The sequence below is a fragment of the Phodopus roborovskii genome, unplaced genomic scaffold, assembly GCF_943737965.1.
Source record: "Phodopus roborovskii unplaced genomic scaffold, PHOROB, whole genome shotgun sequence".
NCBI lineage: Eukaryota > Metazoa > Chordata > Mammalia > Rodentia > Cricetidae > Phodopus > Phodopus roborovskii.
In genome coordinates, this window is record NW_026125264.1 from 4,226,084 (window position 1) to 4,347,979 (window position 121,896).

Here is a 121,896-nt window from a genome sequence, read left to right on the forward strand (position 1 = left end):
CCTAACTGGAACCCCTCATTTCACATGCCTGACCTCTCCTATATTTGTTCCTTCCACAGTCACAGCTAAACCTAGAAAGGATTCAGCAGTCCCTGCTTAGCCCAAGTCCTGGAGGCCCTGAACACAGACTGCCTGCCATTAATGAGGCTGTGAGCAACTTGCATCCAGAACCTCCAGGGAAATCAGGAGGACAAACAGGGCGGGTGTCATTTCCTGCAACAATGTATTAATGGTCAAACCAGCACTGACATCTGACAAGCCATCTGCATCTCACCAACAACCACAGCACTTATTTTCTTATCTTTTCCTTTGTTTGCAAAAATGTTAGACCATCCAAGTGGAAAAAAATCAATCAATCAAACAAACAAAAAACCCCAGAAAACTGAAAATTCAAAGGGTTTGTGTTACCAAGTAAACCAGTCCTCCACAGGCTAATTCCTACAGGAATCTGAGGCACAGACTGACAGCAGTTAAGAGTTAGACCCATCTTTTTCTGTTTACAATGCTGCCAGCAACAGTCAAGTATGTGTAAGAAGAGAATGTTTTGAAAATATGTCCAGGGATAAATTCCTAGGAATGACTGGCCAATGGCAGACATTGCTTATTATTCTCAAAGGTGTTTGTACCAATTACAATTCCTTAACCATAGATATATGACCATTTTCCTGTGTGGTTGCCAGGTTTGGCTGTTAAATATTTAACTTAAAAAGTTTCTTGAGGTTGGAGGGATGGCTCAGAGGTTAAGAGCACTGTTCTTCCAGAGGTCATGAGTTCAATTCCCAGCAACCACATGGTGGCTCACAACCATCTATAACGAGATCTGGGCCCTCTTCTGGTCTGCAGGCATCCATGTGGGTAAAACACTATGTATAATAAATATTTTTAAAAAGAAAATTTCTTGGCTTCTAGTTTTCTGTTTCTAAATATTCAGATGCTTTCTTTTTAATTTTTATTTTATTTGATGTGTATGGATGTTTGGCCTTGCATGTATGTTTGTGTATCACTAGTGTGCATGGTATCTGTGGAGGTAAGAAGAGGGTGTCAGCTGTCCCTAGAACTGGAATTACAGACAATTCTGAGCCATCCTGTGGGTGCTTGGAATCAAATCCAGGTCTCTTGACCAGTGTTCTTAACCACTGAGCCATTTCTGCAGCCACCAAATATTTAACTTTTATTACATAAATATGCAATACATATTTTTGAAACGGGGTTTCACTAAGTAGTCTTAGCTGGCCTGGAGGTCACTATGTAAACCAGGCTGAATTTGCACTCACAGAGATTTGCCTCCCTCTGATGCTAGAGTGTTGGAACTAAAGATGTGTACTGCTACCATGGTTAAATATGTTATCTTTATTTATAACTTAGATTTACATTTCTTAAGTACTAATGGAATTGACCTATGTTCTAGCTTCCTTCCTGTTCTGTGACAAAATATTTTGTTCAAACCAGCTTGGGAAGGAAAAGGTTTATTTGGGTAATGCTTTTCAGTCACAATCAATCACTAAGCAAAGCCAGAGCAGGGACTTAAGCAAGACTAGAAACAGATACCATGGAGACATGTTGCTTGCTGTTTTACTCTCTTTATCATGCTAGTTTTCTTTAATAGCTCTGACCTAACAACCTAAGAATGGGCTAAGCCCACAGTGGGCTAGATCCTCCCAAAGTAATCATAAATCAAGACAATCTCTCTTACAGTCATACCCATAAGCCAGTCTGATCTAAGCAATTTTTCTATTGAGGCTGACAATAAATAAACTAACCAGCACCTTTCAGATATTCACTAGCTGATGTTCATAGTATTTTTAAAAATCATCTTGCATCATCTTGCATCTCACTGCTTTAATTTCCATAGGAATACTTACTAGTTCACAAATATTAACATTCTGAGGCTTCCAGACATATAAATTTAGAAGGAACCCAGGTTGTAAAGACCCATTTTTGAACTTCAACTGTGGCAGTTTGAATGTAATTGGTCCCCTTAAACTCACTGGGTGTGGCACTTTTAGGAGGTGTGACTTGTTGGAGTAGGTATGGCCTTGTTGGAGGAAGTGTGTCAATGTGGGGGTGGACTCTGAGGTCTCATATATGCTCAAACCACACCCAGTGTCTCACTTCACTTCCTGTTGCCTGTGGATCAAAGATGTAGAACTCTCAACTCCTTCTCCAGCACCATGTCCCACCACAATGATAATGAACTAAATATCTGAATTGTAAGACACCCAATTAAATGTTTTTCTTTATAAGAGTTGCCATGGTCATGGTGCCTCTTCACAGAAACAGAAACCCTAACGAAGGCACCAACCGATTCATGGTTTCATAATGGGAAACACACCTGTCTGTTAGGATTGAGTACATAGGCTGCTACACCTTGTCTAAGTGTAGATTTGTCACTTAATCAAGCAATAGTCTACATGCACATCAGAAGACCTGCTCCAGCTCTGTAAGATTCAAGTGCCCATTAGCAGCTTTGTCTATATTATTATGACATTTGACACAACTACAAAAAAATAATTCCAAATGATGCATTCAAAATTTTTGCTGACTGCTAGCCTAAGAGAACACAAGTGATTTGCTACCACTGTGTCCATGGGAGGCAGTCAGCTTGGGGAGGCATACTTTTGGTAGTCTGCCATTCATCTCTTTCATCAGAAATCCATTTGTGACTGTCTGTGTACCTTAGGTTATGGGAGCAATTTTTTTCTGTACAGAGCTAATTATTTTAGACCTCATGGTCATGTTATTCAACTCTGTCATTGTAAGGCAAAAGCAGACATATACTACACAGAAACAAGTAAGTATGTTGCATTAAATTTATTTCAACAAAGGAGATTCTATGACCAGGCAAAAAAACTTCAGATGAAAGTTGGTTCAATGAGTTCCTTATGTACACAATTCAGCTCAAAGTTAAATTTACAGCCCACAGGAACAATCTGATTGGCTGAAGTCAGTATTAACCTTATATATTTACTTTTTGGCTGTTTTTGTCTGGCTGGAGGCTTAGCTGTTTTGTCACATTATTTGTATGTATTACTCGGGTTGGGTATGGTTCACTATGAACAGAAGCCACTTTGAGACAATATCATTCCATTATAGACACAGATCTTAGTCAAAGATAATTCAAGCCAGATGGTGGTATATGACTTTAGACCTAGCACTTGGAAGACAAAAACAAGTGGTTCGCTGTGAATTTGAGGTCAGCTTGGTCTACATAGTTAGCTTCAGGCCAGCCAGTTACAAAAGGAGACAAGTCTCAAAAGACAAAAGAAAATAAAGTTAATTCAACACACTAAAATTTTGGACAATTAAATTTGAATTTCATCAGTTTTCACGTCAGGAAATATTTCTTGGTTTCTTTGAATAACTTACATTTTAAGAACCTCTTCTACTTTGCAAACTCAACAAAATGAAGTCTATAGCATTGAAGGACCCAATAAACAATTTCTGGTTACTGATGGTGGCCCTAATTTCATTAATCACACAGGGTTAGAGGTTCATTTTAGCTAGCACAAAGAAAACCTTGTTACTGACCAGATTCTGGGCGAGGTAGGCTTAATAGACTGTCTAGTTTCCTTGCCCACTTGTTATAGCAAGAAAACCATGCAATTAATAGACACACAAGACTGGGTTGCAATGTTTCTGGGAAATAAATAAAGATGGGGAGAAATGAGCTGGAGAAATAGTTCAGTGGTTAAGAACTCATACTGCTTTTGTAGAGGACCTATGTCCAGTTCCCAGCACCCACAGGGAGCAGCTCACTCTTCAGTCCTCTGAAAGCACTTGCACTCATGTGCACCCCAACACAAATACACATACGAAAAGAACCTTTAAAACGGGGAAACCATTCGGTTGACACTGTAGAGCCTCCCTTGTCTCTTTAGACCCAGCTGTCAAGGGTTCAAGCATCTTTCAAAGGATGTTCTGGTACAGACCCCAGATGCAACAAGGCTATGGGCATGAAGTGAAGCGCTGAGGACATCAGGCAGCGGAGTTCCGAGGTTGGAAAGCGCAGCACAGACTGCAGGCTATCTAGCACACCCTCGTGTCCCTTGATGCTCGAGCTCGTGATGGTGATAGTGCAGCGACCAAAGACAGGACGTCCAAGTGCCTGGAGAGTTCCTCCAGGGCGGATCGCACGTCCTTTTTAGCCCGTGCCGCAGAGAAAGGAAAGTAATGCAAGCCCTCCAATCCACGCTTCTAACTACCAACCCGCAAATCAAGCAGCCAGAATACGTCCGCGACTATCTCGCGCACGCGCACCTCCTACAACGTTTATATTGACCGAATCTCGCGCAAGTGCCCGGCTCACAGGTTCAGGTATCGAGGCCCTCTCGCGGTAGTTCCACAGAGTCCCTGGTGTTGCAGGGGAGTCAGGTGACCCTGCGACTCCGCCCAACTTCGCCTGGCCGTCGTCGCGCACGCGCGGTGCGGCGGAGCCAGCTCGCGTGCGGCTTGAGCGGCGGAGGCTATGGGGCTGAGTCGGGTGCGCGCGGTCTTCTTTGACCTGGACAACACGCTCATCGATACGGCCGGGGCGAGCCGGAGAGGCATGTTGGAGGTAACGTCCCCGCGCCGTCGCCCTCCCCTGCCGGGCCAGCACTCCGCGGTCCGCTCCGCACCCTCAGGTCCTTCGCCGCGTGCCCATGGAGCTGCCTTCCCGCGCGCGGGGCCGGGCGCTGGACTCTGAACTGCCACGACTGCAGAGTCGTCGTCGCCACCTGCGGTCACCTGGGCTCGGACGGCGCGGGACAAGACCGCTCGCCCTGCTCTCGCTGCAGTCCCGCGCGGGATGGGCTGCGGTGGGTTTGGGGAAAGAGGCTCAGACAAGGTTTTGGCTCAGGAAGTTACATAACTCTGAGAGGCGGGCCCGAGACTTAACCTACATCAGAGGGGTTTGGTTTTTTGTTTGTTTGTTTGTTTGTTGTTTTTTGTTTTTTCCCCTGCAGGCCTCTCTCTGGCCTTCCGGGCTTTCTAGTGTTGAGACCCTCGGGACATAAAATGCACAGTGGGCATTCTTTTAGTGCTGATCCTCATCCTCCTTCCTGTAGCTGCAGTTGCTTGCTGTCTGACATCTTCCTCTTCTCCAGTCCTTAACCCACACCTACTTTCCTCCCTCTGCCTTCAGCTTCGAGGAGAAACCGAAGGAGTATCAGATGTGGAAAAACACAAAAGCCAGCCCTTTCAATACTAAAGGCCTTATGCTTCATCAGGTAGTTTTTGTTTATCCGGATCTTAAACCTTTCCTATTTCTTGCCGAATTTCACACATACAATTCGTCTCTTGGACTGTGCTTTTCTGCACAGCTATGTTTTTAGGAAAATCTACACCCATTATCTGCACATCTATGCATTTCCAAATCCATTGGCAGGTAGCTTCTGTTTCCACCACTAGAATACAGTAGGCTGGCCAAGTGATTAGGCCGCTCCCAAAGTGCCAGCGTCACTAGGTATTTTGAATTGGTTTTGGGTCTGTGTGTGTGTTTTCTTGGTTCTGAGGTTTGAACCTATGGCCTTGCCATCCTAAACAAGAGTTTTCCACTGAGCTATTTCTCCCCACACTTGGAAACAGCCAACACTGTTGTCTCTTACATGTTGACACCCTCTCCATTATCTCTACCTGCAGACAGTGCATACTTACCCCATGTTGTTATAGGCCTCTAATACCTCACATTTAGTTTGAACCGCAGCTCTTTAAGTACCAAGCGTCTCAGCAGGTCCCCTGCCTATACTTAGACTCAAATCTAATTTGTAAAATTTGAATATTAGCCTTCGAAACTGTCAGATAGTTTTAATAAAATACATGGGAAGAATGTAGCACCCAGTGCTCACTCAATGAATTATGTCCTCATCCACTCTTGTCTCTGAGGTCCCCTTAATTACAGAAATGCTCTACCTATGTAGATTTTTGCTGTGATCCTGTCTCTAGGCAGACCACAACCAGTTCATCCTCCACATTCGTTCCATGTTGAGCTTTGTTTTTTGTTTGTTTGTTTTGTTTTTAAAACAAAAATTTACTTGGGAGACTAGGACAATAACATCAAAGGATGTTCTTGCCTTGAATTTGAGATCAATCTAGGCAGCATGGTTAGACTCCTATCTCAAAGCAACACCACCAGTATACCGTATTACTCCATGGTATTGACACCATATTTTCCTCTTATGATATCTCTTATTGTCCCTGTCAGGATGTTGTCATTAGTTTTTGCAACTCATACCTATGGCTGAATTCTGAGTTTCCTACAAGGGAATATGCTGTCTCAATTATTTGTGTTTGGTAATATAGTAAATGCTGAATGAATCGTAGGCAAGAATTCAAATCTCCAGTCTTGGTTCTTTTATCACCTCCTTTATAAATGGGCTGTGAAATTAGCAAAATTAAATATTGTGAAGACTATCTTGTAAGGATGCAACATTCCTTAAAAATTTCCGCTATTCCAAAGTAACATGCCAGCTGTCATAAGCCATTCTGAATGACTGACGAGGGGCTAATAAAACCTCTGGCTTTTGCCTTGAGAAGGAATATTTCAACTGTACTTTTAAAACAATCATTTACAATCTCTTTTGGCATATGTCTTAGTTACTGTTCTATTGCTGTGACAAAATCATGACCAAAGCAGCTTACAAGAGAAAGCCTTTAAGTTGGGGCTTACCTACTGTTCTAGGAGCTTAGTCTATCTGATGGTCATGGTGGGGAGCATGGTGGCAGGCAGGCATGGTGCTGGAGCAGTAGCTGAGAGCTCACATCTTACCTGCATGTTGGAGGCAGAGAGGCAGGCTTGGGTCTGGCTTTTGAACACTCAAAAGCCTACCCCAGTGACATACCTCCAACAAGGCCACACTTCCTAATCCTTCCTAAATGGTCCATCAACTAGGAATCAAACTTTCAAATACATGAGCCTATTGGGGCCATTCTTAATCAAACCACTACAGCATGTTTCCATAGTCGAGAAGAAACCCACATTTATAGTTTTATTGAACAGATCAAAAAGATCATTTGTAAACTAAAGGTCTGATAGAAATAGCCATGAACATGATAAATGTGTTTATAAGTATGTTAGAAAAAGTAGATTCATCATATTTGGCCTTAGTAGATGATGTTTGACTTAGCTAGACATAAAAAGGACCATCTGGCTGAGGATGTAGTTCGTTTGGTAGAGTGCTTGCTTGCCTAATTTGCACAAATTGATGGTCTCAGTCCCCAGAATCATATAAAACTAGGCATGAGCCTGATGGTGGTAGGTGCAGCCTTTAGTCTCAGCACTTGGGAGGCAGAGGCAGGTGGATGTATGTGAGTTCAAGACCAGCCTGATCTACAGAGTGGGCTCTAAAGCTACACAGAGAAACCCAACAAAACAACAACAACAAAAAACGAGGCATGGTGGTCCATGCCTGTAATCCCAATATTCATGAGGCAGAGGCTGAAGAATCAGAAATTCAAGGTCATCCCTTTGATACAAAAAGAGTCTGAGACCAGCCTGGATTACATAAGAGCCTGTCTCTAAAATGTTTAAAAAAAAAAAAAGGAGAAAGAAAAACAAAAACCAGGTGGAGGGGCTAGAGAGATGACTTAAGGGTTAACACTGGCTGCTTCTCCAGAGGACCTGAGTTCCCATCCCAGCACCCATGTTGGATGGCTCACAACCACCTATAACTCCAGCTTCAGGGGATCTGATGCTTTCTGGCCTCCATGGGTAGCCCCACACACATGGCAGACATAAAAAATCTTAAAAAATAATAAAGCTCATATTTCTGGGCTGTTTATCTCTGTGTGTGTGTTTTTGTGTGTGTGTTAACGTAGCTCCTTCATATCCAAATAACAGGCATTCAGAAATACTTTCTTAAAGTGTTATTGTTATGTAGTTCCCAAACTACCCCTGAAAGAGTTTTGTAAAATCAAGAGTTGGCTTACCTCTTACTTGTGACAGTGACTTTAGTTCCAGGTCCAGGGAGTAGAAAGTAGAAAGGATCTTTTCATAGATGTTCAGAGTGTTAGATTTTTGAAGTGAATGTTTTAATCTAGACTAATGCTTGCTCTCTGCTGTTACAGGGCTCCTGTCTTCATGCCTGCAGTTACCTGGGGCATTCATTACCTCAATTCTTTCCAAGCTGTCACACACACAAAATGTCCTTACAACTTTAAGTTAGAGGACTTTGTCCTCCACTTCCAATTGAGTCCAAACTCATTCTCAGTGAGGGGCTAAAAGAGTTTGCAATAATGTGCTGATTCAACTTAAGTGGTATTTCTGTTTGAACTAATAATATGTGGGTGACTGATAAACATTTTTTTCTAAAGATGTTATTTTTATATGCATGGGTGTATGTTTATGAGTTTGCATGCACATGTGTGTTCATATGTGAGGGCTGGAAGAAAGCCTCTCATGTATCATATTCAAGAACACCATTTGCCTCCTTAACCATAGGTTCTCTTGAACTGAAGCTCATCAGTTCGATTAGACTGGTTAGCTTGTGAGCCTTTGGGGTCTTCCTGAACTTGGGTCTTTGCACTTAGAAGGTGTTTTACCCACTGAGCTATCTCCCAGCTCAAGATTATGGCAGTTAGAATAAGAATAGCCCCTATATTGGGATGCTTAGTTATTAAGGAGCTATGTGATTTTAGAAGGGTAAGGAGGTGTGACCTTGGTAGAGTATGTATGTCCTTGTTGGAGGAAGTATGTCATGGGGTGGGCTTTGAGGTTTCAAAAGCCCAAGCCAGACCAGCATCTCAGCCTGCAAATAAGGATGTTGCTCTCAGATCCAGTATTGTGCCTGTCTGATTCCGACCATAATGATAATGGGTTAAATTCTTTCTTTATAAGAGTTGCCTTGGTCATGGTTTCTCTTCACAGCAGTAGAATAGTGACTAAGACAAGATGCTAATATGATTAAAATACTATTGTCATAATAAACAAATCAGTGATTAGTTGCCCTATGTAGCAGTATCTGATGGGAAAGTTAATTAAAGATGTGATCAGGAAAGGTTTTGGAACTTAGAGGAAAGGTATGCTTGCCCCTGCATTACAGAGTCTCAGAAATGAGGTTATTGTGCTGTCAATTGCAATAACAGAGCATTGGATTGTCATTACTTTCTATTTTGTTGTTTTTTTTTTTTATTATTATTATGTTTGTTTGTTTTTTCGAGACAGGGTTTCTTTGTGTAGCTTTGGAGCCTATCCTGACACTTGCTCTGTAGATCAGGCTGGCGTTGAATTCACAGAGATCCGCCAGCCTCTGCCTCCAAAGTGCTGGTACTAAAGGCGTGTGCCACCAATGCCCTGCTTGTCATTAATTTCTGTTCTCTGTCAATCAATCCTGTTTCACATTACCATTTAGCAGTGGGTTGCTGGAACTTAGGAGAGGTCTTGGAATGTAGCTGAAGAATAACAGTCCATATTGTTTTGTTTTTTAAGGTGGTGGCACTACCATGGAATTGAAAAGACTAATTTTTTTTGTGTTTTGCTTTGGCCTTAAATTGTTAAGACTGATGTATTTTTCTTGATCAGTGAGACTTTTCTTCTTGGAAACTGGGGCAGGAGGATCACTATAAATTCAAGACCAGTGAGATAGCTGGTTTACACAAATAGCCCGAAATACTTTTTCCTCTATTAGGAGGAATTCTTATATTCTTAAGAAGAGAGACTGTTATTAATATCTTGCTCCTTGCGTCATTTTTGCTTACTGAACTGTTTTTGATGGTGGTGCAGGAAAGGACCTTATGCATGCTAGGCCTGTGTTCTACTGCTGAGCAGCACTCACAACCATCATAGCACAATGTCTTGCACTCATTTCTGAAGATCAATATTTGCCATGGTATGGCTGACTTTAGAAGCATGTCCTTCTATATAGGTAGTTTGGTGGAAGGTTTTGGGAGGTAAGAGTAGGTGTGCTATTGTGACCACTGACTGGTATGAGACACCAGTCTGGGATGACACAGTCTGGAAGAATGTGCTTCAGTTGTCACGAGAAAGTATTGAAGGTGTTGTGTTTATCCACAGTTTCTGCCTCTTCTTGATTGAATGGTGCTCCTAGGGCAACCCTTGAGCCCCAGTCTGCATGCTGGATGCATCTGTGGATAAGCGCACAATCAGAGAAGTCATGAACTTGAAACTGTGGGCATATGTGGGGAAAGTGGGTGTAGAAGGGATTTGGGCAGCGTTTGTTCCAGGGCCCTCCAGTATATCCTTGTCTCCTTGTGCCTTCCATTTTTGGCTCAACTTGATTTGTGTCTTTGAGGTCAAAATTCCATGCCCTTTTTTGCTTCTGTGTGTAATGAATTAAACCTCTCTTGTCCATGTTATCTGCTCATCAACTCTTGTTTTAGGTATGACTTCTGCCAAGCCTTATTCAGCTATTGTTAATAATGGCACATGCTCTTAATTATCGATGTGAGAAGAAGAGAAAAGAATGGCTCATACCTTTAATCCTAGCACTTGAGAGGCAGAGGCAGGTGGATCTCTGTGAGTTTGAGGCCAGTCTGGTCTACAGAGCTAGTTGCAGGATAGCCAGGGCTACACAGAGAAACCCTGTCTCAAAAAACAAAAACAAAAAGGAATGAATTCAATTTTATTTCTATAGTTCTTGTCCATTTAACTGTCAGTGGCACTCAGCCCATCATCAGTCAATATGGCTATGGGTCTGCTTCCCTTTCCTATGGTGATGTCCCAAGGACAAGGGACCCTGTCTCCAGGGACCAGTGTATACTATCAGGCCAGCGTGTCTGCTGTGGAAGTAGGCAAGTATGGATTCAGATCCCAACTCAGGAAAATATTTAACAGTTCTAAACCTCCACTGCCTTGAATTGAAAAGGAATTGTAGGGTTATAGCAAATGTTAAGAAGGTATGTACTAATGTGACCATAAAGCTAGCCCCATTTCAGTGCCTAGTAAATGTTAAGATATACCAAATGAGTAACTGTGATTTAATAGGGCTGGGCTTGTAGCTTGGTGGTGGTATACCTAATGTAGACAAGGCCCTTGGTTGCATCCCCAGTACTGTGTGTGTGTGTGTGTGTGTGTGTGTGTGTGTGTGTGTGTGTGTGTGTGTGTGTGATATACAGTGCTTTTCAGAAATTATTAAAATATGTCACTAGATTTAAGCAAAATTTGTATTTTTGTGTCTTCGTGACCAGTATGAAACATGGTAGGCTACCAAACCAATGAAAGCTTGGTTTTGCTTTATGTGAAGAATCATCATAAAATAGATGCTGGTTTTTAAACATGGGAATTTGAAACTGACACAGCCCACGGGGGTTGGAGTGACAGACAGATGATATGTGTTGTGATTGATTGTCTCTGGGGGTGGAGAGTCCTTAAACTAAAGCCTGTAGAGATGTTGTGTTAATGGGAAGAAGTCTCTGCTTCTCAAGACATGACTGTTGAAGACAAGTATGCTGACCAAGTTATTTTCCTTACCTAGGTAATAAAACTCTTACAGTCAAAATACCACTATAAAGAAGAGGCGGAAATCATCTGTGATAAAGTTCAAGTAAAACTTAGCAAGGAATGCTTTCATCCTTACAGTGCGTGCATTACAGATGTGAGGACTTCACACTGGGAAGAAGCAATCCAGGAAACCAGAGGTGGTGCTGACAATAGAAAATTGGCAGAAGAATGTTATTTCCTGTGGAAATCTACACGTTTACAGCATATGACCCTAGCAGAAGATGTCAAAGCCATGCTCACTGAACTTCGCAAAGAGGTCCGCCTACTCTTGTTAACAAACGGTGACAGACAGACACAGAGGGAGAAGATCGAGGCTTGTGCTTGCCAGTCTTACTTTGATGCTATTGTTGTAGGAGGAGAGCAGAAAGAGGAGAAACCAGCACCTTCCATATTTTATCACTGCTGTGATCTCCTTGGAGTGCAGCCAGGGGACTGCGTGATGGTTGGTGACACACTAGAAACTGATATACAAGGAGGCCTCAATGCAGGACTGAAAGCCACAGTCTGGATAAACAAGAGTGGAAGGGTGCCGCTGACATCATCCCCCATGCCTCACTATATGGTTTCTTCTGTGCTGGAATTACCTGCTCTCTTACAAAGCATAGATTGCAAAGTCAGCATGTCTGTGTAACACACAAGAACACAGCAACCAAGTGCAGAGCCAGTTTACAGGGTTAGAGCTAATGTACACCAAGGCATTCTGTGTATTTGGTTCAGTTCTAAGAATGTGAGTGAGGACTCACTGCCATGCTGTGAAGATCCTCCCAGCCCTGCTGCTGTTGATAACCATAGGCTTGTTTCACATCTAAAATCCAGGGTTTAAATGTATAGTCCAGAAAACTTGAAGAAAGGCAAGAGCTTACATGTGGGGATGCAGGTACTGGCCTATAGCATAGAAATAGATATTCAAAAAAAATAGATATTCAAAAATAGAGACTCAAGCATCTAAATCAGGTTGGTATAAATACTAAATTATACAAGTTAAAACATTTCATAGTGAAATTTTGCATATTTTAGATAATTTTTTGTTAAAATATTTTGCCTACTTTCAGTGTGTATGTTCTTATCTACTGTCTAGTTTTTTTTTTTTTTTTGCATGATTTTTGGAGGACTGAATTTTCTGCGGTGTGAACATGATGGAGTGTTCTAATTTGGAAAAAAAAAAACTATTAAAATCAACCCATGGTGCTCCATTTTCATACTTTTGGAGTGAGCTTGTGGCTGCCATAGTCTTTATTCCTGAAGAAGAAAAACTATGCTTTTTCAGGCACACATTGGAGAGGACTAGACATTTTGCTTAGGTTAAATGCTGGCCCTGTGGCACCAAAAGTCATTTACCCTTGTGGACCCTCAAGAAGAGGATTACCTTCATGTGTTCTGACCAGGCAGTCTCTCTGCTGGTCTGCTCTCTGGTCATTATTTCCCCAACATGACCAAACTAGTATAGAAAGTTAGGTATATGTGTGATGCACACCTTTAATCCCAGCACTCAGTCAGCAAAGGCAGGTGGATTTCTGTGAGTTCAAGGCTACACAGTGAGACCCTGTCTCAAAAAAGGGGGGGAAGAAAGGAAATCGACTTGAGTGGCTCTCACAGTACCTCTGTAGTAAATTTATTTACTTTTGTCTCAGACTGGATTTCAGTTAACTATATCCTGTGTGGCCTCTTTTATTTCTCTTGTTTGGGTGCTAGGCTTCCTCGTGTAAATTCCTTAGATATAAAATGAGGCAAAATTACCAAGGTCTTAAATGCTTGAAAGTGTCTTTGGTTGCTGATAGTTTAAAAGTGCACATTTAGATAACATTTTTCTTCAGATTGTCCGAGATGTTGGCTTGTCCTCCAGTATCCACTTGTGTGTGTTGAGGTTCTTTTTCTTTCCTGTAGCTCTGGGCACTCCAGCAGTCTGTGATGGTGTGCATTGATCTCTCTGGCCCTTTGAACACTTCTGAAAACTTACACTCTTTGATCCTGGAAAATGATTATGGATGTTATGGATGTTTGCCTGCATGCATGTTTGTACATCATGTTTGTGCTGAGGTCAGATGAGGGTTTCCAATTCCCTGGAACTAGTTAGAGATGATTTGAGCTGTTGTCTGGGTGCAAGCAACTGAACCCAGGTCTTGCAAGAACAGCCAGTATTGTTAAGCACTGTGCCATCTCTCCAGCTCCTGTTGCTTATTTTAAATGCCTCCCTGCTACGTTGGGTTTTGTGGAGATTGTTTTTTTATGGAACTACAACTGTTCAGGTGTAAAGGCGCATGCACACACGCACGCGCACACGTCACTGACCTTCCATACTTTGTTTTGCTCCCGTTTTTCCATGTCTGTTAATAACTTTTTGATCTGCTTCTTCAATTTTATCTTGCAGTCTTTTTATCCATTCCCCCCACTACTTTCATTCTTAAAGTTTTCAAGAGCCTTTTCAGATTTCCTGAATGTTCCTTTTCCCTGTGGACAAAAGATGTTATTGATCCCCCCTCCTCCCCACCTCCCAAGCCTCATCAGCTCAATAAAATTTAGTCACAGATGCTAGCACAAAGTCCTCACCTGGATGTCAACGTTAGTTTCAGGCGCTCATGTTCTCCATCATGTCAGGGAAGGTATGACTGTGGGAGGCAGCTAGTCATACTGAGCACACTGAAGAAGCAGAGAACAATGAAGCTTTTCACTGCTGGACCGTCTGGAAGTAACCACAGGCAAAGAAAATCTAGCCATCTCTCTTCTTCTATACCTACCGCCCCTTTAATATTTTCTGAGTTGGGGGAGACTTCTTCCAAGAAAAAAAGTAGAAACTAGTTTTCTGCATGTTTCTAGAAAACTGTGTGACCACTTTCAGTCAAAGAAATGAATCAGCAATACAAAGAGCCTGGCACAAAGGATTGCCCCATTCTCCACTGTAGCAGTGGGTCTTCTCAAGATCGTCAGACCTTCAAGGCCACCACTGTTGAGGGGTGATGGGGAGTGTTCTTCTGATATATGTTTCTCTTATTGGTTGATAAATAAAACACTGATTGGCCAGACAGAAAGATAAGCGGGGCTACCAGACTAGGAGACGAAGTGAATTCTGGGAAGTGTAGGCAGAAGGTCCTGCCACAGGGTCACTATGTAGCCACCTCAGAAAAAGCAGGTCCGAGTGTTCTCTAGTAAGCCAAGACCACGTGGAAATACATAGATTAATAGAAATGGGTTAATAATTAAGGCAGAGCTAGCTAGTAAGAAGCACTAGCAATGGCCAACAGTTAAATAATTAAAGTGTCTGTGTGTTTATTTGGGGCTCAAGGGCAGTGGGACCCTGCCAGGCCAGATAATCCCATTAACGGGGGGGGGGGGTGAAAAGTGGATGGTTGTATCTTTTGTCCCACACTCATCCCCTCCTGGTTGGTAGGAGCAGCCCAGAGAGTATTAAGCCTCCCTGTGCTGAGTTAGCTCCACAGCCTCCGGTAGCCTACTGAATATGTGGGCTGTCCTTTCTGGACAGCTACAGGCATCGATAGTTGTCTTCCTGTTGCAGATGTCCTTTGTCCTTGCCTTATCAGTGAGAATTAAGGTACATACCACCCATGTTGTCTACTGTCTTTCATGCCCTTGTCACAGCGGCCTTACACTTCGACTTTGGGGAGGCATATCTTTTCCCCAACTCCAACTTCCACCATTGGACTACAGAAAGGGGCTCACAGACCAGAAGCTCTCCAAACAAATAGGGCTGGAGCAGAGTGAGTTACAGATCAGTTATAGAGCACTTGCCTAGAATGTATGTGTGCCTGGGCGCTCCCAGCACTGAGAAGTTCCCTTACCCTTACATCATTTCCTTTCTCAGCTCATAGTCTTAAAAGGTGTGGAGGAGTTCTGGTAAGAAACATTCTCTTACCAGCTGCTTTGAGAACTCCCAAGGACTGGTTTGCTTTGATGTCTGTACCAACTTAGTTCAAAGTATTGACTGGATATCCTGGTATATAAGCAAGCAGATACTGGAAAGGTCAAAAGGAAGCTACTATGCGGGCCCTAACTCCTAAGCTGATGTAAAGGAATCAAAACATTTGATGGGGGCAGAGAGGGAGGAGAACATTTCCAGAGAGATGAATTCATCCCAGCACCAGTGCATGGAGTCCTCAGCATCCAGGAGTTCACCATCTCCAAAGAGGTAATGTCAGACTGCTTGAGGAATGGGATCTGCATGAGAGATGGTGAAGTAAAATTTGCACAGGTTGGATGGACTGTCAGAAACAGGCTGTGATAGGAGGCCCAAAGTGGGTAAAGAAAGCTATCGTCAACGCTGCTGGGAAAGTGCTGTGTGTGTAATATAGAGCCATGTGGACAGTGGAGACAAGGGCTGTGTGTGTAATAGTATGTGTAGTGAAGTTTTAGGTACCCAATGTGAGGATCAGTTCTGGTGTCATGACTTTGGGGGTGGAGGGTGTTCAGTGAAATTGTGTGTGGCAGTTTTATGGATTCATGGGACAGTTTGTGTATGCAATGGGAGTTTGTTAGAGGCATATACATGTACTTTTGCAGCTTCATGTCCTACGAGGATGTTTAATGCAGAATGGGCTCTGAAAGCACAAAGAACAGGTCCTTCTGTATGGATTTCAGTGCTGTATTTGCATCCCCATTCCCAGTGCTCTTGGGAGACACCCTCTGGCTATAATATTAGCCACCCTAGGGTGCATAAATTGAGTCAAAGGAGACTGGGAGAACCTGTCTGGCCCATGTGCTTCAAAGCTAAGTGGCCAGCAGAGGCTCCTGATACAGAAAAGGGACTCTCCTAAAGGGAGGGCAACTTAAGTGACCATCTGATATATTCCCTCCCCACTGTTCCCCCTTACCTAAGAGACACCAAACATAGAAGACCAAGAGAGAAATTTCTCCAACACATCATCTTTTTCTTCTTGTGTCTAAGGCTCACACCTTTTTTATTTTGGGGGGGGGCGGTAATTACACCTTGTGGGTAATTACACAAGGTCTCACTGTGTAGCTTTTGCTGTTGTGAAACCCACAGAAATTTGCCTTCCTCTGCCTCCTGATTGCTAGGATTTTAATGTGCCACCATGCCTGGCAACTTGATTTTTTTTAAAAAGCTTTTATCCAGCTCTTAGGAAGGCAGGAGGATCACTGCAGTTTGAGACAAACCTAGGTTACATAATGCGTTCCCAGCTAACCTGAGCTACTGAGTGAAAGAAGAAAAGGGGGAGGAAGAAAAGAAGAAAGAGAAAGACAAATTTTTATAAGATCCCTGTGCCTACAGATCAGCAAAATTGGCATTGTGAAAATGGCTACAATACTAAATGATCTTCAGATTCACTTCACTCCCTACCAAAAGTCCAATGACATTTTTCACAGAAGCAGGAAACAACAACCCTGTAAGTCACATGGAAGTGAAAGAGACCCCAAATAGCTAAAATGATTTACTATCATTTACAGAAAGAAATGTGAAAGCTGTCATAATACCTGATTTCAAATTATACTAGAGTCAGATTACTCTATACTAGAGTCAGATTGCAGAAACTTCATGATAGTGGCACAAAACAGATACATAGACCAATGGAACAATGTAAAATGCAGAAATAAATCCACACAGCTCCAGCCACCTGATTTTTGACAAATGTGCTAAAAACATGTTTTGGAGAGAGAACAGCCTCTTCAGCAAATGGTGCTGAGAAACCTGAACAGCCACAAGGAACAAAACTAGATCTGTAACTCAGCTATAAACAAAACCTGTTTAAAATGCATCAAAGACCTTTAATGTAAGACTTAAAATGTTGAAACTGCTAGAGGAAGACATAGGAAAATCACTTCAAGATGAAGACATAGGCCAGGACTTCTTAAAAACACTCTAGCCAGGCATTGGTGGCACATGTCTTTAGTCCTAGCACTCGGGAGGCAGAGGCAAGTGGATCTCTGTGAGATAAAGGCCAGCCTGCTCTACAGAGCGAGTTCCAGGACAGGCTCCAAAGCAATACAGAGAAACCCTGTGTCAAAAAACAAAAAAAATAAATAGGGCTAGCTAGAGAGATAGCTTGCTGTGCAAAAATGAGCATTAGAGTTCCAATCCCTAGCACTTATGTAAAAGTTGGGCATGTCTGTATGTTCCTGTTGTAGATTATGGTTCTTAAAGCAAAACAACCCCCATCTTCATTAGATTAGCCTTGTATGCTTGCAAGAGTCCATTATGATCAGGCTGTTGACATTGCCTCATAGGAGGGGGTGGAGAGGGTCACTGAACCCCCACCCAAGATTCCAGTTACTTCTCCCAGACATGTGTATGTCATTCTGCTCTCACTGCAATTGGCCTTGGCCTTGTGGGAGATGCTAGGGTATATAGGCCTGAGAAGGTTAACTAAGATGGGAATCAATCCATGTGGCTGTGGGGAAGCCATCATCCAGCCTGAATGAAAACTAAGTGTGGCTGCTTTGGGTTCACCTAGACTCCTCACAGTTACCTCTCTTTTATGCTCTAAGTTCCATAAACTCTCTGATTCACCAGGGTGAACTTAGGTAGAATAATACTTGGGCTTGTTGTTGGGACCTTAGGAGGAGTATGTAGAGGCTGTTTCTTTCTCACCAGGAGAGAATTTTCACCAAGGCCGGTAATCCCAGCCTTGGGACAGAGACAGTCGATCATTGTTAGCCAGCCTTGCTGCAGGAGTGACCTCACATGCAATGAGTGACTGATAGGAGAATAAAGTAGAGAGGGATAGAGCAGGACACTTGTGGTCTTCCTCAGGCTTCCTCACATGTGCATGGGTGTGTGGGGGTGCACACTCGTGTGCACACAATTGACAAGTGGAAATTCATGAAACAAATCATAACAAAGCAGTCACCAGAGTGAAGAGACAGTACACAAGATGGAAGCCAATTTTTTACTATGTATCTGGCAGTGGAATCATTTCTATATTGGTGAGAAACTAAAAAATAAACAAACTGGCAGAATTCTCAGCAAAGCGGGAAACTTTAAACTGTCCACCTGTATTGGCAGTTTGTCAGTCACTTTTCTCTGCCCTGCAAACTGTCTGGCAGACTCTTCCATGAAGCAGGAACCTTGTAGCACTGTCCATCTGGTATCACCAGTCACTTTTCTGTGGGTTCCTCGTGTCCAGTTTATACAGCATAAAGTCAAACAGTACAGACAAGAGCAATATTTTGCCCAAATGGCTAGTCTTGCCATATTGAAAGCAAACTCCATAACGAGTTTATGCAATGTCTATCTTCCTTTCTGATGCAGGTGGTGTTGCCCGTAGCAGTTGTGCCTCACTGTTAATGTTAAGAAAAACCATAAACCATAAGGTTTGAAGACTGTCCATTTGAAATATATCTCTGTATAGCTAGAAAACCTTACTAAGTTTTGACTATTATAGGTAACTATAATCTGTACTTAATTATACATTACATTTTCAAATGAGCTATATAAACACAATTTTAGTGAGATATTCACCTTGTCCACACCTGTGTCACAGACCATGCCCAGTTGGGGGTGGAGACAGGGCCAGATGTGACCTGGGGGAACTAAGTCTGAGGAGAGGGCTCGGAGAGCTCTCTTGCACACAGCACCAGGACAGGAGTACATCCAGAGGCATCCTTGGGACCAGGAACCTGCTATTGTTCATCTGTCTATGTTTTAAGTTATCTCTCCCTGAATAAACATCTCTTCGGCCTATTTGTTTCTCCTGATCATTATTAAACATCAATACACAATATTTAAAGAAGAGGAGAAATATACTTATCACAAAATTGACCTTAAATTTATATCAATAAATGAAAATCCATTCCAAAACAAAGTATTCATTTCTATACCATAATCCCCATTTTACCATTAAAAAAAGAGATTGTTTGTGGTCATTATCCATTTATAACCAACCTCATTTAAATGAAAACAAACATTTATAGACAATATTTGGGAGTTTGGGTGTTGCTGGTAGGGGACACTATCATGGGGATCCTATCCTAAAAAGATCCTAAGAAGACATACCTCCAACAAGGCCACACTTCCTAATCCTTCCTAAATGGTCCATCAACTAGGAATCAAACTTTCAAATACATGAGCCTATTGGGGCCATTCTTAATCAAACCACTACAGCATGTTTCCATAGTCGAGAAGAAACCCACATTTATAGTTTATTGAACAGATCAAAAAGATCATTTGTAAACTAAAGGGCTGATAGAAATAGCTATGAACATGATAAATGCATTTATAAGTATGTTAGAAAAAGTAGATTCATCATATTTGGCCTTAGTAGATGATGTTTGACTTAGCTAGACATAAAAAGGACCATCTGGCTGAGGATGTAGTTCGTTTGGTAGAGTGCTTGCTTGCCTAATTTGCACAAATTGATGGTCTCAGTCCCCAGAATCATATAAAACTAGGCATGAGCCTGATGGTGGTGGTGCAGCCTTTAGTCTCAGCACTTGGGAGGCAGAGGCAGGTGGATGTATGTGAGTTCAAGACCAGCCTGATCTACAGAGTGGGCTCTAAAGCTACACAGAGAAACCCAACAAAACAACAACAACAAAAAACGAGGCATGGTGGTCCATGCCTGTAATCCCAATATTCATGAGGCAGAGGCTGAAGAATCAGAAATTCAAGGTCATCCCTTTGATACAAAAAGAGTCTGAGACCAGCCTGGATTACATAAGAGCCTGTCTCTAAAATGTTGGCCAACAGTGCTTTATTCATTAACCAATACAAGAAACATATTTACAGAATGACATCTCCTCTTCTCTGTCTAAATAAAAAGAAGGGTTTTAACCTTAGCTAGCAAAATATATCACACAACAGTTATCAAATAAGAATCACAATTAACAATATTTAGTTCACTAACATTTAGCAAGATTCAAAGAAAACATCTAGCCTATCTTTGTGAGTCTAAAGTCCTATATGTAACTTATCTTTAATCTTAACTAAGGAAAACTATAACCATGACTATCTGTCTTCAACTCCATCAAAGACCACAGAAGGATAATATATAAAGTCTAGAATAACAGAGATAACTACCCTGGTCAATCACCTGAAGTTCTTCTGTAATGTTCTATCTTCAGCCCATAGGCCATAGTGTGTCATTTTTCTGTGGGTCCTGAATGTTCAGTTTTTACGGCATAAAGTCAAACAGTCCAGACAAGAGCAATATCTTGCCCAAATGGTTAGTCTTGCCAAATTGGAGGCAAACTCCATAAGGCGTTTCTTCAATATCCATATTCCTTTCTGATGTAGGTGGTATTGCCCGGAGCAGTTGTGCCTCATTGTTAAGAAAAACCCTAAACAAGTTTAAATGTCATATTCTGTGGGTCTTTGAAATGTTTGAAGAATGCCTATCCATCTCAAATATATCTCTGTATATCTTGAAAACCTATCATAGATAACTATCATAGATAACTATAATCTGTGCTAAATTATACATTACATTTCTAAATGAGCTATATAAACACAATACCTAAACAAGGAGAGAAATATACATATCACAAAATTGACCTTAAATTGTATCAATAAATGAAAATCCATTCCAAAATATTCATATCTATACCATAATCCCCTTTTTACTTTTAAAAAGAATTGGTTGTGATCATTAATCACCTATAACCAACCCCATTTAAATGAAAACAAACATTTATAAACAATATTTGGGAATTTGGGTGTGTTCTTTCCAAACTGCTTCCTGCTGGTAGGGGGTGTTATCATGGGGATCCTAAGACGATGCAGAAATCCTGGCTGTAGTGGTCTACAAGGCTGTCTCATCCCAACTGTTTTGAATGGGAGATCACCTGGGATGCTGTTTCAGGGGCTCTGGCTTGATCAAACTACATTAGTCTGGAAAGAATCTACAGCTTTACATTTTCTGTGGAAACAAAAATAGAAATCCTTTTCCCCAGTAACCTGTACTTAGACTTAAATTTTGGAGTCAAAGAATTTTTAAAATATATAAATTGAATTAATCCAGCAGTATTTCTTTTAATAATTGTTATTTCCTCAGCAGTCAAACAATTTAAAAACAACAGAATACCGTATAGTATCCAAAGTTTCTCTGTGCTTTCCATCTTTACGTGGCTTTTGTATTACTCTATTTCTACTTCTGTTTTTTAATTTATTGAGACAGGGTTTTTCTGTGTAACTATTAGCTGTCCTGGAATTAACTGTATACCAGGTTCACTTTGAAATCACAGAGATCTGCTTGCTTCTGTCTCCCAAGTGCTGGAATTAAAGGCGTGTGCCACTATACTCAGCTGCTCTCTGTCTTTTTAAAACCATTTTATTCTTTTTCTCTCCCAAGCCTATGTATATTTTAAAACACACTGTAAACCTTTAGCAGTTTTTCTTAATGTGAATCTGTCTTTACTGTAAATCTTTATCTTTTTGTGGCCATGAGTCTTTTACCTGGTAAACAACAATATTGCTAAAATGAAAGACACAGTTGTTTCAGCCACGGTCTATCCAAGATGGTGGTGGGTATTTTACCGCCAGAACTGAGAGCTGTGCTCACTGCCTTGGTCTATGCTGCCATCCAGCAGCATGGTGCCTGCTTGGAGACGTGGTCACTGCCATTGCCACCTCTCTTACACACCATTCAGTTGTTAGCAGAGCTCTTTAAAAGCCTTCTGGTTTTTTTGTTTGTTTGTTTGTTTTTTGCCACTTATACTGAGTCAGGGAATCTCCCTTAAAGGAACTGCACAAGTCTCTGCTTGTCTCTAGCAAAGCAGAGCCCAACTGAGAAAAAATGCTGTTACCAAGAAGTTTTTCTTGTCTCTGTTCTTTTGTTTCTAAAACCATTTTTTAAGCTTTTGTTAAGTTTTAAGTGGAAGTTCTTCAGTCCTCGTTGGATGCCATTATGTTGAGTAAGGTTTTTCCGCCAGCCTGCCGGGTTCCATAGCTGCACTGGCCCCAAATAACACACTGAGACATTGTATGAGATATAATTCTGTTGGCCTGTTACTCGTTTCTTATCAGCTACCTCTGTCTTAATATTATCCCATTTCTTTTAATCTAAGTATTTCCACGTGGTCTCATCTTACCGGAGAGAGGGTCTGGAGTTCTGCTTTCTCCAATCTCTACATGCTGACTCTCCTCCCTACTACTTCCGGAATCCTCCTTGTCTCCTAGTCCGATCTATCTTCCTTTCCTATTGGCCAACCGTGCTTTATTCATTAACCAATAAGAGAAATATATATACAGAATGACATCTCCCATCAAAGGAAGGTGAATTATTTGCAGGAAAGATGGGCAGTAGGAAAAAAGGAAGAGACATCCTAGAGTAATGAGAGATTGATTGAATGTGAGTGGTAAAATGATATGTATGTAAAATTACAATGAGAGTCATTGACTTACACATTAATATAATTTAGCAAGGGATTACTAAGTATAGCCCATGGAATCATATTTAAATTTGTGGCTTTGGTATGAATGTGTTTATTTAACATAGTGTATATAGTTAGTGTGTAGTTAGGTGGGTAGGCAGATGGTAGCAATCTCAATAAACACACCCACTCAGGTCTTTGCTTCTAAACCTGATTCTTGAATGAAAGAAATCAAGGCTTTTTAAAGACATGGCCTGATGCAAGGAAAATGTGAGGAGTCTAGAACTTTGTACAATGCCAAAAATTGAGGAAATGTCCTCCTAAAGTGAAAAAAAATGAGGGAATTCCAAGGGAGTGTCTTTGAATGAATCCCTAGTGCCTAAAGATGGAACAAGTTGAACTACCAAATAATAGTATTTGATTCTAAGCAAGAGTATAAAATAAGTATATAGGAGTCCATGCTGACATAATGATTAAAAAATAAATGAATGTGGAATAGGAGATAGGTCTTCCTTATAAAGAATACTAAATAATATATGTAAATAATTCCCCCTCCAGGAGATGGAATTTAATCCTCTCCTAGAGTGTGGGCTCTATTTGTAACTTGCTAGCAGAGAGTAGAATATAGAAAGGGAACTTGAGACTCTATAGTGGAGGAGAAACCTGGCCGTCAACACCTTCACCAAGAGAACCAAGCGGTCAGGATTAACATAATGAATAACATCATGTAGCTAGATGCAGCATTGTACACCAGCAGTCCTGTTCAAACTCACATGTTTAAGATAAGTCTAGACAACAGATCAAAACATTGTCTCCAAGAAATCCTGTGGATTTTGGGTACTTCCTGGTATGTGATGACATTTTTCTGTGTTCTCCCTCAAAGCCCATAATTCCAATCTAAGCATCAGATAACATCAGACAAACTCAACTGCAGGACATCCCAGGTCTGTTATGCAGCTCTAACTGTCATGGATTTGCTATGTAGATCAGGCCGGCCTTACACTCACAGAGATCCACCTTCCTCTGCCTTCTGAGTGCTGAGGTTGAAGATGTGCCACACCTGGCCAATCTTTCGTTTAAATAATAAAGTTCTATGTTTTAAAGAATACAGTTCTGATTGTTCTTATTTAATTTAACTATGGAAAATGAATATGAACTAACAACACTACAAACAAACAAAAGCAAAATGTGGTATCTGTATCTGTCAAAGCACAACTCTCTGAGGATTGCTTGTAAAACAAATTCTAGTTGTTCTTAATAATAAAATCCCAGAGACAGTTATTAGGGTTAAAGCTGAAGATCAGAGAAGCAAAGCAGCCAGCCACTAGAGAGTTCTCACCTATACCAATGCTCAGACCAAAAGAGCGATTCTGTCCTCAGATTGCATCTCTAGACTGCACTGCTCCTCAGACCTCAGACTGCTTCTGGCTACACTGCTCCTCAGACTGCCATCAGCTCTGGTCTCCTCCGCCTTAAATTCTTCTCTAGTGCTGGGATTAAAGGTGTGAGATCCCAAGTGCTGGGGTCACCTTTATGTGAGCTCTTTTTCTATTTTAGACTAGGTTAATTTCATGTAACTCAGGCTGGTCTTGAACTCACAGAGATCCATCTGCCTGTCTCCTGAGTCTTGGAATTAAAGGTGTGTGCAACACTGCCTGACCTCTATGAATAACTAGTGTGGCTAGCTTTGCACTCTGATCTTCAGGCAAGCTTTATTTGTTAGATCATAAACAAAATATCACAATTGCTGCCATGTCTTCACTCCATATCACATTGGGATGGAAATTTCATGAGAAAAAAAAGAATGTCTGTTTCATAGAAACTGTTTTCCAAGCCACAATCATTGAAATTATTGCCAGAGCACATATAATCTATCGCAGTTAAATAAAACATGGAACATGACTGTTTCTCAGGCTTCCTGAGGTACACAGACCATTATTCCTCATGGTGGAGACTTTCTTTCAATTTACTTGGGAAAAGTGAAGACTAACAGTGGGGCTTTAGCAGCACACGACTTAACATTCCAAGACAAAACAAAGTAGGATAGATTACTGGATGGACAGGATGCTGAGGGTGCTCAGGGTGTCTTTTCAGAAACGGAAAGAGCTGGGACTAGTCTGAAGTCCTGAGGTCAACCCTTGGGACCCATGTAGTGGAAGGGAAGAATTGACATCCCCTAAATTCCTCTGACCATTACCCTTATGTTATGGTGCATGTGCTTACACACACACACATACAAACACACACACACACACACACACATACACACACACGAATGAAATAATTTTTGATGTGGGCAGATCTGAATATAACCTGGTAAGATGGACAGACTCAAGTCAATGGAAGGGAAGCTTGGTGCAGTAGCATAAAGGACACTCCTGAACCATCAATGCAAGATGTTCCTGAAGGAGGAGACCCACAGGGCTATGATGTCCTTGAGGAGGCAGGATGAAATTTGGTGTAGTTGGCTTCCACTGTCTTAAATGCAGACTCATTAAAGGCCATGGGGAAAGAAGTTCAGCCAGTTTTGAGGAAGAACAGGTGTGAGATTCTTTAGAGCTGGAGTTACAGATGGTTGTGAACTGCTGCATATGAGTGCTGGGAACTGAACTTGGGTCCTCTGAAAGAAGAGTATGCATCCTTAACCACTGAGACAATTAACTCTCTTGGTCTCCTTTGTGTGGTCTTATAAGCCAGCTTTTCCGGCTAATTTCCCAGTTAAAATGTCCTATCTAATTACTTCCTGACCAGTTTTCCTGCTAAACATATCACTGGCATTATGAGCCCAACATTCCCTTCCCTTTCTTCATGTGGCTCTGCCAGCCAGGTTCAGATTCTCCAACTGGCCTTTGGAAGTGTGCAGAACATTTCACACACCTGCAAAGTGGGTTGCTTGGAAGAAAGCTCAGCTGTGAAGACTGAGTTGTGTGATTGATTCAGGACAACTGCTGCATGAGAGAGACACTGGGGCAGATGGATTTAACAATCCAAGGGGATTACACTTGATGAATATGAAGTTTAAGGTAAGAGACTTGAATATTCTCATACAATTGGGTTGGAGATGATTCATTGCCCTCGGTATTAATTTTCTTATTTTTGCAGTCATTCTGAATAAAAACATCTGTATTAGCCAAGTATGGTGGCACACAATCTGGGAAGCAGAGGCAAAAGGATCATGAGTTTGTGGCCATTAAGTAGATTGCTTAGTGTGACATTGTTTCAAAGCAGACAAACCAGCAAGAATACTAACAAAAGAATGCATTATTTATTAATTCTTTTATTTATTTATAAATGATATTTAGTTAATTATTTGAGAATTTCATACACTATAATTGTATCATAGTCACTCCTTCTCCCCCAGCTCTTCCCAGATCCTTCCCATACCTCCCTGCCCATCTAATTTCAGGTTGTTTCATTTAAACCCATCAATTCCAGTTTGTGCTACCTAAATACTCTTGAGTGTGGGGTCATCTCCTGGAGCATGGTCAACCTACAAGGGGCCATACCCTTTAAGAAGACAGATTCTCCCAGTAGCTATCAATTGCCAATAACTCCTCAACTAGGAGTAGGGCTTTGGAACCACCTCCCCTCTTCATGCTCTGGTTTTGACTGGCTTGAGTTTATATGTCCATTTTCCCTGTGTGTCCAGAAAACACTTGTCTCATTGTAGTTACCCACTGCCTCTGGCTCTCTGTTCCTCTTCTGCAATGATCCCTGAGCCTTGGGAGGAGCAGGTATGATAGATGCACCATGTAGGACTGGTCACTCCAAAGCCTCTTATTCTCTGCACCTTAACTACTTATAGGTCTCTACTTGTTGTCACCTACTTTCAAGAAGAAGCTCTTTTGATAAGGTGGAGAGATGCACTAGTCTATGGGCATAGAAATGAACCACGAGTTGGTTAAATGCTGTGGAATAATCCTCTTGTACATTGTAAAGATCTGTCACTTGAATTGGTAGTTAGGCAGGAAGTACAGGCAGGGCAACCAAACAACCAAACAAGGGTGATGGGAAGGAGAAAGAGGAGTCTGGAGTCACCAGCCAGATGCATGCAACACTAATAAAGGTACTGCCATGTGGCAGAGAGTTAATAAGGAATATGGATTAATTTAAAATGTAAGAGCTAGTTAGTAATAATCCTGAGCTATTGGCTGAGCATTTAAATTTATGTTAAGCCTCTGAGTCAATTATTTGGGAAGTGGCTGCTGGATATTTGGAAACAGCAACGTTGGGACAGAAAAACTCTGTTTACAGTTAAATGTGTTTATTTTGCCAAATCAATAGCAGTGGGTTTGTCATGCATGGTGCCACACACCTTCAATCCCAGCACTTGGGAAGCAGAGGTAGGCTGATCTCTGCAAGTTTGAGGCTAGCCTGGTCTACAGATCAAGTTCCAGGACAACAAGAACTACACAAAGAAATACTGTTAAAAAAAAAAAAAAAAAGAATGGAGTTGTCCCCTAGGTCCCATTATTGGTTCTGCCACAGGTTCTTAACCCTAATAGTGGTGCCAAATATCTTGTGGTTCCATGTGCTGCTATAATATTTATGATTTATTAAAGATTGCCTGAGGATTCAGAAAGCAAAGCCAACCTCAAACTATAGAGGTCAAGCAGTAGGGATACACAACTCTAATCTCAGCAGCCAGAAGCTAGGAGGTGGTGGTACACACATTTAATCCTACAACTCAGGATTAAAACATAGAGGAATCTCTTTGAGTCCAAGGCCACCCAGTTCTGCACAAGAGAAACAACTCACACAAAGATGATCTCAGCACCTGAGATCACACACCTTTAATCCCAGCACTAGAAGGGTATAAAAGACAGGAGCAGGGGTTTCAGGAGTCAGTATCAGGCATTCATTCTCCAGCCACATTGAGGATAGGAAGCCATTGAAGTCTCAGGATTCTCCAGCCATACTGAGGTGAAGCTTCAGTCTGAGTGAGAGCTAGTACCCAGCTGCTTTGCTTTTCTAATCTTCAGCTTGAAGCTTGAACCCCGATATCTGTTACTGGGTCTTTTATTTTATTTTTTTATTTATTTTAATTTTTGTGTGTGTGTGTGTGTGCTACAGTACAAAAAATCCAACCAGAAAGTGTTGGTAACTCCTATAACATGTGTGCATCTGTTTCACCAGTGAACATGTTTTGTCAAGCCAGTACTATAACTTCCAGGACTCACAGATGGGAAACTGATCATTTATTTTCTCCTCCAGTAGTATGCATGGCACCTTCTAGCACTGTGAAAGCTAGTCAGTGAAGCTTGACTTTTTTTTTCTCTTCATGTTCTATGACTCAGGTATTTGATGTCTTTAGCAACAAGGTATTGCCATGAAGTTCTGGAGGGTTACCAAGAGCAATGAAAACAGCCTGTAATGTTTGAGGGTTTATGGGACAATATCAGCTAACAACTCCAAAAGAGGCAACTGATTCTTGGCATTGGGTTTTTTTGTTTTCTTTTTTTGCTAGCCTCTGGTGTTTATCTCCCTGTTATAGGGTAACTCAATTTAAACTCTCTATATATTTATATGTATGTATTTTAGGGTGTTTTTACTGTACTAAGTTTCACTATGACTTTCTCAAAAAGTCTTTAGTGTTAATTACCCCTCTCTGTTTCCCAGGTTGGCCTTGAACTTTTTGTGAAGCCAAGGTGACTTTGAATTTCTGATTCTTGTATCTCCATCTCCTAAGTGTTGAGATTACAGGCACATGTTAAGAGTGGTTTTCCCACCACCCTGGTCCCACTACCACACCAGCCCCAAATAACACACAAAGACATTGTATTAGATATAAAAAGCTGTTGGCCTGTTACTAGCATTTCTTATTGGCTAGCTCTGTCTTAAATATTAACCTGTTTCTATCAATCTAAGTATTTCCACGTGGTCTTATCTTACCGGAGAGAGGGTATGGAGTTCTGCTCTCTTGGTCCTACATTTTGAATTCTCTCCTATCTCCTCCTGAATCTTTCTTGTGTCTTAGTCCCGCCTATCTTGTTCTCCTATTGGCCAATATGGCTTTATTCATTAACCAATAGGAGAAACATATTTACAGAAGACATCTCCCATCAGGCATGAGCCCCCAGGCCTGGCTTATGCATTGTTGGGAGTTAAACCTAGAGTTTTGTGCCTGCTAGGCAAGCACTCTACCAAATGAGATAATCCCCACCTCATTTTCCAAATTGTTGATGCTTAATCCCACTCCTATGCTTTGCCAAATACATTAATAATGTGCACTCTAATACATCTGTACTGGACACAATAAACCTGCTATTGTTTGGATGCAGTTTGTCTCTAACATGTGAGTATGTCCTCTTGGGGGTGGCCTGGCCCTCTCTGGTAGAGAGATATTGAGACTGGTCACTACTCAAACCTAAGTTAATCTAGTCATTTTCTTGTGAGAAGTACCCTTCTACCACAGTTTGGACATGGGTTGTTCCAAGTCTTCATAGGCCAGAGGCTTGGCTACCAATTTGGTGGTATTTAGAGGTGGTAGGCTGCATATAAATTTCCATGATTGAAGTCCCAGCATTTGGATAGCTGAGGCTAGAGGATTCCTAGTCTCAGGCCAGAAAAGCTCATGTTAAAACAAAGCCAAACAAAAATAAATTTAATCAATGAAAGAATTAGTCTAAGGTGGTTAGACCACTGGGGCCACTGCTCTCTGAAGATGGTGATATAGTTTTTGTGGGTTCCTGGTTAGTTCTTGCAAGAGTAGGTTGAAATCAGAAACCATTTTCACCAAGATGGTGCTGAAAGTCGGGAAGGAAGTTCTTGGTCCCTTCCAATCAGAAGACAGAGTGAAGGAACGGAAAGCCAAGTAGGCAGGGCTGAAAGGCATCTACAGCCATGAGCAGAAGATCCAGAGGCCACCCTCCTCCAGAGGCTCAAGACCCTATGGTTCTAGATATAGCCCAAGTATGCTCTCAGGAGCGCCTCCAGGAGAAATATCCTGACCACTGTGCCAAAATCAAGTTTCCCTGAGCAAGGAGCCATGAAGAAGAGAGATGACAACACATTTGTCTTAATTGTGGACGAAAAAGCAACAAGTTCCAAATCAAACAATCTGTGAAGAAACTCTATGATGTAGATGTTGCCAAAGCCAATACCCTGAGAGGGCCTGATGAAGAGAAGAAAGCATATGCTCTGTTAGCTTCTGATTAAGATACTTTGGATGTTGCCAACAAAACTGGGATCGTCTAAACTGAGTCCAGCTGGCTAATTTTAACTACACATTTTTTTTTTTTTACCATAAAAGGAGTAGTTTGACACCAAGTATGTGATAAAGCATGGTCAACCCTAGTCAGGGCCACCTAATCTTCAATCCTCAACCTTCAAAACTGTGAGCTCAAACTCTTCTCTTTATAATTACCCAACTGCAAATATTTTTATAGTAACAAAAACTGGACCAAAACAGCATCTTAGCTATCTGTCACTCCATTTCATCCCCATCCATGCCATGTCCTTCAGCTACTAGACTACCAAAAAGGGAAAGGAAGGGAGGAAGGGAGGGAAGGAAGGAAGAAAAAAGAAGTAGAGTGTGTGGCATGTACCCATAATCCTGATATTTGGAAGGTTGAGACAGGAGGATTGCCAAGTTCCAAACCAGCCTAGTCCACATAGAAAGTCCATGTCTCACAAAAGGAGGAAGAGAAGGAGAGGGAGGGGGAGGAAGAAAGAAATCCCACAGTGCAAGCCAACTGATAGCATAAATACTGGACAAGAAGGCTGGGTACGGATGTAGCTCAATGATAAAGGGAGAGAGGGAGGACAGAGGAGGGAGGATAAAAAACGCAGGCGGGAAGTCAAGGTCATTATTGGCTGGGGATGAAGCTCAGTGGCAGCACATATAATACTGGATTCAATCCCCAACACCCAAACCGAACGCTGCTCATATCAAGTGGTGAAAAAAAGATTTTTAAAAAGAACAGATTGCTCAAGAGCACCATGAGATCTTTGCAGTGGTCCTGCCATTTCTTCCTTTGGTTCAGTAAGGAACAAGAAGACAAAATAAAAAGAATTAAAGAAGAAGACATAGTCCAAGAACCAGAAAGAAACTCTGTTAGGGGGTAGGATCTAGTACTAAGTCTTCTGGTCATTGAGAAGGTGCCCCAAGGGATCACACACACACACACACACACACACACACACACACACACACACACACACACACACACACCCTGTCTGCATCCAGCTTTGATGTGGTGGTTTGCCACAGCAACAAAGATAAATGATCATGGACTGAAACCTCTAAATTAAAAGCCCAAACAATCCCCTTTTTTATAAGTTCTATCTCAAATATTTGCTCTGGGTACGAGCCACTGCAGTGTTGATTAATTTTGGTTGCTGACTTGACTGGATCATTTAGTTCATCTCCTTGCAATGGGTATTTCCACATCTCCACTTCACAGATAAAGAAAGTGAAGATCCTAGAGGCAATAGAACTGGATGGTATAAAGTCCAACATTCATTAAGTGTCATGGTGATTCTCACTAATTCCAAGTTCTTTTTCTAATAGTACATGAAAAACACAAACAAAGTGTAAGGAGATACAGAGAACGTATAGTCTGTTAAAATACTTTTAAAACTTTATTATTGTGGGCATAGGTGTGTGTGTGTGTTCAGAAGAAAGCTCTGTGGAGTGGATTCTCTCCTACTACCTCTCTCTTTTTTTTTCTTTTTTAATTTATGTGTATGGATATTTTGCCTGCATGTATGTCTGTACGAAGCATGCATGCCTGGTCACTGAGGAGCCCAGAAGAGGGCATTGGATCCCTTGGAACTGGAGTTGGATGGTAGTGAGCTACCACGTGGGTGCTGGGAATTGAACTTGGGTCCTCAGGAAGAGTGATCTTCACTGCTGAGCAGTCTCTCCAGCACCTCCTATCTCCTTTGCATGGGTTCTGGGATTGAACTCAGGTTGTCAGGCTTGCAAGACAAGTGCCTTTATGTACTGAGTCATCTCCCCAGTTCCAGTAAAACACATTCTTCACACTAGCAGCTATGGTACAGCACAATTGGGAATCTCATATGACAGTCTGGAGGGAATCAGGACCCTGGCTATAAGTCCTATAGCTACACCACTGCCACAGTGTGTGCATAGCTGTCGTGTCCATCACTAGCTGGGACAAGTTATGACACATCAAAAGGGAAACAGCCAAAGTATGGCTGGTCAGGGTATGGCATGGGCTTTTTACAGGTCCCTGGCTGCCTTCCACTCTGTGGAATTCTCCACTTGAAAGGACTTGGGTAACTTGTTTTTTATGACACCCTACCTCCATGATCCAAGGCTCCTCTTCTTACTGACCAGCTAGGCCCCTGGTCCAGTGCTCTGCCTGCTTCCTCGCCCCGCCCCTCCAGGCTCCGCCCTCGGTACCGCCCCTCCCCTTCCCTGGGGAGGCCCCGCGAGAACGAGGGGGCGGCGCCCGGAGGCCTTTGGGAGCCCAAGGGAGCGCGGCGAACCGCCAGACACAAAGAGCGGCCGGGAGACGCACGACTGGGGAACCTACCCGATCGCTTTGCGGTAGGCTCCCGGCGTCCACATCGGGGACTCAGAGCAGAGAGCGGAGCCTCCCACTCCCCAGGTGAGTAGGGCATGGGAGAGGAACCGAGAGGTGGGGAGCCTAGCGGGGCCGAAGGGGGCCGAGCGGAGCCGAGTGGAGCCGAGGAGGGCCGAGCCAGGCAGCCGGGGTCAGCATCCTTATGCTGGGGCCAGTACATAGCGGAGCGAATGACTGGAATGCGGGCGCGCGCTCGGAACGCTACGCCGGAGTCCTGCTTCTCTGGGGCGCTCTTGGACCGGGAGGGGTGGTCGGTACCGAACTCAGCGTGTGGTGCAGCCGCCGCCCCAAACTTTGACGAACTCGGAGCGCGGGTTGCATGAGCCCGCTGCGCTTCCCGCCTTCGTCCTCCTTTGACGAAGGGAACCTGCCCAGCTTGTGTCTGCGCCCACCAGTACCCCTGGAATCACCTGCTGGCATTGTTACTGCTCATCGGCTTCTCTTGAGCCTTGTGATCTCTGGTTGTATTATCAGTTTGCACTTAGTTGTTGAAAACTGGGACACCTCTCTGGGGCGGAGAAACCTGTTGCATCTGTGTCAAGGTCGTCCCTGTCTGATCACCCATTCTGCTACTTTGCTGTGCACTTCCAAGACTGGCCCATCAGTAGTAGAATGGTAGTGATCCCGTGTTTGGGTTCGGACTAGTTGTTTTAAGTTCATAGATTCTACGGTGGGAGTCCAATCCAAGGTTTCTGGCGCACGCACATTGTTAGGTGCTCTTTGTAGCTGTTTGTACGTAGGTAGAAGTGAAGAGCGAGGTGCTCTGTCTTCGCTACAGATTTAGTCAAGCTTTGGAACCGGGGAGAAAGAAGGTCCAGGCAACTAATGCACAATGCAGGTAGCCCAGAGGGACTCTGAAGATGGTGTTTCTTCTTAGAGGCTTTGGCTGAGATTTCCAGGTTCTTGACTGTGGATTATGCTACCTTTAAAGCAGAAAAGAAAAAAAGAAAGAGAAAGGAAAAGAAAAAGAAAGAAAGGAAATGGGTCTGCTCAACAGAACACTAAGCCAAGCAGTTTATGAACTGTGTACAAGAACAGGTGTGTATGAGAAGGTACCTGCCGGTGGAGGTAGTTACTATGGCAGCAGCCAGCTTGCCGGCTTTGTTTTACATCATCTGCTAGTGGCCTAAACTGCTACAGATCAAGCTAGTCTGTAGTCATTTGCCAGACACTCATGCTCTGATGGAGGACAAACCACATGTGTGAACTGAAAACATCCTATTAGGGATGCCATCCCTGTATCCTTGGAATGATTGCTACATCCTAGTTCAAGGAATCGCTGATGTTGACGTTCTGATCTGCTAGCTTTATAAGCGTTATTGCATACTGATAGGTGTAGAGCATAATGTTTACTTTTGGGGGTACTGGAGGTGGAGCCCATGGTCTCAGGTATGCAAAGCTCTACTACTGAATTCCATCCCCAGCCCAGTAACAATAACATAGATGAGCAGCTCTTACTCAGTTATGTATTTGCTATAGCTGTACATCTGTCATGACTTTGGTTTCACTATTTAGAAAGCTTCCTGTAAGACAGCATGCTCTGTTGTTGCCAGCAGCACCCTCAAGCAGCTTGTTGACTGGGTTGAGAGGCCACTCAGGTGATTAACCTTCCATATCTAAGTATATGTGCACACAGTGATATTAGCATGGTAATGAAATTGCTAAGTGGCTCGTTTCTCAGTGTGTATCCCTGTCATTAGCAACACCAGTCTTCCTATGGCATAGAAAAGTAGGACCTCTCTGTTATATAAAATGGAGATTCAGTAAAAGTTGGAGAAGGATACTGCTTTTTATTTTTTAAAACGAGAAAACAGCCTTCTCAGAAAACTTGAATGTTAGATAAGATTTAACAATACTGACCTGGAAAAATAACACTTTATAAAAGAAAAGTTAGGATTTAGCTTTTTAAAGTCTGTACAAACTAACAGATTTTTTTTTTCCTAACACATTTTACATGGCAGTTTGAAGACATGTTAGGTCCATGCTAGGACATGGGTAGGCTGGGGTCATTTGCTGACAGCCAGGTGTAAATCCCTTAGAATTTGCATCTTTAGGAATGTTCAACAGGATTCTAACTGTAAAGTATGGGTTTGGATGTTATTTGGTGGGTGGTCCTCTCTAAATTTTCAAGATAATACATGTGACATTTGAGACTGGAAACACTTGAGGATCCTGTCTGAACACCTTCTTCCTAGTATGGATACCTGCCTTTGAAGAATGAAGAATGCCATGATTAGGCACATGTTAGGTACCCCTCCTTTTTGTGGCTCAAGAAAGATCTAGGAGCAGGATATGAAATCTGGGTCAGTGTCCTGGCCTCACACCTGAACTCAACATTTCCTGGCCTGGAAGAGCTTTCTTTTTGTGTGCTTTGCTACTTGTCTGCTCATCAGTATTTGAGTGTCAGTGACTCTAGGTTTGGGTTTAACTCAGTCCTTGGCTTCAAATATGAATTAGAAATTCAGGCGCAATGCCAGAAATTTGGTTATTCACAGCAGGAGGCCAAAACTTTGGTTCAGACTCTACCTGGAGCTGTTGGAGGGTGACCACAGTTGTTGGCTTAGCTCCCTGAATCATCCTCCTGGGTGACCTTGAGTCTACAACTTTCATACAGCTCTGTTTGAACCAACAGAAGTCTTTTAAGAGCCGATGAAGCATGTGGAGTATATCTCCCATTTGTGGGACACACACACACACACACACACACACACACACACACACACATGCACTTTCCTTTGTCTGTGGTATGACTCAACTGCTTAGACTTAAGTGATGGAGAGCCTCTGAGCTTTTTGTTTCCCAAAGGCTGGGGTGTGGTCCCCCTTACATTCAAGCCATGTTTTGTTTCTCAAAGAAACCAGAGTCCTACACATAATTTTGATCAATCAAGTTTGAGAAATCCTGTCTCAAAAACAAACAAACTAACTAACAAAAAAGAGCAAGGACTTTGGTTGAAGAGATGGCTCATTGGTTAAGTGTGCTTTTCTGCTCTTGTGGAGGACCAGCGTTAGTTTATAGCACCCAGGTCAGGTAATTCACAACCACCTGGCACTCCAGCTCTAGGGGATTTGATCCCTTCTGCTGGTCATGTGCACACGGTTGCATGCACACATAACACACGAATAATAAAATAGATCTTGAAACGAAGAACAAGGAATGGAATCTAGTCCATTAGAACAGTCAACAACAGCAGGAGATACAACTTAGTGTTGTGTCAGTACAACTCAAGGACCTTCAGAGCTTGTGTGTTTGTGTGTCTAAGTGTTGAGTCTGGCATGCCTTGACCTTGGAAACCTGACTGGGATGTGGTAGGAGTGAAGAAACAACAGATAGACATATAATCAAACTGGGATTGGGTAGGATGTGTTCATTCTCGTGGAAGCACCTACTGTAGTCAGAACAAGGAGGAGGCAATAGCCAGTCTCAGTAGGAGGTCACTGTAGGGGAGTAGTCATCCTGGAGGGACGGGGGTAAGCTGTGGTTGCTAGTATTTGCACATACTGGCCAGTCTTCTTAAACCCTTGAACTACAGGAGGGCTTTGATATTCCTTTGTTATTCCTCTGAGTGTCACCTGGGTAAAACTTTGCCATTTTCATGTTTCTGAGTCACTGGGGTCTTTGACATGGCTATGCCCATGTCGATACTACACATTCACCCAGGACTTCTTCTACTCGTGTGTGTGTGTGTGTGTGTGTGTGTGTGTGTGTGTGTGTGTGTGTGTGTACAAAAAGAAATCTCAAGATGATCAGTGTAGAGCATTTAGTGTTGATGAAGCAGAAAGACAAGACACATTTAAAGAGTGGAGATAAACACACTGAAGGGCCCCAGTAGCAGCTGTATATGTAATCGAGGGACTTGAAGCTACTTATTCTGCAACTACATTTAGATATTAGAGGGGAGTGCTGGGATAGTCCTTCTTCTTATTCCATAGGAATCTGCCTTTAAAGAGAAGACTTTTCTAGGTAGATCGTGCTAACTTGTGCCTGGAGAAGGGAGAGCTAGTAGAGATGAAGCATGGGTCAAAGGGAGGCTTACTTAAGTTCTGAGGAATGTGAATTTCAGGCATGGTACACACTAGCCATTTCACCAGTGTTGTTGGTGCTGTTTCTGATAAAGGGGAGTACAGTTCTTTGCAGGTAGATGAATCAGTTTTGTTAAAATTCTTTGTGTCACTCAGCAAGAGAGAGAAATTAGAACCAGGGGAGGAAGAGGAATGCTTTCTCTTATGTCTCAGGTTTTTTTCTAACTATTATGCATGAGAATCCTTGGATGTGAGGTAGGTCCTATGCTTGGAGGCTGGATGCTGTGGAAGCATGGGAGAAATAGGCTTTGGATGCTTGGTTCCTGGTCGGCTTGTATAGGCCTCATTTCAAGGGTAGTTGGTTAGCTGTATCAGGCCCTATGTGTGACCCGATTGTGATCTATCAGAAATAGAGCCCAGCTTCCAGGAATTAGGAGCTAAATTTTAGGGGAATGTGTGTGCGCGAGTGTGCATGTGTGCCTGTCTATCTGTCCATGTGCCTGCACACGAAAGCCAGAAGTTCATGTCAGGTGCCTTTCTCAACCATTCTTCACTTTACTGTTTTGAGGCAGGGTCTCGAACTGAACCTGGAACACACCAGTTCAGGTAGACTGACTCAGGCACCCTCCTTTTGGTATGGTTCACACATGGTCATCCCATCCCGCTTGCCATGTGCATCAGTCCCAAGTCATTCCTTTATCTTTTGCCCACAACTCCTAAAACCTACTGCGGGGAGATTACACCATATTCCTTGGCCAGAGCCAAAATCAAAATTGCATACCAGTCAGGCACCCTAAGACACATCTTCACGAGAAAGGCATTTGCCATGAAAACCTTTCAGCACTGTGGCTTAGATAACTGACCCATCAGATGCACAAATCTCAACACTGGAGCACAGGAAAATGAGGAAAGCAAGGTGGTTTGGGGCCTCCCAAATATGTAATTCTCCAGCAACAGATGAAAAAGGAAATGGTATTGATGAGATGTCTGGTAGCAGATTTTAAAAAGAGTCAGGAGATGGCTCAGTGGTAAAGTGCTTGATGCTCAAGCACGAGTGTAGGCCTCCCAGTTCCACAGAGCCAGATGTGGTATAGTAAGACTGTGATCCCAGCACTCCTACGGCAAGAGAGGCAGAGACGAGAGAGACGTCCATAGTCACAGGACAACAGCTCAGTGTGCATTAGTGTAAACAGAGACTTGACTCAAACACGTGGAAGGTAGGGAGACCCCGCATGCATACCCAATGCACACACGCACCTGTGCGTGCTCCTGAACTAACACACAAATACAGAGACACTGAGAAAATAAATGTTAAGATTTTAAGAGAAGCCTCTTGTTGCCGTGAGTAGGGGTTAATGCAGAGGCTCCTACAGTTTCAGAGCGCTAAGAGTGCTCAGTCATAGATGGGACATCTGTAATGCCCCCCTCTCTCCCACGGGACTCAGGGAGTGTTTCCCAGGAGGAGGCAGAAGGAGTGTAAGGGCTGGATAATGAGCTCTGAGAAACGCTGTCTTCTAGACTTGACTCACAGCAGCTGTGGTTAGCTGCATGAGACGATCCAGCCCCAGTTCTGACATAGATGGGGAGTGCTGTCCTGGGCCTATCCTTTACTGAGGGGTTACTGAAAGTCGATCATTACTAGAGGAGGGGAATCATTCTATTTTGAACACATGACCACTGGCAGATTTCTCATGATTCAGTGGGTGACTCCACACACAAACCTAAGTGGGCAGTGCTCGCTTGTAGGGAGCTCAGAAAGCCCTTACTGAAGTCCTGAACGAATGTGTATTGTTGATGGAGACATAACTATATCTGGGACATAAGGGTCCCTCAGGCTCAGAGGGATGACAAAGCCTTCCTTGGGGTGCTGGGTGTTTACTATGGGTGCAGAGAATATCCACTATAACTTTCTCCTCCCGCCCATGCTTGCATCTGAAGACTGCCCTATGGAGACTGTCCCTCCTACCAAAGTTAGTTAAACTTGTCTCCTTGGGTCCAGCTGTATACTCTAAATTCTGCTTCTTGTTTATCTGTGTGTAATAACCCCAGCTCCCGTGAAGCTGTATGCTTTAGCCCTGCCTCTCTGTTCAACTCTATATAACAAACATGCCAAACTTCTGGGATGTTGAGGTTTCTCCAGCAGACAGCCCAGACCCCTTGATCCCAGCCTTCCGTCTGTGTCTGTGTGTATTTGTTTTTATCTCATTCCCTTGCTGCCCCAATCATGTCCCTGGAGCTGTGCATGAATGCGGCAATAATTGGACTTAGTAGGTTAACAAACAAACAAAAAGACACGAAGTGGGAAGGGGCCAAGCTGGGGAGGATTTGGGGGAAGTTGGAAGGGAGAAGTGGAAGGTGGGTCTGGCCATGCTTCATTTTATGCATGTACAAAATTCTCAAGATAAAAGAAAAATTATTAAAATGTTGAAAACATCTGCCCCCTTATTCACGGTGTTTCACAGTCTATGACTCCGAAAAGCTCATGTATTCTTCCTTATTCTAAGATATACCTTCTTTATGATAATGGTTCTGAATTGGGGTGCACCTTAAAATTGGGGCTATCTTCACATCCATTAAATTTGGACACTGTTTTTCTTCACCATTTGCCTTAGTATCCATGGCCTCTTAGGTTTTGTGAAGGGTTGTGTCTGATCCTGGTTCCACGGTCTAAAGCGGAGGGGAAGATGACAGTCCTGGAATGTCAGATGTAAACATTTTCTGTTTCATACCAGTCTGGTGCACCAGTCTGGTCTCCTGCTTTGACTGTTTCCAGCCTTCACTTTGTACACATAGACACTTTAGGCTGGATTTCTGCCTTCACCTTCACACTCTAGTCCTGTCTTCCTTTGTTGGCTGCCTCAGGGAGCAGAAAGCTGGTTTTCAGTCAGAGCTGACTTAAGAAAGTTCCAGGGCAGAAGTTATCCCCAATGGAGAGAGAAGATTGCCCTTAAAGTGGTTGTGGGAAAGGTGGAGATGAGGTCTTCAACCAGATATGCCCCAGTATAGATTTGTGGAAGGATGGTATCATGTTCAAAGAAATGCTTTAGCATGTGACTTCATAACTGAAAACATCACAGAGTAGTCATACAAACTAAACCCAGGGATGCCACTGGGATCCATGTTTAATATGTAGTTTTTTCTTAGTTCCTTTTACTTCAGCCTCCTGTGCTGGGTTTGGTTCAGCTCATTTCTTGACATAACTAGAATCCATCTGCCCATGCCTCGCTTGCCCTATTTGTCACGAGAAGTTACTTTTAAAGATACTGGATGGGATAAGCTAAGACGCTGTAACGTTAACGTCTAGGACTCACAGTAGGGGTGCTTTTAAAAGGAGACTTTGACAAAGCACATTAGGCCAGTAGTTGTGTGAGCTTCTATCTGGACCAGGTATGAGCCTGAGCTGTTCTGCTTCCTGGCTCTTAGAATTCCCCTCAAGTTCCCTTTCTGTACAGTTTACAAGTTCCTGGTGAATATTTTTCACTGGGTGAATTTATTTTCACTGGGTAATTTACTCCCTGCCTCAAGGAACAGGTACTTTGGGCAGTAGTTACAGTGTCCCTTTGTGCAGTAGTTACAGTGTCCCTTTGTGCAGTAGTTACAGTGTCCCTTGGGAGCTCTGCTGTCTCCTCCTGGGCCTCCTGCCACTGTAGGGCTACAAACTTACGTAGTCTCTTTAGAATTGAGGCTCTCTGTGTAGCACTGAAAGGTTTCCAGCCCAAGTCTAATTTTTAGTGGTTCTGGATTCCTGCTTGACTAAGGGGAAACTTTACATCAGCCCAAGATTATAACTTGTTAGGTTATTTTGTTTGGCGAGTCTTTTAAACAGCTACAGTAGAGAAATCCAATGATCTTCCTATTGCCTGGTTTCTTGGACGGTTGTTTATCTATCTGCATTAGGAGGACTAGTTTGGGACAATTCTGAATCCCTTTGGAGTCTTCCAGTCATTGGTGTTGACCTTCACAGCAGGCCCATTCTTTAGAAGTAGAAATCCAAAACAGTGATTTTCTCCAGATTCTCTGGATTGTTTATGTACAGAGATTAAACCAAACAACACAACAGTATGTGTTGTGCCTCAGGCTCCACATTGTATGACTGGAATTTCAAATAGGAAAGAGAGTAATTATGAGAAGAGTGTGTGTATGTGAACATTTTGGGGCCTTCCTGATTAGATTTTATAGGCTGTGCTATTTTATTGTCTTATTTCCATTATAGCTAACATGAAAAAAATTACACTCAAGTTCTGGTGATGAGAAAGCATCTTACTGGGGTGGGGTATGAAGAGCTTGGTTGAAACTTTTCCTTCTTAATTTGGTGGACTGTTGACATTAATGTTCTTTCGCTATAGTTAGGGTACTAATACATATTCTTGCATGATATTAAAAATTTCCATTTAGTAGGGAAATGAAAGAGATAATGTTCCAATATATTTTGGATATGAAATCCCTGCACTTCGTAGAAACATTTTTATGGATGCTGGGAATAGAATCTGGGTCCTTTGGAAGAGCACCCAGTGCTCTTAACCACTTGAGCCATCTTTCCAGCCCTGAAACATTTCTTTAGGTTCTAATAAAAAGTCTTGATGTGTTTGTATACTGTTGGTAGGAATAAGGAACTGTATTTTTTTTAAAGTTGGTTTTGTAACTGAAGTTAAGACTCATTTAATCAGCTCTATGGCCTCATAGCCAAGACCCATATTTGTTGCCACTGGAAAAAAACAACCGCTGGAGGAGCCAGTTGTTTGGCAAGGAAAAAGATTTATTTGGAAAGTCAGTGTACTGGCTAATTTTATGTCAGCTTGACATAAGCTAGAGTAATCTGAAGAGAAGGAACCTCAATTCAGAAAATGCCTCTATAAGATCTGACTATAAGTAATTTTCTTAATTAGTGATTGATGGGGGAGGGCCCAACCCATTATGGATGGTGCTGGTGCCATTCCTGAGCTGGTGGTTCTGGGTTTTATAAGAAAGCAGGTTGAGAAAACCAGAAAGTAGCACCCTTCTATGGCCTCTGCATCACCTCCTGGTTCCAGGTTCCTTCCCTATTGGAGTTTCTGCCCAAACTTCCTTCAATATAGAAGTGTAAGCCAAATAAATGCTTTCCTCCCGAACTTGCTGTTGGTCATGATTTCATCACAGCAATACAAACCCTCACTAGGGCAGCTATCATGGAGCCTGTGGCCAACAAGGCTATCTTGCTGGGGTGTTCTGGGGTACAAGGCGTACTAAGGGAGTTAGGAAGGCAGGCTGGCACAGGGTGCTTAGAGACTTAGGGAGGTCTACTTTCCTGACACCAGGCAAGGATGCTCTCTCTAAGTCACAGGGATTCCAGGCTCTGTGAATCTAAAAAAAAGTTTCTGATTAAAAAGTTCTAGAACTTGCATTTTTTTAGCTCATTTTCTCTGGTTGTATTCCAATACAGTTACAAAAGGCACCATTTTCCCCATCAGGAGATGATAACTGAAGGCTGCTTCTCCCTGGAGAACTGAGGAGGTAGAGACAAGCAACTTCCTGTGGAGGATAGGGGAGGTCTGTGAAACGCAACTTCTTCAACAAGATAGTAAAATGCAACTTTTCAGTGTACAGTCAGAGGCATTATCTACAGCAAAGCCAGTGGGAAAGCTCTGTGTGTGTGTGTGTGTGTGTGTGTGTGTGTGTGTGTGAGAGAGAGAGAGAGAGAGAGAGAGAGAGAGAGAGAGAGAGAGAGAGAGAGAGAGAGGGTGGTCGGTGGTGCACCTGCATGTCAGTGTAGAGGCCAGAGGAGGATGTTGGGTGTCTAGCTCTACCTATCATTTTATCCCCTGAGAACAGGGTTTCTCATGGAATCTGGAGCTCACTGGTGGTTTGTTGGTTTATTCCTAGTTAGACTGGCTGATAGTGAACCCAGAACCCTGTCTGTGATTTTGGGTCACACCATCATGTGGGTGCTGAATGCAGGTCCCTGTGCTTGCTGAAGTGTCTCCCCAGCTGCTAACAGCCTTTAAGTCAACTGAGGGTTTGCCCTGTGACAGCCTTGAACAAATTACCTCTCTATACCTTGGTTTCTTCACCTGTCAGTTGGGAACAGTGGTGGAGCCTCCCTCATAAGACTCAATGCATCAGTGCTTAGGAATGTACCCAGATATTCGTGCTTAAGAAATGTTAGCTTTGTTTATCAAAGGTTATTTAGCAAATATTCCACCAAGTTTCAGCCATGTGCTGATGGGAAGTCCCAGTACTTGCACACTGGCAGGCAAGTGTTCAGAAAATCTCCCAGGCCCCCATTTATTTTGTGCCTCAACCTTTAAGGTCACTAGACTAAAACAAAATGAAACAAACTACTCAGAATGGCAAAATGTGTAGACATTTAGGTCATTTAGGGAAAAGTCTCTATTGCATTCTTACCTTGTGTGTTGGGCCTTTGAAATTAATTCTTTAGTCTTGGAGTTAATTTCCTTTTTCTTTTTTTTTTAGATTAAAAAATGTTTTTTGTTTTTGTTTGTTTTGTTTTTTTGTGTGTGGGTGTTTTGCCTACCTGTGTCTGTGAACTACATGCATGCAATGCCTCTGGAAGCCAGGAGAGGGCATCATATCCCTAGCATTGGAGTTACAGACAGTGGTGAGCTGCCACAGGGGTGCTGGGAATTGAACCTCAGTCTTCTGGAAGGGCAGCCAATGCTCTTACCACTGAGCCATCATTCCAACCCTAGGGCAGTTTTTTTTTTTAATAATGTTTTAAAGATTATAATTAGATCATGTCTCCCTTCCCTTTACCCTCAAAACCCTCACATGCCCCTCCCCCTTGCTCTCTTTCAAATCGTGACCTCTTTTGCTTTAATTATTGTTACACGTGTGTGTGTGCATGTATGTATGTATGTGCATATGTCTGTGTGTATGCATGCATGTGCGTGTGCATTCATACACCTTAGATCACTTTCTGTTCTGAAGACTGGGTGCTTCTCACCTTGTGAAATTAAGTCCCTGTCTCTTCCCTCTGTCATCTCTGTGCTGCCGCAGAACCATCAGGTGAGGTTTTAGTTTCAGATATTTGGCATCCAGTTTGGAACTTCCATCTGGTCCTTTTAACATAGCTTGTTTCTCTGCCAAGATTCCTGGTGTGCACGCTCCCGTGCAGAACCTTTTCCGCCACACCCCTGAGTGGCCACAGTGGCAGGCAGGAGCTGAAAGTCACTTGGTCCAACCTTGGGAGCTTCTGGGTGGTTCTCTGCATGTGTTTTTCTTGAGAGTGGTTTTGTTTTGACTTGGCTTTTCTGTGGCAGGTTTTGAATTACTTCTTGGTTTGTGAAATGAACAGCACAGATGTGGGTGCGCTGGAAGAGCACTGATTTTTACCTTCACTGGGAAGGAAGGTGTCCGGCTGTGCGGCTGCTCACATCTCATTTCAGTTTTTATTCTTAGCTGAGTGTTGGGAGCTGCTTCTTCACATGCAAGGCTTAGGGTCATCTAAAGATGTAGGCAGAGTCCATCCATAGGGCTTGAGTCTTTCTCTTTGTGGGTCTCAACATTTTAGTATTCGTCTCTCATTTTCAGTTGTTTTATTTAGCTGTTAGCCTGTTTTGAGTTATTATGAGAGAGTGCTTGAAGCTGAATTTTTTTTTCTGAAGAGTAGAAGTTTGTCTAGCTCATAGTGTTGGAGGCTACAAGTCCAAAGTTGGGTGACTTTATCCGTTAACCCTCTGGTGAGGTCACCCTGGTGGTGGCATCACAATAGCAGAGCTGGTGTGGAAGAGGTCACATGTTAAGACAGAAAGCCAGACAGGTTTAAAGGGACCAGGCTTACTCTCATAAAAGTTTACTCTTTCAGGGACCTGCTGGTTCTCATTAGAACTCCTTTAATGTCTTTTGAGGGCATGTCCCTTTTAGTAGTTCTGCCACCTCCTGACACTACCCTGCTTCATACAAAACTTCCAGCATGTGACCTGCCAAGGGGCACATTCAAGCAGACGCAAATGGCCAAAGTCCCAGACTTTTGACCTTTTTAGTTACTAAGACTGTCTAATCCATCCCCTGCTTCCAATTCCTCACCCCTATTTTTAAATATTTAATTTTGTGTGTATGGGTGTTTTGTACATATATGTATACTGTATGTATGTACACTGACCTTCTTGCCATGTTAGCTGCAGTACTTAAGGATCTAGGATGTCATGAGGTATACAATGGGTGCTCAATAAATGCCTGTTGGTGAGTGAATGCTTTCTACCTTGCTTCTCCCAGCCCTTTTTAAAGCTTGAGATGGGATCTGGCTGTTTTGCTCAGGCTGGCTTCAAATTCCTGGGTTCCAGTGATTTCCCTGGCATTGGCTCACCAGGTGCCCAGATTGCCGGTGCACGCAGACTGCATTGGCCTTTCTGTCTAGAACATGGCTGTCTGTGGCTCATGTGTGCACAGTGTTGTACCCCAGCAAGTTACAGTGTACTGCCGATCTTTGAGGCTCCTGCCCAGCAGAGCATTTTCTGTCATCTGGACGTGACTTGGCAGTTGGTAAGTGCTCTGTGGCCCTGGGTCATCATCGGGCTGGGGAGCCCTGTGGACTTGGTTTCACTCATGTGAAAGAACCACCCTGGGTTTGACTATCTCTGCGGTGCAGTGCAAGTCATCACAGATAGTCATCTGTGTAGAGGACAAGGTTGCTCAGCAATCTTGAGACAGACACTGCTTGCAGGTAATTGCTGGAAACTGAAAATAATACAAAACATAAAACCCTGGAGAATAATACAAGGCCTTAGAAACAAAATGACCTTGTAGAGCAAAGCAGAAAGTGTAAGCCTGTGACTTGCTCCTGGTGCTTAATGTGGGGAAGAGCATAGAGGCCAGAGGCCTTCTGCTTGAGTGTGAAATGGAGTCACAGCTGTCTCTACATTGTACTGCTTGGTGTTGCAGCTCTCAACACTATGTGTACTGATTCTCAGTGCCTCTGTTCACCCACTTAGAGCTGCTTCTCATCATGTTTTTAAAGATCTCTGGGAACACAGAGCTGGAGACATACCCTCCACTGTGGCCCCAGCCCTCAGCAGCCAGCCACATCTGCCTTCTAGTCAACTCATGGGCAATGACAGCTTGCTGAGTCTGGCTTGGGCCCTGCCGATAACTGAGATGAATGTTATTATTGTTGTTGTTATCCACATGGAAAGAAGGACTGTGGATCTCTGCCTGCCTGATGAGGAGAGGAACAGAAACTCAGGTGGCAAGCTGCAAGCCTTTGTATGCCTGGTGCTCACAGAGGCCAGAAGAGGGCATTGGACCCCTTGGAACTGGCTACAGACTGTTGTGATCTGCCATATGATTGCTGAAAGCTGAACCCAGGTCCTCTGTAAAAGCAGCCAGTGCTCCTAACTGCTCAGCCATGTCCCCTGTTCTGCATGTGTGTGTGTGTGTGTATGTGTGTGTGTGTGTGTGTGTGTGTGTGTGTGTGTGCGTGCTCACACACGTGCATGTGTGTATATATATGCATATGTGTATATATATATGTATATATATATATAATTTTTCTCAATTTTCATATTGATCCCAGTTCCCTCTCTCCCCCTCCCATGCCCCCGACCCCCCCTCCTATTCCACCACCTCCCCCACTCCACAGGGAGGGTGATGCCTTCCAGGAGGGATCATCAAAATCTGTCATTTGGAGTAGGGTCTAGGTCCTCCCTCCTGCTTCTAGGTTAAGGGAGTATCCCTCCATGGGGAATGTGCTCCCAAAGCCCTTTCATACATCCTGGTTCCACTGTCAGAGGTCCCTTAGACTGCCCAAGCCTTCAAACTGAGACCCATGTTCAGGGGGTCTGAGCCGGTCCAATGCTGGTTTCCCAGCTATCAGTCTGGGGATCCATGAGCTCCCCCTTGTTCAGATCAGCTGTCTCTGGTAGTTTCTGTAGCCTGGTCTTGACCCCTTTTCTTATCACTCCTCCCTCTCTGCAACTGGATTCCAAGAGTTCAGTTCAGTGTTCAGCTGTGGGTGTCTGCTTCTGTTTCCATCACCTACTAGATGAGGGCTCTATGGTGGCATATAAGTTAGTTATCAATCTCGTGATCAGGGCATTTAAGGTAGCCTTTCCACTGTTGCTCAGATTGTTAGTTGGGGTCATCCTTGTAGGTCTCTGGACATTTCTCTAGAGTCAGTTTTCTCTTCAAACCTATACTGGCTCCCTATATTATGTCATCTCTTTCTTTTGCTCTCATCTGTTTGTCCCCCAACTCAATCTTCCTGGCCCTACATGTTCTCCTCTCCTTCTCTTTCTACTACCTCTCTCTGCCTCCCAGTTTTGAGACAGGATTTTTCTTTCTTTGACTCCAACTCCCAAGTGCAGGAATTGCAGGTGTCACACATTCCATACTGGTTTTCCCATCAGTGTTCCAGCTGCTTTGTGAATGTGGGCACCATCGTGGGGACCCTCTCAGTGCCCCTGTGATTATATGGCACTTCCAGAATTCTCCTGCTTTTTGCTTATCTTCAGGTGCTTTTTAGGCAGCTCATCTTTGTATTTTGCCTTTTGCGTTTTGTCCAGTGTGAATATAATGATGGCTAAGACTCTTGATATGGTTCAGGAGTTTCTTAATGGCTTTACCAGCTATTGCATTCCCTAAAGACTACTGTTTTGCCCTCTGTTCACCCTCATCTCTATCACCTCCTAGAAATGGAAGGGTCACTTTGATTGGATTACAGACACCTATGGTTTTAAAATGTATCCAGTGTGTGTGTGTGTGTGTGTGTGTGTGTGTGTGTGTGTGTATTGCATGAAACTGAAGTGTCCGATGGAGTAAAGATTTGTTTTCAAAGCTGTGGATCTTAGTATGTTGCCAAGGCTGGTCTTGAACTTCTGGCTGTAAGTGATTCTCCCACACCTGCCTTCCTGGTAGCTATGATTATTGGGTGCACTGTCATGCATGGATGATTAATTAATCTTTGAATTCCAATTAAGGAAGGAAAAAAATGTCAAATATAAGGTACTTCATTACACCGTGCTTTGTGATTTCCAGGAGAAATACCACTTTCCAAGGGAACTCCTATGAATATTGGTGTCAGAAAAGATGTTTTTAAGACATTTGAAAGAAATTTTACAGCCTTCAAAGTACACCTCAAACACCACATCACAGAGTAGTAACTGTTGCTTTTGAAGAAGATGGCACAGTGGGCTCTCTTGCTGTTCTGTCAGTGTGCCTTTTCTTACTCTGGATGGTAGTTATGAGTGTGTATGTTTTATAAACATTCTTTGAGTAATAACCATGTAATGATGGACTTCTGTCCATCCCCATACCCACCCCACCCACCCCACTCCCCCGCTCCCAGCTCTGCCTGGAAAATTCACACCCATTTTTCTAAAGCACTTGCTGTCTGCCTTAGCTGCTCTGGGGAGTGTTACTTGTGAATTCTTTGCCTCTTTCTGGGAATGGGCATTTGACCCTCCCACACAAAGGTGTGTCTCCTTCAGTCTTTCTTCTCTGACCTTTATGTCTTAAGGCAGAATGTTCTGGACCCAGAAGCACCATTGATGAGGCCAGACACATCCTTTCCCATGTGTGTCCTCCTGAGAGGCTCACCCTCCTCACTAAATCCTGGTGGGGAAAACCTATGACAGGCTCTAGTTACCAGACTCTAGGTAAGGCAGATGCTAATTCTGACCTAGACTATTTTAGGCTAACTCTTGTCTCTTTGGAAGAAACTTTGTTTTACTATGAGACATGACTACAGTTATTATTTCTTTACTTTCTCTCTCTCTCTCTCTCTCTCTCTCTCTCTCTCTCTCTCTCTCTCTCTCTCTCTCTGAGATAGGGCCTCATATAGCTCAAGGTAGCCTCAAACTTGATGTATAGCCAATGATAACCTTGAACGTCAATCTTCTGTCACCATGTAGTGAGTGCTGAGATTATAGGCATGTGCCACCACCATCACACCCAGTTTGTAGCCTTCTGGGTCTTGAACCCAAGGCCTTATACATGCTAGGAAACATTCTAGACACTGAGCCATATCCACAGCCCCTATTTTTTCTCTACAATTGTCTTTAATAGTGAAGAAAATTAAAAAAAAAAAATGGCTTTCCATATGTCACTCACAAGCCATTGTTTAGAGATCCCAAAGCACAGAGAACACCAACAGCCACTACTGAGTGTCCCCAGTCCTGGCAGAGACCACTGTTGGCCAGTGCATGGCTCTGTTTAAAATGCCACTTCTCCAGCCCTTGCATTAGATCACATGTAGCCACTTAAGATTCTCACATAAACAAATATAGGAAATGGCCTTTAGTATAGTGGGGTTTGGAATGGGAAGTCTGCTGAGAAGAGAGGTTGAGCTGGTGGGAGGGTTCCTGAGACACTCAGGGGGATCTTGCCAGTGCATGGCTGGCTCTCTTGAGTGACATTTATTGACTCTAGCCAGACTCTGCTCATCCATGCTCAGGATTTTTTTTTTTTTTTTTTTTACAACAGGAGCTGGTAATCTTCACAGATGAGTAGCACTCTATCAAAATTGCCATCATGGCTGCACAAATGACCATTTTGTACTGTATACACACCTGCTATAATTCTAACACTTGGTGGGATCATTGCAAGTTCAAGGCCAGCTGGGGCCACATAGTGTAAGGCCTTGTCTCAAAAATGGCAGACAAACCATAAACCAAGCAAACATGCAAAACTGTAACAACAAATAACTGCTAATAGGAATTCCTTTTGTATCCTTTTCTGCTTGTTGTTTGTTGCCCATGTTTCTCTCCCTGGACACACCTTGGAGGGTGGATTTTTCAGAGCTTCATCCTCCCAAAGGGGGCATTTATAGACTTGGCTATTTACCAATCAGAATCAGAAGACCTTTGCCTAACATCTTCTCCTCGTGACCCCTTGGGTTCTCTAATAGAAGAGCTGAGGAGGCTGTGTCACTTCTCAGGGCCAGCAGGACTGGAACCCAGACCGTGGAGTACACCTGTGCTTTTGACTCAGGATGAAGCTGCAACGGATTATGTATTACATAAACCAGAGGATTATGTATTACTATTCTTTCAGTAGATTTTTTACTTGAGTGGGAAGAAGGGAGAAAATGAGGAAAGGTTTATGGGAAATAACTTTCTGTGTCATCCTTTCCACATCTGTTAGGAGTGAATAAAGGTCCTTCCCTTCAGTGGATGCTGAATGTTCTTTCACGGTCAGCATGGTACTCATTTCTGAACTGCTTGTAGTTTCTTTGACTGTAATAGCATCCCTTTCTAGATGCATGCTTGCCAACAGATGGGTGTGTAGCAAGTTTAGCTAGAATCTGGTAAACATCATGAGTTCTGAAACTGACCCAAATCTGTTTTGGACACGTGGAAACAGTTTTCAAAACATGTCGGTGTACTCAGGATCTAGTGAGGTGGTTTGGAAAGGATGACACGGACCAAGTTGCCTTGGAGTACCTGTCACTCCTGGCATTGAGGATGTATCTTATTAGTCATTGTGCAGTGTGCACATAGGTCATGAGTTTCTGAGAGCCCTTGTCTGCAAATAAAAGAATCAGAAGCTTTCTTCTTAGCACAGAGTAACTGCGGGAAAGGAGGCAAGTGTCAGCACCCATTGCTGGAGGGTCCTTTAGGAGCCTGGATCCCATTTTGTTTGTTCTCCATGTGAAGTCCTAACATCTCCAAAATACTTGTTTGGGTATCTTTGTGCTTCTGCAGAATGCAAAAGTCAAAAGGCTCAACAAAGGAACTATTAAGAAGAACTACTCTGCAGACAGAACTTACAAAACTTTATAAACACCTATTATTGGAAGCTGGAGAGATGGCTCAGCAGTTAAGAGTACTGGCTGCTCTTCCAGAGGACCCAGGTTCAATTCCCAGCATCCACATGATAGTTCAGAATCGTCGGTAACTCCTCTCCCAGGGGATCTGATTCCAACATACATACTTGCAGGCAAAACACTAATGTATTTAAAATAAAAATAAATAAATTTAAAGAACAATAATTGTCACAACAATTTGAAAATTAAGTACTTGTTTACAGATTTGTCCATTATGAGCAGGCATCCTTTAGGCTGTCAAGTGTGAAAGCCCATTTAATTATTTCTTGCTAAAGAGAATAGTCATAAGACAGGACTGTACATGCATAAAACCTGAAATGGTTAGCATCATAATTATGTTTTAGAGAATGCCTTTGGGGAAGTTTTTTCTAAACATTGAATCCTCAAAGACTCAGCATACATGTATAAAAGAGCCAGCCACAGTTAGCATCATTCCAGAGCAGAGATACACCAAAGTTCAACAGGTATCTAGTCAGCTTCTGCCACTGAAGTAGAATTCAGGATCGTTAGGACAGTATGACCACAGCACTGATGAATGGAAAAATAAAGCCCCTCACAATTGTAGAGAAGAGCAGAAGTCCTTACAAAGCGGTGATATGGAAAGTGTATCTTATATACAGTCACTAAATGCTGATTCAGCGGAGGCAAATAAAGATTGGGTTTTTAAAAACACAGTCAATCTGGGTTTTTAAAAACACAGTCAATCAGTGCATGTGGGCATGTATCTTAATGCCAGCACTAGGGAGGCAGAAGCAGGTTGATCTATATGAGTTCAGGGACAGCCCAGCCAGGGATACCAAGAGGACCCTATCTCAAAGAAGAGAGAGAGAGAGAGAGAGAGAGAGAGAGAGAGAGAGAGAGAGAGAGAGAGAGAGAGAGAGAGAGAGAGATGTCTAAACAGCAGGTTTTACATGAGGTATATAAACTTTGGTTTAATGTATAATGTGTAGACACATACTTTGAAAGCCACAGATACACAGGCTATTACAACTACTAAAAAGCACTTTAAAATCGTGCTTATAGAACTGTCTTGTAAAAGACTTTAATATAGATACCTGAAGTACCTATGTAAAGGGTTTCCTAGATAGCCAAATGTCTTTAACATAATAACAGAAGATAATTTTAAAAAACATAAAATCTTATATAAAAGCAGTACATCCATAACAGTGTTATTTGCTGTAGATACAAAAATAATGCTCTAGTTGCATTGATTACTTCTCATTGGAGCATTAATTTTTTTAAAAAAATAGCTGAATATTATTCTATTCCCCAAATATATTTTTCAAAACTTTTAAATTCATTTTTAATTATGTTCTCTTGTCTCTGTGTGAGTGGGTAAGTAGATGTGAGTGAAGGTACCTGTATAGGCTGCATGTGTTAGATCCCCTAGAGCTAACCATTTAGAGGTTTTGAGATACCCTGTGTGGGTGCCATGTTTCCAACCCCGCATACTCTAGATTTTTATAACGGGATAGGATGCTAATTTCTGTCTTACAGTCTTCTCAGCCCTCACCTAAATCTGTGATCAGGATAGACCAAACTCTAACAAGTACAGAGAGATCCAACAGTATTAATTAAATGACATTCTTAAGTTTTCTAATGTCAGAGGTGATAGCTGTTTCTGGACTTTATCATATTTCCCCTAGGTCTTTAGTAGACAAATGCTGTACAGAGCACTAATTACTCCTTAAACAGAGTTCATATCTACCCAGGGTACTGTTGATTAAGTAGTTAGTAGATGTTTGGGAAGGGAACTAGCAAATTTGAAGTGAATTCTAGGTATCCATCTCTTACATTTTGAATTTATTCATGCATTTGTTTATATACATAATCTCAATACATAGCCTGGTCTGGTCTGCATCTTGCTCTGTAGACCACACATTGTGCTAGGAAATTCGGGTGTCTAATGTAGAAGAGTGAAACCAGATATTTATCTCTCTGCCTTCATAAAAATGAACTCCAAAGGGAACTAAGACCTTAATGTAAAACCTGATACTTTGAAATTGCTATTAGAAAAGTACAGAACACTGATGAAGGTAGAAACACAGGTAAGAATTTTGTAACTTAGACACCATTTGCTCAGGAGATTTGGTGAACCATTGACAAATGCCCTGTCATAAAATTAAAAGGCTTCTGCACAGCAAACAGAACAGTTAACTGAAGAGATGCCTGCAGAATGGGAGATGACCATTGCCAGCCATATGTCTGATAGAAGTTTAACATTTAGAATAACAAAGAACTTAAAACTGATGATGACGAAAACTAAGGAGTCTGGAGTGATGGCTCAATTGGTGACACATTTGCAAGGCAGACCAACAGTTTAGAAACTGATTCTGATGGCTAAGCAGTGCTGAGGGTGAACGCTGGCTACTGAAGGCAAGAGCACTAAACGTGGTGTGTGATACCTAGCTGGACCCAGGGCTGGATGGGGCAAACTGTCTGGAATGGCTACCTTTTAGTTCTTGGTAAGTAGATTTATGGTGACCATTGGTTGGGACTTGTTTCCTGTTACAGGGGTCCCCAGGTCCCAGAGAGGAGCTATACTCTTGAGGCTTCTGTACTCCTCCTGGTCTTTGATACTCAGTGGGGGCTTGAGGGCAGGGATTAGATTCCCTTGGCACTGCACAGATGGATTGTAAACCAGCATTGGCTGCCCCTGCCTCCAGAGGGCTTCCCTGTCCTGTGGAGTGACTGTCAAGGGTGAGCAGATCCCATGTGTTTGGAAGAAGGATTTACTCCTGTGTGTTTGGCTTCCCCTGGCAGCAGGGTTTATAGTTGAGTTTCAAATAAAGCTTGACAGCACCAGCACTTTTGAGAATCCTCCTTTCAATTAGAAAAACATATCATGAAGCAACAGAGTGGATTATTATCCCATTTTGTATTTAGCTGCTGAAAGGCAGGCTTTTGGGTTGTTTGATGTGCAAACATCTTACACATTTTTGGAATCCCAAGTAGTATCAAATACTTCATTTTGAAGAAAGAAGAAATGGAAGAGACTTTTGGCATGCTCAGGGAAATGGTGAAGGTGAAATTGAGACAGATGTGGTAGGCAAAAATGTAGGCACATTTTGTGATATCAGGCCTTGTTAGATGGAAGCCTGTGGGGTTTAACTGTGGGCCATGAAGATGGCAAGGCATTCTGAAGTGCCCAGGTGTGTCTTAGTTTTGCTTTCTATTTCTGTTAAAATACTTGACCAATGGGTGGTGATGGCACATGCCTTTAATCCCAGCACTCAAGAAGCAGAGGCAGGTGGATCTTTGTGAGTTCAGGGTCAGAATGGTCTATGTAGAGAGTTCTAGGCCAGCTGAGACTGTATAATGAGACTCTGTCTCCAAAGGGGATGGAGGATGTCAACATTTTAATTACATAGTATCCTGTTGGTTTTTGTGAATTTGACACAAATTAGAATTATCTGGGAAGAGGAATCTTAATTGAGAAAATGCCTCCATCAGATTTCTGTGTGGCATTCTGTCCTTTCTGTGTGGCATTTTCTTGATTAATGATTGATGTCGGAAGGCCCAGCCCACTGAGGGCAGTGACACCGCTGGATGGTATAAGAAAATAAGCTAAGGGACTGGAGAGAGGACTTAGAGGTTAAGAGCACTGGCTACTCTTTCAGAGGTTCAATTCCCAGCAATCACATGGTAGCTCACAACCATCTATAATGAGATCTGGTGTCCTCTTCTGGCCTGCAGAAGTGCATGCAGGCAGAACAATGTATACATAATAAATAAATACATCTTGGAAGGATAGAAGGAAGGAAAGAAGGAACCAACCTGAGTAAGCAGCACTCCTGGATGGCTCCTGCTTCAGTCCCTGCGTCCTGATTTCTACCCTGAGTTCCGGCTCTGACTGTGATGTAGAAGTATAAGCCAAATAAACCCTTGCCTCCCCAAGTTCCTTTTGGTCATGGTATTTATCACAGCAATTGAAATTCTAACTAAGACACATGTCCACCCTATGTTTTCTTTACCATCTTTATCATTGATGGACACTTTGATTGCTTCTCTCTCCTCTTGGCCATTTTGTGGTTAATGCTGTGATGGATGCATAAGTCCAAATATCTCTTTAAGACCCTCCTTACAGTTCTTTGGGCTATATATCCGGAGAAGGCATTGCTGGCTATAGGATAACTCTACTTTTAGCCTCTTTGTGGCATCTCTTTGTGGTGGTCTCTATAGCGGCCATACGATTTTTCATTACCATCATCCATCACTCTTCACCTAGAGCATCAACAGCTACCTCTGTGGCTGTATACTTCCAGAAAGTAGAAGTTCAAGTTCATCATCTGCTCCAATGTCTCTGACAGCCTGTGGCCAGGAAGGAGATATTCAGCTTCATCTTGACACGGCCAACCACCTAGGAAGTATCACAAGAAAGAACTGGCTTTAAACTTTTAGTCCTCCTGCCTCAGCCTCCTAGTATCTAGGAAACTGCATCTTTTTATTGGAGTATCTCTTTTTATGTGCCTTTTTTTTCTTCCAAGGCAGAGTTTCTCTGTATTGTTTTGGAGCCTGTCCTGGAACTCACTCTGTAGACCAGGCTGACCTCAAACTCACAGAGATCCACCTGCCTCTGCTTTCCAAGTGCTGGGACTAAAGGAGTGCACTACCAACACCTTACTATGCCCTTTTATTTAGTGAAATCCAGTGTAGAATTTACTGATTTCATTTTTAAGTGGGTGTTTTCTGTTTAAGCAGAGATCTTGTGTGTACAAGGTAAAATGAAAGTGTGTGAGTGTATTGAAAAATGGTGTTTGCTCTCCAAAATACTACTTTTTTTTTTTTTTTTTTTTTTTTTTTTGAGACAGGGTTTCTTTGTAGCTTTGGAGTCTGTCCTGGAACTTGCTCTGTAGACTAGGCTGGCCTCGAACTTACAGAGATCCTCCTGCCTCTGCCTCCCAAATGCTGGGATTAAAGGTGTGTGCCACCACTGCCTGGCTCTTACAATTTTCTTAGCATTAGAACTGTGAATTTTTAAGTTCTTTTTGTGCTCTTTTCTGCTCCTTTCTGCCTCCTCCTCCTTCTTTCCTCTCTCCTTCACTCCTTTCTCCTCTCCTCATTCCCTTCTTTGAAGACAGGATATTGTTCTGTTGCCCAGGCTGACCTCACACTCTGGTTGGCGCTCAAGCAGTCCTCCACTTCAGCCCCATTTGTAGCTGGGTCTATAGCTGGGTCCCATAGCACCAGGCCTATCTGTTTCCTTGTCATTCTGTTATTCTGTAGCTTTTTTTTTTTTTTTTTTTTTTTTTTTTTAAACACAAGAACAAACTCGTGGTAGACACTGGCCTCTCCTGCAAAGAGAAGCAGATCTCTCCAGCTGCACTTGACCCAGAAAGGGCTCCTGAAGCCTCTTTGGACACAGCAGCTCTGGGACCTGCTTTTGTCCAACGTGTAGGCATGAGAGGAGTGGGGCCAAGAAACCTGTTCTAACAATGTTCTTTTCTCATTTGGGACCAGCCTGCTATGGGATGGACAACGAAGAAGAGAACCACTATGTCTCACAGCTCAGGGATGTCTACAGCAGCTGTGACACCACAGGGACCGGGTTTCTGGACCAGGAGGAGCTGACCCAGCTCTGCACTAAGCTTGGCTTGGAAGAGCAGCTGCCAACGCTTCTTCAGATTCTTCTTGGAAATGACCGATTGGCCAGGGTGAGTGTGGCCTCTTCCCGAGGGAGAGTGCAGAGCTGGTCACTGATGCTGGTACACAGCACTCGAAGAAGGACAGTTGGGAAAGGAAAGATGCCAGCAATGAACCAAGGGTGTTCTGGGGATTGTAGAAAGAACTTGAGGGAATGTAAGCAGTCACACCCACCACCATACCCGACGCTGTTCTCTGATGGTGTCGTTTGGCTTGGTTTTGTAAAAATGGTTATTTGGTAGTGGGATGGTGGTTCACATTTACCTTCTGATTAGGTTCTTCTACTGAAAATAATCTTAAGTACGTATTTGGAAAAGTGAAATGAATGTTCTCCCTCCAAAAGGCAGTGAGTGTTCAGACGTAGTTTGTCGTTTGAGAAAAAAAAAGACTCAGGATTGTTTGTTTGTTTTGTTCATCAAATTAAATGTGAATCTGGAAAGTAACAGGGTCTTCTCCTTCCTCGAATTCCCGCAGGTCAACTTTGAGGAATTTAAGGAAGGGTTTGTGGCTGTGCTGTCCTCTGGGTCTGGTGTAGAACCCTCTGATGAAGAAGGTAGTTCCTCGGAGTCAGGTAAGAGGATTTCCTCTAAGCGCTTGAGTTCCTTTCCTTTATTTCTGTGTGGCTTTTCAGAGTGTGGCTTAACTGTTCCAAATTCTAGCCTCTCTTTCTGTCACCCTCAAGCCTAGTGGACTTGAGCAAAATACCTGGAGTCTCCTCTTCTGTGAATGTCATGGGATTGTAACCCACATTACCTGTAGGGAGCCACTGCCAAGTGGAGTGACAGGTGTGGAGCAGGGAGAGGTGGAGCCCCAGGGCTCTGAGTACCAAGCAAGTAGACTGGCCTACCGTCCTGGACAGTAGCATCTGGTGTGATAGCCAGCGCTGTTACAGTGTGCTAACAGGACTCTCATTGTAGAAATGCTTGTGAGGTATATCTGTATCATGGCAGGAAGCCACCAGGCCCAAGACCTTGGCCCTGAAGTACAAGAACAGTGGGCCTTGTGGGACAGAGCTGGAGGCATGTCTGTTCAGGGACATGAGGACTGTATGAGGAAACAACTACCCCGCTGGTATGCTGTATGACTGTACAGCAGGGTGAAGGATCCTAATCTGGAGCAGAGGCATGGAGATGAGGGACAGTGAAATTCACAAGGATGGACGCTCGTACCAATTGTCTTCTGGGTGCTAGGTCTTGAGTTCACATGTATTTTATGTAGATTTTGAATCTCTCGGAAACCCCGTGGTCCTGTCACATCCACAGCTGAGCTGAGAAACATTTATCCCTGGTCTGTAGTTAGTACATGGCGGCTTGGATTTGAGTCCCTGTTGCCCACTGTCTCTGTGCACACAGTGTCAGGACACTGTGCTTCTTACTTTGGATGACATCATCAGCCCTTTTGCCACCTCCTTTCTGATCGCAGAGGCTCTGGGCACAGGGCAGAGCTCTGGGGTCTGTGTCAGCCCCACACCACGAGTACAAGTGCTTGTCTCCTGCCTTTCTCTCCAAACGTGAAGAGGGCGTGTAGTCTTTCCTGACACAAGATGGTAATTGGTTATCAAAATGTCTTTGGAAAAGTGAGACCCAGTACCTCTGTTGTACCAAAGATAAAAGATCCTACTTCCTGCCATGTGACACTTCACAGCTTACAACTCTCTGGAACATGTTCTATATTCCCAAAGAAGTGAGTCCCTTTTTACAACTGTATTTCTTCCTTTTCAGTGCCAATTCTTTTCCTTTTCTTTTGATAAGAGTTTGAAAAGTTTTTCTCAACTAAGTAGCCCCATGCCCTTTCCTGAAATGCTGCCTCTTAAGCCATAGAATGGAGACCAAGCCTTGCCAATCTCTGTTGTATGAACTTTCCAGAAGAGGTGTGAACAAAAGTCTGTTCACTGTAGATAGAACACTAACAACAGACCAAAGAAAATATTTGAGCCGTGGCTCAGTGGGAAACCAGTGAGATTAGTGGGGTTACTCAGAGGAGCATGGATGAGTCCCCCAGTTCCCACCAGCCTCTTCCCCTAGCTGCTGCTCAGTGCTGATACAACCTTGGTTCTTTAAGTCTTGTGAACCTTGTATCTCCCTGAGCTTCCTCAGCCTGATAAGCTTTGTTAGCTTTGTCAGTCTTGTGAACCTCCCTACTGACTAGAGGAGGGAATGTTTCAATTTGGAGGAACTAGCCATACAACAGTCTGGAAACATCTACCTATAACCAGAACTGACCTTGTGTCATGGGCCTCTGGCCACAGAGCTGGGTCAGCCCTGCCCGCCCGCCCCCCACTCCCACCCCCAGGGTTGAGTCTGGTTCAGTCTTTTCCATAGTTCTCTGACTTGTCCATTCCTTGTCTCCTGTGCCTCACTCACCCCTGACTGCTCCTTAAACATCTGACGGTGCTGCTTGCCTTTTTGGTTCCAGTTGTATCATCTTCATCCTGATTTCCAGTTTCTCTCCTAGTGGCCCCCACCTTGCCATTAGAATGTGTTTATGTGGCCAGATGCCTGGATTAGGAAGAGCTGCCCTGAATTTCTGTTACCCCTCCTGTTGTTAAAGACCATTGGTGAACATGTAACTAAATGCACTTGACTTTCCAACCCTGTCATACTTTCTCAATCCTCTGTACACTTAATACTGGCACATGGGTATCCAGGGTTCTAGCCAGACAGTGGGGCTCTACAGGATGTTGTGCAACATATCCAGTTGATGTTGTGATGGGCTGATGGAAAATGCTGGGTCCAGGGGATTGGACACTGCCCAGTCATTGTTGCTATTACTCTGCCATCATTGCTTCTGTGCTGAAGAGCCTATGGGTGCCCTTTCCTAGTAAAGCTTCTCCACGATGGAGGGTGATTTCTCCTGGGGCTGCTCTGGTGAGACCCTTAGGACTGTTGCCAGAAGAGCATGTGTTTCCCTCCATGGTTCACCACGGTAAGGGCAGTGCACCTGTCTGTGGATGGAGATGTAGGTCTGTGTGGAGCCTGGTAATGAACAACAGTGATATGAACGGGGCCATTGGACATGAGGAAGCCCATAAGGAAGAGAAGCATGGGCAAGTTGCACCATTTTCAGACTAACTCCAGGACGAGGCTATAGCTGTGGCCTGGTGGCCAAGGTCTCCCCTGTGGCAGGCCTCCTGGTGGGGAGGGCGAGAATGGGTACCCAGGCATTGTATGCTTTCCATTCACATGACAGGGATTTCGTCTTCTAGCCCTACCAGAAGGTGCTTCCCCAAAAGACAGGAAGGGAGAGCCATGCCCAGCCACACATTGCTACAGTTAGAAGTCTGTCAATGACTGCTCCCTCTTGAGAGCCAAGCAAACAGATTTAAAGGGAAAGTGAGAGAAGCTGCGTAGGGTGGAAGGGCCCCAAGGGAAGGGAACCCTGCAGAGACATGTTGTAGGGGCCTTTAGTAGGATTTACAGCAGAAACTGGACAGAGACCGAGGTAGTTTCCATTTGTCACCTGGGGAGATGACCATGCACTGCTCTCCCAGTTAGGACAGTGGTCACATGCTGAACTGCCCTCTGTCCATCTTTGATTGCTCTGTTAGCTGCTAACCTTGGCTTCTGTTGGCTGCTGGCCTTGGCCGAAACTGTAACTATTGACCTTGCAAGTGTTGCTGCTCTCTGACCTTGGCTGGTATTTTGCTGGCTGCCAACTAAACTATACTGTCTTTGTTCTTCTGTTTACATGACTAAAAGATGTTGGGGTTGGGTTTAAAGACACTGAGACAGATTGTTGAAGATGTGAAATTCATTAAAAGAGTTTTTGTCACCACAGATAGACAGACAGCAGCGTAGCAGGGCCTCTGAGGGGAGTTTAGGCTACAGCATGGCAAACATGGCCCCTGAAAAAAGTATCCATTTCCCTCAAAGAAGTGAGTGAGGTGCTTGAGTTTTACCATGTGCCCCGGGTCATTTTCTCACATGCTCTCTCGATTTCTCTCTGTGGAATGGGTGTTTTTCCTTCTCTCAACATGCCCCATGGCCTCTGAGCCTTCAAGGACACTTGCCTGCCAATGCTCATTGTATTAGAGTAGTTATCAGTTAAAGTGCCCCAGAAAAAGCAGCCCCTTGCATGCTACTGTACCTCACGTTCAGCATATCCAGAATGGAACTCGGCATTGACCTCACCGAACCTTGTTCCTCATCCCCAATTCCTGTGTGTCTTCAGGTCTCCCAGATCCTTCTCCGATGGTCCAGGGGTCAACAGGTGGTGACTGTCAGCACAGAGGAAAGAATCTAGGTGGTTCTTGGCCTTCCGAAGCTGCCTTCTGTTTGATACAATCTAAGTAACGTGCTTGAAGGGCTCCTCAGCTTCCTAGCCAGGCCTGGCCTCAGTGGGCTCATCCAGGTCTCTTTAGCTACCCTAACTCAGAATCCTGATCCTGAATTCTTCTCCTGAATCCACATCCCAACATGACTGCGTCTCTTGTTGCCCTCCCTGTGCTCTGCTCCCCACATGTGCTCAGTCAGCATTGTGTAGATGTGCAGACTGGATGAAGAAAGAAGGAGCCACAGGAAGTGTAAGATTTAGAGTATCCCCTTCCATATGGAGACTGCAGTCCATGCTGCTTCTGCCCCAGGCCTCAGGCTATACAGGATTGGAGTTGGACTTTGTCTATCACCCATGCCTGTCTATGGAGCACCTCTATCCCTGAGAGCTTGGGATCCTAAAATAACCAGCAACCTAGCAAGACTGAGGATTTTCTAAAGAGACACGTGTGTCCCTGACTCTGGCTATCTGGACCATTGGAGAAAGGCCCTGAGAGAATTGGGGTTTCCCCCAGAAATCTTACACTGACAGAGGGAAATTGCTGAATCCTGGTATGAGGGTGGGGTCTTGTCTCTAGAAAAGCAGCAGGATGTCACACAGTGCCAGCAGGTTTTCAGACCACCTTGCAGGAAAGACTGGAATCAGGACGGTGCTGGGTCACCGACAGGTAGAGCCATACCTTCGTCAGGAGTGTCAAATTATACTTATCTCTTGCCTTCTAGTTAAACCTTAATCTTGAAGCAAGACCCTAAAGATAGACTCAAGGTGGGGGGAGTCACTGGGTCTCTTTATTCTTCGTCCTTAATGTGGCTGCATTGAGTACATCTGCTTTTTAACTGTTAATTTGGCTCTTCTGATCTGTTTATTGTGATGGTGGCTGGGTCTGGCTTGCTGGGGCACAGGCTATGACCCTGAGTCTAGGACACTGAGGAGGGAGTTCTGAGAAATAGTCCTCAGTTCTCTAACCACATGTTCTTGGACTGTTGGTGTTTCTCTAAAATATGCTTGAGAAAAGCTAAAGAGCATCTGGTGTCTAGTAGGACCCAACCCAGCTTTCCCAGTTTTGTTTCAAGTAATAGGACAGCCACTGTTAACTGATCAGTGTCCTGTGTCCTCCAGGCTAATGTGCTCAACAGTGTGTCTGAGTCATACTGGGGCTCTAACCTGCGTCTTCTAAGAAAGGGCCTTGTTGGCATGCAGGGCCCACCAGCCTGCTGCATAGGCATCCCCTCTCCCCCATCTCCTTTTATCTTTCCAGCTACTTCCTGTGTTGTCCCTCCAAAGTACATGAGTGGCTCTAAGTGGTATGGCCGCCGGAGCCGACCTGAGCTTTGTGACTCTGCCCCTGCAACCAAATACGGATCAGAACAGCAGGCCAAGGGTAGCATGAAGCCACCACTGAGGCGCTCTGCATCTCTGGAAAGTGTGGAGGTGAGTCAGCCAACCCTTCCCACCCAGGCTGCCCAACATTAGGGAAGTAATTGTCAATTTGTCACTTTCCATATACATGGTCCTGGAGGATGTAGGCAGGGGACCACGTTCCTGGGCCTTGAGTTGTCAGCAGCCTGGATGTGCATGGCAGCTTCGTTTGAAAACCTCTTCTCTGGGCAGTCCTGGTCCCAGGCCACTTTTCTTCAGATTTGGAGCAATGGGGACTTGTGGTGACCTTTACGTCTCTTTCATGGGTCACCAGCCACTCCTTCCTTTCACTGTGGAAAGTTCAAGTTAGGGCTTCACAACAGAGGAACATTCCAAGCCAAGGAACAGAAAAAGAAGCTTTTGGTGAGCCTCCAGGGCAGGGATGTGGGAATATGGAGTCTGCCTCAGGATATACCAAGATATATCTGTAGTCTGTGTGGTGCCTCCTGGAGTGAGGGAGCTGAACCTTTCCCTGCCCCTGAGTCTTTTGCTGCTAGCAACGGAGCCTTGCCTGCTTCATGTAAAGAAATCTGTTCACTGGGCAGGTGAGGTGACTCAGTGGAGAAAGGCACCCCTGTCAAGCCTGTGGTTTGAGGGAACACACTTCTGAGTTTGTAGCTCTCTACCTTCAGTGTGACACTTTGTCTCTGACTCAGAGTGCAAACTCAGAGAACACTGTGTTGCCAGCTGAGTTAATGTCTTAGAAAAATAAAGCTGAGTGTTTATCACCACCTTGGGTTCTATCCTCTGAGAGTTAGGGTAGCATTAAAGGGACAGAGTCTTGGTGCCCCAGGTGTTCATTCGGGAATCAGCAGGTCACACGGCACATGCTCAGAGGCTGGCTTTAGCTCTGGTCTGCTGGTGTGGTCAGACTTACACTTAAATCACACATTCCTTGATGGCCCTGTCTCGGAGCCCAATGTGTCAGCACTTACTATGGACTGTATTGTCCCCAGAGCCCCAATAGGGACCAGGGGCTAACCCTTCTGTTTGCTGAACTAATAGGGATGGTAAGAGATTGCGCACAGGGCCATGATACTACAGTATTTATTGTAGGTGTCCCATGAGTGGGGTGTTGGACAGTTCTTGTCAAATGCTGGTGTGTAAAGCTGGCCTCTCTCTGCTGTGGGATACAGGAGCTTTCTGTGTTTTTAGTATGACCTGCTGGCAGTTCATGCTAAGGAGCCTGAGTATGCAGAATAAGGCAGTGCCCAAACTTATGTCTGAACCCTTTGCTCTCGAGAGGGCATTAGTCTTCATAACATACAAAGCTCTGATTAGTGAGTTTACAATCTATTGAACTTCAGCCTGAGGGTGACGGCCCAGAGTGCACCTTCAGTGGCCCCTCCCACCCCAGCGTCCTTTGTGCTTACTCCTCACGTTTCATCCACTGTGTCACCCATTGGAGCACTCACATCCTTTGCTTTGGTTTTTTTCACAGAGCCTTAAGTCAGATGAAGATGCTGAGAGCTCTAAAGAACCCCAGAACGAATTATTTGAAGCACAAGGTAACCTATGGCTTCATAGTTCATACTGTGTCTGATTAGAGCTCTGAGAGCCATTGTTGGGTAGGGCAGTGCCTTGGGAACTGTGTGTTTTGTATATGTGACCCTCATCGGTTCCTTCTACAGAAGTGGTTAGAATGTTGGTGTCACAGCCTTGAGACAGTCACTTGGTCTTCAGTTTTCCCCAAGACCAGTTCCTAAGACAGAGGTTTCTGGCTGAGGTTGCAGGGTTCTACTGCTCTGATTCATAGCCTGTAGCTTTCAGGTATTGCCCAGGAGTCTTGGACCAAAGGGCTTTGCTTCACCTATGTGCAAGCTCTCATGCTGTAAAGGGATAATTTCGGGCCCTACCAGGGTTTGAGTTATTCTCTAGCAGAGAGTAGCATGTGGTTCTGCTCCTGAAGAACCTCACACAGCAACCAAATTCCCACAGCTGGAGAAAATCAGTGCATCAGTATCAGGAGAGTGTGGCTGGTCCAGGGGCTCTTGGCCATCAGAGCTTCTGTGGTATATCAATGTGTGATACTGAGCTCCAAGCAACCACTGGGTGCCTAGGCATGAGCCAGATACGAAATACATCTGCACCTTCTGCGATGACAGTTGTGTTACACATTCCTGGGGGTGTAGAAATTCACAAAAAAAAGCTTTTCATAGTAGTAGTAGCACCCTAAGAGACAGTACAGAGGCTTCGAAGGGAAGTGACTGTATTCAAACTCATATTTGCCTATGTTACTTCTGTGATGAAAAGTAAATAAATAGTGCTTACATATTGGGGTTGGTTCAGTGTGTAGCATGCTTAGCTTATGACCAGAGGACCTGAATTTAGATTCTCAGCACAAACATAAAAAGTGGGGTTTATCAGTGTACCTCTGTAATTCTAACATAGGTGAGGCAGAAACAAGCTCCCTAGAGCTTGGTAACTACCGGGTCTCACCCAGTCAGGAAGCTCCAGGTTCATTGAGAGACTGTTCTGGAGAATAAGGTGGTAAGTGACTAACACACCTGACATCTCCACACATGTATGTGTACCAGCAGTCACGTGTACGCTGACAGATACACATGACTATGCGTGCATGTGGGTGTGCACACCCACCCACATGGAAAAATGAGTTGAATTCTGGAATTGAACTGGGGAGATGAGATCAAGGACAACGGCAAACAATTCCAAAGCAAGAAGAAAATGTAGGAGGCTGGAGAGATGGTTCAGCAGTTAAGATCACTGGCTGCTCTTCCAGAAGACCCAGGTTCAAGTCTCAGCACCCACATGGCAGCTCACAACTGTCTGTAACTCCAGTTCTAGGGGATCTGATGATGGAAGTAACTAATGCCAGTAAGGCTAAGTATTTCATTTGGTTTCTTTATTGTGGGTATATTTATCAGTGTTTAACTGTGACCCTTCCTTGCTTCAGGCCAGCTGCAATCCTGGGGTTGTGATGTCTTTGGGACATCCCGGAAATCCTGTAGCCCCTCCTTCAACACTCCTGAGAACCAGGTCCAGAGCATCTGGCATGAGCTGGGGGTTGGCAGCAGTGGTCATCTGAATGAGCAGGAACTGGCTGTGGTCTGCCGAAGCATCGGGCTCCATGGGCTTGAGAAGCAGGTGAAGGCCTGGGGCTGCCCCAGTAACTTGGTATTTGTAGTGGTCACATTTAGTGTTGGGTCTGGAAAACCAGTTCACCTTCATATAGCTGTTTTCTTCTGTACTTTGTCATTTCAAATATTCTGATGGCTCCCAATGCTATTGGCCGAAGCTTTGAGATACCTTTCAAAGTTTATCTTCACCCACACAGCCCGACCTCACAAACTTACGGCTACCCTCATGGGTCTTGACTGCCTGTAAAATCTTGATTCTGAACTCTCCTTCTGCCCAGCCCAACACAGCACCTTTGAGCCTGGCTACATCCCAGGTGTGTGCCATTCTTCTGGGACGACTTGGACAGGAAATTGGCTGTGATGATAGCTTAGGTCCCTCCTGTTATTGTTCCTGCCCTGTATCCCTGATGGAACATGAACTGTAAGGCTTAGGCTGCATTTCTGGCAAGTTCTTATCCCCAGTGGACACTTGAGTTATCTATAGAGTTAGGATGTTCAGATGCTGCCCACTCCCACCTGTCAAGGCCAAGTAGGATTCAAACCAGCTGACAGTTTAATTTTTGGGTAAGTCAAGTGCCCTTATTGGGTACTTGCAGCGAGAGGGACAGAGCAAGGTGACTCTCCAGGCCTGAAGGGTGGTGGCTTTTGTCTAGGAACTTGAAGAACTGTTCAGCAAACTGGATCAAGATGGCGATGGCAGAGTGAGTCTTGAAGAGTTTCAGCTTGGTCTGTTTGGTCATGGGCTTCCTTCGCTTCCAGAATCCTCCAGTCTGGTCAAACCAATCCGGCCTTGGTCTCATTATCAGGTAAAATGGGAGAATTAAATGTCCAGCACCAACAGTACTTGGTTTTGCTCCTTGACCGATGAGGGTGCTGACTGATGGTTCTGGCGGTGTGACGGCACTGAGTCCAGAAGCCAGATAAACGTGCTCACACACCTGTGCATATACGATAATCCGTGGACCTCATGCTCGTCTGGTGGTGTGCATTCCTGATGGTATGTTAGGCATCTCCCCTGACTCTGTGTTCTCTATGAAATGGAAACAATCTGAACACCTACCTCAGGAATTTCCAGAGAAAAATGCAGTGTGGGGAACATGGCAATTCCTCAGCCTGTCTCTCAGGCGTGCAACTGAGTGATGTTTTTCAGTGAGACGACTGTCTCCCTCTCCTGTTACACTCTGAGGGCGAGCTGTAGAGTGTAGCTTGTCTGGGATTCCCACCCCACATGGATTAGGTTTCTTCTGGCCTAGAGTCCCGGATTTTATTTTGTACAAGCCACTTTACTCAGAGGCTACTGGGCCAGCACTTGTTTCATTAGCACCAAGACGCAGTACAGGCTAGCCCTGGGGGACAGGCACTGGTGTGGGCAGGTGCATTTGAGAATCTAAGTCTTTGACTGAAATCACTGGCAGATATCTCGGTAAATAAGGATCAGGATAAACAAATAGGCCGAATAGATGTTTATTCAGGGAGAAATAACTTACAACCTAGACAGATGAACACCAGGAAATTCAACCCGATCCTCTCCTGTCCGAGTCATGCCAGAAAGAGAGCGCCTTTCCTGGCCCCCTCCGACCTCCTTCCACAGGTCACTTCCGCCCATGGCTCCACCCCCCCAATGGGTGTGGTCAGTGCCAGAGAAGGACTATCTCACTACAATTCCCCTTTTAGTCTAAAGAAAAGATTTAGGCTTAATACAAAACTATATACAAAACAGTGAATAACAAGTGTGCTCTAAGAAAAGGAAAATCGAGAACAAAATGACCTACATATCTAGTCCTAGGGTGAGGGCATAATGGAGTTTACAATAGAGTTGTCCTAAGCTGGAAAACGTAAGTCTAGTACCTAATATATCTAACTAGGAAGAGAGAATAATAGTTGTGATAGTTTAATCTTCAACCTCATCAAGACCTGAGAAGGAAATTAACAATACTAGAGTAGACAGGAAATGCGGATGGACAACTTTCAAAAGGTGCAGCAAGGACAGAAACAGCAAGCCACCTGAACAGTCACCCTAGGTCTCACAGCGACGTTGGTACACCCAGATTTGGCTAAGGCCAAGAGAGCTTGACAGACCACAACAACAGCAGGGAGGTAGAATGGCTGTCTTACCCTGACTTGGCAAGGTCAAGCAGTCTTCTATATTTGTCTCCTGCAAGCACATAGGACTGCATGTCCAAATCAGTGGTCAAGGTGGGGGCAATTCTATGCCCAACAGGCCATTAGCTGAGGCGAGATTGAACTCCAGCAGGAGCAACAACAGTGTCCAACATATTTTCGGGAAAGTGCACAGTGCTGTCAGGAGCAACAGTGTCTCATGTCAATGGAGTACTAATATTAAAACATTTAAATGCCATGTTCTGCATGTCTATGAAGTGATTGAAGATTAAGCATCTATATCTGATTAATCTCATAGGTACAGGAAATGTGAGTGAAGATAATCTGTAATACTCGGGAACTTAGCTAAAAAGACTGATTAAAACTTTCCTGAGTAAAGCAAGAACAAATACTTAAACAATATAACTATTTACATATGCATACATGTAAATCCCTAAAATAGAGATAGAGTATAAGTGTCAAGACAAGAGGTAGAACTATAAAGGGCAGCAAGATAAATATCCCAAATTGTATCAATATACAAAATGTCTTGAATACAAGAAAAGTATACATACATAGAATATGGTAAAAAAAATAATGTGCATAAAACATTGTAAGTGGAAATATTTAACACAATATAACAAAATATAAACTTAATTTTACATAGCTTACCACATAAGAATACACAACAATGTAAGCTGTAAAATACTATCTCATTCTTACTCAAATTCTCAAGAAAATAGACTAATCTACCTATATCCCATCTAAACCATACCTTTCCCAACCATTCCCTATTCCTGTCTAAAAGATAAACCCGAGTGTAAGCATCACCCAATCCCAAATAACTAAAACCAACCCAAAGACGATGACTATTATCCCAAAATTCCAAGGGTAGGGAAAGGGGGCGTCGTTATCTTAAGATTACTTCCGCCCATGGCTCCACCCCCCAATGGGTGTGGTCAGTGCCAGAGAAGGACTATCTCACTACAGGCAACAGGCAAAGAAGCTCAGAACAAGCACTGCAAGATGGTATGACCCCTTCACGGCAGAAATTCTAGGGGCTGAGTGTGGATCAGGGGTGGAATTCTTGCCCTGCATCTCTGCACAAAATCAAGTCTGAAAGCTGAAGATGAATGTCCCCTAAGTCATCCTCAGTGTTGGTTCAGCTGGATAGCCCCCTCTGAATGAGGCCATATGTTTCCATATCACTAGCAACTGTTATCAAATGAACTCTCAGAGTCTGAACCACCTTCTAGAAGGCCCAGCAACTACCTATTTGCCCTAGGCTAGCATATAAAGAGGACTGTGGGCCCCATGTGCTTCCCAGAAGTTGCTTCTTCACCTGGCAGTCTCACCTGTGGCAGAGGTCATGGTCTAGAATGTGCTAGAAGTTGCAGCTCCTCTGTGTACACCTTACTTCCTTTACTTTGCTGCACACGGTGCTCTTCTCCTGTGCTCCTGGCAGTGTGGATATTGAACCAGCTTTGCACCTTGTCTCCTCTGCTCACAAACTACCTACTTACCAGTATACAACACAGGCATACAGCCACATGCATCCATTCCTTCTGTACTGTGCTCACTATGCACACATCATCTGTACATGCACAGTTCACTGAGAACACACACATCCACCGTGCATGCATTCCCACTGTAGACATGGTGCCTCCATTTGATGTGTGTATCTCCTGTGTACTCACTCTGTAAATGTTCACCAGCTGTATACATGTATGTTCACTATACACTCATATCAACTATGTACACACATTTTCTGTATGTGTATACCTGCTCTAGACATGTGCAATCCATTGTACATTTGAACTTCCTGAAGACACATGTGAATCCACTCTGTGTGAATGTGCTATAGATCTCTGTGCACCCCCTGTACCTGCATATCGACTGCATGGAGTTGTATTTAGGCTTTGTACACCTCACCCGGTATAGAGACATTCAGTCTACCATACCACCACATCCATTGTGTGTGTGAACCTGCTGTAGAAAAATTTACATCTATGGGACATGCACACCCCCTGCACCACCTACTTTTTGTTTGTTTGCTTTTTGAGGCAGTGTTTCTCTGTGTAACAGTTCTGGCTGTCCTGGAACTAGCTTTGTAGACCAGGCTGGCCTTGGACTCACAGAGATCCACCTACCTCTGCCTTCCAAGTGCTGGGATTAAAGGCATGTGCCACCACTGCCTGGCTGCACCACCTACTATTGACCTGTGTACATTCAGGCTATATATGTATCTACTGTTAACTCCACATCTTCTGTATGTACACATCTGCTGAAGATATGCACAGGCTCTATATATGCACACCCATTGTAGAGACATGCACAGGCTCTGTATGTGTATCCAGTGTTCTTGCACAGTGTGTACAAACACATCTTACTATATACATCCCTAATATAAGCACATGTGCAGTCTCTGTACATACACACACACCCACTGTAAACAGTTGCTCATTCACTGTATATGTGCACCCACTGTGTATACACAGATCTTCTGTAAATGCTTATCAAATATAGATAGTCACCTGCTGTAGACACATCCATAATCACAGTAGATGTCTATCTGCCGGATGCATAAACCCACTGTGTGTTTACATACATGCCACATATACCTACTCATAATGCATACATACAAGTATGTGTACACATTAACATAAGCACATATTCATTGTACAGTTCATAAGTGCACACACACTGTTCTAGCATAATATGGCACATGCTGCCAAGAAGGAGAGAGGGCAGATTCTGACTTTAGTCTGTAGAGTACCGATTCCTGCTCTTCTGATGTCTCTTATTTTAGAATGTCTACCTTCTACTTTGGGCAGTATACAGGACTCCAAGGACTTCAGCAGAGTGGCCTACTGACTATAGGGTTGAGTAGGGCCTACCATGTCCTGTGTGGGCTGTGCTGGCTTTGCCAGCTCCAGAGAGATTAGTGTCAGTCCTGCCCTTCTGCTGGAGCCAGAGAAGGGAATAGCAGTTTCTCAATGCATTTGGGTATCAAGGCTTATGCACAGGTGCCCACCACTAGACCTGGTAGAGATGTTCTCTTCCTCTGTAAAAGGAGCAAGATGTGTGCCATGTAGGGTTGTAAGACAGCCACACAGCTGAGGAAAAACTCTCCCCCTGCACGTGCAGGCAAGGTAGGGTCAGGTGAAGAAGGAGGGGCAAACGGGCTGGAGCTGCAGGCAGCAAGAGAACCACCAGCAAGCTCTTCCTGGGGCTGCACGTTGATGAAGCATTTTCAGGCTGCCTGGGGGAGCTGTCAAAGTGAAGTCCAAGAAAGGGACAGACCAAAATGGGGCAAGGACCGGCTGGTCAGTGTTGAAGAAAGTATTTCTGCTCAGGAATGTTGATAAAGAGAAAGGAGGCCTAGGAACCGGAGAGGTGGCAAGGAGAGTTCACCGCAGCCCATCTGCATCAGGTAGAGTATAGGGTGTGGTCCCGGGTGCGGTGAGTGCCTGGGGTTCTGCAGCACAGGCCCTAGTGTAAAAGAAGCACTACCTACCTTAGTCCCAAGGTTCACTTACAATAGGGAAGGACCCCGGGTGGGCAGGAGAGGGTGGGGGATCATTCTCTCTTGGGTTCAGATAGTAGAGAAGCCTCACAGGCAGCTTTCCCTCGGGAGACTTCCTTACTGTCCCATAAACCTTCCTAGTACTGTTTAGCACTGGGCTGTGGGGCTTAGAGTTCTGGGAAATGAGTTCTGCTTGGGCTATTCTCCCCTTTCCTTTTGAGCCTGTCGGTCAGTTCCTTTCTCAGCCTGGGTTTTCCTAGCACATGTATTTTCTTAACATAGGACGAAATGGCTAGATCCCTTTGTGGGCCTTCTTTACATGATGATGTGTTGGCCAGAGCTGACTCAGGCCTAGCAGGTATGAGTGCCATGAATGACAAGAGCAAGTGCTGAGGGATCCTTGCAAGACTGGGTGTGGTCCCACTTCTGTCTCCTGCAGAACCATGTGATCCCAGGTAAATCCTGGGCTATGCCACACTTCATCCTGAGGGAAGGGGGCTCGGATCATTTGCTGGTATGTGTTCTCTTGTTTTCAGCCTAGATAAGAAGGCAAAATACCAAACATAGGCTGACAAGGTGAGACATGTGTCAGAGGGTAGGTACTACAGCCTCCAGACACCTGAGTGCTCAGGGCATCTTCCTCTCTGGCGTGCAGGAGGAGAACGGTTGCCACACAACCACGACCTCATCCCTCGTGTCCGTGTGCTCAGGCCTGCGCCTGTTCTCCAGTGTCGATGACGGCAGTGGTTTTGCCTTTCCTGAGCAAGTCATCTCCGCATGGGCCCAGGAGGGGATTCAGAATGGCAGGGAGATCTTGCAGGTTTGGAACTCACTGCTTGTGGCTGCCCTGTGGGGTGGCTGTGGGGCTGAGCAGGACACATGAGAAGTCACACATCCACAGAGGATGAATGTAGCAGAGCATGTGCTGTGTGCTGACGAACCCCCACCCTGTGCAGGGGAACCCCAAAGGGAACGTTTTTCCATTAAGTTTTGCAATTAAAATGTAGGAAAATTTAACTTGGAAACTTTACAGAGAAAACAGTCTGGAAATGTGGATTCCAACATTGTGTCATACACAACATCTCCTATTGTCACCCCAAAGAAGGAAGTCGTGCGGCTTCGTTGTGCTAAAAGGACCTCTAGTTATCACTGTCAGCCAGCCTTGACGAGGTCACAGTGAGCCAAAATGCCTCACCGAGCAGAGGTGGTGGGCTTCACACATGTGGACTCAACCTTACTCTGTAGGGTTGGTTGAGTCACATTTGTGGTTTAGATAGAGTTCTGTCATGAGGCAGCTGAGTCAGGCTCACTGAGGTCAGCAGGGATGAGAGACTACTACTTCCAATAAGTGTTACAGACTAGATTGAGTTTCCTTTCCAATTTTGCTTTCCATTGTTAAAAAAACAAAAATCACAAATCTGGAGCAGGAAGATAGCTCAGTGATTAAAAGTGCCTATTGCTCTTGTAGAGGATCCAAATTCAGTCCTCAGCACCCATATCAAGTGTTTCATAACTGCCTGTAATTGCAGCTCTAGATTTCATGTCTCTGGTCTCCACTGCCACCTGCACTCAGGTGTACACACACAGACACACATCATTAAAATTCTAATATAGTGATTTTTAGTCACAGCTCGGCCTGGGAAAATGGCTCAGTTGCTAAATTACTTGCTACAATACATGCTGGGATTGAGATGGAGTACCCCAAGAACCGGAGATAATTGAGGACAGGTCAGGGGCAGGTGAAGGCTATAGTAGTCATTGTGGGTATGGGTCTCTGAGCTGCCACAGAGCAAGAGAAAACTTTTGGAGAAGTCCCTCACTCCCCTTTTCCCCCTGGGGCTTGCTGATTCCAGAGCCTGGACTTCAGTGTGGATGAGAAGGTGAACCTCTTGGAGCTGACCTGGGCCCTCGACAATGAACTCCTAACAGTTGATGGTGTCATCCAGCAGGCAGCCCTGGCCTGCTACCGTCAGGAACTGAGCTACCACCAGTAAGAGTCCATGAGGGCATGGGGATAGGGTCCCGCTGGCCTGGTCCACCTCCTGGGAACTTCAGGTCATACTGCCTCTGCCTCATCTGAGTTTCCCCTGGTGGCTCCCAGACTGCCTGTTCCCTGCTCACCCACCCTTGTAACCAGAGCTCATATGCACAGAGCAGAGGAGGCCTGAGGGCCCACAGCTGGTCACTGCAGCTACTGCTTGTGTTATGTGTCCCTAGAATTAGAGGTTACCAGAGTATCCTCAAACATGGGCTATGGTTAGAAATTCAAATGTCCTGGAGCTCGTTCAGCCACTTTCATGATGTTTGAAGATTTGAACTTGACCTTCATCCTGCTGATTCTGGGGTTCACTGTTGTTGGAAAAAGACCTGCTTTTGAGAGCAGCCAAGGGATCCCTGGCTACGGCTAGCAACAGGAAAAGGAAGTCCATGTGAATATCAACCTTTCTGATGGGCTGGGATGTAGTTTAGCTTACTATTGAAGTCATTTTGGCCTTTCTTAACACATGCACTGGCAAAATGGCCGCAACAATTGCAGAGTACCCCAGAAGGTGGTTGTGGGGCAGGGAGGCCACACCAAGCTGTGAGGCCCAGGAAGTCTGTCAGGCTGACAGCAGTGTCCCATCTGCTTCCCATGGCAGAGGACAAGTGGAGCAGCTGGTGCATGAGCGGGACAAGGCGAGGCAGGACCTGGAGAAAGCTGAGAAGAGGAACCTGGACTTCGTGAGAGAGATGGACGACTGCCACTCCGCCCTGGAACAGCTCACGGAAAAGAAAATCAAGTAGGTCCTGGGCCCACAGCTTTAGTTCCCGGGCTGCCACAGCAGTGATCACCCCCACTCTTGGGCACCAGTCGGGCCTGGGATGCTGCCTGCTCGGGTGACATTGCCATTTTACTGGAGCCAGTGCAAGTTGGGACAATTTTTGAAAACACCTTTTTTTTTTTTTTTTTTTTTTTTTAAGGAAGGGTTGCATCTGACAAGCAGTGTCCTCCTTTATATGATGTAGGTAAAGTGACTCTGGTGTCTCCTGTGTGCCTATGGCCATGGGGAAAACCCTAGCTCTGTCCATGAATATATCTGGCTCTGTCTTAATTTGAGTTCAAGATGGTGAGTGATCTGGAAGAAAGAGTACCTGGATTGATCCATAAGGGTCAGTAAGAGAAGGGGGCTGGGGGGGCCAAAAAGAAAAACACAAAGTTACCTCTTGGGTTTATTAACCAGACATTGGAGGAAACCCCCCCCCCCGCATGAAGATTTCTAGGGCTACAGCATGGAAGGAGCATCTCCAGCTCCCCATATGGGTGGGAGTCTTAGGTCCTGGCCAGCCTCAGCTCATGTCCATCTGCCTGATGCTTTTAGTCATCCAGCTCTGAGAGCACTGCTGGTTCTTTTTCTTTTGTTCCATCTTGGGGTGGGCACTCAGCTAGGAGAGTCCCAGTCCTGCTGTGCCTAAATCCTTCACTCAGCTTCTTGCCTGGGGGCTTGGGAGGCCAGTCCAGCATCTTTGTGCTTAGCATTGAGTGAAACACTTGTCTCAATGTGGCCAGCAGTGCCTGGGAGGAGAAAAGGGGAAGGCATTTCACGTGGAATGAGTGTCCACCTGCTGAGGAGTCTATGTATCTTGTCATGTGTACTGTGTCACTTGAAAGCCATACTTCTTCATAGCAGTCCTGACACCTTGGGAATGTGGACTCTCATATCTCCCGAGTGTTACTCAAGATCTTAAAGAAGACTCCCACATAGGCTTGATGGGAGTTCAGGGGACTTTACCAAGATTTTCATCCTCCTTTATTTGTCTTGTGTGCAGCTTTAGTGCCTGTGTCCACCTGACTGGGGGCCTGTTAGGCCATCATGGACTCAGGGTCAGATTGGAACCACAGCAGCCTAGACAATACCTTGCCTACAATTCCTGAAGGCAGCTGGTTTCGGGTAGCACAGGCTCAACACAGTGATTTCATGCTACTGGACCTCAGCAGCAAGCCCCTTCCAGCAGCAAGCAGTTTGATTCTATTCTGCTAAATGCTGGATTTAAACCAAAAGCCCATTACTTCCTTCACCAGAGGTGAAGATCTGGAATTCTCATGAGACTCTTAATCTCAGGGTCGTGGGTTTGTGCCCCACGTCGGACACCAAAATGTAATTGGTCTAAGTAATAAAAACCCAGAGTCAGATATAGAGGAAAATGCTGAAAGACCAGAGAGAAGGAGCAAACCACTGCCACACCTTACCTCTTTAGCATCTCAGCAGACAAGGGAGCGAGTTCCTGTTTTCTCCCTGCTTATATCCTGTTTCAGCCTAGCCACCCCATTTCCTGTCTGTCTGTATAGACCTCCAGACCTCTATGGTTAGCTAGTGGCAAGCTCCATTCTCTGACCTTCAGGCAGGCTTTATCTGTACACGCAAGAAATCACCACACCTCTCTGAGTCAGCTGCGGCCTTTGGTTCACGGTGAAGACCCAGTATCTCCCCTTTCTCCATGACCTGTGCACTTGGGTTCCTATAGAGCTGCTCTATAGAAGCGAGTCCTGCCTGCTTTCCTGCAGCCAGTGCTGCCCCACACTGGCCAGCTCTGGTAGGACAGGGCTTGTGACTGTGTCTATGTGTGTCCCTCTCTGAGGGGAAGGCTTTGTCCAAGTTGACATTATGGAAGTGAGGATGTGAGCCTTGATTACAGCTATGTGTGAGAATTAGTGTGTAAATTCCAGGTTTGTGGAGAGATATATGAGTGTGCATGAGAAGGTGTGTGAGACTGTTGGCTATGTAGATCTGAGGAGAGGCATGGGGATGGATGGGTATGAGTGTGTCAATGAGCATGGCTTCATGCTCACTTCTACCACCAATGTCTTGACAGGACGGTGGTAACTTTCAAAGAAGCTAGCAGTGAGGTGTCTACATTTAAGGGTTTCCAGTCAAACCTGAGCTGCGGCCTCATCATAGGAGGGTGGGTGGGTATAAGACTGAAACCGAGTATGGAAGATCCACTAAGTGGTGGAGTCAGGGCATTTGACCTTGTTGGTTCAGTCATATTTTCCCTTGGCACGGGCCATGTTGGGTTATCACAGAAGGTGTCTTCATAAGAAAGGACTTGTGTTTCTGCTGTTGTGAGCAGCTGGTGACTGTTGGCTTCCCAGCCCTCTGAATTCTTCCACAGTGCTCTGGCCCAGGCTAACTCCTCTTCACAGCGTTGGCATTTTCTACTCTAAGAACCTCTCCTTGTCTTCTGAGAACTGCCCATGAAGTATCTGTTTTCAGAGTATAGCTGTTGTTGGGGAGTAGAAAGGGCTTTGGCTATGATCCAAAGTTAGGGTGCTTACATAGAAGAAAATGGCAGGTGACTAAGGCAGGCCAATAGTGCAATCAATTGAATGTCATTTTTTTTTCTCCCTTGATGTGGCCAAAGGGGTGACACAATCATGAAACTTTCACTTTACTCCCAAGTGTTGGGTCCAGAGTGCGTGCAGGGCTTGTTCTTAGCTGTTCCGTATGTGACTCTGGGATGTTAAAGCTTCCTCTCCAGATCTCATCATGCTAAGGCTGTAGGGAACAGTCCTATCCTCAAGGACCACCCTCTCAGGGACATGTGTCAGCTACTTGCCAGCCCTAAGTTAGTGATACTCACAGAATATTCTCTTCTTTAAACATTACGTTCCAAATTGATTTAGAAAGCAAACTTATTTTGGATACTAGTTTGAGATATAGAACTGAACTACCTGGTTGGCATGTATAGGGTTTGGGTCTCTCCTAGTCATCTGGGAAGATTTGATGGTGTGTCTTTTGTGGGGGAGGGGTTAGAAGAATATAGTCTGTCTCTGTCTCGTGTGTGTGTGTGTGTGTGTGTGTGTGTGTGTGTGTGTGTGTTTATATACAGGAATGAACAGGAGTGAATGTGGGGGGTGGGATGCATGTGCCTGCAGATGTGCCTACATCTGGAGACCAGAGGTCAGCTATAAACCTGCCCATCTTGTTTGATGAGATAGGGTCTCTCACCTCTCACTGACCAGGCTAGGCTGAATCCCAGCCAGCACTGGGGATCCTCTTGCTTTTGCTTTCCTGGAGTTGGGATTTGAAGTACGCACTGCTGTGCCTGACTTTTTTCATGGCTCTGGGGAACTGAGGTCCTCATGCTTGCACAGCAAGTGTTTAGCTGACAGAGCTATCTTCCCAGGCCCAGTGGATCATCAACTTTGGAACAGCATTACTGTGTGTGAATCTGCTTGAGGGATGTGTGGAGATGCTGAGTGAGCCCATACCTGTGAATCTCATCACAGAATAGTAGGGAATTATCAGTAGGTTCCTGTAAATAACTTTCATGGTTAGGTTAGAGTTTTATTACTACAAATATAGTGAGGGATATATATATATATTTGTTACAGAAAATTTAGAAAATACAGGTAAAACCAGAAATCTCACTTTTAGAGAGTGTCTTTGCTTCTTTTTCATAAGCTTATCATTACTTAAAAGATGACATTATAGGGGGTTGAGTAGATGACTCGGTGTACTGATGAACCCATACCTTCTCTTGGGTACCTATTCCTTTGATCCCTGGGAATTCACTGTCTACAGGTTTTGTGCAGCCTGGTCCCTAGAGAAGGAGGTTGACTTTGATGTGCATCTGGCATCAAAGACCTGTGACAGGGCTGCTGTAGGCCAGGGTTTCCAGTTGTGGTGTGGCACAGTGTGGGTGTAGGAGATAGAGAGGCAGAGGACATCCGGGGTACCTGCCTAGAGGTCTCTGCGTACTTGCTCACCCAGGGCTCCAAGGGCAGCTTTGAGTTTTTGCCATGTGTCCACCATCACCCCAGCCCCCTTGTCTGGGGGGGGGTCACCACCAGCCCATGAGGGAAGAATACCCATCAATGTGTTTATTGCCAGCATATGCAGTTCATCTGCTGAGCAGATTGACAGGGTCCAGTGGATGGGAAACTCCAAGGGCAGGTGTTCAGAGAGGCAAAGTGACACTTCTAAGTGGGACTGTGTATTTTGTGCTATGTTGTAGGCACCTAGAGCAAGAGTACAGGGGAAGGCTGAGCCTCTTGCGGTCAGAGGTAGAGATGGAGCGGGAGCTATTCTGGGAGCAAGCCCGTAGGCAGAGAGCTGTGCTGGAGCAGGATGTGGGCCGCCTCCAAGCTGAGGAGACCAGTCTCCGAGAGAAACTGACCTTGGCCCTCAAGGTAGGTGGGATGCAACCCTGTTGTAACCTGTGAAGGCATGTGTTGGCAGATGTTTTAGTTAGGATTTCTATTGCTATGAAGAGACACAATCACCACAGCAACTCTTATAAAGTAAAGCATTTAATTAGGGACTAGCTTACAATTCATCCATTTTTGTCATAGTGGGAAACATGGCAGCATGTAGGCAGACATGGTGCTGGAGAAGGAGCTGAGAATTCTATGTCTTGAACTGCAGGCAACAGGAATTGAGCTGTCTCATTGGGCATGGCTTGGCATATATGAGACCTCAAAGCCTGTCTCCACTGTGACATACGTCCTCCAACAAGGCCATACCTACTTGAACAAAGCCATACCCTCTAGCAGTGCTACTCTCTATGGGTCATGAATTCACATACATGAGTCTATAGAGGTCATACCCATTCAGAACACCACATTCCACTCCCAGCCCCATATGCTTGGAGCTACAACAATGCAAAATATATTTAGTCCAATTTCAAAAGTACCCATAGTCTGTCACAGTGTCAACAATGTTTAAAAGTTCAAAGTCTCTTCTGAGATTCATGAAAATCTCTTAACTATAATATCCTATAAAGTCAAAATGCAAAAACAGATCACATATTTCTAACATATAATGACACAAGATATATATTACCCTTCCAAAATGGAAGAAAGGGAAGATAGTCAGGGAATACCAAGAGCAAATACCAGCTAGGAAAATCCCAAACTGGGTCTCCGTGTCTAATGTCAAAGCATTCTTCAGATCTCCAACTCCTTTAATCTTTGTTGACTACAATACACTTCTTTCTCTTGGACTTGTTTCACTCTGTCAGCAGCTTTCCTCGGAAGGTATCTCACAACTGGCATCTCCAAGGCAGTACAGGCTTCAATTTCACAACTTTACACAATGACCTCCCTAGGCCTCCATGCAGGGACATTCCTGACACATGCGTGGCCTCAGCAGCTTTCCATAGTCATGGAGGACAAATCCATAGCCCCTCTTTTCTATCCTTGACGATAAAGCCAGAACCGCATGCTAAAGCTGCCTAGTTCTGTTGCTTGCTGAGGCTGGAACACACCCCTTTGTTCAAGTACATCTTTATCAGCTTTCTTTTTTGTTTTTTGTTTTTTGTTTTTTTTTTTGTTTTTTTTTTTTTTGTTTTTTTTTTTTTTGGTTTGGTTTGTTGTTGCTGCTCTTGTTGTTTTTCGAGACAGGGTTTCTCTGTATTGCTCTGGAGCCTGTCCTGGAACTAGCTCTGTAGACCAGGTTGGCCTCGGACTCACAGAGATCTGCCTGCCTCTGCCTCTGCCTCCCGAGTGCTGGGATTAAAGGCATGTGCCACCACCACCCAGATTCTTTATCAGCTTTTTGGTTTTGATGGTTTCCCTCATGCCTAAACTTGGCTCTTCTGGAATTGCTCTGTAGACTAGGCTGGCCTCAAACTCAAAATTCTGCTAGCTCCTGCCTTGAGAGTGCTGGGATTAAAGGTGTGTACCACCAAACCCAGCTCTAAGCTTTTCTTTAATTCTTTTTCACAAGTTGGAAACTTGGCTGAATGGGATTATATACTGAGGTCATCACTCCCTTTATTCCATTTCTTAATTTGTTTATCTCCTTGAGCATAGGACTTAGCTCCATTCCACTTTCTGGTGCTACTTTTCTCCTCAAATTGCACATTTTGTATTTTTACTTGTTCACCTTGCTCCTTTTCATTATAAATCTGTAAAAATGGCCAGTAATAACCACACAACAGTCTATACTAGGCTTTTTTGAGATTTCCTCTGTCAACAGAATTAGTCTGTATCTTGTCATTTTAGCCTCAGGCAGGCTCTTCAGATGAGGGCAAAAGCAGCCACTTTCTTTACCATAATATCACAAGAACAATCTCTAGGCCACGTGCTATAAAATTCTTTTCCTCTGAAATCTCTTGAACCAGGCCCCCATAGTCAAACAAACCTCAGCACCACTGTCTTCCATGCCCCTACTAGTATGGCCCATTAAGCATCCATCTCTTAAAACATTCCATTGCTTTCCTAACCCAAACCCCAAAGTCCAAATTCCTCCATACAAATGCATGATCAGGCCTATCACAATACCCCAGTCCTTGGTACCAACTTCTGTCTTATTTAGGGTTTTTATTGCTGTAGAGAAACACCATGGCCACAGAAAACCTTATAAAAGAAAATATGTAATTGGGGGTAGCTTACAGTTCAGAGGTTTAATCCATTGTCATCATGATAGGAAACTTGGCAGCATTCAGGCAGACATGGTGTTGGAGAAGGAACTGCAAGTTCTACATCTTGATCTGCAGGCAACCGGAAGTGAGCTGTCTCACTGGGCATGGCCAAGCATATATGAGCCCATCTCCACAGTGATACACTTCCTCCTATTAGTGCTGGTCTTTATGGGCCACACACTTATACACATGAGTCTATTGGGGGCCATAGCTATTCAAACCACCATAGCAGAACAGGGTGATGTCATGCTCTCCCTAAAGTAAGAGGTCTTGGCTTTGCTTCATCCTCCTCTGTTCAGAGTCATATGTGTTGACGGAGTTTTCTTTACTGCCTGGACCCACTGCCATTTACCTCAAATCAATACAGAGTCTTAATTATAAACTGTCTGGCCAATGGCTTAGGCTTTTTACTGGCTAGCTCTCTCTTAATTATTAACCCATTTCCATATCTCCTAGCCCTGCCTGTACTTCCTGCCTGGCTACTGGCCAGTTAATGTTTTATTCATCAACCAATAAGAAACACATATATATACAAAAGGATATCCCCCCATCACATATGAACTCAAAATCAGAATGAGTCAGTTACCACAGCCAGCATGGCTGCATCCCTAGGGTCTAGGAACACCTCTAGACATTGCTTGCCATGGCCTGGGCTTACAGTCTGGAGCAGACACAGCTTTTAGGGTTTTGATGAATGTTCATGCCTTGTACCTACCCTGCCTTTGGCTATCAAAAGCTGTCTGAACTGTTTAGGCTGCTAAGCTCCAAAAGCGCCTACCTGTGAGCCTTCTTGCTGTTCTCCTCCCAGCTTCTTCTCCTTACCTAATGCCCAAGGACCTCTATGATCTCTTTCTCTCCCACCCTGCTTCCTGCAGTCCCTGCCCGTTGTAGTAGGAGCATCTGGACGTAACTGACATCACCCTAGTGTGATGGCACTGTCTTGATCCTTCTCAGCACAGCCCTTGTCTACAGACAACCACCCCTGTTGTGCTAGATCTCTGAGCCATATTGACACAGCTTCAAACCCATCATGTTAAGAACAGCTCAAAAATGCTACATTACCAGGCCATTCTTGTGTCACTCATGAACTTTCTGAACTTGAGAGTGGGGGCAAGAAAAAAGGTGACAGTAGGAAGGCAATGACCTTAGTGTTGTTGGATGTGTCCTAAGAAGTTGTTGGTTCCACCAGCAGAGGCAGCAGGCACCCTCACGCCCTGCCATTCTCAGGGCGCTTTTCTGAGAAATGCTGCTGGAAACAAGCCTCCAGCATATAGAGAAGTGACATAGACACTTGCCATCGTCCTTCTTTGTGTCCTGAACCCTGTCCATCCTCACCTGTCTCCTAGGAAAACAGCCGATTACAGAAGGAGATCATAGAAGTGGTGGAAAAGCTTTCAGATTCAGAGAAGCTGGTCCTGCGCCTACAGAGTGACCTCCAGTTTGTGCTGAAGGACAATGTGAGCCTTTTTGCTATTCTTTTGCTATTCTAGGTTTTCAGAGCAGTGCCTGTGGGTGGTGAGTCCTAGTCAGGGCACCACTGCCTGTCTTCCCAGGACCCCTGATGCTGATGTATACATGTTTCTCACTTTCAGCTGGAGCCTCATAGCATGGAGCTCCTGGCCCAAGAAGAGAAGTTCACAGCCATCCTGAAAGAATATGAGCTCAAGTGCAGGGTGTGTGCCTTTATGGATCTGCTTGGCCATCTTGAGCATCCCTGGGCCCTGCTCCTACAGCCTGCCCTGCAGCAGTAACAGGAAGGGGGGACCAGCTACACAGGGCCAACACTGTGTGTTCTCAGAACTCCCTGGCTCTGACCCCAGAGGCCATGTGAGGCCTCATTTCTCTCCCCTCCTTGGTCTACACGTGTAGGGTGGCCCACAAGTGACTGTAGGAACATCTTTTCCAGCAAGAACTTCTTGTTCAGGCTGAGCTCAGCCATGCTTGGGCATTGCTTAGTTGTGCAGCAGATATCCCAGTGATTAGTGAAATCCCAGGACAGAAGGCATCCCTGACTGTACTCCCAGGATGAATCTTCTTAAAGAAATTTCAGTGTAAGAATAGAAAGGAAAATCAGACTTGACATGGTCCATTATTAATGATACAGAAAAGACCTTTGATTTATAAAGTGATCTGTCACAAATCCTTATTAGTCAACTTTCAGTTAGGCTTAATTTACCAAACGTTAACTTATGTAAAACTTGCTAGAAACATTATTTACAAAGAGATGCATGTGTGTGGTTAAAAACTTCTGCCCTTGAAGCTGGATGTATAGTAGTGTACTGTTTCTGCTGATGCAGGAGGATTGCTGGCACCCAGGAGATAAAGGCCAGTCTTAAGCCAAACACATACGTATAATCACAGTGCTTGGGAGGTAGAGGCAGGCATGGTAGGAGTTCAAGGTCATTCATCTTTGACTACATAGCCAGTTAGAAGTGCACTTGGGCTACCTGAGACCTTGTCTCTAAAAAACAATCCCCTATCCCCCCACCTACACCTTCCCCAAAAAACCCACAACAAAACAAATATGGGGCAGCCTGGGCATTGTTGCAAGACCTGTCTCAAAATCAAACAACAAGATCATAAGAGCCCACAGGCCTGTTTCCTCTCTTATATCATAGGTATCAAGCAAAGTACAACAGTAGCTGCTGTTCAGTATCAAGAAATACAAAGCATGTCATGACTTAATTTAGTAGAGTTTTGTATAGTCTTGGAAATCACCTCCATAGACAGACCCCTCGTAGACAACATTGCCAAGTAACCAAGGATAAGTAGTGTGGGTGCTCAGCTAATGGGCACTTTAAAACTACATGAGGTTGTAGTCATTAGAGGACCCTCATACATAGCATGCATAAGTTCTAGTTCTGGTCTCCAAAGCCAAAATAAAACAAACCCGTTCAATAATCAACAACACTGACAGAGATGGGAAAGCGAAGGTCAGGAGAGTTTACTATTCAGTCATTTCTCTTTCTCATGTTTTTACTACAATAATAAAAACTATGACATATGATCATTTATAGCTACCTGAAGATATTACTGAAGGATGTGGCTGAAGCAGACAGCTGGTTTTAGTTGCATCTGATTATTTACAGCTCCATTGACTGTAAGGCTTTGCTCTGAGTCTGTTCATACTGAAAATCTGTAGCTATTTCTGGGGATACCATTATAGGCATTGTTATGACACCGAGAGTTACAAAATAGTTTTACACGATATGAAAACTGATTCCCACATTGCAGAAGGCTGAAATGAATGAGGCAGAAAACAAACTCAGAAATGGAACCTGCTACTGTTTTATGTGTGTCCTTCCTTCCTCTTCCTGTGCTGTATCTTGAGCTTCCTCTAGTTGGGGCATCCTACAAGTTGAGTAAATGCATGCCCTGGGAAAACACGTGACCTTGCTTTTAGGGCCCTCTGGTTGGAGCAGTCACAAAACTAGAAATATGAGCCTATAGTCAGGACTCATTGTTGTCATACTTCCCAAGATTCTGCAGGACCCAAGGCCTCCCAGGGAAGTCTGCTATAAAGCTTCTTTTCCTGTCCTTTTAACAAGCAAGTGTCTGAGCCTGCTCACCCAGACATGTCATTAAAGTGCAAGCAAGGTGCTTGTCACAAATGTACTCTTCATCCTCACCAAAGGGTGTCCCTCTCAGTTCAGTTTCCTGTTACCCAGCAGCCTCTACCCCTCAGGCTTCAGCTTCCCAGATATTATTCTTTCTCTCTGTTAAGTGCATCACTGCTCTATAGCATTTAATCTAAAACAAATGGCCTAACAGCTGTAGCCATAGAACATCCTGCCAATTCCACCTCAGCTGAGAGGAGAGAGCAATCACATAGCCCTGACATGTCCCAAGATGTTGATTACTAAGCATGTGCCATGCCACCATTCTGGTGGTAAGTAGCACCTGTTGAGAATTTTCCTGTTTTCTTCACAGTCTCAACTTTTTCCCCCCTTGAACCCCTTTTATATATCCAGTGATGTAAGTATGAGAAAGTCATCAGGCATTGGTGGTGCATGCCTTTAATCCCAACACTCGGGAGGCAGAGGCAAATGGATCTCTGAGTTTGAGGCCAGCCTGGTCTACAGAGCTACTTCCAGGACAGCTAGGTCTATACTGAAAAACCCAGTATCAAACACACACACACACACACACACACACACACACACACACCCCATGAAAATGTCAAGAAATGACTTCCGCAGACTTCCTCAATTCTGCTTTAGGTAATAGTCTCAAATCCAGGTTTAGTGTTCCATGCTGGAATGTCAGAATCTGCACCTGCCTATATGTCTAGCCTGTAGTAGACACTCGGTGCAGATGGGGCTGGCCTTGGGTTTGGCCTCCCAAGTCTGAATGGCTGCAGCAGCTGGAGGAGATATCTGGCTCTGCCTACACAGGACCTACAGGACCACAATGATGAATTGCAAACAGAGCTAGAAGGCCTTCGGATGCGACTTCCCAGGAGTCGACAGAGCCCCTCAGGGACTCCAGGCACCCATAGAAGGCGGCTCCCTGGACGTGGCCCAGCAGGTAGGAGCTCAGTCCTGAGGGTAAATTGAGAGTTGGAACTCCTGGACATGACCACAAGGCTGCACTTTAATTTGGCTCTCCAGAGGTCAGAGATGAAAGGGTGGAAGACTTTATGTTTTAGAAATCACAAAAGTTATACTTTCCTGACCATGGAGGATACAGGTTTGTGCAAGGGGCCTGTTTCCATGAGGGATCCTGTGAGATACAGGCAGCTTTGTGACAGTACTAGATTTGGAAGGTCACCGGCATGGAGGGTCATATAGCAATGTGGCTAATAGTGGGATATCCCCAACTGAGGGAGTCCTGGCTGCTGGTTCAGTTGAAACCACACTAGAGGATTCCCTGCTCTTGGGCAGTGGGGTCAAGACAAGGCCCATATTAAAGTGCTCTTCATCTTTTCTAGAGGCGGCAGGGGAGGGGGATATTGTGGAGGTGTCATAGTCCTTGTAGAAGGCAGTAGGTACTTTGCTAGTCTCTGCCCTCCCACTGGTTTTACCAGGCTGTCACCCATGCAATCACTCCAACTCTGTCCATCAGCAGCATCATGGGACACTCATGGCCCCTATCTCTGTGCTGTCCATGGATCCAATTGCCCTGGTTATCCCTACCCAGTTCCATTGTGTCAGTCCACACCCCTCAGCATCGTTCTCCAATCTTGAGAGCTCACGAGTCTCCATGTACTCTACAACTATTCATGTTGGAAAGAAGAAAAAATATAACCACAAAGAGATATTCTTAGATCCTCTAAGAGGAACTTAGACACATTACCTGTTTGGGGCATTGAATGGCTGCCAGAATCCCCGGGGGAGTCTCCGTAAGAAGTAGAGAGTGTCCTTGGCACACCCCTGTGGAGGCTAGGATCTAGGATAGAGGAAGAAAGTATGGGATGTGGTCACCTGTGCTGTTCAGCTAGGAGCCCAGCCTAGCCAGATGGTAAAACATGGTGGTTGCTCCTCTGGTGTCTCAGGAACCTGAGTTGCACAGAGCATGTGGCCCTGGTCAGGCGTGTAGAGATAGACCACTGTGGAGCTATTCACATTCCCCCCTGCACCCACCAGAGCCTTCACACACCAGGATTTCCAGTGCTGGACTTAAGTAACTGACAATGTCAGTGTATGATGTAAAAACACATCACACAGAATCACCAAGAACACACAAGACTGAATATCATGTGAGCTGATGCATACATGTTCAAGAGCCTGGAGACTTGGGCATGAAGCTCTATGCAGTAGAGAGGTTGTGGAACTGTCACCATTCTGCCTTGTCTTCTCACTTGCTCTGTGCTCCTGGCATCATCTGGAGCCAGATTTTAATGCAGTTGAAGGGCCTGAAGAATTTAGTGGGAGCCTTCTGGTTCTCTCTCAGTAGCCAGTGATACGATGCAGGCTTGAACCTTGCTGGAGAGATCATTTGGAGGTTAAGAGCACTTATTGCTCTTACAGAGCACCTGGGTTCTGTTCCTAGCAACCACATGGTAAGCCACAGCCATCTGTAGGTCATGATGCAGAGCCCTGACATTGGTCTCTGACCTCCATGGGCACTGTACACACATGGTACATAGACATGTATGCAAAACACACATATAGATAAATCCTTCTTGCAAAAGACTTGAACCCCTGAGTTCTTTTTTTGTGTCAATTTGCCAAACAGTGTGACCTTTCCTTCTGTCCCCTGAGCCCTCAACCATGGTACATCTGGAGGGCAGAGTGACCCTTACTATCTATCCAGACCTGCACTCACATGTTACACATGGAAAGCTGCTGTGTAGAAGTCAGATGCCAGCCATTCTTGACATCATGTCATAGAGTGTCCTCCTTTTTACAGGCAATCTGTTCAAGGGTGACTCTACTCCAGTGAGTTTGGAGACAGAGATCATGGTGGAGCAGATGAAGGAACATTACCAAGAACTCAGGATGCAGATGGAAACCAAGGTCAGGGGATTTGGGACCTCAGGCTGCAAAGCCATGTGCCCAGTGCCTCAGACTGCTTAGCAACCCTGGGCCATTCTGTTCTTCTATTGGATCCCTGTGTTCCCTGGTAGATAAGTTGGAAGCGCCTCATCGCTTTGCCTGTATATCTGGATTATTCCCTTCTCCCAGGGTGTCCAGGCTGTGGAATGCTACCCCACTGGTCTTGTGAAGGTTCCTATGCTATCACACCCTCTAGACTCATGGTATTTGCCAGGTGCTTGGCCAGTCTTGGTCCCAGTGAGCTCACCCACTGAATGTACCTCAGGGTTACTGTGAAGGGGTGCATAGGCACACTGCACACCTTGGGGACATCACTATCCTGTCACCCCCTTTTCTGGACTCTGGGCCATCAGCTCTTTTGAGCATCTTTCCCATTACCCTCCTGTTCATGTGTTGTGCTGCTTGCCAGGTTGTTTGCTAGAACTTCCTAACTAGCGCTACTCATTTTTCTTTAGGTAAATTACTATGAAAAGGAAATTGAGGTCATGAAGAGAAACTTTGAGAAAGATAAAAAGGAGATGGAGCAGGCGTTCCAGCTTGAGGTCAGCGTGCTGGAGGGCCAAAAGGCAGATCTAGAGGCCCTGTATGCCAAGTCACAGGAGGTCATCCTGGGCCTGAAGGAGCAGCTGCAGGATGCTGCACGAAGCCCTGAGCCTGTACCAGCTGGGCTGGCCCACTGCTGTGCACAGGCACTGTGCACTCTGGCCCAGCGGCTAGAAGTGGAGATGCACCTGCGACATCAGGACCAGCTGCAGCAGATAAGGTTTGGGATGGGTTTTTGTTCAGGGCTGCTCACCAAGAACCAAAACTTGACTGGTCAGGATAGAGTACCTGGTTACAGGCAAGTTTCCTTTAGACAAGGGCCTAGGTAACTCATTTCTATATAAAGACTTCAATTCCCATCCCTGGGTCATGAAGCAGTTTTCTGTGTGGTGTTTAGATGGTTTTTTTTTTTTTTTTTTTTTTTTTCTCCTTGCAAGACTAGTAGCAAGATAATGTATCCCCATCACTAAATATTGAGGACATTAGAGAGTAGGTGTATTAGGCAGGGTTCTCTAAAGGAACAGAACTAACAGAAGGGAAAATTACACACACGGAGGGTGGGAGGGTGGAGGCAGACAGACATATTAAAAGTGGATAATTAGAGCCACTCTAATAAGAGTGGCTTACAGAGTGAGGTTTGGCTAGTCCAATAGAAGCTTTCTCTCAACAGAAAGGCCAACATTCCGGTAGTTCAGTTTATGAGGCTGAATGTCTCAGCTGATCTGCAGTGGGACCCTGAAGAAGTAGGGTCTAATACCAGTGAAGGAATGCCCGAGCAACAGAGAAGATAACTTTGCCAATGAGAGTGATGGCAAGCAAGCAAAAAGCACAAGCTTCCTTCTCTCATGTCATTTTATGTGGGCTGCCACCAGAAGCTGTGGCCCAGATTTAAGGTGGGCCTTCTCACCTGAAATGATCCAATCAATAAATTCCCTCACACATGTACCCAGTTGCTTGGGTTTTAGTTGGTTCCAAATGTAGCAAAGTTGACAACCAGTATTAGCTATCACAACAGTACAGGAAGAAAAACCCAGGGGCCCCTCTAATTAGACAGTTAATTTGTGTTAGTGAGGAAAGTCTTGGAAAGCTAAAATATTTGTACCAAGGAAGGAAAGGGTCACCTGAGAAACCTGAATGTGGTGCATTTCATTGTGTCAGTTCCTTGAGAAATGTCACCTGCCTTCTAGTCCTTGAGGCCAACTTGGTAGAGTCAGTACTTAGTTACTAGAGACACAGCCAGTAGATGTTTTCACCCACACACAAAAAAATTACCCTTCCTACTTCCTGGCCTGGCCACCCTCATGTTGGGAGCCAGCACCTCCCACTGGCTACACTGAGCAGATGGTTCACTTGGGTGTTATCTTGAGGCTGGTTGGGTCCATATATTGACAAAGAAGGGATGGATGCATTCTGTCATGTTGACAGCCGCAGCTCAAGTGGCTGTCGTGGCATCAGCTCCTATTGAAGTGGGCTCTTTCATTGGTGGGAGGGGATTGAGAGTAGCCAAAAAACATAGGATGTGAAGGGAAGAGAATCAGAGCCCCTTCTCTCTCCCTTGAGGGTTACAGCAGCAGAGACACTTGGGTCACTGGAGATCTGAGGGAACTGACAGTTGAAATCTTGAAGGACAGAGGCAGCCATCTTCAAGTCACATGCTCTCTCCAAACCTGAAGCTGTCTCCTCTTCAACATGAGGATTGTGTTAAGGGACTGGAACAAAGCTCCTTTGGGCCTTGGGCATGGGAATCCTCTTTCTTGCAGCACCCAGGATGTGCCAGGCCAGAGTACACAGCATGCCTCACCAAGCTGGGTATTTCTAACTAGCCCTTACCTCTCTCCCACATTCTCTCCACTCACTGGGCTCATGAGATGCCAGGCCAAACTGCTTATAGGGTTTTCACGGGGATTTTTGAGTCTGGGTCATTTTTACCTGTCTCACTAACACCTGGGACCTGCACTGCCTAGTAGCACTCAGTGGGACCAGTGCTGCCCAGTAGCCCTCGGGGCAAGGCCTCCAGCCACACTTGACTAAGCACTTGCAGTGTGGTCAAGGATGGGAATTTTAATTCTACCTGATGGTAACCCCTTATTATCTTCAAGCTGTCAGACATGGTGAATGATTCTGTGCTGCCTTCTGTGGTCTCCACAACGGACTCCAGGGGGAGAACAGGGCATCCTGACACATAGGCTACAGAAAGGAGGGAGGCATTAGGCACTCACATAGAGTGGATGTTCAAGTGACTTTTTCTCTCATGAGTAGAAAGGCCTGGCATTCAGCTGGCAAAACCCACAGTGTACGACTGTGTTTCTGCAGGAGAGAGGCAGAAGAAGAGCTGAACCAGAAGTTGTCATGGCTGGAAGCCCAGCACGCTGCCTGCTGTGAGAGTCTGTCCCTGCAGCATCAGTGTGAGAAGGACCAGCTGCTGCAGACACACTTGCAGCGAGTAAAGGACCTGGCTGCTCAGCTTGACCTGGAGAAGGGCTGGAGGGAGGAGAGGGAACAGGAGGTCCTGGCACACTGTCGGAGGCAGCAATTGAAGCTGCAGGCTGTGATGAGTGAGGAGCAGGCGCGGATCTGCAGGTCATTCACCCTGGAGAAGGAGAAGCTGGAACAAACCTACAGGGAGCAGGTGGAGGGACTTGCCCAGGAGGCAGATGCACTGCGGGCTCTCCTGAAGCATGGAACCACTGTGGTGAGTGACCAGCAGGAGAGGGCGCCCAGCTCCATGTCCCTGGGTCCAGACAGCAGGCAGCAGCCACCAGCCCAGCAAGCTGTCAGTCCTGATGGAAGGACTGGGTCACCAGCAGAAGAATGTCCTGGCCAAGGGAGAGCTAAGGGGAGTGATCTTCCTGGCCAGCCTTGTAATTTAGTTGCCATGCCAAGCCCAACCCCTACCCTAGTGCCCAGAAGGTCCTTGGAGAACCTGGGGGTCAGAGACAACCATCAAGATCCACTCAGTACTGAGGAGGGAACTGTCCCAAAGGAGCCAGAGCCTCCTGCCAGAGCCCTAACTGGCCAGGGCCAGAAGCTGCCCTTGCCCACTCAGACCCAGATGTTGGAGCCATGGTTGGGCCCAGCTGCTCTGGACAGGAAGCCAGATCCTGTTGGGGTTCAGAGACAGGCTTTGGAGAGGCTGACTGGAGATGCTGAGGGTGTCCAAGAGACTTGGCTCCAGTTCAGGGAAGAAACTTCCAGGACGAGGCCCTCACTGCCCTGCTCTGAGCTCCCAGATCCACAAGAGGCCAAGTTCAAGCACCTTGCCACTCTAGGGGAGCCAGAGGCCAAAGTGCCATCAGTGATGTCAGAGAGTGAGATGAACGACGTGAAGACCAAACTTCTGCAGCTGGAAGACGTTGTCCGTGCTCTTGAAAAAGAAGCGGACACCAGAGAGAATTACAGGTTTGTCACTCTGAGCCATTAAATGCAATATGAACCCCTCAGACTTGTCCTCTGTGAGCACTGTGCAGTTCCTCCAATTTCTAGCTCTTGACTGCCAGTGTGGCTGTGTAATTCCTATTACTTGTGCAGAAATCACAAGTCTACTCCTGGCTCCTGGCTTACCTGATCACTGGGTCAGCAAGTGGGCCAAGAGAGGAAGGGTAGGCCTTTCTGAGGCTGCTCAGCTGGCTCTGATGTCCCCACCTGTCACCAGTGGGAAGAGGACAGGCACCAGAACATGGAGTTCTTCCTTTGGCCACATATGTAAGAATCTGTGAGAAGGGCAATACTGTAGATATCTACAGTACTGTTCAAAAGGAATAGCCCACAAATGATAGCATGGCTGGGGAGGAAGGGTCTGCAATGTTACCCAGCGTGCTGCTGGCACTGCTGTAAACACTCAGTTAAGGGTGAGAGGCTTGTCGAGAGCATTAATGTGCACTTTGAGCATATTAGTTGCCCTGTAAAAGCCGAGAGAACTTGCTGAGTGGAGGAGAGTAGTCAGAAAAAGGAGAACACAGGGAAAGGAACCTGGCTTCAGCTGCAGGGCCAGCCTGCTCCACCTGAGAAGCTCCTTTTGTAGAAATGAAAGGAATCTGAGCTCTTAGAGCCCAACCCCTGTGAATTTATGGTCGGGGAGGGGGAGATGTAAGGGTGGCCCATATATGCTTTTCTTTAGCCCCATCGGCCCTTGGTTCAGCATACTGCTCCTGTCTACAGAGACAGACTGTAGGTCATCACAGGGGATCTGGCCGCTAGCACACAGCATGCCACTGAGCCGTCTCTCCGGTCCTTTTTTATCATTTTATTGTCATTTTTATTAGCCAACATTCTCCTATGCAAAATTATTGGAAGAGAGAGATATGTGTGAAGAAGGAGGAGAGGGAGAAGGAGCCAGCCTAGATAGTAAAAAAATATTTTCTTAATAAAATTGAAGTTGGGTGATGGTAGCTTGAGCACCTTTAATCCCAGCATTCGGGAGGCAGAGGCAGGCAGATCTCTGAGCTTGAGGTCAGCCTGATCTACAGAATGAGTTCCAGGACAGCCAGGAATACACGGAGAAACCCTGTCTTGAAAAACCAATAGATAGGTGGATAGATAGGCAGACAGATAAAAATTGAAATGTGTTTCTCCCTTAAATATTTAAAGCAGAAAACAAAACAAATCCTGGACGTTTTTTGATGGGCTAGAAATCCAGCACCCTCCAGGCCTACCCACGTTGTTCCCAAAGGCTCTTGCAGTTGTCTAGTTGTCTCCACACCTTGCTTCCTAAGCAGGTGTGTGTGGTGTGGAGTATTGTCCTCAGTACCCTGACTTTGGATAATTCTGGTGTCTGAAGTTCCTGGGGCATCCAATTGTGGGTCAGTTTGTTGCTTCTGCTGTCATTCCTGGTGGCCTTTTCACATGTCTGTTAGTCTCGGTGTGTTCATATTCACTTGAAATTAACCTCAGGGAATCTTGAGAGCCTCAGTAGAGGGTGCCTTTTCTGTATTGCCTTTGCAGAGAAGTGGGACACCGATCACCGGAGACGGCCCGGGCTCCCTTCTATGCCCCAGCTGTGCTGGTGCCCACCCCACAGTATAGCTTCCTTCTCTGCCCTGCTGGTTGTGATGCTGACACAGATGCAATGCTCTGGGCTGGGCCAGCTTTGTGAGGCATGCTGCTTGCTTATGGCTACAGCTTACTCAAGGCTTCAGTTCAGCCTCCAGTGTTTTGTTTGGTTTGGGGCCCTTGGAGAGTATGGCCTCTGTGAAGATGGCGTACCCTACATGTGACTTGGCTCTTCACAGGCTCTCGGTGTTGTTGGCAGAGTCTAGGTGCTAAGTGCATGTAGGAGTTGTGGGTGTGGCCTTTGGGGAGCACATACCAGAGCTTGCTCCCCTGGAGAGAGAGGGGATGCTGCCTGCAGAGCTTTCAGCACTCCCTGCCAGGAGCTGCCTGTGAGGCTGTGTCCAGCTTTCCCCTTCCAGGCCTCAACTGGCTTCTTCAACTTTGACCACAGGGCTGAGTTTCAGAGGCTTTCTGAAGAAAACTTTGTGTTGAAAAGTGACCTGGGGAAGATTCGATTGGAACTAGAGACTTCAGAGAGCAGAAATGAAACACAGAGGTAAGGTGGGCCTCACGGTTCCCTAGACCCGTGTACTGCATCCTGTTGGTACTCTGGAGTGAGCTTGAGGGGGGCAAGACAGTGGGGGACTGAACAGGTTTGGGGGCTCCAGCCACCTTCTATGGGTCAGCAGCCCCTAGATTCCTGTACCCTGAGCTCACACAGAGATCTAGTGTGTGTACAAGCTGCCACTTGACTGGCATCCCACCACAGCTCAGGACATGGCATATGTCAGCCCTGTAGAAACATTCCACATGGCACTTGAGGGCTGGGGCTGCCAATGTCTGCAGGGGAGCAGAACCTAACACAGCCTGACGATGGCCCCCTGTGATGGGAGATGCCATTCTGTATATATGTTTCTCATACTGGTTAATGAATAAAGCACTGTTGGCCAATAGACAAAAAAGATAGGAGGGACTAGGAGACAAGGGGGGAAAAAGGAGTAAGGAGGGGTCAGCATGGAGAGAAGGGAGAGAACAGAACCGCCGGCCCCTGCTCTCCGGTAAGACCATGTGGAAATACATAGAAATGGGTTAATACTTAAGACAGAGCTAGCCGATAAGAAACTAGTACCTGGCCATCAGCATTATATCAAATACAGAGTCTCGGTGTGTTAATTGGGGCTGGCCCAGTGGCGGGACAAGACCAGCAGCGGGAGGAAAAACCTTACTCCTTACACCACTGTACTTTTCTCCTGCCTTTACTACCGGCATCTTCAAGTCAGTGAATCAGAGCTGGGGACAGGGCTGAGCCCAGGCTATGAAGTGATGCTTTTTAATCTGCTTCTTCAACAGGCAGGAAATTGAGGTTTTAAAGAGTGACAAGGAACAGGCCTGCTTTGACCTGAAAGAGCTCCGCACACAGGTTGGGTACTGATTGGCATGGGTGGTGCCGACTCCCTTCTTAGTCTCTAAGTAATTTCTCTCTAATGAAAGGGGAATAGAGAATTTTTCCCAACAAGATCCAATTGCAGCCGACACAGCTCCCCTTATCAGGTCTCTGCTGAGGACCGAAAGGCCCCTCCCTAGGTGGGCAGCTATCCCAACTGTTAGCAGTCACGTGTGCCATTCAGACTCCACACGGTTGTCTCTCCATGAGTATTTGTGTTCTCACCTCTTGCAAGGACACCCGGTATCACCCCAGTTATTCTTTAAGATGCTTCTCTCAGAGGGGCTGGGCGTGCGCCATGGGCTGTGGGCTGGATGAGGCACTGCCGCCCCCTCCCACAGCTGGGGCAATCTTGTCTCCCCTGCCCGGGCCTGTCCCCCTCTCCTAGCAGGGCCCCGTTGTAAAAATTAAAAGGAAAACAAACACAGTCAACACTCAGGTGCTATGGTTAGGAGCTCAAGATTTGAATTTTGGGGAGAAAATGCCTCGGCCCTTAATGTCACAGCCGAGGTACAACAATGACAGACTCTTAGAGCATATTTCGATCGCCCAGTTTTCACACCTGTCCTCATTGCTTATGCATTGGTTCCTGCCTAAGTGTATCAACTGGGTAGACTCCGATGTTCTTCCCAGACATGTGATTGGAGTTTCTATTAGGGAATCCCTGTTACCGTTTAGTTGCCATGCCAACTTTCCCACCTGGCAACCGCATTCTTCCTTCCCTTCCAGAAATGTCATTTCAAAGTGTGATATAAGTGGAACTGTTGTGTGTTGTGTGTGGGGGGCACCACTCAGCTCCCAAATAAATCACACACAGAAGCTTATTATTACTTATGAGTGCCCAGCCTTAGCTTAGCTTATTTCTTGCCAGCTTTCCTTAACTTACATTATACCATCTACCTTTTCCCATTCTCTACTTCTGTAAATTTTACTTTACTCCATGGGTGTCTGGGTGGCTGGATGTCTGGGTGGCTGGGTGTCTGGGTGGCTGGGTGTCTGGGTGGCTGAGTGTATGGGTGTCTGGGTGGCTGGGTGTCTGGGTGTCTGGGTGGCTGGGTGTCTGGCCCCTGATAGCCTCCTCCTCTTTTTCCTCAGTTCTCCTTCTATTTATCCTCTCTGCCTGCCAGCCCCGCCTATCCTTGCTCCTGTCTTCATATTGGCAGTTCTGTTCTTTATTAGGACCATCAGGTGTTTTAGACAGGCACAGTAACACAGCTTCAGAGTTAAACAAATGCAACATAAACAAAAGTCACACATCTGAAAATAATATTCCCCGACATGGAACTATACCAAGTGTGGCCTTTGGGGTTGTCGTTTGTCACACATCACCATTCCCTGGTGAGTTTGAGGGATTCTCTGTTCAGCCACTTTCTCATTATTGCTGTATCTGTGTTTCCTGTGTGTGTTCTTCTGAGTCGTATCATGATACTCTGTTCTTAAATACTTCAGCAGGTGTCTCCCCAACAAGTGCATCTTTTGCTAAACTCAATATTGTAATGCTTAAGAGACGTAACCGTACTAGCTCAGGCCATACTCACATTGCTTCAATGATCCAAAAATTACACAGTAAGCAGCTGACATACTGCAGTTAACTTTCAGACCCACCCCGGAAGCCAGCCACATTGTCTTGTTTTCTCTGATGGTGTGCTTTGACCAGTACCTTGAGAGACATAGTGAGAAGACTAGAGAGCTGAGGTGATCAAGAGCTAGTGTTTCTAATGTGCATGTCTGTGGGCATGGTGCTTCTCTGTGGGGCCAGATGCTGGAGAATACTAGGCAGAGGTACCAAAGGTCAGTATCAAAGAGGGTCAGCTGAATACTTCTTCCCATGGATCCATGGAGACTCATGGAAGCACAGGGTGGCTTCCTCACTCTGCACATGTTCAGTCACATGGCAGTCAAGGACTGGGGACAGATATGGAAGTGTGGTCTGCTGCAGTGACACATTAGCTCTGTTGACCCAGAATACCTGCTTTCCCCCATGACATTGGCTTTAGAGACTTACCTCACAGGCTGTCCCTAGTCTGTATCTATCAGCTGCTTCCTCAGTGTGCTTTGCTGTTTGGTCCTATGTTACCTGTTTGACTTGCAGACCAAAGAATGATAAAGACTAGAAGGGTGGTGGCTGTAGTACATAACGGCCTCTCGTGGCCTGGGTTGTCTCTTGTCTTACAGAACAGAGCAGGGTTTCCAGTTCTCAGCTCTGCTGGCCACTGAGGCTAGATCATCCCCTGCCTTCTGTGAACAAGTATAGCCTCTGCCTATTTGCCCAGCTTCAAAATGTCTCCAGGAGTTGCCAGATGCCCACAAGGAGAAAAGACACCCCTGGTTAGGAAACTCTGGAATGATCTGAATTGAGCCACTGTTTAAAAGCATTTTTTAAATGTGTTTTAACTCTTTTTTGCTGTAGACTCAGAAGTACAAGGATGAATTGTCACAGCTCAACTGCAGGATCCTTCAGCTGGAAGGAGACACTTCTGCCCTCCACACTCAGAAGGAGGAAAATCGTGTTGCCATCCAGCTGTTAATGCAGAAGCTGGAGGAAGCGGGGTGCCGGGAGGAACAAGAGGTCAGGGGTCAGGCTGTGCCTAGGGAGTGGTTGGAAGGACAGCCTACTCAGTGGGGGAGGTCAAGGAGGTAGGTGGCTACCCCCAAAAGTGAAGTAAAGGGCATGCCCTGGAAAAATGGGTCAGCCTGAGCAGTTTTGGTAAAGTCACCATTATGCAGAAACGGGGACCGACTGTTACTGCAGGTGACAGGAGAGAAAATGGTGGGGTTCTCCAGCTTTCTTAGTGAGATAAATAGCAAGAGCTTGAGAGTGCCTCTGTATGTTGGTGATAGAATTTTGCTTGTGAAGATTGTACCTAAAGCATTATGGATTGATTTAGCTGGAAGTGTTTTTATTGATGTCCTATTTATAATAGAAAAAAGGACCAGAATCAATTTGAGCATCAGCAAGTGAATGAGTAAATGATGGCACTGCCATTAAATACCAAGTTCTCAAATAGCAGGGTTTGGGAATGATCCAGGTTCCATAAGGACAGCACTGCAGGACACTATGTGCTTTCTGATACGAGCTCATAGTAGATGTGCACTTGAATAGAAGGGTATAAAGAAATTAGGTGTGGACCTCAGACTCTCAGGGACTTGGAAGATGAAAATTCTCCAGTTTTATTCTTGCCTGTAACTTTCTGATTTCTGTGTCTGTGTGTCAGAATCTGCTTATGAAAATGGTTTTGTTTGTTTGTTTGTTTTTTATAAACAGGGTGTCCAAATCCAAAACCTTGAAGTTGAACTTGAACGTGTAAATGAGGAATGCCAAGGCTTACGACTGTCACAGGCAGAGCTGACAGAAAACCTCAAAGAAAGTCAAGGCCAGGTGGGTAGATGAGGGTTGGAAGCACTTGTTCCAGTCCTAGGCTATGAGAAGTATCAACAGTAGGATGGCAGTTGCCATGACTCATCCAGCCCAAAGATGTTACTAGGCCAGCCAGATATTCTACAGCTGACCAGGAACTCACCAGGCTCACAGGCATCCCCATTCCGTTAGTAATGTGGACAGATCAGCTTTGCCTCAAACAGGATATTTGATGGAGCTAGGCTTTTCACTCCTGTTTCTGGGGTTTTGGAGGTAAACAGGCTGTGGCAACCAGTTCTTTTGAGCTGTCAGGGATGTTCTGTGTTTCATATAAAGCATCTAGCATCAAACTGATTGAACTTGTGTTTCTGTCTTACCTTTGCTTGATTGAAGGAGTTGGATGAGTTATGCATAGTTTAATAGCAGAGGCTGCTCATAGCCATGGTGAGCTCTGTGGTTCTAGCCCCCTGGGTTTAGGACCTTATGCTGTAGTCTATACCATTCCTATCCCCAAAGTCCTCGATGCCTTGTATATTAATCACACCTGAGCCATATAGTCAAGTCTAAGGACACTGAATTTTCTCCCCCACATAAGGAAACCAGGCCAGGCTCACATGGCTCATACCTCACTCTGGTCACTGAAGTAGGCTGTGATGGACAGTGAATGGAACAGAACCTGATTCAGCATCAAGGACCAGAGCTGTTTTTCTGAAGGTTCCAGACAAATCTTTCTCTACTGCATTGCATTGAGACACTGTGGCTAGCAGGAGTTTGATTCTGAGTCCCTGAGGACAGGGAGTGGGCCCTTCTGCCCTCTGTGGGGTGACCCTAACAGAGAATATAACGCTATCACTTTTCACTGTCTAGTAATCACTATGCATTTATCAGTCATGCCAAAACTTATCCTTGTAGCTGCACAGTGTCCAGCTGACGCTGGAAGCTGCACAGTCCCAACATGATCGGATTGTCCAGTGCCTGAAGGAGCAGATGGTTTCTGGAGCTCATGTAGCTGAGCTACAGCACCTGCTCAACCTTGAGGAGGATGCTGGGAGACGACTAAATGCACAGCAGGTGAGTGGGGATGTGGCACTTCAGGCTAGCTGCTTGGGAAAAGGGCACTAAGGACAAGGAAGCTGGAACAACAAGGGATGTCTAATAGATGCTGAGGTGTAGATCAGGGTCATAGTTGAAGACTAGGAAACCAACCAACCCCATGGGCCCCTCCAGCCAGGGTCCACAGGTCCTCCCAAACTCAGTCTGTCTTCAGGTCACACCATCATGGTCAGTCATCGTTGGTGATGAGTGACACCATGCATGATGGAAGCTCATTTGGTCATTTATGATTAATATTCTGAGGACAGTGTCTACCATGTCTCCCTGAACTTGACAAAGAGGTGGAGTTACTATAGCCGTGGAGACATTGCTGATATCTGCACAGGTAGCCAATCATCTATATCATGCATTTGTCATTTGTGCATTTTGTCATTTTTCACTTAAAAAACAACCCAGGGGGGCTGCAGAGATGGCTCAGAAGTTGAGAGTACTGGCTGTTCTTTCAGAGGTCCTGAGTTCAATTCCCAGCAACCATATGGTAGCTCACAACCATCTGTAATGAGATCTGGTGCCCTCTTCTGGCATGCAGAACACTATACGTAATAAATCTTAAAATAAAACCCTCAGGAGCAGTGCTTATTAGTACAAACACTGGTGTGTAACTTCTGTGCAGGAAGAATATAAGCAGCAGCTGAAGGCCAAGGAGGACCAGGTGGAGGATGCTGAGGCTCGGTTACGCAATGTGGAGTGGCTGCTACAGGAGAAGGTGGAGGAGCTTCGAGAACAGGTGAGTACAGCCTCTTGCCCTTCCTCCTTATGTATTGCATATCATGCCAGAATTGTGGCTGCCATTCTCAGGAATCCTCTTTCTTTGCCTAGCTCTTCGTTACATAATTCTATGTCCTTCTGCCTCTTTGTCATGAATGTCACATGTCAGAAGCACATGGACACATTTCTGTCTTTCTATAGTGTCAGAACTGATTAGATTAGTCATAAATTCACAAGCTGCTATGTCCATGTCCTTGGCTACAGTTTGGCAAGCACTTCTGGTTTCTCTTGCTAACTGCCCATTGGCAATCATAGGTTCTTTTTTATTCCAGTCTTAACTAATATACCACACATTCCATTTCACACAGTAATCTACAAACATGTAGGCCACAGGATGAAAGAATGGGTCCAAGTGTGCAGTGTTCAGGGGGTGTCCTGAAGTTGAAGGTGGAGCTGATACAGGTGTGTGGAAGAGTGGGAACAGGGAGGCAGACAGGAAGTCCAGGCGCAGAGCTGGACACTGCCTGTGTGTCATGTGCAAGTAGATTCAGGTCCAGGTAGAGGCCAAGGGACAGATTGGGGTAGCTAAGTGTCACATGCAGAAAAAACTATACTTGTACTGGATCCCAAGAAAGAGGCTGAAATCCTTCACTGTGGCAGTTTTTCTGAATGAAGCTTGTACTGAGCGACCTCATGACTAGAAGTGTGCCTGCCACATGCTAGTCCCCTCCCTTTAGTGTTAGGCAAGCAGTTACTGATGGTGTGGCTGATGAGCTCGGGTGCCTAGTGTTTCTGACATGATTTGACCCAGATGACTTCTTTACTTGAGTATACAGGACATAGCCATCCTTTTTGCTACTTATATTATAAACAGAATAATTCCAGTCAAGGCTATTGTTTTATAATGTGGAGCCACCATAGGCTAGGCACACCCTGAAAGCTGCCACTCACTCAAAAGCAAGCTAGGGCCGGCCCAGACTGTTCTCACTTCTACTTCAAGTCCATCCAACCATACGTCTCCCCAAGCACCTGCCAGCCACAGGGCCTTTGTACATACATATCCTTTCCTCTGCTTTCAGTGCACATGCCCAGCTTTGAGTAGCTTTTTTGCTTTGTTCTATCTGTCCTTAGAGAGGCCCTGCCCTGTCCATTACAGTGGCACACCCTGCTCTGGTTCCTCTGCACATTAGTTTCTGTCTGCCTCGTGTGCTAATGTGCTCTGCCACGGCAATGGTGTTGCCATAGTGGGCACAGTGATTATGTTCATATATTCTATGTGGCCTCATGAAACCCAGTGCTCAGATCTCTGTCTGTGTCTTGAACAAGGACACAGCAAGGGTCACTGCCTAGAGCTACCTGTTTCCATCCCTGAAGCCTGTCTAGCCTCCCTACACACATAATTGGCTCACACATCTGGCTACAAGGGCAGCTGTAGTGACTCAGTGTGTCCTGTGACATCATCAAGGCAGAACACATAGATATTGCAGCTTTTTCATTTCCTGGCAAAGATGGTCATAAAATCGTCTTAAGTTTTCTCTACATAGTTCTGCATCGAATTCAAGAACGCAAGGGTAGGACTGGAGCAGAGGATGAGGGGCAGGCAGGCTGGCCTAGCAGCCTGCAGCAGTTCACAGGAAAGTGTGGCTCTCTCCCGTCTAGTTGGAGAAAAACACCAGATCTGATCTGCTGCTCAAGGAACTGTATGTGGAAAATGCTCACCTCATGAAAGCTGTTCAGCTCACAGAAGAGAAGCAGCGAGGTGCTGAGAGGAAAAACTGTGTCTTGGAAGAAAAAGTTCGAGCTCTCAACAAACTGATCAGTAAGATGGCACCAGCATCACTTTCTGTGTAGAAGCTGCTGTTTCCTAGTGTTCACGTGAAGGAATGTCTTTTCAGATATTGCTACTCTGATGCCATAATTTTCTATGGCTCACTAGCCACACTCCCTTGACACATAAGGACTGGTTCCTGTTCACCCTACAAGCATTTGTTGAATGTCAGTCTGCTGTGTGCCAGGTGCTGGGGAAGTGAGTAACACCTTGGGTTAAGTCCCAAGTTTGAGACTATTGAAAGATTCAGGCTCTCAGCAAAGAGCAATGGAGAGAAAGTGGGTGAGTATTTTGAGTGTTGTGCTTTAGGCTGGAAGACTGAAATGCAGAACCAGGTTCTAGATGGGCTCTGTCATCAGAGCTCTGCATGTGGGCAGTACACCCCCAGGAAGAGGGCATCCCCCAGCAGTCCTCTGCTGCTCCTGGAGGTGGTGGTGGGCTATCTGAGCTGGTGGGCTCAGGGACAGCTGTGCTCATGGTTGCAAGTGCAATCTTATTACAAAAATGTTGTCACACTGGAAATTGTACATATTTTTTAAAAGGTATAGTTTTATAACTGAGATATACCTAAATTATGACCATTTGGTTTACCAGAATATTCTACTATGATATGAAAAGTTACTGTATTTTCAATAACTTCTTTTCTATTAAAATTGATTTTAGAAAATAAAATTGATTTAACTCTAAGTTTTTAAAGTCTTAAATTATTTCACCCATAAGTAAATAGTTTTATAAGAAGCACTTGCTGGGCAGTGGTGGCACATGCCTTTAATCCCAGCACTTGGCAGGCAGAGGCAGGAGGATCTATGTGAGTTCGAGACCAGCCTAGTCTACAGAGTGAGTGCCAAGACAGGCTCCAAAGCTACACAGAGAAACCATGTCTCAAAACAAACAAACCAGAAAAAGAAAGTATCACTATGGGGATAGGAAGAAGGTCCAGTGGACAAAGTGATTGATGAGCAAGAATTTGTACAGAATTTGTACTCTTCCAATAAAAATATAAACAGGGACCAATAGGTATAGTGGTAATGCCTTTAATCCAGTGGTTCTTAACTGGTGGGTTGCAGCCCCTTTGGGGATTATATATCAAATATTTATATTATTATTCATAACAGCAAAATTACAGTTATGAAGTAGCTATGAAATAACTTTATGGTTGGGGGTCACAACATGAAGAACTGTATTAAAGGGTTACAGCATTAGGAAGATTGAGAGCTACTGCTTTAACCCTGTCACTCAAGAAGCAGAGGCAGGTGAATCTCTGTGAGTTTGAGGCCAGCCTGATCTACATAGCAAGTTCCAGGACAGCCAGAGCTACAATAATAATACCTTGTCTTGAAAAAAACAAAAACACAGTTCTTTACCCCAGAGGGAATACTGAAGCATAGAGTCTAGTTTTACCAACCAGTAAAATACTAAGTCTCAGTATAGTTTGTGTTATACCAGTGTAGGCATTGCCAAAACTCAATGGGGCTGGGCAGTGGTGGAACACACCTTTAATCCCAGCACTTGGGAGGCAGAGGCAGGTGGATCGTTGTGAGTTTGAGGCCAAACTGGTCTACAGAGTGCCCGTCTCATGGGTTTACTTCTTTACTTTTAGCATCTGCCTAGAACTGAAGTACAAGGTGAAGGCAGGAGATATGGGTCAGTTGGTAAAAGTTCTGCTGCACAAGTCTGAAGACCTGAGTTCAGATCTCCAGAACCCTTAAACAAAGCTGGCAGTGTGGACCTGTAATCCCATCACAGGAGAACTGGAGACAGAAAGTTCCTTGGAGGCCACTGGCCAGTCTAGCTCAATCAGTAAGCTCTGGTTCAGTAAACTCTGGTACAGTGGCAGCTCACACCTTTAATCCTGGCTCCCAGGAGGCAGATGCAGGTGAGCCTCTGAATTTGAGGCCAGCTTGGTCTACAGAGAGTTCTAGAATAGCAAGGCTACACAGAGAAATCCTATCTCAAAAAAGAGGGGGGAAAAAAAAAGGTGAAGAGCAATTGATATCCAACACTCAATATCTGGCTTCTACATGCATGTGCATTAGCAACCACATATACACAACAAAGGAAATTGGTTAAGAACCTGAAAACATGATCAGCTAAGTGACATTTATAGAAAACTGACTCCACCCCCAAACTTAATAGTAAATAAATCTGTAATGATAACCACGAGAGACCTTGTTTAGAGCTTTAATACAAGTCTCAAAAAAAATTACAAAGACTGAAGTAATATCAAGTATATTCTATCATCATGATATCTAATACTATATATGCTAGTTAAAAATTATTCAAGAGACTGACTGGAGGTCTGTGCAGCAAGCAAGATGGTGCAGTCAACTCTGTTATTACTACAATGTGCTCAGAATAAGGGGATACTCAGTGTTGGAGAACACAAAGAGGCCTCAGCCTATGCTGAACAAGCAGGTATTTGTCAGTGTTTAGAATCCAAGAACTGGAGTGGCTCATCAGGTCCAGGGAAGTTGAGGTGATGTTGGAAAATACTATTATGGACAAGGCCACCTGATGAAGCCTCACCAAATCCACATGACTCACAATTTGCTGCTCAATTATGGTCTCTACTGAAAAATGGAAATCTATCATCCTCACAAAGCCAATGCTGAGGAGATGACCAAGTACCACAGTGATGACTATATTAAATGCTTGCCCAGATAGCATGTCTGAGTACAGCAAGCAGATGCAGAGATTCAGAATTGGTGAGGACTCTCCAGTATTTGATGTTTATTTGAGTTTTGTCAGCTGTCAACTGGTGGCTCTGTGGCAAGAAGTGTGAAACTTAATAAGCAGCAGATGGACATTGCTGTGAACTGGGCTTGGGGTCTGCGTCATGCAAAGAAGTCTGAAGCATCTGGTTTCTGTTATGTCAATGATATCATCTTGGCCATCCTGGAACTGCTAAAGTATCACCAGAGGGTGCTTTATGTTAACATTGATATTCACTATGGTGATGGTATGGAAGATACCTTCTATACCGCAGACCGAAGTCATGATTGTGTTCTTTCATAATATGTAGAGTACTTCCCAGGAACTGGGGACCTACGGGATATTGGGGCTGGCAAAGGCAAGTACTATGCTGTTAACTACCCTCTCCGAGGTGGGATTGATGATGAGTCCTATGAAGCCATTTTCAAGCCAGTCATGTCCAAAGTAATGGAGATGTTCCAGCCTAATGCAGTGGTCTTACAGTATGGCTCAGATTCCTTATGTGGAGATCGATTAGATTGCTTCAATCTGACCACCAAAAGGCATGCCAAGTATGCAGTTTGTCAGCAGTTTCAGCTTGCCTATGTTAATGCTGGGAGGAGGTGGATCTATCCACAATGTTGCTTGGTGCTGGACTTATGAAACAGCTATGGCTCTGCACACAGAGATCCCTAATGAGCTACCATACAATGACTACATGACTACTTTGAATATTTTGGACCGGACTTCAAGCTTCACATCAGCCCTTCCAATATGACCAACACTGATGAATACCTGGAGAAAATCAAGCAGCGGCTCTTTGAGAACTTGAGAATGCTGCCTTGGCATTCAAATGCAGGCAATGCTGAGGGTGTCATCCCAGAGGAGAGTGGTAATGAGGACAAAGACCCTGACAAATGCATCTCCATCTGCTTCTCTGATAAATTCTACCTCTGTGAGGTAGAATTCTCCAATCAGATGAGGAGGGACAAGGTAGTCTCAAGACCTCTTCTAATTTCAAAAAAGCCAAGAGTCAAAGCAGAGGATGAAAAAGCAAAAAGATCCAGAAGAGAAAAAAAGAAGTTACATAAGAGAGGTCCAAGGAGGAGAAACCAGAAGCCAAAGGGGTCAAAGAGGTCAAGTTAGCAAAAGCAAGATCTGCAACTCTGGCCTCTCCCCAAAGTTTCCCACTTCTCCCCAGTCTCTCAGATTTTATATTTTCTATTCCTCTGTATTTATATAAATTGTACTAAATATAACATCCCGAGAAACTAGGACCAGAGCCCAAGGCAGTGGTACTGGGGGAACTCTTCCCAAAGCCACCTTGTCCATCCTGCTCAGGTCTTAGTTTTGAACCATGTAGGGTCTGAGTGGAAAGAAAATAACTGGAAGACAAAATCCTGAACTGCCAAGTGCCCGCTTTAGAAGCTCTGTTAAGATGCCCTTATTAAGCTTTCTAGAAGGGGTGACTGAGACCCCTTATCTTCAGGCTTATGTAATATCAGGCATTTTTAGATTGGTTCTGTTTATACCTTGCCACTGGACTCAGGCAAGCAGAAAAACTATTGCTATGTCTTCCCCCAACTCTGCAGGTAGAGGTGTTAGCCTAGCTTCCTTTTTGAGATATTTTCATTTTATGAGACCCTTTGTAATAAAAGAGCACATTTCTATAAAAAAAAATTTGGCAAGTGAATAGGATCAAAACACATAGTATGAAATTCTCAATTAATAATAATGCTATTTAAAGCTGAGTGGTGGTGGTATATACACACTTTGTAATCCCAGCACTAGGCAGAGTCAGGCATATCTCTGAGTTTGAGGTCAGCCTGATCTACAGAGTGAGTTCCAAGGCAGTGAGGACTGTTACACAGAGAAACCCTGTCTCAAAAACAAAGAAAAGAATATATTATTGAAAATTACTTTTAATTGGTGGTACACGACTTTAGTCACAGCACTCGGGAAGCAGAGGCAGGTGGATCTCTGTGAGTTCGAGGCCAGCCTGGTCTACAGTAGTTCCAGGACAGGTTCCAAAGCAATACAGAGAAACACTGTCTGGAAAAAAACCAAAGGGGAAAAACAAACTTTTAGTTTTAAAAATACATTCCTATATAAATGAAATCAAATCAGAAACCAAAACCAAGCTGATGTGGTGGCACACTCCTTTAACCTTGGCACTCCGGAGGCATAGACATATGGATGTTTGTGAGGTTGAGGCCAGTCTGGTTTACATAGTGAGTTTCAGGACAACCAGAGCTACATAGAGCCTGTCTCAAACAAGCAAACCACAACAAAAAAAAATTCCAAAAACCAGAATGACAGCTGAAGCTGGGCATGGCAGCTCAAGACTGTGCTCCTAGTACTTAGGAGGCAGAGGCAGAGTATCAGAGCATCAACGACGTGGCTCAACACTGTCCTGCCTCCAGCCTCCCACAGCTCCTGAAGAAGGCTCAGCCTCATCCTTGACCTACTGAAATCTTTCCTGGGGGCTTATTCTACTGATAAGGAAACTACAGATTTATTTCCCTACCCCTGGATGTTTACATCTTCTACTAGATAAATATTTGCTACTTTTGAAAAAATATATCATGAAAACAGATTCAAACTGAAGACAATTTTATTTATAAAAGTACAGCATTTACTGTGGGAATGGAATGACTGGAGATATAGCTACTAACAAAGGCTGAACAGCTGGCACAGTATACTCCTAACCAAATGCTCCTGGTCTAGTTGGCTCTTTGATTTTTGTTGTCTTGTCTTTGGAGGTGCAAGGATGGAACCCAGGGTTTCTTAAATGCTAAAGAAGTGCGGTATCATGGAGCTACACCCCAAACAGCCTTCTTGGTTATCTCAGAGCATGTCTGTAAATTTAAGATCAAAGAAGGAGGGGGAGGTCCAGTAAGGAAGCTTACATGAGCTAGACTTAGCTTCACACCTGGCAGACCTTGAAGAGCTCTGCTGCTGTCAACACAGGGCGCAGTCAGGACAGCACGTGCTCTAGAACCCCCTGTCTGATTAACTGCTCACACTTCCACCGAGGCAAAAAGTGCTGCAAGTAAAAGGAAGCAGAAGGGAAAGAATGAGAGAAATGATTAGGAAAAAAATTAATTATATTTTGCATCAGTAAAAAGCAATAGTTTTGTATACCTTATCAAGTTCTACAGCTAAGTAGATAAAAGCTAAACTTAACTAACTTGCTATTATAACCAAGTAAAATTGATACTACTAGTAAATAAATACTACTTTTAAGTTCTTATTTTTATAAGTCACTGCATAATTCTTAAGATTTATTCATTTTTGTTTTATGTGTATGAGCATTATGTGTACCACATGTGTGCCTGTTGCCAGAAGAAGGCACTAGATCACCTTGAACTAGGGTCCTCCACATGAGCAGCAAGTGTGCTTACCCACCAAGTCATCTTTCCAGCTCCTTATCCACTAAGTTTTTAAAAATGATTACACACACACACACACACACACACACACACACAGAGTGACACATGTGACAGTTGCTTTAACACCATATTTGTGAGTACTAAAGAATACATGTTAAGTCGAGTGGTGGTGGTACACCACTCAGGAGGCAGAGGCAGGTGGATCTCTGTGAGTTTGAGGCCAGCTTGGTTTACAAAGCAAGTTCCAGGACAGGCTCCAAAGCTACAGAGAAACCCTGTCTCTGGGGTCGGGGGTGGAGGTAGGGGGAAAGAATACATGTTAAGTATCTCCCCACTAGTGTCTAAACTATGTGGATGATCTACATGAATATAGTCAGCCTTAGGTGTGGCCAGATGTATTTTTAATTAACTAATTTAGTATGCATGCATGTCTGTGAGTACATGTACAGGCATGTGAAGGTCAGAAGATAACTCTCAGGAGCTGGTTCTCTCCTGCCACGTTATGGAATCCATTGAGCCTGTGTGCTAGCCCTTCTACTTACTATGCCATCTTGCTGGCCCATGATCAGGTATTTTATTAGTTGTGTAAGGGTTCAGGCACTATACTGGCCTGTCCCTGTCACCTGGCAGAATGCACTCAGGCAGTGCCCTGGTCAGCCTAGGGTTCCATGGCTGCTACATCACTACCTAATCTGTTCAGAGGTGCACAGAACCCTTTAAAAGAAAAAATTCCACCCGCTTCCACTCTCTTTCCCACTGTTCCTCTAAAGGGGCAGACAGGATTTTTCCTGTCTCCCCCCCCCCCCACCTTCTTTCCATCTTCCCTCCCTTCCCTTTCTAATAAAACTTCTCACTTAAGTTCTGTTTGCCTGGAATGTTTGTCCCTCACCCGCCATGGATTCTACCAAGGTCCTCCTCAACCAAAATTATAACAAGTTCCTTAGTATTAAACAGTAGAAAATAGGTTTCAAATACAGATAACACAAGTTGTTAAGGCTGTTCACATGTCCACACAGGAGCAGATGAACAGGTTCAGGCATCACTGCCTTGCTACACAGTAGGTAGATCAACCACAGCTCAAGAAAACCTCAACAAATTGAAAGCACTTCCTCTCATCTTGCTGAGGACAGCTTTGCTCTGGCAACTGCAGGTTCCCATGGTACCTTCAGAACACAGATTTTTTTTTTTTTAAGCACCTTAGCTCATCCTCTGGTTTTGATGTAATATGTTTAAGGAGACACATGGGAGAGAACAGATGGTTTAACAAAGGTTTTAGAGTATCTTTGAAACTGGTTCTAAAGACCTAGTTTTGAGAAATGACAGCTGCATGCTAAGAAAACAGATCAGTCACCCTCTTGGGCCAGAGCACTTGATGGCCAGAAGCATTCTGTTCTAGGATGTAAATAGTTCACATCTTGATTCAGGGACAAAACACCAACTGGTCAACACCCACATGGGAAGACAGGTAAAGAGGAAAGAGTGGCCCTTATGAAGCTTTTTCCTAACTTTACTACGATTTCAGAAAATAAGGGAGAGGAAAAAAATGAGCTGTTAATATGAAGTTATAGCTCTTTACAATGACAATCTTATCCTGTTAGTTGTTCTGTTTACATATTAAGTACTTAAAAGTTCTCGGGCAGTGGTGACCCACACTTTTAGTCCCAGCACTCAGGAGGCAGAGATGTGCAGATCTCTGCAAATTCGAGGCCAGCCTGGTCTACAGAGCAAGTTCCAGGCCAGCCAGAGCTACAGAGAGAAACCCCATCTTGAAGACAAACAAACAAACAAACAAAAAAAAAAAAACCAAGAATTTTCATAAATTCAGGGACAAGGTCAATCAACATTCTTTTGCTTTTTAATCTAGTACTATAGATATGAACCCACAGCTTCATGCATGCTGGACAAGTGCCACCATTGAGGCATTAATAACAATCCTGTTTCACTTTTCATTTCAAGACAATATCTTACTAAATTGCCAGGTATAGCTTAGAATTTCCTTTGTAGCCCCAGGTTGGTTTTGAACCTGTTATGTAGACCAACTCAAAAAGACCTGCCTGCCTCTGTCTTCCAAAGTGCTGGGATTAAAGACAAAGACCACAGTAAGTGGTTGGTCTTCAACTTTTGATCCTCCCACTCAGGTGGGATTACCTTCTGAGTAGATGGGATTACCAACCCTTTAAGTCAACATTTTAGTAGTTCCCAACTACTCAGAATAAGGCCCATTATAGTAATTACTCAGGAAAATGTTTAGTATAACTTTTTCTTGCCATATGAAACGTTTGCTTCAAGTTTTACTATTTAGAAAAAGTCCAGAAAGGTCTGATAGAGGAACATCAAAAGAAGATACTCATTTTGTAACTGAATCCAGCATTACCTCACACACATTGTTAATAAAGTTTAAAGTATATGACGACAGAAAATACCTGACTATTTTTCTTAAGCAGAACCGAAGTGCCATCGTCAACTTCAAATTCTCCGTAGTCTTTTAAACAACGCACCTGAAAGAACAAATTGAGACTTTGTTTTTTCTTTGAGACAGGGTCTTTAGCTATGTCCTTTAGTTGAGTCTCTAACCCTTAGGCTTAGGTGATCCTACTGTGTCAGCCTCCTGATTAGCCGAGAGTATAGTTGTGCCTTAGCATACCTTGTTTATGTTATTATAGGGAGTAACAAAAAAGAAAACAGGTGTTGCTCCAGTATCTACGTAATATCTAGATCGACTCCAGCCTCATTTTTGTAGTATTAGTATGAGAATAGGATATAAGTAAGTTTGCCAGTTCCTATTTTTGGAAGAGATTTTTCCAAACTTCTTCAATATACAGACTCATTTCAGGGAATTCTTAGCAGCAGAAAATGAAAGCACAGCTTTCATTTGTTGCCACAATAAAAAGCAAAAATGAAGTTGTGCTGAATTATCTTTTAATTTGTAAAATATTCTTAATCATCTCAGCATGGTCTTCATCTTAACCTTATTCTTTTTTTTATTTTATTTTATATAACAAACTGAACCTTATTCTTTAAGCTACTAGGTCATCAAAACTAAGAGGTCTTGGTTGGAAAGTCGAGGAGTGAGGCAGTCTTGACAGCAATACCTGCAAAGAACTATCTTGGCTGTTAGATGGTTCAGAGGGTAATAACACTTTCTATGTAAGCCTGGTGACTTCTGACCTCACAGGATAAGGAGAGAACAACTCCCCAGAGTTGTTCTTATGAATATCAAAGGACACGCAATTGCACTCAAATACACATTACATTTAATTTTTTTAAAAGGGAAAACGCTAAGTACTATCCAGGGAAACAGGGAGGCATTTCCACCTCATGAGAACTGGGAAAGAGTTCACTCTCCTGGGGGTTGGCACTTGTACCACACTGCCGCTGACTTCCAGTAAGCCAACTCCAGCAGCAAGTACCAGATATTTGTACCATGTCCTAGAATTTCTTCTTTTGAAAAGACTTGTTTTGGGGAAGAGGTGCTATGGCCACATGTGTTCTCATTACTTCAGGATTACTTTTCCCCATTTTGAGACAGGGTGTCCTGTAGCCCAGGCTGGTTCTAAACTCTGGACAGTTCTACCTCAGCCTCCCAACTACTAGAACCAGATATAAACTACCACACCTGGCTTAAATTACCTACCTCTACACATTAATATTCTATTTTTTCCTTTTCTTTCTTTCTCTTTTTTTTTTTTTGTTTGTTTTTCGAGATAGGGTTTCTTTTTGGCTTTGGAAGCTGTCCTGGAACTAGCTCTTGTAGACCAGGATGGTCTCCAACTCACAGAGATCTGCCTGTCTCTGCCTCCCAAGTGCTGGGATTAAAGGCGTGTACCACCACCTGGCTCACACTAATATTCTTAAAGCAACAAACAAAAACTTAAAGTCAAGCATGGTAGCCCATGCCTGCAATCCCAGCACTTGGGAGGTGGAAGCAAGAGTATCATGCCCTAAGTAAGGGTTAAGCATTGACTACATGGCATGAGCTGTATGAGACCCTAACTCAAACAAAACAAAACACACTCACACACATATATATACAAACACACACAAAATATATACGATACTATCTCATGTCATTGCTCATTTAATATCCAAAAGTTACCACTTGTCTCATACATATTTAATTTTTTCCCATTTATTTCATGTGTATGGGTGTTCTACCTGCATGTATATCTGTACACAACATGTAAAGTATCCAAAGTGAGGCAGATGGCACTGGGTCACCTAGGACTGCAGTTACAGATGGTTGTGAGCTGCATGTAGGAGCTGGGATTGAATCTGAATCCTCTGGAAGAGCAGCCCCTCGTGGATATTTTTCTGTTTTCATGTTGAAACTAAAGTCTGACAAAACTATACATTGTGTTTTATGTCTTACCTTTCAATCTGTAGGTTTCTCCCCCTCTTTAGAAACTTTTTCTTTCCTTTTGGCATTCTATTTGTAGTACCCAAAACAAAACTATTAAAATGGGTAAACTGATGACATTTTAAGTGTCCATCCTAAAGACAGGAGAAACTTTCACACTTTTAAGTTTCCTTTCTTCTGAAAAGAAGTTAGTAAACCCTCATCTTTGATAAAGGGTAGCACAATGTACACATTAAAGTAAGCACATACTTCAATATATAGGCTTTTGGGAGGTTTCATATCCTGTGTGATGTCCAAGCCTTCATCTCCTCCCAGTGACCTCATGTAAGTAGCAAGAGATTTTTTATAATGGTTGAACCACTCCATCTGTGAACATAAAAATGGTCATTTGACAAAGATTTAAGAAGATCTGTACAAACTATGTACTACCATTTAAAAACCAATATATCCTAGTGCTGGATCTTCCTACATCAATTAACTTATTTATGAAACTCCCCCGACACATTTCCAATGGCCCAATGAACTCTTCCTAGGAATTATAGGTTTGTGTCAAATTGACAAAGCTATCACAATTACTGAAATGAAAACAGCTCTCGCAAATATCAGACACTCAGCCAGTATGGTCTAAGCAACAGCATATAAAAACCATAGGGAAGACATGAGTCCACAAACTCCACTGACCCTGCCCACTGCGCATGAAGATATACATACATATATATATATATGTATGTATGTATATATATGTGTGTGTATATATATATGTATGTATATATTCTCCTTACACTTGTCTAATTTGCTTTTGAACTTTTTTATGATTCAGATACCATTTGTTTTTTCTATTTTCTAATTTCTTGCTCTTTTCCCTGACTAACATTTTTCTCACTTAGTTTTTTTCCCCTTTCTTGATTTTGCGTCTCTATTTTCCCCTTTCCCTGCTTCCTTCTTTTATCTCATTCATCTACTATTCCCACACTCACTCTAAAAATGAACTTTGTCCCACATTCTACAGTAGCTTTGCCAGTTTTACTTTTGTGGTCACTGATGATCCATTAGTGGGCTGTACTTCATTTTAAGTGTATTTCTATATCTTGCATTGTTTCTTGGTTTGTTGCTATTACAGAAATTTGCTTTCTCTCTATGGAGGGTACTGGAGATTAAGCCTTCAAGAAGATCATCAAATAAAACAGGAAGAAAGATCCTGACCAGCAGATATACACATCACAAGACAGAGTCCCCCAAAACATTAGAAAGTATGGCAAACTGGCTTCTCTAGAAGGCTATATGTAATTCACTACCACACTCAGTGATAGTGAAATAGCTATAATGCCAGATAATGATTTCAAAAGTTTACTAGTAAAAACTAATGTTTTCTAAGATGATACAAATGATTTAATTAAGTCAGCAATACAGAGGCTAAGGTAGTAAAATGGAAGAATTAGGAACCTTTAATCCCAGTGCTTGGGAGGCAGAGGCAGGGCTCTGTGCATTCTAGGCCAGCCTAGTCTACACAGCAAGTTCTAGGACAGCCAGGGACTCACAAAGAAACTCTGTCTCAAGAAAAAAAAAAAAAAAAAAAAAAAAAAAAAAAAAAGGCCAGAAACCTAGAAGAAATTGTCAGCAAAGGAAATGAAATTGTGGGGAAAAAAAACAAAACAAAAAACCATGGAGCAGAAGAGTAAATACTACATGAATTTATAATATTAATTAGAATGTACATATATGCACATATGACATAAAAAATACCCAAAGTAATAATACCAATTTTTAATCCCAAAGATGGATCAGTAATAAATAGCATATTGGGCGGTGTGTGTGTGTGTGTGTGTGTGTGTGTGTGTGTGTGTGTGTATGTGTGTGTGTGTGTGTGTATGTGTGCACGCGTGCACTTTTAATCCCAGCACTTAGGGGGCAGAGACAGGTGGATCTCTGTGGATTCAAGGCCAGCCTGGTCTACAAAGTGAGTTCCAGGACAGCCAGGGCTATTATACAGCGAAATGTTGTTTTGGAAAAACAAAAAGAAAACAAAGAACTATTGGGACTCTATTTTGTTAAGTACTTAGTTTTCCACACAGTATTTAGAATTACTCCCTACCACATACTCCCTATCATAGTATATAAGAAATTACTTTAAGTGAGAAATTGCTGAATACTAAAACCAAAAAAAAGAAACACAGATAACTACTATTAGAGAACATAGATAGCAATTTTATACATTTGAATAGTGCTAACTTACTTCTTCAGCAGACATGTGGAATCTCAAAGCATTTGGCAGGACACTGCCATATTCCCACCTGAGTGCTCTAATCCGAAGCAATCGGTCATACCTAGGACATGAAGGGATTCGATGGTATGACAATAAAAGGAGTCAAAAGTTAATCTGATGAGAAGACTCAAGACTCGCAAAAACCTAAATGGAACATGTGAACTTTGTTTGGCTACTGACAAAAAAACACCAACAAGAAGACATCCTTGAGACAATAGGAAAAAATGTGCATAAGAACTGTTTAGATAGGTAGTGTGGTGGCAAACCCCTTTAATCACACAACTTTGGAGGTAGAGGCAGGAGGATCTCTGTAAATTCAAGGCCAGCCAGGACTACATAATGATGCTGTCAGGCTGTTTCAGCCTGACAGATGCCACCAGGCATTTTTTTTTAACTCTCCAACTGTGACAATATGCAGGGGTTACAAAAGTCAAGAGATCCTTACTGCTTACAGAAAAAAAGTATTAAGAATTTAGTGGTGAAGGGCTAGAGAGATGGTTCAGCATTTAAGAACACTAGTTGCTCTTCCAGAGGTCCTGAGTTCAATTCCCAGCAACCACATGGTGGCTCACAACCATCTATAATGAGATCTGGTGTTCTCTTCTGGTCTGCAGGCATACATGCAGAAAGAACACTGTATACATAATAAATAAATTTTAAAAATAAAAGAAAAAGAATTCAGTGGTGAGCTTCCATGATAATCCAAACCAGTACAGCAGAAAAACAAACCACAAGGAGTATGTGGCTAAGTTCCACAGGGCAAGTTATATTATCTCACTCTTTTTATGAATACACTAGTGTTTCATAATTTAAAAAAAAAATTATTTATAAGTTTTTATTTAAGTTAGAAACAATATTATTTTACATACCAATCCCAATTCCCTCTCCTCGCCATCCTCCCATGACCCCCACCAACTCCCCATCCACTCCCCAGGGAGGGTAAGGCCTTCCATGGGGGACTCCTCAAATTCTGTCACATACAAATAAATAAATAAATAAATAAATAAGTAAAATTTAAAGGAAGCCAGAGCTGGGCAGTGTTGGCACAAACTTTTAATCCCAGCACTCCATTGGATTTCTGTAAGTTTAAGGCCAGCCTGGTCTACAGGGCCAGTTCCAGGGCACCCCGGGCTACATAGGGAAACCCTATCTGGAAAAAAAAAGGGTAGCCAGGTGTGACTGCACATGGCATTAATCCTAACATTCAGGAAGCATAAAGATCTCTGTGAGTTCAAGGTCAGCCTGTCTACATGGGTAAGACCCTGCCTCAAAAAACAAAGTGAAACAACATAAAAAGGAACTACAGATTTTTTTTTTTCTTGATACCCACTGAGAAACCAAACTACATCAAAGTCCTTCTTAGGTTCCCTGACACTTACAGGTAAGCTACAGTGCAGCGTCGATTTCTAAGCAAAGAACAATGCCGAAATTTGATGGTTGGTATCAAATCACCTCGTCCAGCTGACTTTGCTTCATTCCTGGTAAGGACATACAAGAAGCAAGAAACATAAATATTCCAGTGAAGATAAAAATTCAAAGCCAGAATGACTGACTTACATGCCTGTTTTGTCCATTTAAAGTTAGTAGGAGTCAACCTGAGCAGAGTAACTTCCTCCATTTGTATATTAAAAGATAAAAAACCAGAACTGGCTACAGTGGTGTACAACACTGATCAGAGCACTTAGGAGGCAGTCAGAAAAATCTCTTGAGTTCAAGGCCATCCTTGTAAATAACCTATATTTATCACTAAGTATCTAGGTTATTTTGTTTTTGTGGTGCTGGAGATCAAACTCAGGACCCCACACATGCTAGATAAGAGCCCTAGCACTAAGCTACTCTCTTGACCACAGAGTCATTCTACAAACTTCTGCCACTCAATGGAGGTCAGGTTAAGTCTCCACATTCCTTATAACTGCTTACAATGTAAGGATATAATTCCTGGAATATAAGGAACCAATATAATAAATTTGGAGTAGTAGGGCATGGTGGCACCATAATCCCAGCACTTGAGAGGCAAGGCAGGACAGAAAGCATTAGATAAGACCAAACTACAAAATGAGATCTTTTCTCAAAAGATTAGATAAATTTACTATCAGAATAATGTAGAAAGTAGATGTAAAACTTTTCACGTTTATATATGATTAGCTGAAGGATTCGCTTCTACCCATAAGTTATTTTTTGAATTTTTGTTGCATTTATTTATGTGCACATGCAGTTCCTGTAGAGAACAGAGCAAAGGCCAACTTTAAGAAGTTCAACTTCGCTAGCACTCGGGAGGCAGAGGCAGGCGAATCTCTGAGTTCAAGGCCAGCCTGGTCTACAGGGCAAGTTCCAGGACAGCCAGGGTGTCTCAAAAAATTAAAAAAAAAAAAAAAAAAAAAACCCCTTTTTATATGTATAAGTGTTTGCACCACATACACGGAGTTCCCATGGAGGCCAGAAGAGGGTGTCAGACCCCCAGGAACTGTAGTTACAGATCATTGCAAGTTGCCACTTGGGCTCTGAGGATCAAACTCAGTTGCTCTTGAGAGCAACTGGTATTCTTAACCACTGCCATCTCTCCAGTCCCTCACAGATAATTTTGACCAGAAGCTAGTAACAATGGTCACCTCCCCAGAGAGAATTTAACAGAGTAAGGGACAAATTTCTGGATCATTAATTTGCAGGGTGCAAATACAGGGAGAATAGAAAATTCAGTTCCTTACTGGACCTAGACCTAATAGGTAGAGTCTAAAATATATCTTTATCCTGTTTATTACAGTTGAATGATCAATGTGTCCCTTCCTTTCTGCTTGTTAAATACATACAGCAACCAGGATGACCTAAAGACAGACAGACCACCCCACACAATTATCTCATCTGATTACACCCTCTTCTTGCTAAGTTGCAACCATACTGTTGTCTTTAAGTGAAGCTTCCTGGCTACCTGCCTCTTTAAGATCCTTGACATATGCTACAGCCACTGCTTGAAGGCTCTCTGCTCACCTTGACTGTTTTAGTGAGTAAAACCTTCTCCTTGAAGCCTCAACTGAAATATCTCTTCCTTAGAGAACACTTCCAATCCCTCAATTTCTCCCAATTCCTCAAGTTGTACTTCACACTGGCTCTTGGCATTATTCTACCCTGTGGCCTTCCTTTAGAACACATCTCCATAATGATATGTTTGTACTTAGTGTTTGTCTCCTAAACTGTAAGGGTCGTGAACAGAAATCTAGGCTATGTTATTTACCACAGAAATATTTATCAGAGCAATTTAGTCAGTGCATGTCTGTTGAAAGGATTAATGAACAACTTTGCAGAATTGACATCAGACTCACATTTACCACAGCCCTGCTGAGGTTCAGTTCCTCATTCTATTGGTAAAAATATTTCTGTTATTTACATGCATTGTGTTCCTATCGTTTTTTGTATGCCCCACAGATCTTATCATCATATTAATAATTTCTACATCCAAGTAACTCATAAACTAACTTCTCTAGTTAAGATTCTGACTAACACTGGCCATTAATCCCAAAACTTGGGAGGCACATGGATCTCAGAGTTCAAGACTACCCTGGTCTACAGATGGAATTCCAGAACAGCCTCGTTACACAGAGAACCCTGTCATTAAAAAAAAAAAAAAAAAAAGGGGGGGGGGGGTTCCTGACTACCTCAGCTTTGATCTAGCTCTCAGCTAACCATGTGACAGCAGCCTCTGAGGTCTATTCACACAGACCAGATTCTCCACTGTATGAGATACCATACCTAGCTTTAAATATCCTATAAATCTATAGACCTCTCTTGACCTGCTAAGTGGTAGCCTTTTGTCACACCAGTTCTCAATAAACTCTACTCATGCTGTCAGAAATCACTGCTGTTCCTGCTCCATGGACCCTTCTCCTTCAAACACAATAAGATGTCTGTTAATGAAAACAAAGAGTGGGAACTAAGGATTGACTTCCATGGTAGGCTTTATCTGCTTCTGTCTCATCTTATTAAGTCTACCTTAATTCTTTCCACTTAGAAGTCATACATCATAATATATCATGAAGATGTATTAAGCATCTACATATGTGAAGCACTACCCAAGCACAGGGCAGCAGAAACCCTTTTAAGGTCAAGTCCTGTGCTCACTTGTACAACCAGGGTAAGATCAGGTACAGAAAACTGGAAAAAAAAAAAAAAATTGCATCTCCAAAAGATAAAAGGTTCTGATTTTAACATCTCATTTCTTATTTTTAAAACATCAAAATTATCACAACTTACACATCAGACTGGTTTTGTTCATACAATGCTTTCATCTCCTCCAGAACTTGTCTGAGTCCATCCTCCTGAAATGTATAAAAATATTAATTGATTTCCTGATTAATTTCAATCTCTACTATATTTATCTCTCATTTATATGCCTTAACAACAACAACAACAACAAAAGGCTTCACAATATTTCCATGGCTACAGATACTTGTTAGGAACATAAAATGGAATAGCCTGTGGAAATCAGTTCCACACACAAAAAGAATGGACATAGTTCCTGAACCCAGGATACCAAGCAGAAAGATCAAGACTTCAAGGTCTTAATATATTAGATATTATGTTAGATAGCCTATCTAACAACAAGGGCCTGTAGATGAAACTCATTGATAGACACTTTCCTAGCTTGCATAAGAACTTGAACTCTATCCCCAGCACCAGAAAAAAAAAAGTTAAACTGAAATACCATATATATGACCCAGCAATTCCATTCCTAGTTTTATACCCAATTCCATATGTTTTTTTCCTTTTTGCATTCTTATTTTCTTCCTTTCACTCATTCATTTTTTTCTTCCTACTACTGAGTTAAATCTCCAACCCATACACAAAAATTTACAGTTTTGTTGTGCCTGATTTATTTTTTATTTTTATTTTAGGCTTTCATAATTGGTTCTCTTGAGACAGAGTCTTGCTAGTACTCTGTGACCCATGCTAAACCTTCTGCCTCAGCATCCCATGTCCTATAATTATGAGCATACACTGGGCTTTACACAAATGTTCTTGGCAGTATTATTCAAAATACTCAAAAAGCAAAAATAATCCAAAGGACCAACAACAGATAGAGATATAAACCAAATGCCATGTGTCATCCGGTAGAGTATCATCTAGCAATAAGAAGGAATGAGTATTAATATATGCTACAACATAGATGGGTCCTGACAATTTCATGTTAAACCAGAGAGAGCAGATACAAAAAAACCATAGTTTGAGTCTACTTATCTGGAATACTTTGGAAGGCAAAATCATAAACAGAAAAGCACTTTAGCTAGGCATAGTACCCACATGCCTAAATCAATCCCAGCAACTAGAAAAAGTACGTCAAGTTGAGGCCAGCCTGGACTACACAGTGAAACCCTGTCTTAAAAACAAAATGAGGCTCAGCACTGGTGACATGAACCTTCAATCCCAGACCTTGGGAGGCAAAGGTAGATGGATCTCCATGAGTTCCAGGCCAGCCTGGTTACAGAGCAAGTTTCATAATAGCCAAGGCTACACTAAAAAAATCCTGCCTCAAAATAATAAATAAACAAATAAATCTTTAAAATAAAAAGGCACAATAAAAATACTGAACTTCAGGTCAGTAGTGGCGAATGCCTTTGATCCTGCCACTCAGGAGGCAGAGGTGGGTGGATCTCTGTGAGTTCAAGGCCAGCCTGGTCTACAGACTGAGTCTAGGACAGCCAGAGCTACACACAGAAAAACCCTGTCCGGAAAAACCAAAAAGCAAATTAACAAACAAAACCTAAGGAACTACTGAAAACATACACTACTGTAAAAATAGTCTCTTTAATTCCAGCCTGGTCTACATATAGAGCGAGTTATGGGACAGTCAGAGCTGTTTTACAGAGAAATCCTATCTCAAAATATATTAAAAAAAAAAAAAAAAGTCAGATTATACTAAGTAAAAGAGGCCAGATACAGTTACAAAGAGTACATACTTCATGATTCCATATGGCCCTTTCCAGGGGCATCAGGCCCTTTAAAGAAGTGTAAGCTCTTAGCAGGCTGAACCCAAATACATGAAAAAAAAAAAAAAAAAAATTTACTACAAGTCAGGCCAAGGAAGGCAAATCAGTGGTTTCCAAAGGCTGTGGATGGGACCTAGCTTCACAGAGAGGCCCAGAACTACTATACATCAAGATATTATTGGTTCATCAAGAGCCTGCCTATAGGAGCTGCTAAGGTGGCTAGGTAGTTAAGAGAGCACTTGCCCCACGGGGGTTCGGTTCCCAGCACCCGCATGGCAGCTCACAACTGTCTGTAACTCCAGTGGATCTGACACCTTCACACTAATGCACACTTAAAAAAAAAAAAAAAAAAAAGAGGCTGCCTATAAAGATATATGTGGACCTGGAGAGATGACTCAGTGGCTAAAAGTGCTAGCTACTCTTTCGTAGGACCTGGGTTCCCAGCACCCACAAATGCCTATAACCAGTTGCAGAGGATTCCAAACCCCCTTCTGGTTTCCATGGGGCACCTGCCACACATACACGTAATTTTTTTTAATAGCCTGAACAACATGAGCCTTGTCTCAAACCACAAAATCAAGAAACAAAAATGATGAAATTCACCAAGTTATGGGTAACATAAGCATGAGTGTTTTTTACCTACAATTTGTTTGGCCCAGTTTAAAACTTTTTGTTTCGTATCTCGGAACCTAGCAAGGCCGTAAAGAGAACCCAGCCACTGACACGTGACAAACTTCAGCAAGCCAAAGTGGACTAGCCCAGGGAAGGTCCGCATAGGCCCCGCCCCAAAGCCCGAGGCCCCGCCCCCAGGGCTGAAGCCTGTCTCTGGATACGCCCCGTTCTTCCCCCCACCGCCCCGCCGCCTCTGCTCACGTTGAAGGCCGGCAGCTGCCCTTCCGGCGCGCGGTGTAACTCGCGGACAAGCTCCATAGCTTTCTCGCAGAACATGACGGCGCTCCTGAGTCCCGCGGTCCCGTCAACTGCCAAGTCACGCCAAACGGTCGCTTAGCTCTCGCCTAAGGCACTTCTATTGCCCCACAGCGATCAGCCTCTCCTCCTCGCTTTGGCGCCAAATTGGCTCAACCAATAGAAGTGCGCTATCGGGTAGGGGGTGGAGGTCCTAAGGTGGCCCAGAAGGGACATTTGACCTCATTGATTTCTTCCCTGGCGAAGCTGGGGAAGTCAGTTGCGTCTGAGACTATAAGCTGAACCTCTATGAGCTATTTCGATCATGCAGTAAAGTACACATTCTTCCGTTTTTATTTTTTCCATTTGAATTAATTATCTTTTATGTTCCAAGGAACACCTTTAGGTTAAGAGGAAAAGTCAAGAAACCAGTTATGACACAATGTTTTGTTTTAGTTTTCAGTGCCAGTTGTTTGACATTAAAGAGAAACCATCTTTTATTGGGTACTTCCTGTATGGTAGGGACTATGATGTATATTTCAGTCCATTCTCACAATTCTCCCTAAGGGCTATTAGTATCCAGAACTGATAAGGAAGCCAGAACAGTTCATTTAATGACGGTCGCACAGCTCATAAAATAATTAAAACCTATTTTCTAAACTTTGCACTTCACCTCTGACACTTTTTGATTTTTAAAGTAGTTATTTAAAAAATATTTGAGCTGGGCGTTGGTGGTGCACACCTTTAATCCAGTAGTACTCTGGAGGCTGACCTCTGTGAGTTCCAGACCAGCCTGATCTACAAGGGCTAGTTCCAGGATAGCCTCCAAAGCCACAGAGAAACTCTGTCTCGAAAAACAAACAAATAAACAAACAAACAAAAATGAAAACTGGAAAATGTCACAGATAACAGCAATTCAAAGTTGGGCATAATACTGTTGTCCTATGCCTGCAATCCCAGCCCTTCTGTGGCTGAGGAAGGCCCATTGCTTCAGTTCAGGAATTCTAAAGGAGCCCATCTTATTTATTTATTTATTTTTGTTTGTTTGTTTGTTTTTCTAGGACAGAGTTTCTCTGTGTAATAGCCCTGGCTGTCCTGGAACTTGCTCTGTAGACCAGGCTGCTCTTGAACACGCCTGTGTCTGCCTCCGAAGTGCCAAGATTAAAGGCAATTAAAGGTGTGTGCCACCACTGTTCTGAAGGAGCCCATTTAAAAATGAAAAAGAGTGTGTGTGTGTGTGTGTGTGTGTGTGTGTGTGTGTGTGTAGCCTTGATTTGACTTGCCTTCTGTTGTGATGAAACGAAACACCATGGGGAAGAAAAGGGTTAGTTTTGGTATACAGTTGTAGTCCACCAGGAAGGAAATTCAGGGCAGTAACTCAAGCAGGGTACTTGAAAGAAGGCTGCTCATTGGCTTTTTATAGTGAACTCTCACTTTGCTGTACCCAGAACCAACAGCCTAGGGTGATACTCCCCTCAGGCATCTGGGCCATCTGAAATCAATAAATAAAGAAAATGCTCCACAGATTGACCAATCTGGTGGAGGCAATTCTTCAAGATTACCTCTTCCTAGGTATGATTAGGTTTGTGTCAAACTGTCAAAAACACAACATTCAACTGCATGATTATGGGAAATTTCCTAACCTTACACAATCCAAGATAAAAACCACTTGTTTTATTTAGCATTTCTGTTTTGAGAAAGTGTCTCACTATGTAGACCATGTCTACCTTAAACTCACAGAGAACCACCTGCCTCTGTCTCCTGGGTGCTAGAATTAAAGGTGTGTGCCACCTTGCCTCACTATTTAGCTGCGTTTTGAAAAAGCAATATTAGCTTCTAGAAAACAATAGTGGGTTTTTGTTTTGTTCTTTTGCAAAAGTAGATAACAAGACTGCTAGGGTAACTGGACAGTGTTGAGAGAGGTGGTTCAGAGAGAAGTGCTGAGACAAACTGTCCTTCAGGTGAAGATTTGGTACTTAATGCCACATACAAGTATATGCTAAGGTCCTGAAGACAGACACTTCAATTCCACCAAACTAAATAGCAAGTTTCAAAGGGGCTGGGCAGTGGTGGCACACACCTTTGATCCCAGCACTGGGGAGGCAGAGGCAGGTGGATCTCGGAGTTCAAGACCAGCCTGGTCTACAAGAGCTAGTTCCAGGACAGCCTCTAAAACCACAGAGAAACCCTGTCTTGAAAAACCAAAAAACAAAAACAAAAAAAGTTTCAAAGGGATGTGGTCCAAAGTCAGGAGGTAGTAGGCATGAATGAACAGCAGCCCATAATACATGCTAGCTGCTTGGAGTCCGTTTGTCTCTGTTTC

At 44.1% G+C, this 121,896-nt stretch overlaps 3 protein-coding genes and 1 pseudogene across 4 annotated transcripts; 3 read left to right on the forward strand and 1 right to left on the reverse strand.

Annotated features, from left to right (window-relative positions):
• The first annotated feature begins 4,393 nt into the window (after window positions 1–4,393).
• Nanp (N-acetylneuraminic acid phosphatase) lies at window positions 4,394–12,648 on the forward strand. The gene is made up of 2 exons (XM_051193940.1): window positions 4,394–4,555; window positions 11,409–12,648. The coding sequence occupies exons 1-2, from the start codon at window positions 4,466–4,468 to the stop codon at window positions 12,063–12,065; spliced, it is 747 nt and encodes a 248-aa protein (XP_051049897.1). The 5' UTR covers window positions 4,394–4,465; the 3' UTR covers window positions 12,066–12,648.
• A 19,547-nt stretch (window positions 12,649–32,195) lies between these two features.
• Window positions 32,196–100,671, forward strand: Ninl (ninein like). Its single transcript, XM_051193952.1, has 24 exons — window positions 32,196–32,289; window positions 55,504–55,697; window positions 56,161–56,257; window positions 61,217–61,389; window positions 62,819–62,885; window positions 64,292–64,482; window positions 65,129–65,281; window positions 70,757–70,921; window positions 71,955–72,091; window positions 72,741–72,881; window positions 77,098–77,272; window positions 80,853–80,963; window positions 81,099–81,179; window positions 83,901–84,033; window positions 85,858–85,964; window positions 86,459–86,766; window positions 88,860–89,945; window positions 91,987–92,091; window positions 92,886–92,955; window positions 95,390–95,548; window positions 96,245–96,358; window positions 97,250–97,408; window positions 98,064–98,177; window positions 99,818–100,671. The coding sequence occupies exons 2-24, from the start codon at window positions 55,515–55,517 to the stop codon at window positions 100,007–100,009; spliced, it is 4,221 nt and encodes a 1,406-aa protein (XP_051049909.1). The 5' UTR covers window positions 32,196–32,289; window positions 55,504–55,514; the 3' UTR covers window positions 100,010–100,671.
• Window positions 100,672–102,301: 1,630 nt separating this feature from the next.
• Window positions 102,302–104,287, forward strand: LOC127229101 (histone deacetylase 1-like; annotated as a pseudogene).
• Window positions 104,288–105,258: 971 nt separating this feature from the next.
• Window positions 105,259–119,746, reverse strand: Gins1 (GINS complex subunit 1). Of its 2 annotated transcripts, XM_051194243.1 has the most exons (7): window positions 119,541–119,743; window positions 116,935–116,999; window positions 114,069–114,167; window positions 112,660–112,750; window positions 110,676–110,792; window positions 108,493–108,567; window positions 105,271–105,723 (listed from the first exon to the last, which is right to left on the reverse strand). In XM_051194243.1, exons 1-7 carry the CDS (start codon window positions 119,613–119,615, stop codon window positions 105,655–105,657), a joined length of 591 nt encoding a protein of 196 aa, XP_051050200.1. In that variant the 5' UTR covers window positions 119,616–119,743; the 3' UTR covers window positions 105,271–105,654. The 2 variants fall into 2 exon arrangements, with proteins under 2 accessions (XP_051050207.1, XP_051050200.1); XM_051194250.1 differs by lacking the exon at window positions 110,676–110,792 and having other exon boundaries at window positions 105,259–105,723; window positions 119,541–119,746.
• Window positions 119,747–121,896: the final 2,150 nt, after the last annotated feature.

What these genes read in the sequence shown, in the direction of transcription:
- Ninl (XM_051193952.1), top strand. Translation starts at nt 55,515, where the DNA reads ATGGACAACGAAGAAGAGAACCACTATGTCTCACAGCTCAGGGATGTC. An exon ending in CATCTCTGGAAAGTGTGGAG is followed by an intron (nt 61,390 to 62,818) that starts GTGAGTCAGCCA and finishes TTTTTTTCACAG; the next exon opens with AGCCTTAAGTCAGATGAAGA. An exon ending in GACACCAGAGAGAATTACAG is followed by an intron (nt 89,946 to 91,986) that starts GTTTGTCACTCT and finishes CTTTGACCACAG; the next exon opens with GGCTGAGTTTCAGAGGCTTT.
- Gins1 (XM_051194243.1), bottom strand. Translation starts at nt 119,615, where the DNA reads ATGTTCTGCGAGAAAGCTATGGAGCTTGTCCGCGAGTTACACCGCGCG. An exon ending in GAACAAAACCAGTCTGATGT is followed by an intron (nt 114,168 to 116,934) that starts GTAAGTTGTGAT and finishes TGTCCTTACCAG; the next exon opens with GAATGAAGCAAAGTCAGCTG. An exon ending in TGCTTAAGAAAAATAGTCAG is followed by an intron (nt 105,724 to 108,492) that starts GTATTTTCTGTC and finishes TTTTACTTGCAG; the next exon opens with CACTTTTTGCCTCGGTGGAA.
- Nanp (XM_051193940.1), top strand. Translation starts at nt 4,466, where the DNA reads ATGGGGCTGAGTCGGGTGCGCGCGGTCTTCTTTGACCTGGACAACACG. An exon ending in GCCGGAGAGGCATGTTGGAG is followed by an intron (nt 4,556 to 11,408) that starts GTAACGTCCCCG and finishes TTCCTTACCTAG; the next exon opens with GTAATAAAACTCTTACAGTC.